The sequence below is a fragment of the Cuculus canorus genome, chromosome 4 (genome assembly GCF_017976375.1).
Source record: "Cuculus canorus isolate bCucCan1 chromosome 4, bCucCan1.pri, whole genome shotgun sequence".
Lineage (NCBI taxonomy): Eukaryota > Metazoa > Chordata > Aves > Cuculiformes > Cuculidae > Cuculus > Cuculus canorus.
In genome coordinates, this window is record NC_071404.1 from 35059177 (window position 1) to 35188332 (window position 129156).

Genomic DNA, 129156 nt, shown 5'->3' on the forward strand with positions numbered 1-129156 from the left:
TGTAGCTGAGTGACTCCGCTTCAGGCTATATGCAGGTTGTATCTTTTTTTCAATACTACATGGCAGTAAGAAGAGGTCAGACAAAAACTCTACAGAAGACATGTAACATACCGCAGGACTTTCATCTAACATGACATGTTACCTGAAAAGTAAGATCTCAGAGAGCATTTATTGGGGTCAGAGGAGACTGGTGTCCTCACAAATACTTGTTTCTACCTCTCCATTCCCCATTCAAGTCCTGCGAGGACTCTGTGCCAGAGATTTTGCTGCGTAGATGCTGTCTGATGTAGATAATATACTCCCAGTTTCTGTCTGAATGGTGCTTGGTGTAGGAAGGGGTCATCAGAGAACCAATGCGTACAAGGAGTGAAATTAGAGCTGAAAATTGTCTGCTTTCAGTTTTAAGCCATGAGAATTTGCCGGCTTCCATTGACCACAGCTGACTGGCTGCATAGCCCCCAGGAAGTTTCTTAACATATTAGAAATTCGTGCTGACACAGAATGGGTCGTGACTTCCTCTTCTCTCTTGCTGCATCACATGCGTAAGAAGATGATGATCCATTGCACCATGCAGTGGAAGCAGATGGCTTCTCAAGGCCATCTTCTTCTGGAGACCTGTCTCCAGAAGTTAGTCCCAAAGTTACTCTTGGGTTGTACCTCTGTGCTGATCAGAGCTTGCCTTGATGCAGGGCAGCATCAGTGCCTGTCCTCATGTTACTCTGAAAAAGGAGAAGCAGGAGGTGTAATGTCTGCTGCTGTGGCTTCTCCCCACAGTGTCCTCAGGGCTTTCACTGGGTTGTGCTCAGTCCCTGTAAACTGGAAGCCAGATCTGCTGCCTAAGAAGTGCATCACATTGGTATCGCCCTTGCTCACTGAAGTTTGTTGTTCGAATTCTGATAAGGAGTGGAAAGAGAATTAGTGATCTTTTTTTGTTGGATGTTTATTCTCCTCTCTGGACACACAGCAGAATGTCCAGACTGCTGCTTATAGCAGGGGAATAAATGGTGATGGCAAGTTTGTGGATTGTCTTCTTGAAGCTGGGCTGTGTAAACTGTGCTGATGCTGTGCTTGGGAAAAGAGATGGGTGTGAGTAGGGAGATTAGGATATGTGTTGAGGTTGGATGACTGGAGTTCTACTGGGAGAGCAGCAGGAAAACTACTGCCAGAAGAGAGGAAGGATACACCTTGGGGGTAAAGGACAAGGAAAAAGGAATACTTGCCATGAGAGGGATATTGGAGCCAGGGAGCCTTTGGTGTAGAAATTAAATCTGTGATCACTGATCCAGTATTGCACCTGGGAGTAAGGGAGCAAAAAACTCTCTGCTAGTGCAAAGCCTGCTTGGAAAGATGCATGTAGGCTCAGCAGCCAAGTGGTTTGTGCCTCCAGGTGCTGCGGGTCTGAAGGAAAAGCCAAACTATTTCTCTGCTGCTATTTGACCATTGGCCAGACTAGGTATTTAAAACAAATAATCATTTAGGTCAGCAACCAGGTTTTATAGACTGGATTTGTGCAAGGGTCAGGTACTGCCCCATCTCCCAAATTCCTGATTTCTGCATTGGCTGTTATTTCTCTTCCTGTTTCAGAATTATGATCAACACTTTAAGATACAGTGTCTGTGCATTTATTTTTCAGGTCTGTTCAAACTTTTCTGACCTTACTGCAGTGCATGAGTCTTCTCCTTCTTACTGAGTTCAAGCATTGAAAGCTTACTCCCTTCTTCCAGCACTCACGTAGATAGAATCATAGAATCTCGAGGCTGGAAAAGACCTTTGAGATCATCAAGTCCAACCATACCTGTCTGCTACTAAATCATATCCCTATTGTGTTGACACAATCACCTCCCTGGGCAACCTGTTCTAGTGCTTGATAACTCTTTCAGTAAAGAAATTTTTCCTGAAGTCCAATCTGAACCTCCCCTGGTGAAGCTTGAGGCCATTCCCTCTCATCCTATCACCTGTCACTTGGGAGAAAAGGCCAACACCCACCTCTCTACAACCTCCTTTCAGATAATTGTAGACAGTGATAAGGTCTCCCCTCAGCCTCCTCTTCTCAAGGCTAAACAACCCCAGTTCCCTCAGCCACTCCTCATAAGACTTGTTCTCCAGCCCCTTCACCAGCTTTGTTGCCCTTCTCTGGACATGCTCCAGGACCTCAGTGTCTTTCTTGTAGTGAGGGGCCCAAAACTGAATGCAGTATTCAAGGTGTGGCCTCACCAGTGCTGAGTACAGGAGGACAATCACTTCCCTGGTCCTGCTGGCCATGCTTTTTTTGATACAAGCCAAGATGCCGCTGACCTTCTTGGCCACCTGGGCACACTGCTGGCTTGTGTTCAGCTCACTGTCAATCAACACCCCCAGGTCCTTCTCTGCCAGGCAGCTTTCCAGCCCCTCTTCCCCAAGCCTGTAACGCTGCACAGGATTGTTGTGTCCCAAGTGCAGGACTCAGCACTTGGCCTTGTTAAACCTCAACCCGCTGGCCTCAGCCCATTGATCTGTCCTGTTCAGATCCCTTTGCAGAGCCAATAAGCTGAGTTTATCTGAGTGCCTGAAGCTTAGTTGGGGGTGTGGTCTCAGGATTGCTGTAGCACAACTTAATCCAGTCGGACCTCAGACCCCCACCTTGCACCACAAGAGCTCTCTGAAGCATAAAGAGTTCCTCCTCAAAGGCAGCTCCAGTATCAGAATGTCTTTGTACCACAGAGGACAGCTGAGGACTCCTTGTTTCTTTGACACATCCTTGAACAAACATACCAGTGCCTGTATAAACCTGAACAAACACTGTTTTTCTTGGGCTTTCACAGGGAGCACAGATGAATGTGTAGCTCAAGCCCTCACTGTATCAGACTGCTCTGGTGTGAAGTGCTTCCCAGTAGCATGGCTGTTAAGTGGCAAAGCTGTGAAACACCGCTGTAGAGAGGGATGGTGAATTCAGAACTCAGTTGCTCCATCCTTTCTGAAGAGGTGTCAGCTCTGTAAAAGAAGCCTTTCAGGGCTAAGTTCCTCTCTCCAGCCTGAGTCCCAGCCTAGGAAGGGCATAGCCTGCCTGGAAATAAATTTACCGTTAAGCACTTTACCCCTTCCCAACTTATAAATACGTAAAATTCTTGAACTGACCCCAAAGTAGATTTTGTACCCAGGAGAGAGGGCAAATTCCAACGGTTCAGTGGGCTTTTAACACTACTGTTTAATTTATATGGAAGATGGTCTGGTTTTGATGGTTGTGATTAGTAGTGCAGAAATGTGAGAGAGCTGCCTTTGGACATGGTGGGTTTAGAGTTGTGGGCTAAATTACTGATGAATTTTCTATCACCCTGTGCACCCATGATAAGTAAAAAGGAAGCAAAAGTACATAATTACCACACAGTTACAGTTAAAAATGGAAAACCAGTCATCTTTAAATCATTTTTTAAGCCTTGTAGATTCCCAGCTCCACTGTCTGTAAACGCCAGGCTTACGTGGTGTGCATGCGAGTGAGTAACTATATAAATGAAGCATTAGCAGTCCACACTGAATAAGATGATAAAGCTAATCCAGAGGAGCAGGAGCTACTTGAATACCTTCTTTCAACATATTACTGTAGCTAACATTTTGTTTGGGTAGTCATGGAGCTTTTCCTGCTAACTGGGCTAGTCAGGAGGGAAGAGACTGACCACTGTGTACTGGATTTGGATGTGCTGATTGAATGTGACCTTCCACAAACAGAGGTGAGGAACATAAGGTAGCAAAATATAAATATTCAGATGAGCAAATAGTACAGTATTTCCTGCAAAATAACACTGAGATACTTGGTCTTTCACAGATGATGTGTGCAAGCAGCATGGCATGCTTGTGCCTGTATGACGTTTCAAGAATTAAGGTGTTGTGTAAGTGAAGCTGGGTAGGGGAATAAGGAAAAGTAGCCTGTTAACTACAAAGGGTCATGTGATTACATGTGTCTTTGGAGGCCTGGGGGTGATTGAGCTGTGCTTTGGGCTCAACTCATTACACAGAAGAGAGAATTGCTGGATTGAGAAGAAAATTGCACGCTTTCTTCAGGAAATTGAGGAGCAGTTAATTGCTCTGACATACGGTATTTGGCATCTGACTGTGCCTGATAGCACTGCAATGTGTGGGCTGATGCAAAGGGTAGACGATGTTGGAAGAATCCCCCGGAGTTGGAGACACCTCTGGTTTTCCCTTCCTGCAGGAAGGTAGAGATGGTATTAACCAACTTTCCATCTTCTAACCACCACAAATGGTAATGAACAACCTTCTATGCTCGTGCAGTGGTGCTGGCTGGGAACTGAAAATAAAAGCAAGTCTTTGCTCATCGCTTATCTGCTGCTGTTTCCTTGCAGGTGATCCATGCTTAGCTTTGTGCAGCCTGCTACACGGGGTCTTGGATGTGCCGTGTTGGAGGAGAATAAAGCTGAAGCATGATTTGGAGCATGGAGACTATCTGAAATGCTGCACTGTGCCATGTTCTGCTGTGACAAAGAGATAAATGGCCACCGAAGGCTGAGCCACTCCAGCTCCTAGTGACTGCAGAGAGGGAACTGCATTCATTGTTCTTCCCAGGTCATGCTAGTTCTAGGCAATGATGATGAATAATCAGCTATTCAAAGCCATCTGGACTTGTTTGTCTATTTAAGTAGAGTGTCAACTCTGAGCTAATTTTGCTGATTATTTAATCATCTTGTGTCACTGAGAGCTCTAGCACAGAGATGTCTCTGTAGCACTTATGCATATGAGTGGTTTTTACTCAGTTGATACTTACGCGTCCTTTATTTTGCTACACCATGTAAGGATGTATGTGAGCTGCCTGCAGGGCCTGAGTGAACTGAATGGAAAAGATCTGTAAGGTTTCACTGGGTTGGGGTTTTGCATCTAAGGCGCAGGATGGAGACTTTACCATGAGAATGATGTTTTTCCCCTAACTTGTAGAAAGGTCCTTGGTTTTCTTTCCTTACAACCTTGCTTAACCCAGCAGCTGCTCATGAAAGTTTTTCATTTCTGATTTATCCCTCCTGGCTTGCAGCCACGTTCCTGAGAGTCAAATTGGAAGTGATTCCCACTCCAGATGTGATAGTAGCTCTCTAGGGGGACTCTGCTGCCCTGCTACAAGGAGAGACACAGGAGTATATGGATGGTTTTAAGTAACCCAGTGATCCTGGACTCAAAAGTCCTTGCTGGCTTGCTCTTTTTATTCAGTCTGGGATTTTGGTCACCCAGCAGTGCGTGCGTCAGCTCAACCCTGTTAATGGTTATATATCATAGTCCCCTACAGAAGCCTCAGATAAATGTTTTGAACATCGCATCTTTCAGCTTAGTCCACAATTTACGAATGTGATCTGCAGCCTGTGTAAGACTTATCATCTCTCATGCTGTAGAATAAATCTTGATGCCAAGACTGCCCTGTTGTCCTTGTGTGGGAGATGTAGAATAGCTGTGCTGGGGTAGCAGTGTAGAGGAGGAAAGGTCTCCTCCTGGAAAATGTGGTCATAGTGTGACAACAGCATGTAGACTGTCGATGCACAGACTCTAGCTGGAACAAAAAAACAAGTTAGGAAGTAATGATTAAGATATTAAAACTAATTTTCATCAATTGACTGACTATATCTTCTTCCTATCCACAATCCAAAGATGTTGACGTTGCTATTAACTTTACCTGGAAAACAATCTGGATATTATCAGGACATGTGGCCTGATGACATTGAGGATGGATATAGCACTAGATGCCTGGTGCTTTAGTTATGATGTTGCTGATAAGGTGTGTAATCACTATGTCCTGTACTTATTTGCAAGCCTGTTGAGTCAGGGTAAGATACCGAGTGCATGCTTCTCAGTTGTGCAGAGACCTTTTGATTAAACATCTCTCTCGAGTCTTTCTGAATTTAATTTGCACTATGTACTTTCAGGTGCTGTACGTATAAACAAGAATATTCACCACTTTGTTGGTCCCCTGACAAAACTGGATATTGGTTGAACATTTTTTCTTTTTCCACTCAACCCAAGTATTCTTGTCGCTTGTGAAATTTGTAGCTACTCTAATATTATTAAATATAGTTTTCTGAATAGGTCTACTTCAAATGTATGCACACAAAACATGCATGAATAAAACAAATAAAGGAAAACAAAAGTCTACAAGATAACCTCATGTTGAAAATGAATTTTTCATAACCATCCTGAAGGGTAGTGTATGAGTTCTGGACTTATTTCTAATGCTTGCATGCAGGAAAAAGAATTACTAATCATGACTGATCTACCCCAAGCAAGTGGTTTTGTATGACCTGAAGGACTGAAATAAAATCCATTTGTTTGCTTGCTTTGGAAGAAACCCAGTTTTTCTGTGTAGAAGGAAGCGAGACAGAAATGTGGCTCCTGAGGGAGAAAGGGGAATTTAACAGGGCTGCAAATCCCCCTGATTTTCCCACTGGCCGCGTGTTTTCACTCTTAGCCCTCTTTCCACCTTGCAAAAAAAAATTTGAGCTAAACAAGGGTGTCTGAGGAAGAAGAATGATCTATTTAATTTTTTTTTTATGACGGATTTAGGTATGGATTTGGAGGTGCTGATTCAAAGAGGAAACATTAGGCAAATTGGTGATGGCCTTCTCTTTACTAGACTTTACCATGTGGAAAGCCAGGGGAATCTTGTCCTGAATTTCAGTGGAAGTAGGGCTGAGAGAGTTAGACTAACCTGGGAGCCCCTCTCCAAAAGTTAACTTGTTTCTATTGAACTGGGAGTCACTTGTAAGGAATTTTGATGCACAGGAATAATTACATAAATCTTAGAATTCGGGTGTTATCAGAAATATACAATTAGCTTCCTATAAATTTGAAACAGTATTTTCAACCCTTCATTTTTAATTTGTTTCACTTTTATATTTCTTGAGAATAATTAGCCAATTACTTTTACAGTTGTGGTCTCAAATGAGTAAAAACCAAGAGCCTTCCTCAAGAAAAAATTACCTAGAGTTCTGCTTCCCCAGATTTAGGCTGCTTTTTCTCTAATCAGAGGTGCTGTACAATTGCAATTTGTTGAGGACATCCTTTCATATTTGCATGTCCTGCAGAGGAATCTCTGCTTGGCAGGAGGGTGCTGCTGCTCTGCCAACACACCACAGGCTCCAGCAGTGGAAAAGCTCAGCAACGGTTCTTTCTTGAGGAATTGCTGCAATATCATGGAGTGTTTAGATACTTGAAGTTTTTAAATTGTCAGAGACACTTTGGTCAAATCCATTTGCCTTGTGTGGGAATCCTTTATGGATGCCAAAGGGAATTTTTCACTTGCTGGAGAAGTTGTGTTCTTAAGTTATATGTGTATTTAAAATCTGATTGTACCGCGGGTAGATGCAAGTGTAGAAAACCTGTGCCATCTTACTGTAGATACAAACTCATTAAGCAGCAACAGATCTTCTAAGCAGTACACAGCACCTACTGTGAATTATTAATATCCTAATCTAGAATCTGTTGAAGCTCGGGGAAAGGAGAAGTTGAATGAGGCTCTTAGCTGGCCCCAGTGTTCCTGTGTGTTTGTAATCACACTGAAGGACTACTAAAAACTGAGTGCTGGCTTATTAGTTACTATAGTGACAAGGAGGAGACCATTACTCTATAAGGCCTGTTTGGACTGGTTGAAAAAATTGAAGAAGATCTCTGCATTGCCCCTGCCTCCTTTGTATTGCCATTCACAATTCTTACCAATTAGCTTGTCATACATGTCCTCATGGTTCACCATCCCCTACTACAGTAGGTGACGACAAAACGTTTCAGGAAACTTTTGTTGCCATGCTTCAGTTGCATTGATTTTCCTAAATTTCAGCGTGATGTAGTTTTTACTTTGTGTTCTAAATGACTGCAAGATGCTGCTGGATGCTGACACATTTTTGTGGCATTCTAGGCAAGCTCATACTGCTTTCTTATGGGAGGAAAAACTGCTTCTGCACAAGGCAAAGCCGTGCCCTCTGTTGCTTTCTTGGAAAAAAGTAAAGGTCCTTTCATTCCTGTGAAAGCAAAATCTCCAATAAGTCAGCGTGGTCTGTGACTGTGGCTGCTCCAGGGTTTATAGCCTGGGCTTTGAAAGGGTGGTTTTTTTCTGTACTTAGAGGGGTAGATAGCAGTCAAGAGGAAGTTGCATTGGACAAGCCTTTGAAGGGAACGAGAGAATATGGAGTGTACGGAAGAAAAATGATAGAACTCATGTTTTTTACAAAGCTAAAAGGTATCTTTCAGCTTCAGCAGTTACCACCAGTGGTTCAAGATAAGTCTGTGCATAGTAAGAGGCACTTGCTTTGGGATGCACCTGGTGTAATGTTGCTTTCTTTCCAAAATGGTCACAGAACATGAGGATCATGTGTGCTCACCCGCAGGGTGCCCTGCAGCCCGGGCTGAGGAGGTAACATGCCAACTGAGGGCAGAGTGGAGCTATGCCATTTACAGAGGATAAAGCAGTTGCCATGAGGGAAAAAATATTATTCCATTTTCTGGAAAGGTTACTAGCTCTTGGATTGTTTTTTCCTTTATTTTTTGCTTAACAACTAGTTTAAAATTTCTAATTTTTCTAAGTTGTTAGCAGCTAATCTCTGAAGGTTATCTAAAGGTTGCCTCTGCTTTATATTGCCTGTTAGGGTGAGCTAGTCAAAGAGAGGAGAGGGAAGTTTGCATTCACATTTTGTAATGTGAAAGAGCTTATACAATCTGCTTATTTGCAATTTTTTTAATATCAAAACCTGAAGGGAAAGTATAGGATGATGAACTTTTTACGACATTTGAGGTTTGCTAAACAATTGTGAAGTTTGTGGTTTCACTCTAAGACACTATGGGTTTTGTGAAAAGAGCAGCATCTGTATTTCACCTTGTAGGTGTTCAGTTAATAACCTAAACACAAAAATGAGTGAGCAAAAACACCCATGTCTGGGTTTATTAGGAAGTTTTCAACTTTTCATTAGCTCAGTCAAGCCAAACTGATATCTGCTGCATTCCTCAATATTTTGTGCCAAATCGTAAGTTTCAACCCTTAGTAATTTCAGGTGCAACACTATTTCAATCTTGCTTTTAAAAGGTACTCAGCCCTCCACACTAATACATCTCAGTTCTTATTCTCCATGGTCACTTCAGGCAAATAGAAGTTTAAAAAAAAACCTGCTTGAAATACATGAAGGGTTTTAGGTTCTAGCAGCAAATCCTCATATAAAGAAAACCACAAGCATAACTGCAGTGGTGCCTGCTGCCAGGTAGGTGGGATGGGAACGGGAAGGCAGTTTTCATTCCCGGACATGGATGTGCTGGGCAGCCGGGAGGCACAGACTCGCCCATGACCTTGGGGCGAGCATTGCCACCTGTTGCCCTTTTTAAACAAAAGCAGCGTGTGCCAGCCAGCAGGAGCGAGCGCTGACTGTGGAGAAGCAAATAGAGCCCAGGAGGGCATTGAAGCTGCTTGGCAGAGCAGTCTAGTATAGCGTACGCAGCGTGCTTGCAACTGGCAGAAGAACCCTGCACTTCACGCATTGTCACTGCTGCTAAGAGTCCCTGCCTGCCGGCCTTGCAAGTGTCTGCACCCAGCACTGCTGTTACCACAACCACATACTCCAGGCAGTGCTGGCTGCTATTGCAGGGAACATAGATTAAAACTGCTCTTTCAAATTGATAGGATGTATAATTTCTTTTTAAATGTCTTTGTAATATTAATTAACTTCAAAACACAAATAATGACTGAGTGATCAAATAGGAAAAGAAATTGTAAAGTATTTACGTATCTTGAGGTAAAATAATTGCTTTTAGTTTAGCTAATCTAGACTTACGTTTGGCTTAATACAAATAATTTTTATTTAACATTAACCTTTAAGTCCGAATTTAAAATTGTTGTTCTTTTCACCCATCTTATTGATCTATTGATTTTTAATAAGCTCTGTTTCTCTTTTCAGCCAAGGAGAATATATATGTGCTGCCATGCTGTCTTTGCTTGTGGGGAAAAAAAGTCATTATCTAGAGACCCAGCCAGTGGGTGTTTTGCCTACATATCAAAATTCAGAGTAGCCCTGAAGAGAAAAGATTTGGGGGTGCTGCTGGATGAGAAGCTCAACATGACCTAGCAATGTGCACTTCAGCCCAGAAAGCCAACCATATCCTGGGCTGCATTGAAAGAAGTGTGACCAGCAGGTCGAGGGAGGTGATTCTGCCTCTCTACTCTGTTCTTGAGACCTCATCTGGAGCACTGTATCCAGCTCTGCAGCTCTCAGCACAGGAAAGACATGGATCTGTTAGAGGGCCGTGAAGATGATCAGAGGGCTGGATCACCTCCCATAAAAGGACCAGCCAAGAAAGTTGGAGTTGTTTAGCCTAGAGACGAGAAGGCTCTGGGTAGACCTTATGGCAGCCTTCCAGTACTTAAACTGAGCCAAAAGATGAAGAGGGACTCTTTATCAAGGAGTGCAGTGGCAGGACGAGGGGTAATGGTTTTAAGCTGAAAGAGGGGAGTTTAGATTAGATATTAGGAAGAAATCTTTTGCTGTGAGGGTGGTAAGGCACTGGAACAGGTTCCCCAGAGAAGTTGTGGCTGCCCCATCCCTGGTGGTGTTCAAGGCCAGGTTGGATGGGGCTTTGAGCAACCTGATCTAGTGGAAGGTGTCCGTGCCCAAGGCAAGAGGGTTGTAAGTGGATAATCTTTGAGGTCCTTTCCAACCCAAACAATTCTATGATTCTGTGATTATCCTTACTGATTCTTACAACAAAAAGGCTCAGGTATCATAACACGAATGAAAAAAATAGTATGGTGAGTGCCTGGTTAGGATTTTGAAGTGCATGCATTTTAGTCCAAGCAGAAGCTGGCTGGAGTTGTTCTGCCTGGTCTGTTGGCAGACTGCATGGCACTTGCAGCCAGCAGAAAACTATCTGTGTGCTCTGTAACATGCTGTACGTGTCATTATCCTTTATTTTATGGTCTCCATGTACTTCATAGATTCCAAATTTATGGTAGTGATTAAAAGACTCAAATCTCTTAATCTGAGTGATCCCTTAATCTGGTAGTTATTAAAGCCTCAGAAATACATGAGATATAGTCATATAAAATTTGTATAATCACACAGAGGTTAAACAAGTTACAATAGGATCTGCCACTGTTTCACAGCAGAAAGCATAAGGAAGGAACTTAATGTAGTTATTTTTGAGATGGAGAAAGTTAGGGGCTTTATGTCTAGTAAAAGTTTGTTTCTTCTTGTTATTTCTAGAGAGAGATTTTGTAAAATCACTTTTCTAAAGTATTGATATGCAGGCATCCATTAATGTTACATAAAACGAACCTAAGCACTTTAACAAAAATGTTTAATATCATTAAGTGGTTTGTTGCATGAAGCAGTATTCAAATATTCCCCCAGGCCCATCTGGAGTTAAGAAATAGGAAAGTCATTACCAGGATGCATAGTAAAAGCTATCTTTCCGAAGATAAATGCCTAGCCGTCACTTTAACAAGCGTTAGATATAACTAACTCAAGGAAGTTTGTATCTTAAAATATAGGAAAGTAAAATAGAGAATAAACTTAGACCATTAAAATATCCCTATATACACTCATAAGCCCCTCTCACAAGACAAGAGATTACACATCACCTCTTCACCGAGTCACTCCTCGTTTGTGCCCACTAATGTGCACCCTCTTCTCTTGTGTAGGGCAGGAGGCTCCTGCATCCCACACCAGGGATTGCTGTGCTCCAGCTGGGCTGCAGTGCTGTGTGAGGTGATGGAGGGTGGCACTGATGGCAGTCTATGGCTGGAACCAGGGAAAATCAGGGGCGTGATAAAGTGAAGTCTCCACGGTGGGTAATTGGGGTGGTAGGTGTTGTAACCATGGCAGTGGGACTGGCTGAAGAAGAACCAGGTCAGAAGTGATGGCTTGACCATTTTGTGCTGTTCTAGAACAGGACAGGGAAACTTCATTTCCAAGAACTACTCAGCATCCTAACACTAAAGCTTGCTTGGGTCCATGCACAATAGCAGAGTGCATGCTAGCCAGTTCTCACTGGCAGAGAAACACTGGCAATGCCTTGTAGCTACTTTGTGTAGACAACTGGATGTGTGCTCAACATGTAATTTGATTAATGGTAGTTTCTGGTAACATAGACATGGACAAATAATGCTTATTTTCCACTTATTAGCACTATTTTACCAATGAAAGGCATATTTAGCCTGTCTTTCATGTCTATTTCCTATAAATGCAGGTTTGCTATTCAGAAGCCAGACCTATTTTTTTTCATGTGCAGCAACAGTTCTGTGAATCACCCAATGGCACTGCAAAGGGTGGATTTTTTTCCACTCATTTCCAGAGACAATACAGGTGATTTATGATGAAGGGCCTCAACAAGTTGTTCTTTTAATCCTTGTGTTGGCTTTTATCCCAAATGAAGATGTAGCTTGCTGACGTACCTTGTTGTGGAATATTTTAATGGGGTGTATGTTGGCCACGCTGATCTTACCCATGTCCTACCAGTCTTTCATTAAAAATATTCCCAGGGCTTGTCTTCTCCACAATGTTAACCTGTGTGTTGGCTCTAACTCTTGCCCTGTCTAAACATAGTCTTGCACCAAAGCATGAAAGAGTGTGCAGCCTCAGTTTTGTAGCCAAGAAGGAGCATTTAACTAAAGCCTGAGCTACTTTAGCCGCCAGCCTGAGCTCCCTGCACTTAGTCTCCCTTTCCCACAGCAGCAAAGCAGTGGAGCAAGGCTTGCCACATGAGGGAATCATAGTTTTTCCAGAAGCCTGTGCTTTAGCATCTTTTGGTGCTCGGTGGCTTACATGGATGGCTCCTGTGGATCCCTCTGTTGAAGCCAAAGCAGCTGATAACCTCCAAGGCCTGCTTGCCCATCATTTTGGGCTGGCATCTGCAGGCTGACCTTGTTTGGCACTTGATGGGCTTGGGCAGCTGAGATATGGAACTGTCCTTTCAAAAGCAGAGCTCTGTTTACACAAATGGTTTAAGTGTTGTGTTATATGAAAACGCAAACGACAGAATTGACGTACATGTTCCAGTGTGCAGATGTGCTTTGTAAGAAATAAGGTTCATTAAGGCTTTTTCAAATGCTAGGCACTGACTTAAAATCAGAACATCAAAATAACTGTGTACAGGCTCTTTGGTTTTTGGAAAGGACTTTGTCCTCATTAGTACTTTCTGTTTTCCCTTTCTCATCCCTGTAGCAATATTGAGTTGGATGAGCCCAAATGAATCTTTGCAGTAGTGGAGCGCACTTTACTTCTCAGGTTTGGGGAAGTAAGTACACTCAACTTGAGATATCCTTTAAAAACAGATGTTCCTTGCCATGATATCTGGCCTGCTCCCAGGGTTGAACTTGTGCTTATGCACCAATACTCATCGGAGATAGTTGGAAGGAGGTGTGGGTGTGTGAAGAATGTGAAAACATGCCATGCATTTGGAGGTCATTGCTGGAGAGGGACGTCCAATAACCTGTAGTCTGGCACTACTTGGAACTCTACTGTTCAGTTTTGTGTTCAGTGTGCTGGTGAACTGTAAGCGCTACCAAATAAACTTAGTCCTTTTGTCAGCCAGACAAGATTGTTCTTGGGATATGTTCCAGCAGAAGAGATGATATTTCACTTTTTGACACACTTTGTTTCTTAGTTGGAGTTTAAGCATGATAAATATTTAACTTCTGAGCTTCCTTGCTCTGATTATCTCTGTGTAATATTTTACTTAATATTCAGTTAAGTAGATGGAACATTATTGTTGGTTTATATATTTCTGTAATATTGCTTCACACATTACAGCTTCTGTTATCAAACAGATTTTAGCAGTAAAGGATGTAAACTGTACCTTTTTTGCGTAATTCCTTTTACCTTCCAAAAGATAGTTATACAGAGGAATGGTGACTGGGGAACTATTTTATGAGAGAAAAAGTGAACAAGTTGGCTTGCTTATATTGAGCTGGCAGAAACAACCAGCAGAACGTACTTCCTATGTTTGTGGTTTTACTTAAATAACTCTCAAATTTGAAAAGCTTTATGTTGATCGTTCGGATGAAGCAAATTGTAAACTTGCTGGTAAACTCGTGCACATGTGCAATTTGGAGACGACAGTGGGGGGAAATGAAGCCTGTGAACCAAATTTCGGAGAAACAGGGCTGGTGGCAAATGAACTGGCTTTAATACAATTTAATCTGTTGCTGGTTTATGCTGGCTTTTCCAGCCCTGTGTTGTTAACTGTGTGCCTTGTCATTTGAAGAAATAACACTTCCATTAGCTTGATATAAACAAGCTGAATCAGTTACGGCCAGGTTGTCTTCTTTTTCCTGGACAAAACACTATTTCCATAGGACTCCTCTAACTCCTCCATATCTTCTGGGGTTTAAACTGACACCCCAGTGCTGTGGGAAGGGCAGTTCCTATGTGCTCTGTGTGAACTAAATGGGGACTTTGTGATTTCATGCAGCTGCTGGTCATCAGAAGATCCCGAGCCATAAGCTACATATTTATCTTCAAAGGAGCAAGGACCAGGAGAAGGAGAAATATTTGATAAACATAGACAGTAACAGAAAGTGGAAGGAATATTAATCATAGCTGAAAAATCCTTCCTGTATTTAAAAATACTCACAAAATCCTTGAAACCCAACAAGGTTATACATGTTGAAAAACGTGATAGTTACTATTTCAATTAGCTTTCTAGTTTTGTTTCTATTTTTTTTCTCACAAATCTCTATGTATTTGTGTATGTGTGTGTATGTATACATATAATGTGTCTTTACTGGTATGCAATAGAAGTTTTACAAATGGGGGTTTATTCTGTGCTTTTATTTTCCTGGTTAGGTATCTCAGCGATCAGAAGACCTATATTTCATGCAATTCAATACATTTGTGACTTTTTGCTACTGTCTTTCTGAGTTGAAAAACTATTTAAGGTAACGTAACAAGTGTGACCGAAGCATAGTTTAGGCTGGCTCTGCACAGACATTTAGCCAGAGACCTGCCAGCACAGCTCATTCATGACGTTATTGTGTTTGAGTTTGTGGTCATTTATGTGTAAGGAAGACAGATGACTGTGCCCTTCAGGAATCACCCTGAATATATTTTTTCTTTCTGACCTAGGACAAAATTTCTTGCTTCTGGGAGGCTCTTAGCTTTGGGATATTTGCAGTTGTGCCCGATATGATATGTTGTTTCTTAGATGAAAATGCACCTGTGTAACAACATAAACCTGGAAAGAATGGTACAGAAATAATTAGATTCAGCTCTCTTCAACAAACCAATTCATCTGTTGCAAACCTATGATATCTTATTTTAATCTCTTCTTCACACCTTTTTGTCCCAGCTCTAGCTGTCATAAAACCTCAAAGAAACTTAGGTCCCCATGTCACTACTGTCTTTCACTGTGTGGTAGGAATATGTGCTCTCGCAGACAAGACGGCCAACGCTGTCTTGGGCTGCATCCAAAGAAGGGTGGACAGCAGGTCAAAGGAGGTGATTCTCCCCGTCTACTCCACTCTCATGAGACCCCTGCTTGGAGTACTGCATCCACCTCTGGAGTTCTCAGCACAGGAAAGGCAAGGACTTGTTGGAGCAGGTCCAGAGGAGGGCCACAAAAACGATCAGAGGGATGGAACACCTCTCCTATAAGGATAAGCTGAAAGAGTTGGGGTTGTTCAGCCGGGAAAGGGTTCTGGGGAGACTGTATTGCAGCCTTTTAGTATTTAAAGGAGGCTTATAAGAAAGACGGGGGCAAACTTTTTAGCAGGACCTGTTGTGATAGGACAAGAGGTAATGGTTTTAAACTAAAATAGGTAGATTCAGCTTGATATAAGGAAGAGGTTTGATATAAGGAAGAGGGATATATGAGGGTTGTGAAACAATAAAACAGGTTGCTCAGGAAGGCTGTGGATGCCCCATCCATGGAACCATTCAAGGTCAAGTTGGATAGGGCTCTGAGCAACCTGATCAAGGTGACGGTGTCCCTGCTTATTGCAGGGCGGTTGGACCACTTAACCTTTAATCAGCCCTTCCAACTCGATCTATTTTATGATTCTATGGGTACCTCAGGTGACATACAGTGAGGCACAAGCTATATGTTTCTGTGAGAGTGGGGCACACTGGTGCTACTGTCAGGACCTTGGGGATACCTGTAGACCTCGATGGCCCTCAGCAGCCTCAACTGGGACTCACACCCACACCTCTGCCCAGTGGGGGCTCCACTTAAGCTCAGATCTGGGTTTTGCCATACCCAGCCCTGTCTCATGCCCTCCCAGATTCCCGATTTATTTTTCCTGGCTGGAGCCTGGAGGTACATTTCAGTTAGCTTGTCTCCTGGATGGGACCTAGACACATGTCCCAGCCTTGTCTCTGGTCCCGGTGCTCGCTGCTGCTGTTCCCCACCGGGTCTGTGCATGATTTCCAGCCTTGACTCATCATCTCACCTTGCCCAGGCCTGTTGGCAAAACCACTTGGTGTCACCTGCCAAGGTACCCTGGCACTGCTTCTGAGGGACGGCATTGCCTCCACTGGAGTTGCCCTTGGCTCCTTGCTCACTCTCTGCTGTGGAGTGACCCCACTTCTCCTTCCTGGCCCCTGGGATTTCCTATCAGGATTTACTTCCATTCTCTTCCTAAGTGCATGAAACAGTTACAAATGCACAACAAACCTTATTCCATTTCCCACTGGCAAGAGGGTTGACAAGACATAAGTCACTATGCCTGCTCTGTGCACTCGGTAGCTCATGTTTTATAATTGCTATATATGCTAGACATTGTAAAGTGCTTATTTACATAACACTTCTTTAGGTTTCTTCTCTTGAGATTCCATGCAAGTGTTAGCAGATGCAGATACAGTGTGGTAGAAGGCGAGGCAATCTTTTCTGTAAAAATTATACCCTTGGGATGGTTCTCAGATTATATACTTAGGATAACCCAATTGAGTAGAGCAACGTGCATGCCCTGTAAATCAAAGCAAAAAGAACATAGCTGAGAGAGATTTCTTTTTCTGGCAGACGCTTATTTTGCTTTGTTGATACATATATATAGGAACAGTACTTTGATATCAACATTATTGGGAAAAGCAAATACTGGTACTGAAAATTCTCTAATACACATACATTGCTGAAATAGAAATCCTCTATTGTAGGTAATCAGTTTAAAGGATAGTTGCCCTATATGTAATGGTCCTGGAGAGAAGAGAGGTCCAAGGAAGCTGCTTGATTTTTTTAGGGTTACCTTCTCCAGGTTCAGCAGTTGTCCATCGCCATGTGAGCCGAGCAGATGATCCTTACTCTCTACTCAGCACTGGGGAGGCAATACCTGGAGAGCTGCAACCAGTCTGGGCTCCCCAGTACAAGAAAGAAATGGACAAATGGACATACTGGAGCGAGTCCAGTTAAGGACCATGAGCACGGTAAAGAGACTGGAGCTTTTGTCATGAGGTGAGGCTGAATGAGTTAGGATTATTCAGCCTCAAGAAGGGAAAGCCTGGGGGTTGGGAGGAACTTGTCGGTGTGCATAAATGCTTCTTTTGGAGGGAAAGAAGGCAAAGGAAGACTCTTCTCGATGGTGCCCAGTGGAAGGACCAGAGGCAAAGAGCACAGACTGGAATACAGGGAATTCCCTTTAAACAAGAAATCCGGAATAATTTTTTTTAATCCCTTTAATTACTTACTTGTTTATCTGATGTATTTAATGGCAGCTGATTTCTCTATATGGATTTAGAGCCTATATGCCCCATACACAGATAAAGAGTTGGTGATGTCTCAATTTAATTAAAAATGCACATGTAGTTGTTAAAGGGTCCTGATTCACAGGATCCAGTTTCCTTAGCTCCCCTGTGTATGACAGTCCAATACCATCATTGCCAATTTTGTTTATGTACAGCTCCTATTTCCCTATTTTCTACGTATACTTTTCTATGTAATGTGGTTGAAACTGGGTCCCTCTCTTTCTTGATCAGCTGGAAAAGCCAATTTCAGAGAGTAATGTAGTCCCTGTATATATGGTGTAGTGAATGTCAAGTAGGAGTAGACAGGTGATACCTATTTAAATATTGAGTAGCTGGGACTTTTTCAATGTCCTGTTGATGACACAATTCATGAAAAGATAGTTACCAGAGAGAGAGACTTTTTAGAAACCCTCTTTCTAATGAGAGATGAGAGAAAATCAGTTCACTAAGGGCTCTCCGAGAGAGGGCTAAAATATGGTTTACGGCCTTTAGAAACTCAGATGTGGAGAAAGGTGTGATAATGAAGGATTAATTAGCATAGTAGATAAAATCATAATGAGTTTTGGTGGTTAGCAGATGGAACCTAGATGCGTTTAAGACAAAACATGAAGTCACCAGTGGCTGAGATCGTATCACTTGATTCCTCCATCCAAAACCCTGGATGTAATGCAAAAATCACTTGGCAGAGTCTGGCTCCATCTACATGTGGTGCAATAGGAACAAATCAGCAGCCTTGGCAGGGCAGCTTATGTCCATACTGCCCATGCTTTCAGGCTTTATTGGGACCAGCTTTAGTGGTGCTACAGACTCCATGCCCACGAGCAGCTGCAGTCAATCAGATTCACTCCTGGATTACATGCTTCCATTTCCCTTCCTGAGAAAGGAATTTATTTTGCATTTCTGAGCCCCTGCACTGTGCGAACCCGGGTGCAGCTAAGTGGGTACTATCAGCTTCACAAGTGCACTCCTCCTTTGTGCTGAAAATTGAAGCTAGGCTCATTCCTTTGTTAAAAACTCATTTTGCAGCAAGTCCTAACAAGCAAACTTGTTAAAATCATTTTGCAGCAAGTCCTATGCCTGGTACACTCCACCGTAAACTGAAACATTGGGAAACAGTGGTTAGCTTTATGTAAAATAAAAGTACCTCCAATAATTTACAAAGTATTTTTTTATATACATATAGGAATATATATAGTCTTCAATCATGTACACACTTAACCCAGATAATACCCATGACACACAGGAAAACCATGGCAGCGCAGAGTGTGCGACACAGCGGTACTTTGAGATGTGGGCTGATGACTGACAGGTCGAAGGGACTGATGAAGACAGAGCTGAACCACAGCCAGTCCGGGTAAGCCTCGGAGGCTGCTGACACTGCCCCAGGTGCCTCTGCTTTATCGGGGCGCACCCCCCCCGCAAAAAAAATAATAATATTTAGTGGCGGTGAACAGATGACTCCACAAACTGCAACAAGGTCAGTGTCCTCTTCCAGCGCTTTCGCGCTGTAACATACGGCCTTTTAGCCTGTTTGTAGCGGATGCAGGTGTCTTGTACAAAGCCATAGGAAACCCTCCCCTGCAGGCGGTCACTGCTCCAGCGCCTGTGCTCTTCCCACGGCTCTGTGCTGCCCCTGGAACTTGGGGCAGGGGAGGAGGGATGCGGGGGCAGATGGGGAGGGATGCGGGGCAGGGGCGCAGAGATGAGGGGCGGGGGAGGAGGGGGAGGAATGCGGGGGCAGGGGATGAGGGATGCGGGGGCAAAGGGAATAGGAATGCGGGCGCAGAGGAGGAGGGATGCGGTGCAGGGGAAGAGGGGGAGGGATGCAGAGGCAAGGGAATAAGAATGCGTGGGCAGAGAGGGAGGAATGCGAGACGAGGGATGAGGGATGCGGGGAAAAGGGGGAAGAGGGGGAGAGATACGGGAGCAGGGGAACAGGGATGCAGGGGCAGAGGGGGAGGGATGAGATGCAGAGGATGAGGGATGTGGGGCAGGAGCAGGGGAGGCGGGGCAGGGGCAGAGGGGGCGGGGCAGGGGCGGGACGGGGCGGGGCAGGGCGGTGCATGCGGCGCCGCAGGGTCCTAGCGCCCGCCGGGGGTTCGGGGCGGGCTCGGGGCAGGCTCGGCGCACGCAGCCGCCGCTCCCGCCGTGCTCGGCTTAAATAGGGCGGCGCCGGGGGAGCCGCGCAGTGTCGCGTTTGCCGCCGCCGGGAGGTGAGTGGGTCTCGAGGGGGACGAGGCCGGGGCCTTCCCCCGCTGTCTGCCCCCGCTGTCTGCCCGCCGGCCTCGAGGGGGCTGCGGGGGGGTCCCTCGCACGGTGTTCCCGGGGCGGCAGCCCCAGCCGCGGGGTCGGTGCTTGGAGCTTGCCTTCTAAATAGGTCTCTCTCACGGGCACGGCTGCGGCACGCACTAGGAGCAGGTTTTATTGGTTATTTTTCCTCTTTAAGCAGTGAGAGGCGCTTGTGGGAGCGTGGCGCGAGGCCGGCGGGGCTGAGCCGGGTGCTGGCGGCTCTGCAGGCCTCCCCGCGGCTGCCGGCGCTGGGGGTTAGCCGGGTTACACCGGGCTTTTGTTCTAGGATCCGTGTGCTTCTCGTTCCTGCCGAACAGGAATTGCAACCCTCAAAGCCTCCTGGATTTCCAAAGGGCACGTCTGTGAGCTGTCTGGGGTGTTCCAGGCACCCTCTTGGACCCAGAAACCTATCTAAGCGTGTTAGATTGGTTAGGCTCGGGCATGGCTGGGCTCTGTGATAAGAGTGATGCCTAAAGAAGCTGCTGTCGAACCCCTCAGGATATCCGCACCTGGAACACGGAGGCTTCCATTCATCCACCTTGCTTTAGAAGGAACCGTGCCGGCTCCCGACCCCGCTCAGGAGCGTTTGTATTTGTTTCTCTGCTTTGGAATGTGCTCTCAAACTTGCGAGCCGAGATTGCTCAGATCAAGAGATTTGGATCAGATTTCTTGGATCAAGAAATTGAGTGTGAGGAGGCACTGAGCTTACTGAAGAATACCTTTCTCTTACTCTTGCAGCGATGGCAGTATTAGTAATTCAAAAACTGAAATACAAAGTTTCTCGTGGAACTATATTGTTACTGTCAGAGTCTGAGGATATTGACTTTGCTTGTGTTGAAATAAAGAAAAAAATGTCTGAGGATAAGTGATGGTGAAAGTCTCACACTTGTAATTATAAGTAGCTGTTGTGTAGTGTGCTTGATTCAAGGTCTTGAGCAAATGTCCTTAACCTATTCTGAGGCCTGCATGCTTCTAATAAATATAGAGGCAGCTTCTAAATTGGGTAGATACTGTTTTACCACTACAGATCAGCCAGCATGAGGTTGGAAGGAGGTCCTCAGTGCTTGAGAATCAAACTCCCCAGTAGATTTTCGCTTTATGGGCAAGTACAAGGCTGCTATCAGTGGAGAAACAAAACCAGGAATTCAAAACAGAAGGAAGACAGCTTTTAAATAGTTATCTAGCTAAGTGAAACTCCTGTTTCTTGTATGAAGTATCTAGCTGATTCTTTCTCGTTGCTCCACTAGAAATGAATACCGCTTGGGTTTTTTTGCAGGAGATAGAGGTGAGTTATTTCTTTTCTGTCCAGGATGTGTTGATTTCCAATGGGGAAGAATAAACGGATCTTTCTCTTCCTTCACCTCAAAGAAAATAACCTTTTGGCTAATGTGAGCAATAGAAGATAGTAGTAGGTTTTTATTTCGTGGTTGTTTTTTTAAAGTATTGGTAATAGAGTTGATTTGAAATGAATAGACTCTAGAAGGCTAATGCTACAAAATTTTTCAAATGTGTAGCAGAGGGAGAGTGAGGCTCTAGCCCGAGGGGATAGATTGCTTAATAAATTGGGCATCTAGTAGTCCAATGTATAGACTGCCTGCCACATCATACCTCCTTGCTGTGCTGAATTACAAGTTAAGCTATGTTAAATATTTGGCTGTGTTAAATATAACCAGTGGTAACTCCCCAGAAATGCTCACAAATGAGAGGGGGGGGACTATTTGTTCATTGGTAAATGGTTTTGTGTGGGAGTTTACAATGCCATGTGGCTCAAGGAAGCACTGCTGTACAGCATTGACCTTTGCAGGCAGTAGGCTGAACCCTGCTTGCAGATAGAGGTACTTGGATTTCTGCAGATCCTACCCAAGTCCTGAAACAAGGACACTTGGTAACACAAAGCTTCTGCTCTCTTGCTGCTTTTCATGTTGGGAGTTATTCATCTACAGGGAGTAAAATGTAGTAAAATACTCTTTTTTGGTTAGGTTATGCATCTTAGTAGTACTGGTAGCTTATCCAGAACTGACTGAAAACAGCATCCATGGCTTTATAGATATTTAAAGGAAAAATGGTGTGTGTTTTTTGTTTAGTTGGGCTGTTTAAGGCTTATAAGAAGAGTTCCTCATGTCCCATTTGCAGAAAAGTACTTTTAGCTTTCTGTATGGATTATTGTTCTTAAACACAGAACTCTTTGGTTTGGTTTGAAAGCTTGGCCTCTGCAGTAGGGCTGCATTAGTAGCCTGGTGAGTATGAATTAGTTTCCTATGAAAACCAAAAGAAAATCCTTGCTATCACTGACTCATAGGAAATACATGGATACCTTAATACCCGAGGTCAAGAGGTTGCTTGTGTTGTCATAATCTTTCTTGTGATGCTGGTGTTGGGAGGTCACTTGGTGAACCAGTTCCTTCTCCTAAGTGCATACTGGTCTATAAAGCCTTGAAGTTTTAAGGGTTGTTTTTAAAAAACATCCTTCTGTGTGCAAGCACTATCTAATGTGATGCAATGTGGCTTAGTGTACCTGACCCAGGTTACCTTCTGCTAGACTTTAGGTGACAGAGGTATGAGTAAGAAACTCATTCTTGCAGAGTCTCAGGTGAGCACTTGAAGCATGTGTTAACTTGACATTACGCACTGGGCTTTCTGAGTAGTAGACTTTTCCTGGGAGGAGTAGAATAAATAAGTTGGTATGGTCTAGTCAAACTATTAATGATAGAATAAAGCAGCTGGTTTGTAGCAGTTTGCTTCTGTAGGGTGATTTTCATCTGAACTGTACTTGGATTGGGGTTGAGTTAGGAGCAGTGCCATGATGTAATTTCAAATCAGAGTTGTGGGGATGCAGTTCTAGTGGATAGTAATTTAGGCTGCAAAATGGATACTTGTAAGCATCTTCTGTGGTTTTGAAGATGAGGAATCAGTATGACTGCTTAGTGACACAAGTGTGTGTGTGTGTGTGTGTGTATGTATATATAGGCATGGATCAAAGGAAGCTTAAATTGGTCACTGTCTCAAAGATTTTAGTAGGAAGTACTGGTTTTCTTTAATGTACAAGGTTACCAAGTGCTGCCGGAGGACTGCAGTTGCACAAAAGGCATTGAGCAGGTTCTTGTCATGTGGTTTAGCTCCTGAACTTGAATAAACTCCTGTGACCTCATTGGTGTGCACTCAGATTACTTGTTGGACACCATTAAGAGGCAAGAATCCAGGTGTTGTTCCATTTGATTGCAAGAGGATTGCAGCCAAAGGTCTGAGGACAGGGCTGTGACTTTCCTTATAGATGAGAATAGAGCCTTGACACATCAGTATCAGGTGTAGTGCTCCTTAAAGGCTGCAGCAAGAGTCTGAGTTGTAGCTTATGAAGTAAATCACCATGGCCCAACTGATGAGGGGCTAAATCCAGCTTGCAGGCTGCTTCCCTCGAGTCCTGCCTTGTCCCAAATGCAGGAAAAGAAACTGAGTCAGCAGAGGCAACCTGGACTACTGCATTACGCCCTGTGGTTGCTCAGATCCAGACTGTGAGGGCTGAAGGGAGATTGGAAGTGGGGGGTGAATATTAAGGATATGCTGGTTCCTCTCCCTGCATGGGATGAGTTCCTTCCCCTACTATTGCAGGACAGTGTTACCTGTCAGTTACTTGTTTTAAAGGAGGGTTTATATCTCTGAATCTTGACTGGGTGATCTGGGTGATTCTGGGTAAGATGAGATGGTTAGATTTTTAATTCCGGGGGGATGGGGAGAGTAGTGAAGGAGGATGACAGCAGAGTGGTGGATTAGACAGTTAAACAGTACTTGGTTTGTTTGGGCAAATCCTTTGTGGCCAAGGAGCGGCTGTCATGTCACCCATGACATGACAGGCTGCACCACAAGAGACACCTTAACTGTGAGGGTGCTGAGGCCATGGAACAGGTTGTACAGAAACGTTGTGGATGCCCTATCCCTGGAAGAGTCCAAGGCCAGGTTGGATGGGGCTTTGATCTAGTGGAAGGTGTTCTTGCTTATGGCAGGGAAGCTGGAACTGGGTGATCCTTGAGGTCCTTTCCAACCCAAAACATTTTATGATCTTGCTGTTATTCATCTTATATGAGGCTTAAACAGAGGATTCTCCTTCATAGGTAGATTTGCATTCTACCTATGTTCCTTTGCTGGCCCTGAGAGTGGCTGTGGCTTCCTTGCTGGTTAGTTTGGCTTGATTGCAGGTGGGTGGAAGACCTCAGTCAAGTTTCTGCCTTGACTGCAGGAGAAAACCCTAGGAGGACTTCTGTGCAGTGTTTGGAGTTTGTGCGTAAGGTGTACCATTATAACAGTCCATTCCTTTCTCCGCTGTGCTGTCTGCTCATCCAGGTAAGAGTTTATCTAGCTGAGAAACAACCCAGGAAAATGGTGTTTGCTGAATCGCTTCCCTAGTGTAACTGTACAACCAAATGAGTGCCTGGCCAGCACAGACGGTTATGGGAGCATGTATCTGGGACAGGTTGGACTGGCTTACGTTTAAGCTGATTGTAAATGCACTCTGAGATTAGGATTATGTATTTTATTTGGACAAAAGGATTTTTCTTGTTAATGGCCATAGCTATTTGTTGCATCCCCTTTTATACTCAAAGGAGCCAGAATGTGATGCTGCACTTGCCCTTTCATAGGGTGAATGGAGGAAGACTTGAGTAAAACAGATCTGTAGGAGCTGTGCAGCGTAACAAGTAAGAGTAAGAAAACGACACAAGTGGCTGTCAGGGTAACTCAAAAGAATATAGGTGACTGATCCCATGTTCCAGTGTATCACAGTGAAAACATCTTAAGGCCATATTGCTCGTAATAAGAGAGAGGCAACTCATCTCTACCTTCCTTGTGCCTGCTAGAGGTTGTAGAAACACAGCCACTTCTTTTACCCCACATGGTGACCTGTATTTATGTCAGGTCACTGCAGAGCAAGTGTGCTGTTCATCTAAATATTAGGATAGAGAAGAAGAGGCCATTGGTTCTTGGGCTTGTTTTCTTTGCAATACAGAAGCTGGCGGCTGCTCTCCTGTTCTCTTCCGTTGCACTCGAACGATGTCTGGCTATGGATAGACAATAGGCAGGCTGCTGCCCACTGTAAATAGCCCATTGTATGCCGAGAGTAGGAGCAGCAGAGAACGGTGGAGTCCTGCCAGCTTGGGTCGTTGCCTTGAGATACTGGCTCTGCTGTAAAGAATGAGTTTTGGGTGCTGTGGGGTGTGTGTGCGCATGTGTGTGAGCAGAGAGCTGGCTTTGTCCGAGCCCTACAGAACTCCTTAACCAAATGGATGCTATGAGTTCAGAGGGATGCTTTCATGAACTGGATTTTGGTAACTGCCGTTTTTGTGGAGGTGATCAGGACAGGTAGTTATCTCTGAAACAGTTTTGCCCTGTTGTTAAAACAAATTTCCCATATTTGTCTAAAATTACAAACAAACCAAGGTCTGCTGGCTGCATTGAAGGAGAAATGGTTTTGACCTCAAACTTTGTCCATTCTGTTCTAAGGTTTGTTTTTTTGCTACATGTAGCAACATGAGTATCACAAACTGGTACTTTTCTCCCAGATCTTCTTCCTTAGGGTCTCCAGCTGTGACTTCAAATTTGCTTTGTCCTAACTCGCACTGGAGCTGAGTTTGAGGCTGTGCCTTATTGTCTAGATCTGAATGAGAAGTAATTGCAGGACCTGAGTTTGTAAAGACAGCATGGCTTTTTCGCTTGTCTTGAGTGAGCAGATTTAGCTGTCCTTCCTTGAGGAAAAAGACTGAAGGCCACATCCTAGCTCTACTGGGAAGATCTTTATATCTCAGTCTAAAGGCTTTCCTTGGTCATGGTCAAGACCCTGGATGTCTGATGTGATTGGAGCATAAGCCAAGCAAATACTAAGGTAACCAAAGAAGGCTGGAAGGCATTGAAGCCTCCTTTCTTGATGGGGCATATTTGGATGCATATGTTAGGAGTGCAAATTCATTCTCCCTGTTTGATCTGGCTTTGTCTTAAATACATAAAACAAGAGTTGATGTGACTTAGCAGATAGTGTTAAAGCTAGGAAGCGCTTACTCTTGCAAAAAACTCTGTCCTAACCATGTTTGTGCTGATGAGGCAGGTGTAATGATGTCATACCTCAATATAAAACTGAATAGTAAACTGTATCATTACTGCTGACTTGTGGTATAACTGCTCAAGAAAGGTTTTATTTTAGTCTGTTCTACGAACAACTGGTCAAGGAAATGAATAGTGGCGTACATCTCTTCATCTAGGCTGAAATCATAGCAGCTCCTCGACTACAATGGGACTTGTGAATGAAATGATCATGTGTACTTGGTTCTTGTTAGCTGTAATGGCACCATGGCCTCTTCAAAGAGTAACTCTAATTATGTTGCATACCTAAATCATACAGTGTGTGTGCAGGACATGTGACTAATGCAGAGAGGAAAGCAAGTATCTGTTTATGTGCTTATTGTGGGGCTTGAGAAGGAAAGAGCCACGATTGCTTTTAGCCCGTACATACATTATAGCTCCCTTTTCCTAGCTTCATAACATGGTGTCTATGATTATACCCAAAATTAACATGTAAGCCAAGACTTCCTTCTTGGAATGACTTTCTATTCTTACTGTACAGCTGCATATGTTAAAATTTAAGAGGTAGTTTTCATGCCTGCAATGCTAATGAGCATGATTTGATGCATAAAAAGCAACCACAGCATGGTAATGCTAACTATTAGGTCAGTAACTGATTTTTCTTTTTTATGCCCTAGGGAGATTAGGAGAGTCCTTGTTAGTATATGCAGGTTTTTTCTACTTTCTGTTACTGGAGCCTGATGGATATGTTGTGGATTTTGAGGATAGTCTGCTCTGTATCACAGTCAAAATAACGAAAAGGTATTTCTGTAGGGTTCCTGCACTTCATATCGAGGTGATGGACTCCTCTATCAAGAGGCTATGCCGCATGAGCAAAGAAAAGGGGTGAGGACAGGTAGTGCCGGTAGGCTGGGAAGCTCTCAGTTGGTCCAGGACCCTTCCAGAGATGGAACTTGATCCCATCCTGATGCCACCTTTATCTGTGGCCTTACTTCAGCCTGTCCCTTTGCTAATGTTGTGAAACCATGGGCCCTTTGAACTATTTTTATGGCTCTTTTTGCTGTTTCTAGCAAATTCTTATCCAAATACTGGTTAGACTTTTAGTGAACTATATAACTCCTTTGTTGCCTGGTTGAATAATTGATTGTAGCTGTAAAGATTCCAAGGGCAGACTATGAACTAGAGATTTTCCTGTAGAAATACAATATCTTAGCCTGGTATGGTTGGTTTAAAAACTAATGAGCATATAATTCTGCCTGTTTGGATTTCAGCATCTCCTGTGCTGCCATCCTGCTGCGATATATTGTTGCACAGTATGTTCTAGCTATTCAAACACACATTTTGACATTCTTTAGGTCCTTTGTTTAATTTGCCCATAGGAAACGGCTGGATCTAAGTTATCTGAGTAAATACATCTCTGCTCTTGAAGCAGGCAGGAAAGCTGTGCTTCCCCCATCCTACCCTGAGAGCAGCTATTGCAGCCTGTCCCAGGGTGGCAGGAGGCCGAGCTGGTGAGCGCGGCAGGCAGCAGGGCAGGCGCCCTTCAGCGGGCGGTGGGGTGACTGGGCGCCGGTTGCCATTGGCCCTGGGCAGGCTGGCTGCCTGCTGCTTACCTCTCACCTAGTGGGCAGGAGCTGGTGGGTTTGGCATGTGACAAATGTCCCGAGAGACCTTGGCTGTAGAGGAGAGCACCAGCTGAGCTGACTGCAATCCCTCTTTTTGTTTTTCCATGGCTGGTTCTTGCTGTGGACTATACATGTCAGGGAGCAGCCCCTTTCAGCTCTTCCTTCTGCATGAACGTGACAAATCAAATGTGCTTCCTGTGCCCGATTATATTGCTGTGTGCTGCTGCCTTGGGCCTCCTTAGATGCTGCTTTAGTCTGCCTCATGACCAGAGATAAATTGCTGGCATGGGTGAGAGAAATAGGAAGCTTGCTAGTATAGAGTAGCTATGAAAGGATATCAGCTGTGAAGGCAGCTTGCTGTAGTGAGCTTTCTGTGCATGATTGAAGGGAGAGGAGAAAAGAGAGTGAGTTTATTTAATGGACTTAAGAGATGAAAAATCCTGCTCCTGTGTTGCTGCTATAGGATTAGGATGCTCTCTGTTAGGCTAATGCAGGCAAGTTAACATCTTACACCCATGCCTTCCCTCTCCATGACTTCTTTTTGACAGTTACTGTTTAAACAGTCTTGTAGTACAGCTACTTCACAAGTAAATATTGAATTTGTAAAATGCTGTCTTTTTTAAAAAAAGGCAAACTGTTAAAATGCACTAAGCTAAAAGCAATATTAAAACCTTGCAGATATTGCCTCCTGTCAGCCCTACCTGTTGTTCTAGAGTATAAACCAGTAATTGCTTGCTTACTTAATCACAGCATGAAAGTCTAATGTATTGCCAGCCTAGTGGCTGATCAAATTATTTGATAGTGGGAAGACAGTGAGGCAAAGCATACATCTCTCTCCCACAACAATGGTGAATCAAAAGGGGATTTCAAAGCTTTGTGTATAACTTTCTTTCGTATCAACAGATTCCAGTATTGGGACAACTGCACTGAACTGCCATGCAAGCACATGAGTTGTTTAGACACCTACGAATGCCAGAACTTGGGGATGTCAGACAGTATGTGCGCACCCTTCCGACAAATACACTGATGGGCTTCGGTGCTTTTGCTGCTCTCACAACCTACTGGTATGCAACAAGACCAAAAGCACTAAAACCACCATGTGATTTAGCAATGCAGTCTGTGGAAGTAGAGGTGAGTATCACTTGACCGCTGCTGTTCATAGAATTTTGAAGCCTAAGGGCAGCACCGAGAGAAACAAAACTCTCATTTACATAAGAGTGTTCCTAAACTTACAGAGGTTCAGAATACATCTCAGGGTATGCTTTTTTTCTGGAATGTGGCTTGACCTCAGTTTTTTTGCTTTCTGAATTTGGAAACTTTGGTAGTAACTAGCATGGGAGAAAAAGACTTTGTGCTGAGAACTGAGCTTCTGATCTAGCTGGTGGCAGGAAAATTCTGAATGTTACAATTGGCACACTGTAGTTTTCAATTTCTGGCCATGTGTTTAGCTCATGACCTATTAAATTAGATCTTGGGGTCAGAATATGTGTGCTCGTATAGACTGATGAGGCTCAAACTTTTTTGTTATAATATTTAGTTTATAATAGCTGACAGGTGAGACTTTATATTGGGTTACAGGTATGAAGAGGGTACTAACTGTCCTCAAGTGATCTGTGGAAAGATTAGTCCTGCCAAGAGATCCCAGCCATAGAGTAAGTTGAAATTAAAGCAACCACTTGCTAAACTCTGTATATGCTAGCTTAGCTTTTGTCTTATGCTTCTTAGAGGCAGATGGAGTTGCTGTTAGGTGGTGGTTTTTTAATAGTGAAGCCAAATATGGAAACAGCCTGACTGGGAGAAACTGTTGCTTGGAAGCAAATACAGACAACCGATTACATAGCTGGGGTTTCCTGAGCAGCAGTTGCATCAATTACCCTATTTACTATGAAGTCAAGATTTTGCCACTTAATTCTTTTGAGTGCTTCTGTGTTTCCTCAGAGTAGCCAAGGTGTTTCCTCTTTTTAAAGGAAAGAAACAGCTTTGAAAGGTGGTGATCTTCAAGGGACATACTGATAAAATGTTGGTTTGTAAGGCTGATCGTTTCTTGGATTACTCTTGATAATCAAACCACCACTATAGATTTTTCTATATAAACTTTTGCAACTGAAGTCTTCCTTCAAAACTGTTTGATTTGCATGGCAGGGTTTTGATGTGGGGGTGGGGGCTCCAGGGGCAGCTTCAGTGAGAAGCTGCTAAGGAGCTGGGGCTATCTGGCACTGAGGCAGACCTGTTGCTGGCCAAGGCCAAGCCAGTGAGACTGCTGATGCCCCAGATGTTTAAGAAGGAGGAAAGAAATGGTGCTGCTTGGGGGGGAAGAGGTAGAGAAAATCAAGAGGAAAAAGTGAAGCTCAGGAAGAAGAGAAGGGTAAGGAAAAGTTTTTTTTTTTCCTTTGGTTAGTTTAGGTTGTTTCTCAGTGTCTTGCTATAGATTGGTAATAAATGAGAATGAGTTTCCCCAAAATTGAGTCTGTTTTACCTGTGATGGGAATTGGTGAATGATTCTTTCCTGTTCTTATCTCAACCCATAGGTTTTGCCTTTGTACCCTTCTGTTCCTTCTCCCAGTGGCAGTCAGGAGGGGTAGGCATAAGTGAGTGGCTATGTGGCTCTTTTGCCCACTGAGGATACTGGCAGTATGGCTCCTTTGCCAGCTGGGGAGCTGAAAACCAGGACAACAGCACACTTTTATATGTGGATAGACTGCATCTCACTCCACTTCTCACTACGTTTTACTTATTTAATTCACTTACTCCATTCTCTTATGTCTGCTAAGATGGATTTTCACTCTCACAGAAGAAAAATATCACATGCTGCTCTCAAATTGTCTTCACATTTTTTTCTGGCTAAGCAATACAATGTTAAAAGGTCTTAGGAGTAAGCAATGTGTTCTAAAAAAAGACGCAGCAGAAGGCAGTTCCTGTTCTTTACTGTTCTAATATCTAATCTACCTGCTCATTTTTATAATAATTTATAATAATTATAATAATTTTGAACTACAAATAAGCTTATGCTCAAGTCTTACTTGTGACTTATTTCCCTGGGCCTCTGACAAAGTTAAATGAAGTCAGTGGCTGAAGTAAGGTTTCTACATTTTCTGATAATAAATCCTCAACTTCATATGGGATGGAGAAGGTCCTGTTTACTGCTGTTCCGGGTCACTTCTCATCTCTGGAAAGATTTGATTTGGTAGCCCAGCACCCAGTGACCCATTTTAACTATCACTGAGTGAGCATAAAGATTGTGTGATTGGTTGAGTATCGGCACAAATTTACTGAAAGTTATCAGCTCTTCTAGAGTAGAAGCCATAATTAAAGAGCATGATCTTTAAAGTATGCATATTATAGCTAAATTTCACAGGAAGAAATCCTTTTGTCTTCAAAGCTGCCAATCTGATTTCTTCAGGGAAACTTCTCAGAGGTATAAGTGAAAATCTTTCAGGATCCACATGAATCCCTTGTCTGTAGGAGGGAAGACAAGATTTAATGAAGGGTAACTTTAAATAAAGACTGACCTCAGCAATGCAGTTTCACACTCATGCTGTACTAAATTGTTCACTATATTGTTAAAGTGCTACAGTAATAGTAGAAACAGGGCATTAGTCCTGTGTTTTGCAAAGGTTTTGTACCCTTAGTGTCTATAGTTGTAGGCACATCTGGATCTGTCTGCTTTTAGATTGCTTTTTTCTTTGATGGCTGATAGCTGAACAGCTTCGGCTATTGATTTGAGTGCAGGTGCATGTCTGTCAAATAGATTACATCTTACTTTAAAACCCCCAATACTTCTGTTTGGCTCAAGCTCAAGACAGCACTGGAACAGGCTGCCCAGATGTTGTGGAGTCTCCTTATCTGGAGATGCTCAAAACCCACTTGGACACATTCCTGTGCAACCTGCTGTAGGTGAACCTACTTTAACAGAGAAGTTGGACTAGATCGCCAGAGGTCCTGTCCAACCCTGGGCATTCTGTGAATCTGTGTGATATAAACACTAGGATGAGTACTTTCTAGTAGGAAGAGTTTAGATTTGTGCTTCTGGCTTTTTTCCCCTTAACGTTTAAATACAGAGAGGTATTCAGTTTGTGGAAACTTTTAAACCTACTTACAATCTCCTGATAAAATAACAGAACTCTAGCTTTCCTTTCTAGTAGGGAGACGTGCTTGTCTCCCTACTAAGTGATCAGTTTTAGTTGTTTTGTGTGTACCTAGGGATTACCATGCTTAAAATCATACAGCTGGTTTGAAAACTCTAGTTTATACTTCTTGCTCTTTAGAACATGCATGTGGTGATCTAAGCACCGCTTGGTAGTGTATTTTCCCTCTCAGGAAGATGGAAATTGAGTCTCTAGCTTCTGAATCCTAAGCATCCTGTGTCAACAAGAAGCAAGACCTTGGCTTGAATAAAAGCCGTGATCTTCAGTGACCCAAATAGGCATTGATAAAGTAATATGCATCTCTGTTGTACAATAAATCTGTTTCCTTCAGCTGCGGCTATTCAGAGCCCATTAAAAGTTTTTTTTTGTGTCCAGCACTTGCTGTGTAATGGGTCAATTTCCTGCAACTCCCTGAGCTGTGGGAAGGGCTGTCTTACCCCAGTAACCAGAGGCTGTTCTTGCATTTGTAACACTTTATTGCCTGGCTTCTTAAGAGCTGTGGTAAAACTGACAACCCTTTTGAGTGCTTGCCTTTGTACTGGACAGTCTCAAATAACTTGCGTGAAATCAGCCAAACACTCCAATTCTGAGATTCAGATGTTTAGTGGTTGTAATGACCGGTGACTTTTAGAAGAGTTTGCTGAAAGCAGAACTTTCTGGTATAGCACAAATATTCTGGATAAGGACCTTTTGGACAGGCTCTTAGAACAGTAGTTCTTGCTACTCTTGAGCAAAATGTAGACCAATACCGTAATGCCTTGTGGACAAGTCCAAACTGGGAACATAATGTAAAGTTTAAATGATGTTCAGCTTATGTAAGTGTATTTCACTGCATCTCTGAAGAATAACATTAAGCTCCTGTTGGCCTTCACACCAGGAGCTGTGTTTTTCAGCAAAATTGTTAGTTTACGACTGTTCATAATTCAGTTAATTCATTCTTTTACCTAAAGTAAAGTGGAATTAAACAACCATAAGCTGATTGTTTTATTTTAATGGAAACTTGTGAGAAGTGATGGGGTCTTTTCAACAGTAGCTGTTAGTTCCAGTGTTTTTTTTCAGGACAGTGCAGTCAGTCCTGTAACTAAGCAGCATGGTTAGTGCCTCAGGCCCTACAAAAACTGTTTTGTGGTGCTGAGTAATAGGGTGTGTAAACAAAACAGTAGTAGCTCAGATGAGGACAAAAATAATTCTTGACTGTTGCCAAGTAATGGCTTAGGATATTATAATATATTTCCTCTTATACAAGAATTATAGCACATCAAATGTAGTACTGATACATTGCACTTGTTGATATTACCTGTGACTGACATCACAAACTACATTATTTGCCCTTCCTCGGGTGAGCTCAAGAGGTGGTAAAACTGGGAAAATCTAGAATCTGACCTTGGTTATCCAAGATCTGTGAAACCAGTGCAATAAGACAGATGGTCTTGCTTTTCTTTCCTGGCTGAGACGTATTTATTTTTTGTTCATTTCCTACAGAATACTTGTTGATCTGAGTGCAAGGATGCTCTTGAATTTCTAATATTATGAATTTTTAGGGATAAGCCAGTCATGAACTTGTTCTGGGTCATGTTCACAGTGTATGTTTCTACTTACTGTCCAAGAAGTGAAAAGGACTGCCTTACATGTAGTGTTTTGCTAAAGCAAGTTAGACTTGTTTTAGTGTTATTTTTTTCATTTTTTTTAGTGTTATTTTTTAAGTATGTTATTACTTAAAATAGTGAGATTTTAAGTACATCTCACTGATGTACTTTTAATATGCCAGCTCCTTTGTGGACATGGGCCATATGTCATTTTCTGCAGATAAACCTGTGTTTATCTAGCTTATACATGAACAGATGGAACATGAACTTATTGGAAAATAAGCCAATGGCCAGGAAGATACTATGATTACATATGAATGTGTTCTTGATGTTGTGGATGATGGCACAATTTGGGCACAGATTTAGTTGTATCTAGAAAGCTCCAAGGCTTAAGTTTAGAAAGCTTGATGAAATTAATGATCCTGTATACTGCAATAATAGAGTAAAACATTTTTTTAAGAAAAACACTCTCTAGTAAGGGGTGTCAGTGGGCGCTCTTATTGTTCTCATTAGTTCTGTGCTATCATAGGTAGCTGAGGAATAAGATTTTGCCTGACAGGTTTTTAGTAATGTGGGGAGCAGTCTGACTCTTTTAAAAAATGTCCTGGGAAACGTTGTGGATATCTTCTGTGGTGATGAAAAGAACTGAAGTTCTCTCAAGCAGAGTTTTCCAAGGATTATAACAAAACTTAATGGTTGAGGTGTGTTTATTCCTTCAGGAAATTCATGTTCATTTATAGTTAGTGTGTCTAACCTTTCTAATGGGTTTTCTTAGGGTGGTGAGCATGCTCGAAGGGCTTCTCTTCTTAACAGCGATGAACCCTTGATTTACTACTATGATGATGTGAGAACAGCTTATGATATCTTCCAAAGGGGTGTGCAAGTATCAAGTAAGTATAAAATTAAAGATAATGTTTTTAACACTGTTGAGAGCTAAGGGCCTGAGATCTTTTGAAATGTGGTTGGGGATATCTATCTGGCAATATGATAAATGTATTGGATGTGAGCTTTCTGGAAGGCAAATTTAACTGTGACATCTTGTGAAGCACACTTGTGTGAATAAAGTCAATGCTGTGTTCTTTAGCCTAAACCCACCTCGGTGCCTCTGTTCTGCTCCGGCTTCCCTCCCTCTCCCTTCTCTTTCTCTCCCTTCCAAAAAGTTTTTTGAAGGTATCTGCAAAGAATCTAGAGGCTTAACACCGAGAGTATAGTTGGTGTGGTGTTAGGACAGAAGAGTCGGATTAAATTTTGAGTAACTTCTGACTATCCTTCTTAGATAATGGTCCGTGTCTAGGTGTTAGAAAACCAAACCAGCCATATGAGTGGATATCCTATAAAGAGGTGAGTAGTCTCTCTAACTTAATGCTAGACCTTTTGCTTGCTGTGTCCATGGTTACAACACCTAGTAATGTGATATAACATCTTAATTATTTATAGATGTTTTAAAGCAGTAGCAGAATGTTGCAGAAAGTTTCTCATTCCTGTTAGAGTATCTTAAAGGAACAGCCTCAAATATGTGCAAGGGGGGAAGAGTATCTCCTGCACTTACTTGGTTTACTAATGGCTTTATTGCAGATTTTTTTTGGATTGTCTTGACAGCTTTTTGTCTCATTGCTGAATTGGATGCTGCCTCTGAAGTGCTGCAGCTTTGAAGTAGTGTTCAGACTCTGACTGCCACTACTTTAGGTGCTTGCTTATGAAAGGCACATTTTACACTAGGAAAAATCTTACCTACAGATGTTACTTGTGCTTATTGCGACTTATCTCCATAGTGTTCAATAATGTTTGATTAGGGTGCTAACAAATGTTTCCATGATCACTAAAAATATCTTTATGCAAATCTTTAAGTGTGTACTTTTGTCATTCCTGATTAATCACATATTGTCTTCAAATTTGTGTAAACTACCTATTGTTAAAGTCATTAAACTGTTAAGGTCATTAAACACCTTAGCAGACATCATTTTTTCCAAGGTGATTTTTCTGGATGCTTTAGGTACAACATCTATTTAATAAAGCTTTGCTGTTTAGTCATGTGACTAACATAGATTCAAGTTGTGTGCTATGTGGAAAGAATTTAGGAAATAGCCTTCTCAAGCTTCATTTGTAGAACTGGTTGGGTTTTGGCTCCTTATTCTTCCGCCTCTTGAAGGGAGAAATGCTATTGCTGCAGGTGCTGTAGGAAATGGGGGAATGGCACATGTAGTGTTTGAGCAGAAATTCAGTACTGAATAATTCCAGGATAGCTTCAGAGGCTGAATACAGATACAGTATAACAGCCTTTTCTGTGTGCAAGCTTACTATTTAAACTTTCAGGTCTGACTGGACTAAGTAGCTCTCCTGCTGAATATTGAGTGCAACTGTAGCATCTACAATCAGTGCAGTGTAATGACACTGCAGTGTTGAGGTTATCAGTCACAGAGGACATCCAAAATAGCCTAGAATACTTCTACTTCCTACCAGTTGCTGGTCTTCTTTTTGTAAGACTTAAGGTAAAATAATGTTGAGGGATGTATACTGATGATCTTGCTCTCAGCTTTGTTTTTGCCTTTTTTTCCCCCCTCCAGGCTTCAGACAGAGCTGAGTATGTGGGCTCTGCGTTACTCTACCGGGGATTCAAACCATCGCATGCTCAATATATAGGAATATTTTCACAAAACAGACCTGAGGTAATTTAATTGTTGATGTGTTTATTGGTAGTCTAGCTGTTGAAGTGGCTCACTCTTATAGCTGTTGCTTTTTGACAGTGTACAGAGCTTCCATATTAAGGATCCACTTGGTGTTGGGAAAAGGCTGAAGGCTGACATAGACCCACAAACCACAGACATGGCATCTTTAGCTAAGAACCAAACCTGGTAATTGACACAACTGTTAGTGTCTTATTGGGTTTTTTGCTTCCAGAGCTGAATGCAAAAGGCTGGAGAGTAGGAAGAAAATAATGGAATCAAGAACTTAAGTATTTTCTTCTATTTCTGGTTTATAGAGGAGGGCTGTTTAATGGGAAGCTAAGGTGGTACTTAGTGAATGTAATCACCATTTGCTTTCTCTTTAAAAGTGACATTGGAGTACAAGGTAATTGAAAGTGGTTGGAAATAACAAGGAGATGTTTAAACTATTCAAAACCCAAAGAATCACTTGGCAACTAAATATTTGGACAAATAGAAGATGGCTAAAGGTGATAGTTCTGTCTGTGGCAGAGACTGTGGGTACAAAGAATCAGAGAACTGCTTATGAGAGCAAAAGTTAAATTCTCTGCAGTTCAATAAAGGGGCAGAAAAACTAAGTAAATTATGTGGCTTTCTTTTTCTTTGTCAGGTGATCTTTTAATGTTACGAACCTGAGACAACTATCGGGATATTTAGATTGATTAGCTGTTGCCTGATTCTTTTAACTCAAAGTGGTTCTAGATTACTGTTTCTGAAGTATTATGAAATATTCAGTAAATACTTCTCTAGACTTGTTTAAATATATTTAATAGGACTGAATTTCTCTAACTTATCTTTATGTGGTTAGTAGCTTGACATCGTACTTGTTTCATTAAGCTAGTTCAATGCAAGTCTTTTCTGATTTCAGTTGTCACTGAGCCTTCCTTGCTGTTATTAAAATGAAAGCTGTGTTACAAGTGACCTTGACCCCGTTCTTCAATCCAGACTCCAAAAAATACCCCCTAACTCTAGCCTTGTACAGATGAAGAAAAATATATAAGACTTCTCCAGACTTTCAAATCTGCAGTAGTTTGTTTGGATTCTTCTGCTGAAATTCCAGTTCTAACAGCTAGTTTTATTTCTGTAATAAGAAAGGCTGGTATGTCTCTGACTAGGAAGCTGTTAAAGTGTTACACTCTTCAGTTCAGTCTTGTGTCTATACCATTGTGAACTGGAAGTGGGAAAAAAAAAAGCCAGATCTTAGCGTTGTGCCAGTTTAAACTGGTTTTCTATAGATCTTTGGGTGCAAAGGCTTTGGCTGCTGGGTCAGTGGATTTTCTGAAGGAGAGCATGGTAGTGTGGTCTGCTCCTGGATCACAGAAACAAAATAGGCATTGCTCCAGCAAGCTTTGAATTGGGTCAGGAATGAGCTGGAAAGACTTGTTTAAACTAGCAATTTTAAATCTGGGTTTTTCCCCGCTGAAAACTACTGGATGTGTGTTGTGACATCCCCAACATAATTACTAATCCAGACATGACATTATGTGAAATTTCTTTGAAAAATGATTCACATTTGTCAGTTCAGGAAACAACTGCGGGGAAAATCCCCTAATGGAGAAAATCCTGGTATATTACTTGCTTGAATGGCCACTTAAACTTGGATTTAGAAATAAACTTTTACTTTCTCTTTGAGTAACTGGAAGACAGATGATTTCTTCTGCAAGGGAGGAACTCGTGTTTTGGTTTGAGCAAACAGGACAGTGAAATAGTGTCCCTTAAGAGATCAAAGCCATGTCAGAAAACAAATTGAAACTTAGAGACTGCTGTCTATATTCAGTACTAGTTGCTTGCTTGTGCTTTGGTAGAGAACTAAAGCGTCAGGGTTTGATGTTTATATTTAAATGCTTTCAGCTTTAGAAGCCAAAATGGAATAATATATTGATAGTCCAGAAAATAAAGATGCTGGTGGCTTTAGTGATAATGATGTGCAAGAGTTGTTGGAGACACCAACGGGGAGCTTTTATAACTGTGCATCTTCTGAAGTCTGCTATAGTAGACCATCCATGCCATTAAAAATAACTAAACTTAAGGCTGATGAACAGCCATACAGCTGCCCCTTTGTTACATGTATGGGGGTGCTATCTAAGAAAGACAGACATATCCAGTGGACCCTTTCATGGCTGGTACAGGTGTGTTGGCTTAGACTTGTCTCTAATGTCTGCATGAAAGACTACTTACCTGCTAGTTGCCCTTGTACTATTTTTATAAGAACTGTTTTAGGACGAGAGTTATATGACTTACCCATTGTGTAAATCAGAGGGCTGGAGCACCTCTGCTATGAGGACAGGCTGCAAGAGTTGGGGTTGTTCAGCCTGGAAAAGAGAGGGCTCTGGGAAGACTTTATAGCAGCCTTCCAGTACTTAAAGGGGGCCTAGAGGAAAGCTAGGAGGGGCTCTGTAACAGTTTTAAGCTGAAAGAGGGGAGTTGAGATTAGATATTAGGAAGAATTTTTTTTGCTGTGAGTGGTGAGGCACTGGAGCAGGTTGCCCAGGGAAGATGCCCTATTCCTGGAGGTGTTCAAGACCAGGTTGGATGAGGCTTTGAGCAACTTGATCCAGTGGAAGGTGTCCCTGCCCATGGCAAGGGGTTGGAACTGGATAATATTTATGATCCCTTCCAATCTAAACTGTTCTATGGTTCTATGAAATGCTTTCAGAAAAATTCCCTGCTTGTAAGCATGTCTCAGTCAGTAGAGAACTTTCTTCAGGAAACTTGCCAACAATAAACAGTTCATAAAACTGAGATTTAGCAGCTTTTAACATAACCTCTGTAGTAGATATCAGCTCAATGATGTTTTAAGTTTGTCATCATAGGAGGGTGAGGTAACTGGCCAGTGTCCTGTAAAAATACTGGAAAGTGTGATGGTTTGGGGGTGGGGAAGGTAAACAAGCACCCTTGTTAATGCAGTCCTTGTTGAATTTTAAGGTCTGATAACTTTTAAAGATGCACATTGTTTGTTCCTGTAACTGGAACTGACTAAAAGTACAGTGTCTGAGAATTTTCATCGCCCCTCTTTAATGGGAAAACCTGAAATGTTCCAGTTCCACTGGCTTCTTCATGTGTCCAGAGGCTCCCATTTCAGGAGCTGTGTAGCTAGTAGTTTACAAATTATACCCAGTAGCTACTATCTGGAGAGAGAATTGCGTGACTATTCCAGCTTGGTGATACTTTGGATGAAATCGAGCTTGCTGTAAAGCATTGTCAGCTTGCATTACACACAATAAGGCTGCAATATCCATTGTTTGAGTACTGCACTTATTAGCAGTCAAGGCCTTATTGCAGTTTACAGGAATGTAATTACATTTTCTTAATAGAAGTCTTCAGATTAGATTCCTCTAAAGAAGATTGATTAGTCTTGAAATGCTGAAAAACTTTGTGAGGCTGGCTTTCCAAAGGACTTCGTTTAACTGCCTATGTTGCATCTCTAGCCATCAAATGAGGTGCAGATAAGAGGTAGGAATATTGCATATATGTAAACTTAATGTGTCATGTCATGAGGAAGTCCTTCACTTATTCATATACCACGGTAATATGGAATATTGAAAGCTTTGGCTACCTCAACCTAAAACCAGGGGAAAAGAAAAATTAACAGATAGGCTTTGAGTAAGAGTATAATAGGTAAACTAAGGAGACAGATAATGTTAACTCTTTTTCAGAAGTACTTAAAATTACTCTTGTGGGCAGAGTTGAATTTTATTTCCTTAGATTCTTTCCCATATTTCCTTATTGGTTATTTTTTCTTTATTCCTTCTACAGATAAAAATATAATATGTCCTCAAATTAGAGAAATGATACTAACAGCCACTTTTTTTTTTAGAAAGACTTGTCCAAATAAGCTCTATCCTATTAGCTACCTTCTTAGAATCTAAATACGAGTCTGTCTTGGAGCTCTGTTATCCTAAGCAAACTGACTTGTGCCTCTTCTTTTTGTGCAGTGGGTTATCATTGAACAGGGGTGCTACGCATTCTCCATGGTGGTGGTACCACTGTATGATACACTGGGAAATGAAGCAATTACGTACATTGTGAACAAAGGTAGGGTATGATAGAGCAAATTGAGGGCAGAACTGTGGCCTTCTTTAGAAGAACCTCTTATTACCCTGTTCTGAAACGTGTGAGGATGTCATATTAATGTCTTTCTCTTTCATCAGCTGACTTGTCGCTGGTTTTCTGTGACAAACCTGACAAGGCCAAACTTCTGCTAACCAGTGTGGAAAAGGGAGAAACTCCAATACTCAACACCATTGTTATCATGGAGTCTTTTGGCACAGATCTTGTGGAACGTGGCAAGAAGTGTGGGGTAGAAGTCTTCAGCATGAGAGAAATAGAGGTAAGCGCAGTTAACCTACTTTGCTGCTTTCATCCTGCTTACGTGTGGAGAAAGAAGACTGAACAGATTTTAGGACTGTGAACAAAATGTGGTAGATGATTCAAAATACTTACCTACCTCTTGTCTGAATTTTACATGGATTTTTTTTTTTAAAAAATGGAAGGAAAACAACTTACAAATAGTATTTAACAATGTTTAAAATGTGTCTGCCAAGAAGACAGAATGAAATCTTGTTAACATAGTCCAGACCGAATATCAGATCTGAATGTTAAGGCTTGCCCATGTAAAGCAGTAACGTGATGGTTATATACTATGGCTAATATTTCAGAAATACTTATTTCAAAAAGAGCCTGTGTGCACTTGTGAAAAATGCCATCTTCCTCCGTACACTGAATATACAAAATGTTTTCTTAGGGAGGAGGAGAATGACAGTAAACTCTTCCAGGGTAAGTTTTTATGGTAATGTAGGGGAAATGACACTTACAGGTTTTGGAAGTAGAAACCACTTTGCTTAGCAACCTAATGTGCAAGTCTTTTGCTTGTAGTTATTTTGTCTGTATTAGATGCCTTATGCAAGATTATTTCATAACTCATTATTTGAAGAACTCTGTCCCTGGATCAAATTGCATAAAGTACATCTTTACTGTGAGATTATGAAATTTGGTTTATCCTGATTCCAGCTGGAGTTCTGATCAAGGCTTGCCTCACTACAACCTAAGTAAAATAAGTGTGCTTGTCTTGTACGGGTATCTAACTGTTGTGACATAGTTCATTTCGCTGAACTTGTTGTCACAGCACTCTTAACTGCTATGTTAACAGGGCCACCTTCTGGTAAAGATATCAAAATGCAGCATGTCTTGTTTCTAGTCATATATAGGCATGACAGTAATAAGTCTTGATTTGAAACTTTAAAGCTCATAGATATTGAACATCAGCTTTCACATCTTTCCTTTTAATTGCTGTATCGTTGGTGATGAAAGGATCTCTTTGGTATCCATTCCCTTCTGCCTAAAAAACTGTCATCCATTAATGGTGTGATCTGAAAAATCATAAGGAGAGATAGGGAAGGAAAAGATATTCTGGAGGAGAGAATCTTGTGCTCTCTGCTCTTCAGTATAAAAGGAGTACAATTGCCCAGTGGCCCTTCTTGGGAAACTGTTCTTTTTCACAAAGCATTGTTGGTGCAAGGTGCTTACTGAGATGAATCTTGCTTCATCTATTCAAAGGTTGTCAGTGACTCGTGTCTTCTGCAGGAGGTATAGAATTGTCTGCTGTGGCTTGTCGTAACACTGCTTAAGCGGGAGCTTCCCTAGTGAGTGACTTCTGGTTTACTAGCTGGAAAAACCTCTGAGTTTTAGATTAGTTCTCTTTTGTATTTGTAGAACATGGTAGTAATTCTATATGTCTTTTAAAGCCTTTGTTTACCCTTTTGTAGGTTAAAGTGCTTTAACAGACAGTCTACATAATGGAATATTATGGTGTTTGATAATGTTTGTCTGGTAATTCAAACAGAAAAGGTTATGTGCTCATGTCTGAACTGTCTCTTCTTTCTCTCTAGGAGCTGGGAAAAGCACACAGGCAAAAACCTATGGTAAGTTTGGTATTAGTTAAAGTTACTTAATCTGAAGCTGAATAGCACTCCAGGTCAAACAAGTAAATCTTCTTATCTCCCATAGCTCAAAAGTAACACAAGTATTTCAATGTTTTGTCCAAGAAAATCTTTTTCTATGCCATCTTAACTGTACTAATATTTTCTTAACTCTCATAGCCTCCCAAGCCAGAAGATCTAGCAGTCATCTGTTTCACCAGTGGAACGACAGGTACGCTTCATTGCTTTGTTATGCAGAATTTATTATCCTGTGTATGCAAAATTAATTCAGAAGCCCTCCTACTTATTTTTTCCCAAGGCCCTTCCCTGCTGCTGCAGCTTATTGGCAAGTAGTAGCTGGGGAAGTTTTATGGCAAGGCTTCCTTTTTTCCATTGATCATTACAGTGTTGCAGTATTGAGGGGTGGAGGTGTTAAATTTTTAGGCCTGGAATTAAGTACTGAACCTGTTTCCATTATAAGGACTCTGCAACAGACTTCAGACTTTGAATTCTTCCATTTTTTTAATTGTATTAGCAAAACTTGTTCCTTATCTCTATGAAACCTTGCTGTAAGACCAAAACAGGAAAACTGCTGTCTAGATGTCACATGCTTGCCACTTGTGAGATGATATCCAACGCTGGCAGGGCACAATAGGGACGAGTGTGACAAGCTATGTTTTCAAAGCAGATGTAAAAACAGAAATTAGTCTGAGTTTGATAGCTGTATCTTTACTGAACTGTTGAATTTTGAATGAGAAATTACTTGTTACTTATCCAGTAAACATGATGATTTATTAAAGGTTTGCCCTCCTTATAAAAATTTAGGATTTCAGAGTATGCTTACTAATTACCAGCTATTCTTGAAAGTGTGTTACCAAGTTTTCTGTCCTTGATTAATTGATATACAAAGAAAGGTATTAATATCAAAGAGGGGGCTGATTGATTGAAATGCTATTAAGTTAGTTTTACCACTGCTTGTTAACTTAAAGGATCTAAAAATGTCACTGTTGCATCCTGATGTGCTTCTTCCTTAGGGAACCCCAAAGGAGCTATGATCACTCATCAAAACATAGTCAGCAACGCTTCAGCTTTTGTGAAAACTACAGAGGTAAATCACAAAGGTTAATGTTGTGGATATGCATGAAGGGAAGAATCTCGGGAGTAAAACAAACATTGAAAGCTCATTAACTTTGGCCTTTAACTTTTGGTAGGATCCAAGTGAGAATAACAGCATTGTGCCTGTGATGGATCAGAAGTCAATGTTGGTTTCTTCTGTCAGGGTCTAGAACCTGACAGATTAACAGTTTGGTCTGATAAAAAAAGTTATGAAGATTCTGATTTGACTCTACATTACGTTCTGTGATGGATTTATAGTGTTTGTCATTAGTGCTAACTCTGCATTAGAGGGTTTCTGTAGAGGCTAACTTTTTTCGCCTAAGGACAGGAGAAGCTATAATGTATTTTAAACCCCCCAAATTAATTAAAGCCCTTGCATAAAGGAGCAAGAAGCATTGTATTTTTCCTTGATACAGTGTTAAGTTCTATTTTACAGTAGACTACTAAAGTTCATCTACAGGCTAGCTAAGAAGACTATTCTAACACTTATGCATATAATTAAATAATTATGCTTATTTTACCAAGTACTCTGCATATAGAATTGTTTCAAGTTAGGCAACTAGTCTCACAACTAAATCACGTAAGGGACTTTTGGTATCAGCCTTATGGTAAATTGGTGTCAATCTTATGATAAATGGGGTAAATGAACTTTCTGATCTAAGATGAGTGTATTTTTTTAAACCCTTAAGGTGTACTACTTTAACCTTTTCTGTTCCCCCTCTCTCCCAATACATGTAATGGAGCCTTCTGTGGTTTCTCTTGGAATTTGCTTCTATTTCAAGATTATATGAATGATAAGTTGTAGTAATTTGGTCACTGTACTCAACTCCAAGATTACTGTTTCTGCAGTGTTTACTGATGCTGCAAGTCATTGCTTCCTAACGAAAGAGACAGTGCAGCTTGATGATAAAGCTGAAGTGAGAACTGTGCTCTAAAGTTTAGGTGCTAGATCTCATTGTTGTGTTTTACTTAAGCAAAACAGAGGATCAATGAGTAAAATTAAATTTAATTCTAACATTTTCAGAAAACATTTATGCCTTCCTCTGATGACGTTCTGATATCATTCCTGCCCTTGGCTCATATGTTTGAGAGAATTGTTGAGGTAAGCATCTGTTTGTTGTACTGAATTACTGAGAAACATTATTCCTTTTAGGCTCTTGCACGTGTGTATGAAAGCTTGAGGTAAGGTTCAGGAAAACAATATCCTATAAACAGTATTCAGTGAGTAGTAGACAACTGGCTTTCATGCTGAGATATAACCATTAACCTTAGAGCTAGGGCTAATAAGAAACTGATTTACAAGAACAGGAGACTATATCCTATAGCATACATGCACTGCCTAGAAATTCCTGCTGATGTAATCAGTGCACTTAAATCTGTGCCATTCTTTAGTCTGCAAACTTCAAAAAATTATTTCATGATGTGGCATCCTGCTTGTTTACACAAAACTAATTTTAAGTTGGTTTAACTTACTTTTGCTTCCAAGAAGCCTCAATAAAAAGAGAGGGCATTTTTTTTTTTAGTGGAATTCTCTTCCAGAAGATGAAAATGGCTTTTAAGGCCATTTAATGACAAACTTTGAAGTTCTCTTGGTAGCTTGTTTTACCATATAGCAAAACCTGGGGCTTCATTTTTTTTCATTAGGTTGTCCTAATACTGGCAGTCTTAAGGACCTCTGAGCTCATAGTTAGCTGGTATGCATTATTGAAAGGATGTAGCTTCCCCAAGTTTCTTACATGTAGTAGAGACACAAGTATTTAATTACCATAGTTATTGAAGTTGAGTTAACACCTCTCCCTTAAGCAAGATTGCAAATATATATATGTATGTTGAAGGTAGTCATGTCCCAATGTATGCAGGGGAATAAACAGTCTCTGTACAAGTGTGAAAAAGCACACGGGGCTAGAAACTGCCCTGTAATTTCAGTTAGGAGTGGGGAGCTTTCTACCTCAAATGTGTATATATACACATAAAAATGCATATATGCATGTGTGTGCATATATGTATGTTATGAAGACTGGGAATAGAGGTTAGCTCTGTAGCTAACAGCTGCACTCTTGATCATGCAGTAGAAACAGGATGGGAACTTACATTCTAAAGGATAAAATACGAAGAAAGTATTTGCATCTCAATATTCCTGTGCTGTTTGAGGTCTTTACAAAATCAGTGATTGCTTGTATATTTACATGAGGAGATCAAGCAAGAACGCTTTTGGCAGAAAGGAGAAGAGATTTGTTACTATCTGGGATGGGTATGAACACAAGCTTTCTCGTAAATAGTCTTCAAAGTCCTACCTCTGTTAAGTGATGCTTGCTCATTTTTTACTTCCTAAGTTAGCGATTGAATGAACTTGACAGAATAAATGTCTTACCACATAGCAAAGGCAGTTGCTGCTCAGTCCATGTGGACTGAAGCATTTGCTGCTTTTTAGCAGATGGTGGCAAAACACAGGTGAAGGAGGAGAGTGACACTTCAGCACATATCATACAGAAAAGATGAGAATGGATTGCCAGGGAATGAACTAAGAGGTATTACAGAGGAAACAGAAGGAAAAACAAGTAGGTATAGAAAAACACAAGAGTAGAGATGTTGAAAAGAATATATGAAGCCCAAACAAAATAGAAGAGGGTGTATAGGTGTTGGGGGTGGAGCTTTTAGACTCTTAGGGGACAGAACATAGCAGGATTAAGCATGTCTTCCTTGGTGTGGGTCTGAAGTGATGCAGAATTAAGCAGTGGCTCTGCTAGAATCTTGTAAAGAGTATCTTTATCACCTAACAAGAAATGTGAAGCTGGAAGGAAAATCAGAATGCAAGAGAATGGGAATCAAGGCAGAAATCCCCACTGGACCAGTAAAATAGCATATGCTGTCTTTAAATGTAGTATTCCTTAGTATATACAGGGAATAAACAAATCTAGTATTTTTAAGTAAAATTATAAAATATTTAGATTTTGCTGCCTCTGAGTCACTGGCATTGCATTATTTGGCCAACTGCCCTTTTTGGATAGAAGCTTCAGTGCTATATCTTGTTCTATCAAAGTCCTTGGCCTGTGTATGCCAGGCATGAGACTGGTCTTGCTACTTGGCTTTTCCAGTCTCATCCTATAGCCTGAGAATGCTGCAGAACTAGTCCAGAAGCTGAAAGGATTTAAGGTGGATCCCTCATAGTATGTGCTGTAGGACTGTCATACATGCACAGCTAGAACACATTATACATCCTGTGCTTGTTTTTTTCTAACAGTGTGTGGTTCTGTGCCATGGAGCTCGGATAGGATTCTTTCAAGGGGATATCAGACTGCTTATGGATGACCTAAAAACACTGCAGCCAACCGTATTTCCTGTAGTACCAAGGCTGTTGAACAGAATGTTTGACAAGGTAAGTCCACAGGCATGAGTCTAGGCTTCTGCAGGGTTTTTAGACTTGCCAGAGTCTGTGCGGACAGGCTATGAGTAACTTGTGCTGTGGGATATTAGATTGACATGCTATCAAATTGGAGTGTCTCTTCCTAAAAAAGGAACTGCAAGAGCAGGGAGTAGTACTGATTGTATTGAAACACTTTCAGGTGGTGAATACTAGTATTAAACCTTGAATAGGGCAACTTGGTTCTCTCTACCTTGATTAACGACTTACTGTTTTGCTCTCAGCAAGTTATTTAAGTTCAGGCTACAACATGAACATGAGGCATAGCATCTGCATGCCACACTTTTAGAATCTGACTCATGGAGTGGAATTTGCAAACCAAGGTCAGGTGTTTGCCTGTGTTTGCATGGACTCGTCCAAGTTTCCTATACAGAAGTCAGTGTGTTCTAGCAGGGAGAACTTGGGAGTGTGGGGCAGAGGGTGTGTCAGCAGCCTCAGTCTTTTCTGTGCTCACTGCTTGCCTGCTTAGGGTCATCGGGTGGGAATTCAGAAATAGATTCTTTCTTGCACTTCAGATCTTAAATCATCCTTTTGCATATGGCTAACTTGACTTTTCTTAGGATACAGCCAGAGGAGTTGAAGGATATAACAAGTCCTGTGACTGCTAAATGAGTGGCAAAACTGTCTATGATGTCCTAGCTAGAAGAGAGCTCTAATCATGAGACTAGAGGAACAGCAAGTAATACAAGGTTCTCTTTGGCCCTAGGAACAAATACTGCAACTCTGATCCATTTGGAGGGGAGGAAATTGTGAGACCTGCCTGTAGTGCTTAAAACAACCCCTTAGCTTATGTGTTCTGTACTAGAATTTAAGGAAGAGAGGCAAAGCTTGGTTCACTCTTGATCTTTCATGATGTCCTCTTGCTTGTTAACTCTGTCCTGAGGCTTTTCATACTTCTGTTTCAGCCTCATCCAGCCTTACAGTAACCTAGAATGTGAAGTTAACAAGTGGGAAAATGGGGTGAGGGTTATAATGCTGAAAAGCTGCTGGATCTTACTCTTTCCAAGTGAATGTACTAATTTGTGGTCTGCTGTTGAGTCTGCTCTGTGACTTCCTGAGAACAATTAGAATGAACCTTTGAGAAGTGGCTTAAAAAGCAGGTTTTTATGTGCCAGACAGATCTGTTTGGTATTTCTGAAGGGACCTGTATCTTTTAAGGAAAACGCTGTGTTACTTTACATATTACAATGGCATGCTTTTCAGAATATGATGAGGATTATACTCAATTCAAATTTTGGTCAAACTGGAACAAAAGGAAAACATCCATTTCCCGTCATTCATTTGAATGAAAAAATTATACATTGAAAAAGCATCACAGTTTGATGTGAAGCAAGAATTAAGTGCTAATTTTGGTGGATGTCTTTTGAACTGAGGTAAAGAGGCCAAAATCAAAATCCACTAGTATTTCTTGCCAGAATTGAGATGCCTACCAATAAAGATTATATAATTTTCTTGGTTTTCACTGTTAAGAGTGTGTATGCATGCTTCTGTAAGAGATCAGAATGGTAGTCTGTGAGGCTTCTAACCACAGAGCATCTTTCTTAACAGATTTTTGGACAGGCAGATACTTCATTAAAAAGGTGGCTGCTGGATTTTGCTTCCAAGAGGAAAGAAGCAGAACTCAGAAGTGGTATAGTTAGAAATAACAGTTTTTGGGATAAAGTCATCTTCCGCAAAATACAGGTATGCTTGAAAGCATCTAAGATTCTTTTTATGGTGGGTATTGGAACTTCTTTGTTTTCGCTGATCAGTATTTTGAGAACAGAGCTCCAAATGTGCTTAGTGTTACAGAACAGCTGTTTGACATGTGCTTTCAGTATTGAAAGTGTGAGGCATCACTTTATATCCTATCTACTTATCAGTTTATAGGTGTTGGTTTGCAGTTGCTTTATTTAATTTGAATGCCTATAATATGATAGCCTTGAAAGTGATGAAAGCTGTAACTGGCTAGTCGGAATGAAAAACAAAACTATCTTATTTCCAAATTCATTTTTCAATTGCCTTTGTTATAATAATAATAACAGCTAATTATATTAGGGAGGTTTCTCAAAACAGACTGGTGTTTTGCTTGCTTACCACTTTGACAGCAAACACTGTCCTTCTGAAGGAGGAATGCTAAATGTGACTCAGTGCCACCTGTAGCCCGTGCTGTCTCCTCACTAGTCACCAGTAAGTTATGCCTGCTATTATATCTGGCTCTCGTTATCGCCCTAACCTTGGCGGTACTACATGCCGCTGTGACTGCTTTTTATAGTGTTCAGGATGTATGAGAAGCTGATAGAAAGAATGCAGTTAAAAATAGTCATTGCTGTAAGGCCATAACTTAAGCTCCTGGACTTTAGACCGAGCGTACATGGCAGTTGACACTACCACATACTCTTTGTAGAGTGTTTTAGGTACTACTCCTTCTAGCCATTAATGAGATATAAAGCACTGCAAGAAGGCTTGCAAACAGGAGATGAAACTCTAATCTCTAACATTTGTGAGTGGCACTGTAGGTGAACAGTGGCCGAGGGTAGGATGGAAGACGACTCCAGAAGTTTCTCTAAAATGCTTTTGATGTCAACAGTATCTTATGTCTGTTATAGGCAAGTCTGGGAGGAAAAGTAAGGCTCATGGTCACAGGAGCAGCACCTGTATCTGCAAGTGTACTGACCTTCTTGAGAGCAGCTCTTGGCTGTCAGGTGAGTTTCCTGGCCTTAATCCTAAAACAAAGATTTTAGTACCTCACTCCAGCTTTGTTAGAGCATTTCTAGTATGTCTGATTATATGGCGAACTCTTTCTGGCATTCTTGCAAGTGCATGCTCCTTTCCAGAGTTTCTCTGTCCCCTGAGATTGCTGTATTCATCCCAAAGTCTTTATTATACCTGAAGTAACCAGCTGAACTGTCCTAAGGGAAAGATCTTTGGAGGCTACTGTAAGCAATAATTAATGTTCTTGCATTAAGTTTCTGGGACTTGGCCTTGCTTACAGAAGTATTCCTAACTACTTTAGAGAATCTAATGAACTTGACGATATTGCATTGGTCTGAGTATAAGACTGCAGAGAATCAAATTTGACACATTGTATTTATCTTCAGAATTTCTTCAAAGTATATGCTTTTTGGGGCAAAAACTGAGTAACAATGGCACAGGATGGAACAAAAGTGTTAAAGGTAAATGTCAAGGATGGAGAACATGAAAATGCACTACAGTGAGGCTTCTGTGACTTCTTGAACTTCTTCAGTAGTGTGCTGGTGTAGCAAGACCTTCTGCATGAAAAGGGAAGCCTGTCCTGTGTATAATAATCAGAGTTGTGATGGGATATAGGGATTCTGGTCCTGGCTATCTTGGACAAGCCTGCCCTTTAAGTGACGTGAATGAGGTCATTGCCAAGTGCTACTATTGGTTTCTTCCTCTTGCTCCCTCTGCTGCTTTTGGTTTTGATCTAGACAGGTGTCACACTGCATGTGAAATGGAGTGAAACTCTGAGTAAATATTGAAACTGAAGGTGGAATATTAGCACTTAAAACTGTATTCTGATAAAATGTCAATATAACAATATTCTTTTTAGAAGATGCTGGGGGTTTTGCTAAACTCACATTTAAACAGAAAAAGAAAAAAATATTGATTTCATTTTAAAAAAACTTACTTTTCAACACAGTTCCTTCATAAAATCTTTTGGTCTCATGTCCTAGTTCTATGAAGGTTATGGACAGACTGAATGCACAGCTGGATGCACATTGTCACTACCTGGTGACTGGACAGCAGGTATGGTGCTTAATGGTCTGCCTGTCAAATTTCAAGATGCTATAGAGGCCCATGATAACATTTAGTCTTCAGTATACCTGTTGCGAAGCATACTATTGGTTTTCTTCAAATGAAGTACAAAAATTTTGAAGGGATCCTTTTGAAGTTTCTACCTCTAAATAGCTAGGAATGTTCAGTAAGCCAAGCTTTAGGCTTTGTGCTTTTAAGTTGAAGTGGATTTAGGAGAAAGGGTGTCATAGTATCAACCCTTGTATTTCTTACAGAATTGGAATATGTTGTGTATAAACAGTGCTGGAAATGTAAGTGGCATTTTTTGGTGTTGGAACAGCTTGCATTTCTGTCAGCTGTTAAATCTCTAGCTCCCTAACTGAAATAAGACTGATAATTGAAACTACAATTTTTTTGCTACTTAAATATGTCCATAGAGTGAGGATACCGATAAGAAAAAGCAAACCTGAGTACACAGTTTACCTTGTAGTTTTCTAGGGATATCTGAGAATTTAATGTTTCAATCACAGCAAATTTAAGCTGTTATTGTACTCATATTGGTGTAGTGCATTACTGGAATTGAGTTTACCATATCTTTTGCTTTTGCACATAGCTTATTGTCTTAAGAACCTGACTGAAAAGCAGTGCAGGCTATTGAAGTGCTACTCTCTTTAACAGGTCATGTTGGAGCACCCATGCCATGCAGCTTCATCAAGCTTGTTGATGTACAAGAAATGAATTACTTAGCTGCCAAAGGAGAGGGTGAGGTAAGCAATTTCATAAGGTCAATATGACCCTCTTATGAAATCTTGGACAATGTTTTTTGTTCCTGAAATAGCATCTAACTGTCTAAGTTTAATAAAAGTGCTGAATGTGGCCTACCTTAAATGAAAGATGTCTGCCTTGCCTGCATGCAGTGATGATTAATCAGCTAATGATTAAGAGAAGCAAAACAGAAAATAGTGTATTGGAGAGGAGAAAAAGCAGTTTACTGTGGGGTAACAGATTACTTTGTATTTATGGTTGCATGACCAACATGCTGCCTTCCAGCTGTGGGACAGCTGCGAAGCTGGCTATCTTGTACTGCGTTTATCCTTCAGTAAAATACTGGCAGAGGGTTTCCCTGAACTCCCACTGCCAAGTGCTGGAGAACAGCTGATGCATGTAGCCTCTTAGCCAGTTTGTGATGTGCAAGATTAGGTAATTTCAAGTGGCTGAAACAGTGTTAAGAGAAATGGAGAAAAGATGCTATGATGGCTGTTAATGATTTGTGACAAATGTCAGCAAGTTCTTTTGAACTTTATTCTGCAGCACAACTCAAACATGTTTTACAAACTGCAGTTAGAGGACTTGGCTTGTATGTTGTGCTATATACTCTTTTTAATATTTTTTTCAAGCAAAATGCATACAGGTTGAACTTTTGTGTATATAATTTGAACAGATGTCTGTGTAGTAATTTACTTTCCCCAAGCCCTGAAAGCAAATTAGCTGTGGCATCTTTCATATGCTTTTGAGAGGCCTTGGGGGTAGCTGTAGGGTAAGAAATGGATAAATAAAAATTAGTTTAAGCCAGTAACTAATTTTTGACTGCAAGCAATATAATCTTTCCTTGGGTTGTAATTTGTATGAGACTAGAGACAAATCACTGGGCTTTAATTCCCAGAAATACTTAAAAGTTTAGTTGGGCTTGGTGGTGGAAAACTGTTTGCAAATAGAGAGTAATGTTAGGATTCTTTCCAGTCTTGCACGTGACCTCATGTTTACTCTTCATCAGTTTTTGCTTTATTTTAAATATGCTTTTAAAGCTGCCAGAAGAACTACGTATAAATGGTCATAATGAAAAACAGCGAAGTAGCTTTTCAACTTCTAAAAGCTTGCTTGTACTTACTCCTAATGCAGCAAGCTTTCACAGTTACTTTAGTCTCGAATATGGTAGCTCCTTAATATATCAAGTACTATCTTAATCTTTCAGTCCTGACTTCCTCAGTGTGAACTATTCTGAATTTAACAAATAAGTGCTGAAACTTATTTCATGGAACTGAAGCCCATAGCTATAGAATTGGCTCTCATCCTCTGCCTAAAATAGATCTTCCTCTTGATTGGCTGTCTGCTCTTCAGCTGGATTAAACGCTCCTAGTCTTCCTTTCTGAGAGTGAACTTTCAGTATTGTCTGTTCTGTCAGCCTTGCTTCTAACTTTTGCCAGTTATCCATGTTCAAGAACAAATTTGTCAATAGAATTATATATGCCTATATGCAGATGAAGTCTTTAGTGCCAGTTAGCAAGATACAGAAAATCATTTTATCTGTCTCTACTGGGAAAAGCTGTTGCTTGCTACTATTCTGTGATTGTAGGAGCCATGAAAAATAAAGCCTTTCATCAGTCAGCCTCTGGCTTGGAATTATAGTTCTCCTCTAATCATATCTTCCAGATGAGCAGAAATTACTTTGTTCTTGAAACATGACCTGGGTTTTCCTGTCTCTAAAAGGTCATCACAACAGTCACTAGTACTCTGATCCTGTGACTCCTGTGACAGGAGTACAGTGACTCCTGTTCACTGTATTGTAGCTCACCAGCATGCCTATATCATATGCTGAGACAAGCATAGAAAATACTTGATGAGTTCTTCAGGTCTCTGAACATCAGTAAATACATCAGTAATTTCTTCTAGTCTAAGAATTTATAATAGTGCCTGAAGATTCTTTAGCCAGTTCCTTGCCCATTTTATAATTGTACTAATCTGAGATTGATGGGCTAGTATTTTATCAGCCCTGTTAATATTTATTATCAATTTGGCCTTGACTTAAAATTGGATTTTCTATTCCATCCTTCTAGATTTGTTCTAGAATCCTGATATTATTGACCAGACCCTGCTTACTGTCTTCCTTTATCCACACGTGCCAAGCCACACTCAAGCTGGTGTGATGCTTTGAATCCTTTGTTGCTTTTGAGGACTTGTGTAGAGCTTTCCAGGCTTTTGCACTCCTGATTCCCCAACAGTTGTGTGCAGCGGGCATCAATCTTTTGCTTCAGTCTTGTTTATCCTGCCTATCTCTGTCCTCATTTCTAAGGAGGTATTTTATTGTCCTGCTGATCCATAAATCACAAGAATCCTGTCCTGTGTCCTCCCCTATGGGTGTTACATCAAGAATGAAATACTTTAATCTGGGATCATCTCTAGATACTCCAGGCTTTACTCCATGTTCTTGACATGTTGCTTTACTTCTATGTTGGTTTACTGACAGATACTCTACTAATTGTTTTAATTTAGCTTGTGAGGTCTGACCTGACTCTCCAGAAACTTCTTCACCTATACACCTTTAATCTTTTTGGTCCTTTTCTTATAACTTGTAAGCATGCTTTTTTGATCCTAATGCCTATGCATCCACTTACATTCAGAGGAGTTGTTCTTAGTTTTCTACTTGATAGGCAGATCCAGGCAACCTCCTATTTAAAGAAATAGATTTCCTTTATAAAGAAGTTTTGCGTGCCTGTAACTTTTACTACAGCAAACAAAAGCACTAAGGTATTAACTGGTTTACTTCTGGAAAACAAATGTATCATTTGCTTGACAGTTTTTTCATCAGTATTTTTAGCACAATGCTCCTGCTGCTTACCAAAGCTGAAACAAATACATTGTCAGGCTGAGGGGTAACATCTCTGGATACAGCAGAGCTTCTTCAGATGAATAAAAATAAATTTTCTCTAATAAATTCAGATTATTCAAATAGCAGGTATGAACGCTGTGTTAGACTAGAAGAGAACAGAGGTTTCCAAGTGCTTCTTATTCTACTTTATACCAATGGAAAATGTTAAGTCTCCAAAAACCACGAGTAGAAACTTCTGTCTTAATGCATAAACTCATCTTTCTAGTGGAGTTATTCAGAACCATTGGAGCAGGCTTTCATTGCAAATATGTTAACACTATGCTGCTATGAAGGGAAGCTAACAAATGGCTTTTTTCAGGTATGTGTGAAAGGGCCAAATGTATTCCGTGGCTATTTGAAAGATCCTGAAAAAACAGCAGAAGCTCTGGACAAAGATGGCTGGCTTCATACAGGAGATATTGGGAAATGGCTACCAGTAAGTTAACTTATATACCTGAAATGTACTTCTGTAGTTATTAGCAGTAATTTAACAAATAAAATAGAAAATATTTAATATTGAACACCAATTAAGTGAAAGACAATTTTAGGAGGATAGACCTAGATAGACCTGCATGTCTGGGGCTAAGAAAAGTATTAGCAATGCCAGTCCTGAGGCTTTCACTAGTTTAGGTTGGATGGATGCAGAGACTTTTTCTAACATTAGTTAGACAGGACTCTGGCTCTAGCACTATTTTTCTGTATTTGTGTGGCAAGCTTAAGCTGTGTAAATTGTTTTTTCACTTGAAGTGCCTCTGAGTGGAAGTTATTTCTGTCAACAGAACGGTACATTGAAGATCATTGACCGGAAAAAACACATATTTAAACTAGCCCAGGGAGAGTACATAGCACCAGAGAAAATAGAAAATGTGTATCTGAGATGTGAAGCACTTGCTCAGGTGTTTGTCCATGGAGAGAGCTTGCAGGTAAGCATTCTTCAGGTAATTCTAAAAAGAATCCACAAAGACTGCAGAAGAATCTTCCTTTCCTTCTTTCCCCGACTCCAAACTTTAAGACAGAAATCTTAAATCTTTCAAGATCACTATTTTGGTTCTGAATGCACTTCCAACTCCAGCAGTTACATAAGATGTTTAGATTTAGTTTCAGACCAAGTGGTGGACCTGGATTAATTTAATAAAGTATTGATGACTGCATAGAAGTTGCTAACAGTGTGCAGGGAAAATAAATAATACCCCCAAAAGATGACTAGGTTTTTGCAAGTGTAAATTAAAATATGGGTCTTGACAAGAGTAATTAAGTGCAAGCTTCTGAACTGCCCTACTGTGTTTGAACAGCAGAAGGCTGCTGACTTTACAGCAGGATCAGAAATGCTGTCTGAAACCCAACACTGACTTTTAAGAGATGTGTAGGAACTACAGAAAAAATGTTGACATTAATTTCTTTTCAGGCCTTCTTAATAGCTGTTGTGATACCTGATCCTGAGACATTGCGTGGCTGGGCCAAGAAAAAGGGATTTGAAGGCTCATATGAAGAGCTATGCAAAAACAAGGTGAGTCCTATCTAACTGAAGTGCTAGCTGTTCTGTATCAGCTTTTTCAAGCTATGCAATCTATTCCTGTATCCACAGGACCTCAAAAAACACATTCTGGAAGACATGATAAGGGTCGGGAAAGAATCTGGTTTGAAGTCATTTGAACAGGTAAGATGCTTGTAAGAACAGAACACCTAATTCTTTAAACTTCTCAACTGTAATATAATCTGACACTCCAGAACTTGCTTTTAATTTGCATCTGGAAAACTTTTGAAGTGATGGGTTTTATGGTGTCTGAGCAGTTTAATAGCCTTGTCTAATTCAAGGAATGCAGCTTGTCTAGTAACTGTTTACTTTCCAGGTCAAAGACATTTTTGTGCACACTGAAATGTTTTCTATTGAAAATGGCCTCCTGACACCAACACTGAAGGCGAAGAGACCAGAACTGCGAAAATATTTCCAGTCACAGATAGATGAACTCTATGCTAATGCCAAAATGTAACGGAGTGGAATGAGGAAAGTGGCACACGTCCGTCTGCTGTTGGCCTTCATATCTGTAATTTTACTACAGCAAACATAGGGAAGGAAACTGTGCAATCATTAACTTGTACAAAAAATGGGTACTTGCCATAGGAACACTGAAGAAATGGAACACTGCCTTACTGTCAAGTCGTGTTGCATACTGTTTTTATGGTGACCTACAATTTCCAAAAAGAGCCTTAACTATAAATGGTAACTATATGTAAGTTATTTAAGACTTCCTTGGCCAAAAACGGGACTCTCCTTCACCAAGGAGCTAAGGTTTTCTCATTGCCAGCATGTTTGCTGTCTGCAGTATATTTTGCAGTTGTCAATTCCACAAAGGATTTGGCAGATTTGAAATTGCCTCCGAGTACCTTGCACCCTCAGAAGGATCTATTAAAGAAAAACCACCACCAAAAAAATCCCACCTTACTGTTGTATAGCTAGTACCACATCTTGTATTAGTCCTAATATTAACTGGGACGAGGCATCTGAGGTTTTTTCCTCCCTTCTGTATTTGCAGCCAGTTCTGAGGTGTACTTTTGTAAGGTGGAAGTCACCAACTCCCCACAAAGGAGACTGGTGAATAAAAGTTCCTCAGTAAGTCTGCATTTGGTGGTTCTGCACTGGAAGTGTGGATGCAGTTAATTCAGCAAGTGTAGCTTTTGCTACCCTAACACCAATCCAGAGTAATGCCAGCTCTGTAAATGAACAGATCCTAACTCTGGCAAGAACACTAGACCTATAAACAAACAAAACTGTTCAGGAGGCTGGGCTATGCTAACAGTCAGGTAAACCTTGCACCTGTACTAGCCATTTGTTTCCCTGTAATGAATGTGTATTTAAAATGCATTTTTTTTAAAATGTGCCAGGTCCTCTATAAATGGAAGAGCTTCTGACATAACCTCTGTTTTCTGTGCTTTATGTATGAGCCACCGAGTATTCTTCACTGAATAGCAAAATAGGTCAGGTAGAATGTTTTTTGCCTGATGCTTTGCAGCAATTGGAAGTATTTATGTATGCCAACAAAACTGTTGGCACAGGATAGGTATTTGTTCAGGGATGAAAACGTAATTCCCAGATAAATTACAAAATAACTAGTTACCTTTTGTTTGATAAATCAGCAGAAATAAGCCTTACTACAGCATAAGTCTTTTGCTATCCTTAAGAGTTGGTTTTGCATTAGCATTCATTGCTGTTTTTTGAAAACATGGATATATGTAAAATACAAGCACAAGAAGGTTTGCACTATGATTTGTGTGTGATTGTAATGCACTACTCTGTAGCATACATGTGTGCAATTAAGGTACACAAATATAAGTCAACTGTTTAGAGCAGTAGTTTGTTACATCGGAATTCAAATGTTTGCTTAGTGTTGGCTCTTTCTATGTTTTATAAAACCAAAACAATTTTCAAAACCAATGAAGGAAACCAAAATAAATATTTCTGCATTTCAACTCAGTGAAGTGTTTGTTCATCAAGGGAAGATGCTGCTGCCTAACAAGTTAAGGTATAACTTGGTAACTCTGACAAGCTGTAGAACTCCACAGCTAAATACTAAACGGAGGATAAACACTGGTTGTTGACACTTTACTTTTGGAAGGTAACTTTCTGCTTTGGTATGATGTTTACATGCAAGTTTTTGACCAATATCTGTAAGAAAGGGATGCTGTTGTATGTAACTTGCCCCATCAGTATTATTTCTCTTTACCTTTGTCTTCAGTATGGTTTCTGATGACTAGGTAGCATTCTCATCCTAAATAACTGGGTGAAATCTGGAGCTTTCTCAAACTCTTACGCTGCTTTTGGGTAGTGATTGTCCTTCCTCTGTCACCATTCCTCCTCTTCTCCGCCTTATACCATGCACCCACCTTTTAGCAGGAGTGTGGGATGAAAGATTTCTTGGGCAGATTTATCAGACCACGGTAGATGAAGCATCACCACCCAGATAATGTTTAGTGTTTTAATGTTACTGTGAAATAAGCATGCTTCCCTTCCTAGCCATGATAGACTTGCTCCTTTTGAGGAATCTTGTATAGTTCCTTCATGCATACCTAAACTCAACTATTTGATATCACTCAATATCATATTCAAACATGTCTGGTGTTTAGAAAGACAATGACTTTCTACCACATGTCTCCTAAAAGAGATGGTTGGATACAAGATTTGTTCTTAACTTATCACTATAGAAACAAAACTGTGCAGTGTAGTGTGTTCTACTGCTTGTTACCTTTGGCTCATGGACTGCTCTGGAGGGCTGAGTGCTATAGTCAGTAAATTGTTAAGTATAAAGAGACCATTCCACCTGTTCATCCCAAAGTGATTGTTCACTGTGGCTTGGCTCATTCAGTTGGAAAAAGATGGGTGGTGGCAGCAGATCTTTGGAGTAACACCTTCACCTGTGGGTGAAGAGGTATGGCACAAGAAGAGCCCCTTCAACTAGTAAGGTGAGTTAATAACCTGACATCTAAGGTTACAGTTACAGAAATGATCATGTTTAAGAAAATGGGGGGGGGGGTGGGTCTGAGGCTTTTTTTCATATGAACTATGCTACAACAGCCACAAACAGGTCGCCCAGAGAAGTTGTGGATGCCCTTATCCATGTAAGTGTTCAAAGGACAGATTGGATGATGCTTTGAGCAACCTGATCCAGTGGGAGGTGTCCCTGACCATGTTGGGAGTTTGGGGGACTGGAACTGGATGATCTTTAAGGTCCCTTCCAACTCAAACCATTCTATGGTTCTGATTCTTCTGGAACACTGAATCCAGAGCATACCACTGATCAGCACACGATTTGAATATACTTGGATACTGGGGAAAATCCCTCTTTATATTATGTTGTATGTCAGCAATGCATGTGGTTTGAACTCTGCTTCAGGGAGCTGGATGTAGTGCTTGTGATGTAAGATTAAAAAATACAATGGGAGGGGGACCTCATTGCAGTCTACAGCTTCCTTGCTGGATGAGGAGGAGCAGGTGCTGAGCTCTCTGGTGACCTATGACAGGACCCAAAGGAATGACAGGAAGATGTGCTAGGGGAAGGGTTAGGTTGGATATGAGAAGGCTCTTCACTCGGAGGGTGGTGGAGCACTGGAGCAGGCCCCCCAGGGAAGCAGTCACAGCACTGAGCCTGGCACTATTCAAGAAGCATTTGGACAATGCCCTCAGACACGTGGTGTAAATTTTGGGGCTGTCCTATGCAGGGATAGGAGTTGGACTTGATGATCCTTGTGGGTCCCTTCCATCTCAGCACAGTCTATTATATTTAGAACGAGGAAACAAGATTTATTCCCCCCCCCATTTGTCTTTTGAAAAAGGGTAGGCATGATACCAAAAACGTTGGCAAATGCAACTGTAAGACTCATTTTGGAGTTTAAAAAAGCCAGCATCCTTTATCAGGCCTGGGCAACAGAAGGAAGCGATTGCCATCCCTTGTGTGCAATGAGACAAGAGCTGGGGACAGAATTTATTTCCCACTTAAATGCATATGGATAAATTTTCCCAGGAATCTTATGCATTCTATTACTTTCTAAGGGCTAATTTCAATGTGAGAAACACTTATTCACTGTTAAAATATTGAAATGGGCAAAGGCTTTGAGGCAAAGGCAATATTATTTTGATTTTACAATTCAGTGCTGAGTCGGATGCCCTTCTAAAGAAAATGCATCCCATCTTACAAAAGCAGCAGGGTTGTATATATACTAGTTTTAGACAAAGAGCTGTGTAAGTCCTTAAAGAATGGTTTGGGTTGGTTTCTTTTTTTTCAGGTTATCCAACTGTGTCTCAAGACTTCCTTCAGGTTCTCTGCTGACTCAAGACAACTCCACCTCACAAGTCAATTCAGCACATCACCAAATTCTCATAGCCCTAAGACAGGTTCTCTCTTCACCTACAGCTACATCTTACAAGACAATTTAGCACATCAGTAAGTTCTTGCAACTCTAAGAGTGTGTTTATTCTTTCAGGTTATTCATGTCTAGAGATCATCTGCATCTTACCTCTTGATACAAGACAGATTTATATGATAAGATAAATCCCTGGAGGCATTTATCTTGTTGAGTTGAGGTACTCAAGGACATGGTTTAGTGGACTCGATGATCTAAGAGGTCTTTTCCAATCTAGTGATTCTATGATACATGCAAAACTTATCAATTAACTCTCACATTAGTTTTATGAACCTTCACAACACTCAGCTCTCTTGCTGATTTGGAGCTGACTCCAGCTCTGCCTGACCTTGCCTTTGGGACGGAGATAGGGGACTGGACACCAGGAAGTAGTCTTTCCCAGAAAGGATCATGGGGCACTGGCAGAGGCTGCCCGGGGAGGGGGTGGAGTCACCATCCCTGCAGGCATTTAAAGACGAGTAGATGAGGTGCTCGAGGACGTGGTTTTGTGGCAGAAAGGAATGGTTGGATTCGATGCTTCAAGAAGTTTTTCCCAACCACGTGATTCTAAGACTCCAGGCGGGCGCTGGCAGCAGCAGCGCCGTCTGTTCAGCACAGACCACGCTGCGCACAAGGCGTTGTCATCCCCAAAGAAGGAAGTGTCTGGAAAACACTGAAACAAAACACGCTGTAAAGGGACACCCAGACTAACTTTCCAAGAACATGATTGCTTACACCAAACTTTCCCTCAGCTCCCGCCCCGCCCCGTCACCCGCCCCCACGTGACGCTGTGGGTGGGGCCGCCGCCATTTCCGCTACCGGTGCCGCGATTTGAAGCGCGGCGGGAAGGCGGCGGCTGCCCCGCCCCGGGCTCCCGGCGGCTCCTGGGCTGTGCGGGGCTGGTGAGGTCAGTGCCGCTGCTTTTAACGGGAGGTTAGAGTCACAGAATGGGCTGGGTTGGAAGGGACCTTAAAGATCGGCCCGTTCCAACCACCCTGCCACGGGCAGGGACATCCTACCAGACCAGGCTGCCCAAGGCCCCGTCCAACCTGGCCTTGAACACCTCCAGGGATGGGGCAGCCACAGCTTCTCTGGGCAACCAGTGCCACTGCCTCACCACTCTCACAGCAAAAAGTTTTGTCTTCATGTCTCATCTAAATCTCCTTTCATCCATTTGCCTATGCCGTGGGCAGACCAGAGCCATCCTTTTAAGCTGTCTCCACAGGGCAAGCACGCTTTGTGTCCATCTCTTACAGAATGTCATATCTCAAAGACATAATGGGTAGCTGCGACTGCAAATGTTAATAAACTGACTGTAATTTGTAGATGATATGCTAAAGCTTAGGTATACTGGGAAACAAGATCTGTTCATGATGCGTGTGTTTAATGCTGTCTGTGTGCTTCTTTGAAATACAGTTTGATTTTAGGAACAGATGCTTGCTGTGGTCACATACTAATCCTTCAAAATATGATCTCCTGTTTATCACTGGGCTTTCCTAGTTACATACATACATCAAATAATGCCACATTATACAGAATCTATGCTGCCTAACATTAGTGGCTACCTCAGAGCAAGCATCAGACAGAGCCAGTTTGCAACAAGTGATGGTATGCTTTCAATGCTTACAGAAACCGATTACAATAACTTTCTCTAGCAGTCTCTGACATCTCAGATGGCAAGTCACAAGAACTGGTTTGGCAGAAATGACTCACGTTACATTTTTCAGAAGACCAGTGAAAGATGATTGATTTGCATGCATAAATCAGATTAATTTTATGAGAATACGGTTCATTTACGCCTGATTTTGTAACTGACATGTTTAAATCATCTTATGTGAACCACTCTGTCTGCAGTCTGTGTCATGAGCAGTCATCTATTCACACTGTTAGCAAATGAGTTAAATCTTGAGTTGTACATTGAATTAACAGAGACTTCCCGTCCTCTTCCAGGTGCTGAGGCAAAGAAAGCAGGTTTGCATCCAGGAGGGTTGTTCAGTAGCTCCATCCCCAACTACATGTCCGGCAGCCTCAGTAGCTCCATCCCCCCAGCTGCACATCCAGCACCACAGAGCAACCATCCTGCAGAATGTCCTCCAAGAAGAAGAAGGTAAAGGGAAATCATTCCGGTAATGAACTGAAGGTAAGTTTTACTAGGGTTAGCAGAATTAAGCCAGCAAGCGTTCTGCTGTCTCACTGTACCCTTGTGGTACTGGTGCTGGAGGTGGGTGCACAGGCATTACTGAGGGGCTGTGCTGGGAACTGGTCTGTGCAATCTCCAGCCAGTACAAGTCTGGGGTGTGGAGGGGCTGCTCCTTCTTTTCCTTTAGGAGTACCCCATCAGGCAGAATGGGCTCTTGACTTTCAAACAGGCAAAAGTTTGAAAACACTCCCATAGAATTCAAGAAAACAGCTTAAAGAGGACATAGTTTCTGTGTCTCTGTTCAGTGCCATAGCAAAATTTGTGAAGGGCTGCCAAAGCCTAGTAAAGCTATAAGCTCAGGACATTGGTATTTTCCTCTTGCAATTCCCTTTCCATGCAAACACACAAGTGAGTGAGGAAATTTGCTCCCACATTTAGCATGCAAATGACACATTTACAAGCATTTAATAAACTAGTGCTATGCTCCCTTACCCTTCTGTTTTACAGAAGCATGTGTAATACTCGATGTATAAATTCCACCTTTTGTAAGATGTTATGCATAGCTTTTCATTTCATTAACATGAGAATCATTAAACTGGACAAGGATGGGCACTCATGTAATACAGAGATGAAAGAAGAAAGATTTTATTGCTTGAAAAGAAAAAGGCCAGAGAGCGTAGAAACCAGGTTGTCATAAGATTTCTAAGCTTGCACATTTAGTTTAATAAAATAAGACAAACCTGATGTTACAGTGTAGTATCAAATAGCAGAACATACTGGTTTTATACCATCGCAACACATGTTTCAAATACTTTATATTATAGCTCAGTAGTTGTCATTGTCTAAATTAAATGTATTTCTAGTCAAATGTTCTTGAAATCCATTGTCACATATAATCTGTTTTACACTCAAAAAGCTGGATGAACTAGCTATTAATTTTGTACCCATCCAGGAACGCAAAGCCAACTCCCATCCTCGCTGGAAATTGCTTCCAGTTGAGGAACCAGATGTCTCAAGGATATCGAAGGTTGCGGAAACAAATCAACTTGAGGAGCTTGATTCTTTTGGTTGGTATTAACTTCAATGTCATTTAGTGTATGATATTCATGAACAAATCATCTAGGCAAAATATTTCAGTGCTTACTTAGGAAAAGGTATCGTTTCTTTGCCAGAGAAAATTACGGGCAGGAGAGACAGAAGTAACAAGAATAGCATTGTAATATGTGCAAGTAAAAGTTGATAGAAAAATACTGGCTAGTTAAGTTTTATAGTCTGAATGGTAGAATTTCATGCAATGTAATTTCATGCAGTTGTGTAAGAATTTACATTTAAAAGGAAAGTTCAATATCTTAAGTGACTCATTAAATTAGAAATATTATGAAGTTAGGTTTTTTGCTGTTGTAAGAATATGCATGGCAGCAAACTTAGGCGTTCACAGAGATATTGTTCTACTTACAAAAAGTAATATCATAAAAACATACTATTTTTGGAGAAGCATTAAAATCGCTTTGATGCTCTGTATGGGACTTGTGCAATGGGTCTTCAGTGTACTGGAAGAGAATAATTTTAGATATAATAGGTGACCCCGTGTGAAGTTCTGTTATTAAATATATATATGTCAGTGTCCGTAAGAAAAAAACCTCTTTCAATCAGAAATTAAAGAGAAAATGCAAAGAGCTGTTTCTCAGCTGAAATATTTATTATTCTAAGAAAATCATGGAAATATACACATAACTACTAGAAACAGCATTGAAAGTGAGCTATAAAGAACAGTATAGCAAAAGGGTTGTCATAAGCGAAAGTCTGCAAAATTAGAAGCTCTTTTCCTCACTTCTGTGATATATGTTAAAAACTATAAAAAGGATGACCACTAACACTCATATAAGCTAACACTAAATTTTTGTGGCAAGGTGCCTGAAGAAAGAAATATACGCTATGAAAGGCAAGCTAAAACCTTAAGATTCCCAGGGCTTTAATCTATTCTGGTACCTACCTTCAGAAATTCTGTATTTATAAACTTTCTGTAGCATCCGTAACTGTCTTACAGCATCCAATAAAGCAGCCAGAAATCCATATTAAAATAAATGTAAAATTTAAAAAGTAGTTGTTTTAAGTGTATAGAAGATTGATGTGTGCTACATCAAAATGTTTTGTTTGCTGTATGGCATAGGTACACGCTGAACTTTGATGTGCCTTTGGTTTCAGGTTGTAAAGAAATAGCAGGTGGATAAGTATAGAAACTACGAAGCTTTTCGCTATATGTATTTTTCCTAATCTTCAAATAATACTTTCAATAAGACTTCCTTCATATTAGTGATCAAACCACCAAAACTCTTAACTAAATGCTGAATGGCAAGCAGGGCTAGTGTGTCCATGCTCTTTGCCTGCACAGATGGGAACAATCTTCATACAGCGTATTTTCTGTTCTTCATAGATCACCCTTTGCACAGCACTGCTGTGGATGCTTATGGAGAGGAACAGTCACAAAATGGATCACTTGGCCATGTTTCACCTCCACAAATGAAAACTACAAAAAGAAGGTCTGGTGAAAAAAATAATTGCCAGCATGTAACTTAATCTTTATATTTTTAGATTAAACAGGAAAAATGTTCTTTGTCAGGTTTCCCTAGTCGCTTATGAAACAGATGCTTTAACTTAAAATTACCCAGATGAGAAACCAAACGACTAAGAGTGGGGAACGTAGAAAAGAAATGAGAGAATAAGTTAGTGTCTGCCTTCTGTAAGCAGCACATTGAGTTAAGTATTTAAGTTTTTATTTATATTAAAAGATTTTAAGATATCTCTGCGAGTTATTAATTTAGTCCTCTAAATGCTGATTTCTTTGAAGTTAAGTAGAAAAATTGCAAATGGGCAAAAGCCAGTTAAACTGGCTTTAAAGAAAATTAATTTAAAAAAATCTTTTAATACATGTTAGTATGTTTCTCATTTGTTAAATAAAGTTTTACTTTAATCTGAAGTAGTTCTTACATGAATGAAATAGCAAGACAATAATAGTGCTTATATGAGAGTATACTTTTTTGATTTCTAACCGTGCTGCCCATCAAGAAAGCCTTCTCCATTCCTGCTAAAATATCGTCAATAATAATTTTTCTGTTTTGAAGTTTCTCCTCAAAACAGCATGGCTACCCCAGTGGTCAATTAGTAATGGATTTCTCAATTGTTGAGAGGGTGGTTGTTGAGGAATAAAGATTCTGTTCCCCTTATGTGGCATTTGCAACTTAGGTAGTTGGTTTAGGAGACACAAACTGAATGATATAGCAGTACAAAATGTTCCCCAAACCTAAGATTTCATTGTGTATATGGCTGAAGGTTATTCTTCCTCACTGTGGAGTGGGTTTACATGTGGGTATTTTTCTTTTCCTAGTGAAAAAGCACATTGCTCAAAAAGATCTGGTGGTGATGCTCAGAAATTCAGCACAGCTGGTCCTGAAGACGAGTGCCTTGAGGAGAATGTGGTACAGAAAAAGTTGTATATCAGTCAATTTAGTTTTAACTACATGCTGTGCCTGCATGAGAGAGGAGCAGAGAGCAAGACCTTTCGTGTGTTTCTTAGTACTTCCCTAGTACTTAATTGTGTCCCAAATAATTAATCCTCAAAGTGTTCCTGTGAGGTGGCCAAGTGAAATGCTTAAAGCTACAGTCATCATGTCAGTGGGGAATAGAATATCCCAGGTGTGCCTGTGTCCTGTAGCCCATTCTCTTGCTCATCTGTGAATATGTTGTTGTTCCAAATATCTTCTTCATATCAGGAATGTATGTTCTTAAAGAATGGTATACTAAGTGGAATACAGTTCATTGGTGGTTGTTCAGTATTGAAGTAAGAACATACTTATGAGGCAATTAAATTTTTCATTGATAAAATTAATTTTGAATGTATATTGGAATTGGACAAAAAATGAGTGTTTTTCCACATTTGGACCACAATTAGTGTAAAACGCTTGGCCCACTTAGCTTCCAGGTGTACAGAGGAAGAGTTAACCATCTGCAGACTTGAGAAAGTGGGCCTATGATAAAAGCAGCTATGCAGAGGTTTGCATAAAAGGGTTTTAGGTATTTAAATTTATCAGAATTGGTGAAAATTGTGCTGTAAAATTCAGTACAGAGTGCTAGTCTTTCGTCAGTAAACCACACATATGTAGCTTTGTTGTGGAATTACTGTGGGTGTCACAAAGTTTTCAAAGTAGAGAAAGAATAGGGACAAAATGTTGTTGAAAAGGAAGATCAAGGCGTGCTGCTGGTCAGAGAACCATTAATATTGAGTGATGATTATGCTGAACTGAGTTGCTGTATGCTGCTTAAGACATTCCTCCTGCTGCACAGCCAGTGGCTGACACATCAGTCTGTCAGCACAGTCAGGCACCTGCTGTCCCTCAGCAGTGTGATTGCTGTGCTGTGATTCTGGCAAAATAGACCACAGTAAATGTTACTGATGTTTCATTTGTGAAAAGATGGAACGCTTCTGTGTGTTCTGCTTAACTGTTGTTTCTCAGAAGTTTGAATAAGCAAACCTAAGGGGTTTTGAACTTAATCTCCTTTTTATATCACAGGAGGCTCTGAATACCACTCGACTCCAGGCCAAAAAGAAGAAGCGACCTTTAGAGAACACCACGTCAGATCCTTCTGGTAAAGCAGACATTTGAAAACTCCCATATAGCTTTTCCTCATTTAAGATGATTGTTTTTTTCATAACTTGGTGGTTTTCGCTTCTGGTACATAGCAACATACTACTTCTAGAAATGGGATGGTTTTGTTCACATTTTGGTCTGGATGCTCCTCAGCAATGGTTAAATTGTGGTGCTAGTGTGCCACACAGCTCTGACTTGCATGGTTTGCATGGACTTGTCTGTTATTCCCCTGAAGGAGTGAAGGATAGGTGTGCATTATCCCTAGCATGCAGCCTGATTACCCTTGGAAAAAAGCTTGGCTATGAGGCTGTGAGACACTTCAGCTCATCCCTCGGTCTGGAAGCCTGGAGCACCAGCTGTGCAGCAGAGACTTAGCAGCAAAAGCACAGCGGTTCATACAAAGACCTTTGGGACTTCGGGAGCTTCAAGACAGTGGCATTTTTCGATAAACTGTGTCTCAGGTGTCATCTTGCTTCCTTTGAATGATACCCCACTACATTCAAATACTAGATTTACACGCAGGAGTGCGAGAAGAGCTATGGTTTAACCTCTTGTGGAATTAGTTAATAATACTATTGCAAAATTTGAAGAAACATATTTGTATATAGCTTGTTTTTTTCAAAGCATATACAGTATTAACACAAAATGTATACAAATATGATATAACAACTCATGATTCTTTGAGTAATGCGGGTTGCCCAGACTCAGGCTAATAGTTTTTACAGCATGAACAGTTGTATCTGCAGTGCGCTCTATAACTCATCATTTATTGTAATAACAATTTCCTAGATTGTTTGAAATTATGAAAGAAATAGATTGTATATGATTTATCACCCAAATTCTGAAGTGTTACTGGATAAGTCTGTCGTAGTTGCTCAGCCAGATGGAATGATTGATATTTTCCTCAAGTTTCATATTAAAATAGTGATAACTTTTAGTTGGTCATTTTAATGGTGGGCACAATATCTTTGCTATTATGTTAGAACATGTACCTAAATTGTACAATGCTTATCTTTTTTCTGTTCTTTCAGTGAATAGGCTGTATTCTGTACAGCTTTGGTGTTCTGAAGAGCTGAAGAGATCTCCCAGAGATATTACAGAACTGGATGTTGTTCTGGATGAATTTGAGAAGATAGCAGCGGATTACAGGTAAATATTCTGCTTTCCTATGGCTAAATACTCAAAGTTTTAAAAATAAATTACCTGTGTGCTTGCTAATGGGTTGTCCTTTAGGGACTGCAGTATTGCACGGTTACATTATTTTAATGATTAATAGGTTTCTGTGATACAAATATCTTTGGTATGTGATCTTGAAGTGGTCTCCAGCAATCTGATATTCTTCCAAACATAAGAACAACACATCTCAGCTGATGTTTTTCAATGTGGCAATTAAACTATTACTATTACCTGAAAGATCCACAGTTGCCTGTGCTTAACATTGGGCTTTACTCATTACTCGAATGATTTTGGATTAAATTCCTTCCTTATTAAACCAAATGGGTTGTGTTTTGCCTCTCTGACTTCTGCAGACAAAGGATAGACTCAAATGTTTGCAGAAAAGCTATCGATGGCTTCTGTTCTGCTTTCAAGGACCAAATCACCACTCTTGTAAGTACACCACAAATAAAACTAATTTTGTGGTACTGATTGTAGAGCTGTATATTACATTGTAGTCAAAATGCCTGTGGTTTTATATTGCCCTTTACAGGTTTATTTTATGCTTTAAATTTTCTAACCTCTTGTCAGGATAAACAATATGAAAACAGTATGTTGTGTGCAGCCTTTGTGCTGGTTTTCATGACAATTTTCTTTAGACACAACACTGCTGTCATGCAAGTACATTGCAGAACTGACAGCTTTTTTAGAATAGGGAAACATTAATATTTGTCATATTGAAAGCATTGTGTAGTAGAGCTGGAGAACTGCATTATTTGAATGGGCAAATAATTATGTCAAATACTGTTTTAAAATCTCACAGACTTTTAAAAGGTATGATTTAATCTTTATCCTGCCTCTCAGTGACTCTGGTATAAAGGCCTAAGGCCTCTAACATAGGTCAGAGAAAATCATCCTTTTTAATTAACAGTTTGAACGTAACTGTAAAAAGCTTATTAGCTTGGAAGACTTAAGATTTCTTCTTACTAATTAGAACCGGTAAAATAAACTGAGAACTTTTTAGGATTGTGGTAAGTACAATGGATAAGTACTAGAACTATAGTTCTAAGTGATTTATTAGAATTGAGCAGATTTTTAAATGGCTAGAGTTATACATTTTTTATAAAGTTACAGAAAAATTAATCTAGGTACTATACTGATTGGTACAAGGAGTATTACTTGCACTAATGAGTGCAAGATGACTAACAGTCTTTGTCTGGCATGAGGAGAGAGGAAAGAATTGATACACAACTTGTATATATACAAGATAAACTTGTAATCTTCCTTTGAACCAGTGTTGGTTTACATATAAATAGGTTCTTATGTTATTCCAAAGCAATTCTGGCAACTGTGTTTTCAGGACAATAACGATGAAATCAAGCTCCATAGTGATTCTGTAATTCTTTTCCTCTGTAGATAGTGGAAGCCCAGGAATTAAAGAATATGAAGAAAAAAAATGCTAAGGTAAATACATATCTGAACGACGTGCTGTCACTAGACTGTACAGCAGGCAGAAGTCGGCACTGAAACTTCAAAGAGTTGCCTAAAAGAAGTAGAATAATCCCCACAAAAAGAAGTGTACTGTGCAAGTAGAGGACAGGGAACCACCAGGGGCTGAGTTTTTTTAAAAGATCAAGGAGATAGGATGGATTGCAGACTCTACACATACCCTGCTATGCTGCTGTAAACAGAAGGAACTCGTGTTACAATGTGGGGGTGTCTGTGTGCGTGAATTACTCTTTTTTTTTTTTTTTCCTTTATGAGCACTGATGGAGCCTCTACAAAGCCATTTAATCTGTAAAAAAAATAAATGAATATAAAATCTAGAAGAGAGCAGCAAAGGTAGCGACCTGTAAGGACAGAATTGCATTGTTTGGTTTAAAGGAGAGAAGTCTAAGGGAGCTGCATTCCCTAAATATATGCAAGATTTTTGTTTGGAGAAAGGTAGTTCCTCTGTTCATTCAGCAACTGAAAATGCAACAGGGGAACGTTGACAGGAAGAGGAAGCAGTGTCAGAGCAGAAAAATATTGCACTGGTTTCATCAGGAGAGAGGTGAATGCCCTGCAGTAGAGGTACTTAAGAGAGGGATAGGCACTGTCTGTCAGAGGCTTTCTGCCCAGATTAACCTCTTCTGCAAACTTTTCAATGACAAAACAGCTTTTAACAAGTCAATAGAAAGCTTATTCTCGGAGGTAGCAATTAATTTGAGGTGATACAGTAAGCTATTCTGCATGTAAAATGAAAATTTTAATACGCATCTAGTATCTACAACCAGTCAGTTATCTGTTTTGCCTCTTCAGTGTTTATTTAAAAGCAGTTTTGTGGTTGCTAAGTTTAAATTTATAATTAGTTGGGGTTTTTTTAAATTGGATATTGGATAAAACAAATCTCAATTGTGCTTAGTTTTGCCAATCGTACTGAAAGTATAGTCATATTACTCTGCATTTTTCAAACAGAAACAAGCCTGCAAGATCATGTTTGAGTTTAAAATTTCAGACTCCTTTTGTATGCTTGTAAATCCAGGGTTCCTTAAGAGAAATTTTGGATGGAGGTGAGAGTTTAAATCTTCGATATTCTTTAAAATGTCTAAAATATGAATTTCAAATACAGCGGTTTTTAAGGTCTGATATCTTGGAGTCTCACACACACAGAACCAGAAGCATAAAACCTCAAAGAAAAACAGTCAATGGCATTAACTTCATTTGCCTTTGAAGTTACAGAAAACATCTCAAAGACTTGCCTCACTATTTTTTTCAGGTAATGACAGACATCAGAAAGAAAAGGCAGCAACTGTTGCAACTCAGAGAAAAGCTAATGGGGTATGTTTTTAATGAGGCACAATAGGAGCTGAAGAACTTAAGGAGTGTAGTACTTTCTAACTATGAAGTGAGAGTAATCTTTTTTGTTCTTTCATTTTATTTTGATGGAACTCTACTTCTTTTGCTTTCTGGTTTTACAAATGCTATGGATAACCTCTCCTTTCCTTATTTCAGTTGCCTAGGTAGTCATTCTTGCAAGTTCTCTTAGCTGACCGGTAACTGGGATGGAGTTTCAGACCACGTGTTGATAAAAAAAAAACACTGTTGTTACAATTGGAATCGCAAAAGTGTTGAATCATACTTTTCCAAAGGCAATGCAGAGCATTTTTTGGTTTTGAGGCCGGAGAATGTATTTCACCTCCGCAATTTGGCAGGGATGCCTCTGGATACGTGGTTTGCTTCCATTTCATGTGGCCACACAGTTCTGCTTCTCTAACTTAGCATTAATCTTAAGTATCATTTAGATACACAGCACAGAAATTATGTTCTTTGGAAGAACCATTAGACTTCCCAAATCCAGTTGGTTACTAGTGACAAGCTTTATACTGAAGCGATGTGTACCGTTCATGCTAACTCTGTAGGGAACTATGGACTTGGAGCTACAAAGGCAGACTAAAAAGCCCCTTCTCTGCTGGCCATGACAGTCGTGTTTTCTTTGCAGTACTACAAACTTCACTCAAAGAAATCATTCAAAACATCCATTAATATGGAGTTCTTGAGTAGTGTCAGACTCAAGAAGTAAGTTGTGGAAAAGTTCGGGGTTTTTTGGGGGACGCTTAGGACCCATGCTCCTGTTTAAATAATAATGTGCTAACTGTTCTAATTAAGCAGTGTGTTATACTAACGTATGCTTTGTATTTGTCGCTGACTTTTCCCATAAGTTCTCTTCAGAGGAAATATGTTCATAGTTACTCCTGAAATAAATATTCAAATATAGTCATCAAAGCCTTTTTCAGAGCTGAACCACAACTGATAAAACTGCAAAGAGAATATGCTGAGGTACAAGAAAGGAAATCTTCCTTGAAGCAAGTGACTGAATTACTTACCAATTTAAAGGAGCTACAGCAAGACTGTTTGGATTACAAAGAAGAAAACCCAACAGAAAAAGTGGTAGTAAGTCCATATTTTGCATTTTTCTGAACTGTTCTGCATCAGCTTCCCCCCACACTCTTTTTTTCCCTGGAGGGATGGCCATTTCTGTTGATATTTAACTTACGTTAAATAGCAATATTTTGTTAACTGTCTTTATGGAATCAACTTGACAATCATTGGTGTAACTGTACTGCAGTATCTTTTTTCTTTGCCTCATGTTAGAAAATAAAGTATTTCTGTTACCTTTCTGCCTATGTCCAGGCATTCAAAGGACATCAAAACATAATGGTTGTTCTCAGGCCTAACCTTTTTGTAGAAACCGAAGAACGATTAGTAGTGTTATTATTATTGTTAAAAGTTAGGGAAGGCTCTGCTGGTACTTGACATGTCTGTTCTGTAAGGCAGTTAATGGAAAAAAAAAAAAAAGAACACCACTTGTATTTTGTGACCAGATTAATTTCTCATGTACTCTTAGAACTCCCTCCATTCTTACCACGGCTCATGACCTGGTGTCGTGTTTTATGTTGACAATGCAACGTGCCTGCCACGTGTAAGGGATCTCCTGCCATTTCAGAGGCCTCCTGAATGTTGGCTGTTCTTCACTTTCAAAAATTATGTTGCACCATTTCAGACAGAGGAAAAAAGAAATACAGATAGAAGTGATTTGTCCATCAGTTACAGATGTTGCCTTGTCCTTTTGTTTCTTTAACAACAGTACGGAGTTTCCAGCCTACCTGCTCTTCTGGTGGAGTCGCGGAGAATCCTAGGAGCAGAAAGACACTTTCAGAATATTAATAAGAAATTGGAAGCGGCTCTGGCTGTACAAAGAGGGAAGTTATCAAAGAAACATTAAGTGTTTTTTAACAGACTTTTTGACATTCGTTACAACAATTATTAGAATGGGCAGTGCTTAAAAGCTTAAGCGCTGTTTCTTTAGGTTGCTTCAGTGTTTAAGTCATTGACTTCTTTAATCAGATTGTATCTTTCTATTGTCAAAAAGTCTGTGTGAGAACTTACGCAGAATGTCAGTGAAATTCATGAAACAGCAATTCCAGTTAAAGTGGTGAGACTTTCCTGTGCTCTGTTAACAATGTTGGGCTATTAAAGTAATGTGATTTTGAAAGCATAATATACTCTTAAAAGAGGAGACCAAGGCTTTGGTTGAACTAGTCATATATAAATCTTTTTATTAAATTTGTATTTAAAATAAATAATTTCCTCCCATTTCTAGAAGTAATCTATTTTGCTTGGCTTATCAGTAAAACTTGGACACACAACTAACAAAGTAGAAACTGCGCAGCAAAAGTGCTAAACTTGGAGCAGCATCATGACAAGTTTTCAGTCCAGTACTCCTTAGCGCCCATGTAATCTTCCATCATCTCCTTGTGTTTGTTGAAGATCATCCACTTGTGAGCACCCTTGTTTCTTACTCGGCTCTTTGTCTTGCAGCTCTGGAAGAGCATTTTTTACCTACATCATGGTATCTTTCACAGAAAGCATGCGACTCACACATTGCATTAAAGCAGGTTTCATTGCTAGTGACCTGTTTGCCAGCCAAGTGTGTGGTTAGCTGCCACCTTTATTACAAGTGTCCTACTTCTTTAAAGCTTCCAAAAGAACTTCATCAGGAATTTCTTCCATGGTATGATTCAGACTGTCATTTGCCGCTTCAACTAGTTCCACATCTTCAGTAGCTTCTAGGAGAGAGGCATCATCGCTTGCATTGTCCCATTCACTGTCTGACAACAGCAAGCCTTCGGACAAGCTTTTTTCCAGAGATACTGAGCTTTTTGACAAGTCTGATACATTGGAATGTGAGTTTACTTTTTCTTCTGTGGTCCCTCTTTCATCCACTAGCGCACACTCTTCTTCCTTTTAGAAACAAGAATACTATTTATTCCTTTTTAACTTTAACTGGTCTGATCTGGAAGTCCTAAAGTCATGCTGTCACGTGACAGATGCTATAGAAAGCTGGCCAACGGGACAGGTTTTCCAGCATATTAGTTTATAGCCAAATTAACCTGTGGAAGCCTATTTTAATAAGAACAGAATTTTTCTAGCAAACTACAAGTAGTGTGTTGTATTCACCTTCTTAAAATAATAAAAGGTCAGCTATAATTTTAGTGTCTGTTTAAAGGAAGTGACAGGATCTGAAAATGCATTTAAATTACACTGTCAAATAACACTGACAGCTATTGATGATTTGCTTAAGCAGAGCTTAACGTGCCGTTCTGCGGTATGAAATTTAAAAGTGTAAAGTGTAAATTTAAAAGTTGCAAATAGGCCAACTCCTATTGCCTGCTCAGTGCAAAAACTAGTACATTCAGGGCTTAAAATCTAGGTGCAGTATCAACTCAGTTTAAATATTCTACCTGTGTGGGTAAACAGCTGCTTTAAAACACTAACATGGAGTTAAGTGAACCTCAATTTCAAGGGTCACTGACTTAAATTTGACTGACTGACTTGAGGATTCCAGCAGCACTTCTATTTTAGTCGGCCTAAGAGCAGAGCTTAACTTGGGCAGTTTTGCCATTCTGCACCTGCAGTGGTCTTGTGGTTTTATGCGTTGGGAGCTGCTCTTCAGACCAAAACAGAAGACAATCATTAGTCTCAGGTGAAGTTAGGCTATTCCAGTAACTTAGCTTTATCTGTTCTTGTGTTAGATCTGCTGCTCGAGAACTTAAAAATTAATATATGAAGCTACCATACCCCCAAAGCTGCTCTGGAGAGTTATTCCATACAAGCATAAATACTGCACAGAGCTCAACAGATCACGTTAGTGGGGATTTTCAACAACTCCCAGAGGCAGTCTTACCTACAAAAACTTTAGCTCATCGATAGGATAGAAACATACCTCTTTGAAAAGAGACGGGAGACATATCCTAGGTGGTAATGGAAAACCTAAATAAAATATCCTGCATTAATTAAAGTTAACATTCCAAGAGGTATTAAGCATAATTGCTTTGAAATCACAGAATACATACTTTGTGATTTAAAGTTTTGTGCTCTGCAGACTGGATCATGACACTTCTGATACCAGACTTCCTTCTTTAGATCTACCAGAATCCTAAGAACAAAATAGTTTTTAGCAACAGTACATAAATGAAGTAAATAAAAACACTAGGAAACTCTGACACTAAATTAATAGGTTTTGTTCATCCCCGTCTATGGATATCACTTTCATGCTCTGACATACTTGTTTTGTACAGGCTCATTTCTTCAAGCTTCTCAAGTTAAAAATATATTTAAGACTGACATTTGGAAGTGAAACATTGACTAAATCATTACATTAAGCTTGGAAGAAAAAGTCATTAAAATAAGATTAGTTTATGGGACCTAACTGTAAGGTAGGATGTTGTTGCTGCTGTTGCTCCTACAGATAATTTCATTATAAAGGCCAGATAAAATCACGATTTCCTGGGAACTGATTTGATAACCCAGCTTTTTCAGCTGTGCTTTAGGAACACCAAGTGTATCTAGCCTAATGTCTGAGGAGGCAGGCTCTACCCGTATTTCTCAAAACCACATTCCTTATCTTTCAGTTATTTTAAATGTTATGTAGAATTATTTTTAAGTGATAATATTCTTAACTAATGATACACCACAATTCTAATGTCATCTAAAAACCTGACTTTTCTACACTTATTTTGCTGAAATAATGAGAAGTTATAGTCCTTGTAGAGTCACTGGCAAAACTTCTTGATTAAAGTGGTACTGAGATTTACTTTGTTGTTTTAGTAACATAAGAAGGTAACTTAAGATGTACTATAAATTAATTTTAAAGTGGTCTGTTTTCTTTATCTTATTTCTGATTGTTCAGCTTCCTGGCTAAGCATCACCAAAGGACAGTGCCACTTAATAGGTTTCACATACTCCGATTAGTATGTTATCATCTTTAGGTACGTATTTTAAATAGCATGAAGATTATTTCATAGAAATATTAAAAATACAAGTTCTGTAATCACAAAGTTAACTATGTGGTTTTTTCACTAAAGAAAGGGTTGTATCCCCACAGACAGTAGAAATTATAGCACATGCTGATTCCATCCGTAAGAGTTTTCAGACTATTCATGGAATAAGAGTTGAGCAGGAAAATAAATAAAGCTGGTTTAAAGTGAATAGTTAAAGAACATACATTATGTTGTTACTTCTGTGAGCTCTTCCAATATTTTCACACCAACGGTAACCAGAAATATCATATACAAGTAGTTCTTCCTCAGAGAAATAATTCCATCGCCTTATCCCTGCGGGAAAAAAATAATTGTTTAAAAAGACTGCTGCAGAACACTCATTTGTAAATAGTAAAGCAATCTTTACCTCCTTGCACCCCGTCTTTATTAACCAAAGAACGAACAAAATAATCGATTTCTGGATATGGTGACTCCTGATAACCTTCCATGGAATCTGTTAAAATGAAGGCCACGTACACATACCATTACTGGTTTTGTCATGGTAATATGCAACACTGTTAAACATTATACAGACTACATGAATCACAACAGATCCTTAAATAAAACCAGGGATAAATCCACTATTAAATTTCCTGCAGATCTTTAAGCCGCTACCCACCCCCCTCAGCAAGGTACAGAGGGAACTGGGACAAAGTGTGGCAGCTCTGGGAGCGGGAGGGGAGGGCAAGTGGCATTCAAGCACTGCAGAGCATCCTTCCGTACAGCTGTACTCTGCTTCCTGCAGAAAGCAGGTAGAAGAAAAGCCCTTGTCAAGGTTAAGTCACAGTACATCTAATTTAAATAGAAAAGGCTTGGGTACCTCTGCTGCTTCTGGTAGTTTTCCTGTTTAAAAAAGCAGGCATTCTCTCCTCCTCTGAAAAGCCAGCTGACAGAACTTTTGTGTCATCCCTCATGCTGAAGTAAAGTGAGAATACAAAGGAAAATGTGATACTTGCAGCGTAACACAGTATGCTATAACATACTGTAAGCTAACATAGCATGGCAAACAGTATGGTCCTGGGCAGCGGGCTCTGGGTGGCCCTGCTAGAGCAGGGGGGCTTGGACCTCCAGCAGTCCCAGCCAACCTCAGCCATCCTGTGACTGTGTGCTCCCTTTCACTGTCCCTGTGGCATTTTTTCTTCATATTTTGATGGCTTCCTCTGACATACACCTGCAGAGGGCAGGGTTTCCTCCTCCAGAACAGCAAATTTGGTTCCTGGCAAAAATCCCAGCCATTTAAAGACTGCTGGTCCACACTCCTACAGCAATATTTGCTCTAGGTACAATATTTATGCATATATACCCTTTGAAAGGTTTCGGGGTTTTTCCCTCTCTACCATGAATGGCTTTTCCTTGCCCTACTACTAGCTGAAAGCCAGATGATCACAGAAGACTAAATTCAGAGAAGTTCTCATCCATATTTATGACAGACTCAGCTGATACCTATGATCTGAATACATGACACAATTTGTGCTACAGGGCTACTGGCGTCCACCAAGGATAATGAGCATGTCAGGATAGAAAAACTGAAGTCACAACAAATATGTGCTTTAAATAAAACTATTACAAATAATGTTGTACAGATGGCTGTACCATTTTAACCTTTCTACTGCCAGAACGATTAGGATCATCTTAAGATATAGTCGGTACAGGGCAAGATATATCAGAGGTTTAGATTAGATGCAGGAAACTTGATTATTTTATGTACCAGTATCGAGCCTAAGGACATGCCCATACCAAACCGGAAATCTGGCATGCAATACAAAAGACCTTTTTATATCTTTATCGTAATTCAGAAAATATTCAGGCTCTGTATTTAATTGACTGGAAATCTGTAATTTTTCCTTTTAGAACTATACAGAATCCAACCAAACTTTGTAATGGTTACATTTCAGCATAGAGAAATGAGGCACCACTCAGAAGCTGGACCATGTGTTCTGTCTTCTTTTAACATTTGAAGGTAGGTTAAAAAAGGGGTTCCAAGACATTTTTTCTTCAAAACCAAGAAATTCTACTGGAAACTCCTAAATTACACTGCAACAATGTTCATGGAATAACTGCCCCTTGATAGTAATTTGTAACTGCTGCAGGAGAAAAATCTCTAAAATCACTAAAACAAGTATTTAAAAATATTTTAAATTCCACTGGAATTCAACAATTACCTAATGTTGCAGATCAAAGAGGAAAGAAAATATGCTTCTTCCAATGAAACTTTCTCTTTGCAGTTAGGGACAAACTGATTATCCTCTGCTATCTTCAGAATCACATTTTTTCCCGCTTTTGATGATTTATACATCCGGAAATTTCTATTCCTTGTATAAACTCCTACAAGAAAATAAGTATTTCTTAACATAACAATGCTGGCTAGGATTTCAGATACTTAGTAATTGTAAACTGAACCATTTAACTTGGGCCCAGCTAAGTGTCTAAGGAATGGACAAAAACTCTTCCCGACTTTGGCTCACCTCCCATAGAAGAAACACAACAGAGCAAGATCATGCATATCTTTATGTTACTGAACAATTAAGACAAACACTCACACCTCAACAGAGGCATTTTAATCACTCTGGCAACACCACTGCTAAAAGTTTCCCTTCAGTGTAAGAAATCAATGCTTTCACACTTCGGGAAACACAACTAAGCATAAAAAGCTACACAATTATTTTAACCAAGAGAGACTTAATAGTCCTGAAACTCTGTTTTCTGTGGAACAGACAGAGAAGCATGTATCAGGAAAACTTAACTCCAATCTCAAAAACAAGCAACAAAAAAATAAACAGGTATCTTAAACATTCCCTAATCTGCCTGAGAACTTATTGAGGAGGTGGGTGCTTTATTTGTGGGCTGTATTTCATTTTCATGAAGGTAAAAGAACTTAAAGAACTCAAACAAGAAGAACATCACATCACTTTCTAGCACTGCAGCCTCATGATGTAATTCAGTATTCCAGCTATTTTAGTTTGATTTTAGCTTTCCAGCTTTGAGGTAATGTGTGCAACATAAATATTGAGGATTGTTAATTTCTGGGGACTAACATCAAATTCTTAAAAGTTGACACAGTAAACACTTAGTTTTTCTTTAATGTCCATTCCCAAATATGCTTGAGGGAATTTTGAACAGCAGGTATGAAGTAATCCTTCTGAATCCTTCCCTAGCCTACCATAGGGCCAGCTCTGGGATCATGTTTAAGCAAGACAGACTGAAGAGGCCAGCAACAAAAGTGATCCTGAATTCCATGAGAAGGGGTTCTTCAAAGTCTGAGAAAAAAACATGATGAATAATCCTCAAGTACACAAAACAGGGCTGTAGAGAAGCATGCTGAGCTATTCGCATTTCACCGAGACAGGGCAATAAGCAGAGTAACCAGATATGGGGATGGGAAGGGTGGCACCTTCAAACTTTTATTTGATTATGGGTGTTACAATCCTGGAGATTTTCAACATTTTAATACCATGAATAGGCTAATCACAACTGAGGCATGAAGTGCCCAACCCAAAATTTCTATTATTCTCTCATTAAAACCTAACAACTGCCTTACCAAGTGGGAAGAAAGCTCAATTCAGACATACAGAACAATAGAGAAGGCCACACCTGTAAGACTTGTTCCATAATTAAGCAACTTCTAACTGAACTGAGATGACAGAAATGCAATCTATATAAAAATAAAGGCATATACTAATAAATAAATAAATACTATCCTCTATAAATATATCTATAAATAATAAATACTATTCTCTTTTTAATCCAGATAGAAAAACTTAAGTCCTTAGGAACAAAATTAATTAGACAGCCTTTTGTGGCAACAGTTTCTTCAAAGTTTAGGACAAAATAATTAGACGTAATAATATAAGTTCCATTGACCAAGAATTTAAGGCTCCTTTAAAGTACAGCATTTATGATCACAGTTTCAGCATGTATTGTATTTGGTTTAAATTCTGACACTGTTGTTCTTATTGTCTGTAATCAAGTTAAGGAACATCTCATTTCTTAAACTCTGTTACATCACAAATCGGTTTAAATGCACTTCTTATATTTACCTAGATCCACAAAAAGTTGCTTGGCTCCTTCTTTATCCTTTACTATTAGAAAGGAAAATTCTGAATTTTCTCCCTGTTGTGTTGTTTCCACATCCTTTGTTTGGCAAGCAAAGGCTGACCAGCCTTTGGAAGCATCTTCAGTTTCTATGAGGTTTGTAAGAGAACCATCTAATCCAACTGCTTCTGCAGAACACGGGAAAACATGTCCTTCTCCTCCTTCTGAAATCACAACAGCTGCTTTACTCTCCATTAACTGCATGGCAGGCTGCAAAACAGCTCTCACAAAGTTACCTTAAAAACAAAAAAAACCCCAAAAGCAGATAATGTCATTTATGAGTCAAGAAAGAACTTAGTTGTTCCCGTGCAAACATTTTTCAAAACTTGAAATTGAAGTGGTTGGAGTCTGGGGTTTCCCCCACTCTGCATTTTTTAAATAAATCTTTTGGACTAAAAAAAAAAACATGCCTGGCAAGAATTTTTACGAAACTTATTTTTTAAAACATGAGAAAATAAACAATGGTGTATGTATTAACTGCATCATACAGCTCCGATCTTCCCCTTAGCAATTTTACTACTGAGAACAGAGAGAAGTGAGAAGTTAGTGGGCTTGGCAACCACCTCTTTAGAAATAAAGACAACATAATGAAACCAAAACTCATAGACTGCCGCTACAATTTCTCAAACTACATTCAAAGTCCTGGATAAAAGCATAAAATTGAAATAAATGTCTTCTGTATCTTTCAAAAGAAATTACTTTATGAAGTTGTCTGCATTTTTAGTTGCTTACTACAGCACAGTATTTTGGACAAAGTACAAAGTTAATATGCTTTAAGGCAGATTTGTCAAGCAGGTTACTAAAACACAATAATGAATACAGAGCGTAATGTTATTGGCAACATGCATGAATTTAACATCGACATTTACATATCTCAATTATAAAAAAATAAATTTTTACTGCAACTTCAACACCCTGTTGAAAAGACAACGACAGAACATTGGTACACAATCTGTAAATATATTTTAAGTCTGACAGCAAACATGTCAAAGTCGCAACACGGTGGAGATGCAGAATGCTGAACTAATGGACTAGAACAAACAGTTGAAGCTTCCACTGAAAGAAATGACTGATGTAATTTAGTTATCAAGATCACAGGCTAAAATTACTGTCATACCAAATAATTTGTCAACCATGCATTACATAAGAGTTTTATAATGGCAGTGGAGTTAAAGACCATACTTTTAAACTAAAATTGCAGTAATTCCACTTAACTCTTTGGGGTTTTTAGCTGTTACCACAGTGTCACATACAAAACAGCTGCTCTTTGTCATGCTTGAGGCTGGCACCCAATTTTATAAGCATTCGCTTGGGACCTTGACAATCTGCCTAGCTTGCCACGTGAGCTATTCCTCAAAAAGTTTAAGGACACAGATTCTAATACCCCTAAGAATGAGAAATACGGGGTTTCAATGTTAAAAAAACCAACTTGATTCTGAGAAATCCCGTGGCCTCTTTGTATTGTAGTAAGGATCTAAATTTTGGCCTGAGGTGATGCTCAGGCCGTGGACCACGTGCATATATTAAAAATATTTGCCAGAAAAAAGAATCCGTACATGGACACAGGCCAACAAGATCCTGCCTCTCCTTAGAGTTTGTCCTACTCCTCCAGCTGCTCGTGCTGACAAGACCTATCATAGATGATTCCTCAGAGCAATATAAAAAGTGTGTCAACCCTACACAACTTTGACCCGATATGTGTGTTCTCCCCATGAAATAACTAGAAAATTCTGAAGGAAAAAAAGATTTCCTCTAATACTGTACTGGTCTAGAAAGAAGCCCAGCACTGTGTCACTAATGACAGCATCACTGTGCTCTCCTTAAGTACTAAAAGCAAAGAGCTCATCTTCCCTGCGCTATCTGCCATCCCCTGCTAGGATATACACAGTGCACAAGAAGAAGCCACTTAAATAACACAGGTGGTATAAAAAAAGACAAAATTCAGTATAAGTGTTACTCAAGACCAGAATGAGAGATGGTACAGAGCTAGAAAAAGAGGTAAGAGTGAGAAAGGAAGATTGGACATAAAGACAGTCAGACAGACTATGACCAAGCAGACAGGAGAATACAATCGTAGAATAATTCGGGTTGGAAGTGACCTTAAAGATCAGCCAGTTCCAAACCCCTGACATGGGCAGGGACAATAAAAGTGGGAAACTCAGTGTGACCTAAATTAATAATTCTTCCTATTCTACTGCCAGTGGAAACTCCGTAACAAAGCATGTAATATCTTTCTCTCTGATACATTTAATTCTGTTGCTGTTGTCACAGTTCCTCCTGAATACAAACAGCAAAGCTAAATGTCACAAATCTAAATTTCTTCCCTTCTACTAACCCATGAGGTTATTAAAATGCTCGAACAGCATTTCTGCTTCCTCCCCCTTACCACATTTGTTCATTTGGAACAAAGGTTACAAAATCAAACACTCAAATATTAAGAAATGACAAAAACAAGGCTGCAGGTGCGATAACCCAAACTTCTGCATTTGTAGGTTGATACAAATTATAATTCCACCACTGGGCAAGCTGTTTTCCATCAGTTCCTGCTTCACCCAGACTAAATTGAGCTGACATTCTACTGCACCCTCATTGTTCAATGTATGCCTATAAACTTGCTTTATTGCACATCACAGAGAACATATCTACAAGAAGAAGAAATTTTGAATTTCCAGATTCACTTTTCTTATTGCTCACCACTGGCACCTTTAGCACTTCATAAACAGCATTTTAAAAGTACGTTCAAATGCTTCTGTGAAGTGAGGAGGTATTATACTGATTTTAAAAATGGAGTCGCTTGAATTGGCAATTCTTTGTGTTGGAGTTGCTACATCCCATGAAATTTCAACTTATATCAATAAAGAAAATTGATTTTGCCTTTCTCTTAATCATGTTTATGCACAGGTAGCTTGAAACCATCTTCATCCTGCCTTTCTGACCCTGTGCTGAGCACAAACCAACTGTATTAGAGCCAATAATCTTATCTTCAATTGTTAAGATTGACATTAACCAGAAAATTAAGGAGTCATAGTCATACTGTAAAACACTTTTCCAGCCAAAAGCATGTCTTGCCAGTAGTTTTTTTAAATGAAACATAGAAGCACAAAAAAACCCTGACATTTTTGCAAAGACAAATGCTAACTCTAGAAAAAGTAAGAGATGAGCAGAGAAATAATGAGGCTTAATGAAATAGAAACAGGTAATCATTTCTGCTGGGAATACATATTTGTTTCCACATATAATTGTATTTAAATAAATATTCAAATGTAAGATGGCACTGGAAAAAGTCAAAACTTCACTTTTATTTCTAGGTGTAAGAGGAAAAACTGCACTTACCAACATGAATATTATCCTTAAATACAGTATTTTGGGGCAGAAATATTAAGTGTCGACTAAATTTTTCATCAGTACTGGAATCTAAATTCAAGACATCTTTGGATGAACAGTTTACATCATACAGCTCTTTCAATTTTTGGCTGACAAGCTGAAATTATAAGCATCAATTAAGCTATTTTCTTTAGCATTTTTAATAGTGGTTATCTATAAAATATAACACAAATGCAGATTGTACATATTTTTTAAATTTTGTATCTCATTTTGAGCATACAAATAATTTAACTAACCCATAACATAGCAAATTTTAACCAAATTTGACATAGACAGTATTTCCTGAAATAAACAAGTCACCACATATACTAACAGCAAGATTTTCAGGTCAAAGTCTAATTGAGTGGCGCCTACAGGAAAGCTATGGAGGGGCTGTTTATCAGGGAGTGCAGTGATAGGATGAGGGGTAACAGTTTTAAGATGAAAGAGGGGAGATTTAGATTAGATATTAGGAAGAAATTTTATACTGCGAGGGTGGTGAGGCACTGGAACAAGTTGCCCAGAGAAGTCATGGATACCCCATCCCCGGAGGTGTTCAAGGCCAGGTTGGATGGGGCCTTGGGCACCCTGATCCAGTGGGAAGTGTCCCTGCCCATCACAGGGGGTTGGAACAGGATGCTCTTTAAAGTCCCTTCCAACAGAAACCATTCTATCATCTGGGTTTTTCCACCACAAAGCAGTTTACTCCCACACTAACAACACTTGTAAAGCAGGCTTACCTCCTATAGTGATAGAAAGGGTTGGTATGCTAGTTCACTGATATGATTTACCTAATTAATTGGTACAACTCAATGAACTATAAGCAGAAAACAGAAGACATCTGGTTCTAAAAATAGCTCTAACCCCCTAAAAAGCTTAAATAAGCTAAGCTTGCAATTAGTGATGTTTAGGACTAGGACTCACAACCTAAGGGTCTGGAAGCTTAGGATTTTAGCATCTCAGATTCCCCAACCAGCAAATCCAAAGTTCTCTTCTTAACCTGGGGAATCTCTAGATTTCAGAACTGATCTGTAACGAAGTAAATGCCACGGGGTTCTGTATCAATAAAGGGTTCTTCAAAAAGGAATTACCTCAATCATGTTTTTCTTTCGTTGCTTTCCTTGGTAGGGACATGGAAACATGAGAAGTCTCACAAATAAATGGTCACTCAAAAAGAGATTTTATTGCAACAGAAGATGCTCTGCTAAAACCTGCTTTATTTTTACCTCCATCATATTGAATTTGAAGTAGAGCTCATTTTCTAATCAAATTTACAGTAAAATGGAAATTCTCACTATTTAATAAAATTGATAATTAGCAAAGATACTTAAATTTAGGCACTAAATCGATAAATGCAGTCACCTGATGTCCTCTATATCATCATTTCATTCAATTATAATGAACTGCCACCTGAATACACCTAAAATCAGGAAGGATTTATCTAAGCAGAACTGAGTAACAGCTGTTTTTTAGAGTTAGTCGCCACATTCATTGATGCTGCTCTGAAAAATACCTAAACACTCCTTTAGTTTTACAGCTTTGAACTGGCAGACCACATAAAACAATCTGCAAAAGCAAACATATCACAAACAGCATTCCAACAACCACCATTCTCCATTTTCCCCTTTCATTTAAAGGCAAGAACCTTGGCTTTAATTAAAACAGTACTTTTTACTTCATTAAGTATAACCACTAGTTCTACAATTCTTTTTCATTTTACTACAGAATAATCAAGAATTAAAGCAACAACAAATCAGTATCAATGTAGAACATGACTTTGCTCCAGCTTACCTCAATTAACTTTGCAACCATACTCTTGCCATCTGCACCAGGATTTGCTGGTTTGTAGAATTCCAAATCAAAATAAAGTTTGCAAGCATCTTTTTCAGGAATTACTTCATAACAATGTGTAAGACTTGTTTTATAACTTTTGCTAAGGAAAACAAAAGCAAATCACAACCTCTCACAACAAATAGACATATCAGTTGCAAATAAGAATCCCACAAGTCCTAAATATTCTTTTATTTTTCTATCAACTATCTATCCATATTAAAAAAACAATAACAGCTCTACAAGGCTTTGAAAAATTTGTTACTAACTACATCATCAAGTATCAACAAAGATATCTATCTGCCCTAGAGTTTAAGCTTGTAAAGTATTCTCATTCCCCCAAAGTCTTACGATACATATTGCCAACTGAAATGCTGCTGAGAATTTAAGGAATGATGGAAACAAATACAAACCCACAAGTTAGTAACTGGGCATTTATATTAATGCCTGTTTAAAATGGTGTATGACTAATCATAGAAATACACTGGTGTCATGTTGGTATGATTCCTTGAGGAAAGCTGACAGCAAAAGCAAATCTCCTGCTGTAAGATTTAAGTTCAGTAGACTATGTCCTTATTTCCCAGGAAATAACGGCAGTTGTGAGGGAAAGTTGAAACCCACTATAGACTAGATTGTTTTGTCCATATGAAGATATTTCCCCATGGCCAAGATCAAATGTTGGGCCACCCACTACAGCTCTGTGGTAGCCAGAGCAGCAGACGGCTGCTGGGGAGGGCTACCCATTAAGAGTTACCAGATAAGAGTAGATTCAGCATGCTACTATCTTATAGTAATGCACAGGATACCTTTTCAAATACTCACGTGTAATAAAACCAAAGCTGTTTGTACGTTGTCACAAGGTAAAACCTCTGTCCACTTTGTGTGTTATTTTCCAAGGCAAATACATGAACATCCTTTTAAATAAAAACATTGAAGTTTGTTTTTTTATTCAAAGAACCAGTTAAAGTATTCAGAAGTTCCTATTTAACATTAATTTATTTGGTCAAAGGCTAGTAAATATTAGAAAACTACAAGTAGTAGAAAACCTATCCTTTTTCAACCCACATAGCATCTGTTAAGATGTCATTAAGAATGTCATTCTGATTTCAGTTACATGAGTGAAATTTTGAAGCTGTTCTTTGCTGTGCATTAATGTAAACTCTCTTTTTTCTGCAATGCCATCTATTTTCTGATCAGTGGCAAGTGGATCTAATGGAAGGAGGAGTAACGTCCTGAAAGGAACAGTCTTGTGGATATCATAGCAGCATATGGCTTTATAGCACATATTCTTTACACTCTACATTATTTAAATCCAAAACTGGAAATCTAAAAAGAAAACAGACCCCAAAAACCCCACTGCTAAGCCAATGAAAATGCATTTTGGAAAACAGACTGTCAAGATTACTTAAACACCTAAAACAGTGGGAAGAAACTCTGGTACTTCCTTTAAAAGCAGCAATCAATTTGAGAAGTATTAAGTGAGGAGAACTGAAAACAGAGGATACATTTTGCATAACATTTTTTTGGCTCATCACTTCTTATCATCTGAATTTGCTACTCTAATGGCATTAGAGAGTTGTATTGTTTTTATTTTGTTTCTGCCCCGTTTATCTCTTTTTCTTCCTCATTTTTTTTCCTCCTCAACTCTCACTATCTTTCCATTCTCCTGTCAACCTTGACACCTTCTTTAGCTTCAGAAGGTACATATCTATCACTACAATGTTAATAAAAATTACTTTTATTGTTAGAGTTTAACACCACATATCAATTCATATATTAGAAGTAGTACTTCTTAAAAGCTATCTCCAGTGTAGCACAAGCTTCTACAGAAAAACAAAAAAAAAAGCCTTGCTGTTTCAGGATTGGGAGAGAAAATATCTTGCAATCTGATGAAGCCTTTACAGTCAACCAAGCTTTTAACTGAAGTTCAATCTTGGAGGTACCTAAAGAGCTGTGACATTCACGTAACAAGTTATTTACCTCTTTGCAGGTTTTTACATAACTGAAAGCGTCAGCCTGACGAAAAAATATTTTCCAAACAGAGGATGGCAGAAAGGGTTCGGACAGTTTTGGTCTATAAACTGGAGGAAGAGGGTTTCTTTCATAGTAAGAAGCTAGTTCTTCCACTCTCTTCAGCCTTTCTTCCCATTGTCTCTTCATTTGTCCTAAAGCATTTACAAATAGTCAAATCAGTATCAATTTCTGTTTGTGACTCACTTTTAATATATCCTGTATCCATGGCTGCTTTTGATTCTGTTTTTTTTAATCATACCTTATGTAAAAATACTATTATTTCTGCTTTATGGTTGGAGAGACAAATGAAATAATTAATTTGTATGGGTAATACAGCACTTCAGTTGCAGAGAAAAATTAAGATTTCAGTGACTCTAGCTCTTAGCTTTGTATCTCAAAGTAAAAGAACTGAAATCCAAAACAATGGCTCCACTCTCCACTGACGACCTTTGCTATCAATCTCTAATGCATCAACTTTAAAATTTCATGTGCAAACTTACAGATAGCAATCTTATCTCTTTTCAATAAACAGCACGCCATGCAGTAAAGCTTGCTATCTTGCAACCTGCCAACATCTAGTCACATGAAGTAATTCAAATGCTACAAAGTAATCTAAAGTGTAAACACGCATTACTCTATGTGTCATTATTTGCAATTTAATTAACTTTTTTTGCTAGGAAAATTCATTGCCCCTCTGAGCGCCTGCAAATCAGTGAAGAGCACTGCTAAGAAACTGAAATAGAAGAAGAGAGGCAAGAGTTAAAAAAAAAGATTAAGGGGCATCTCTCTGTTCAGTCCCGTATAAATACTCACCAGCCCTTGGTTCTCAAAACAACCTCCCAGTTGCAATGAAACCTAAAAATGAAACTGACCATAAGCAGAAGTATTCAAACCTTTCACAGCTGGATCCACAAGAAATTAAAAAATTAAAATATTTTTGTGGATGCCAAAGACCAAATTTTAGATCCTCTGAATCCTCCTCCAAGTCTTCCACAGCAAAGGTTCCTGGACACCACATTTCTGCCTATGGTACATCTAAGCCTGCCTGTGTTTTGATAGCTTATTGCCTATGTCAAGGCTAAATTTTTGAATGTTCTTTTCTTTTACAAGGCATATTATCTTCTATAGACCTCGTCAGCCTCCTGATCTAAGAATTTCCTCTACACCATTCTTTTCCTTGCAATTAATTTCTTCTTTGGGAACAAAAAATGAAGTTACAGACAGCACCCAGTGTTTCTCAGAAGTGCCAGCAGAACCTTCAGTTTCATGTTGATGCTCTTGGCTCTATTGTATATTACTTGGGTGCAAAAGACATTCCTTACACGAGCACTTTCCCACAAGGTGCCATTTAAAAGAAGGGATGCAAAGGACAATTCTCATCATTCTCTCCTCATTTTAAACTTCCTGGTTAGATCAGGACATACTACTGCAGAAACACAGCTGGGAGGATACCTGAACCCAGAAGAAGGCTGATGACCCTTACTTTAAACTGATATCCATCACAGTTCTTGCAGTGCAAACACTCTTGGGTTCTCAGCAGCCCAGCATGCGGAGTCTTTTCAAGGTAACTTCAGTTCCTGTATCAGCTACATCTAACAAAATATATCTATTTAAGTCACAAACAATTTACACCTACAGAGTAGCCTTCTGAGTTTGCTGGAAAATTCCCACTTCTTTGTCCTCTTTGCTGTCCCACCAGAAGTAAGGGAAGAAATTGTTTTTATCTTACTTGCTCTGAAGAAATTTGTCACCAACATGTTTGGATGTCCCTAATTTTGAATCAGCAGGATGATCGCATGAAGACCTTGGGAAAAATTACTCCTGGGAGATGACTTAAAGAATGTGATATTTTATTCCCCACCTTTGATGGAAGACTATTTCTTTTTAGTGATGAGAACAACGGATATCTTCTATTTTTATACCTTAGATGGTTGGTGATTTTTTTTAAACAAATGGATTCACCATTTCCGAAATGGCTATTTTCTCCCTTGAGCCACAAAAGACAAACACAATTACATTATTTCAGCATATCTGCCCCTACTTTTTGTTTAAATAAAAAAAAAAAAAGGATACTCAAAAATCTGTAAGGCTTATGAACAAAACACACTATCCACACCTGCTGATAAAAGTAGCTTAGACATGCAAATCAACCACTGCTCAAAACAACCTGATTACATTGGTTTCCTGGCTGGTGTGTATCATGCAACATAGCTCTATAGCAGAACTCATGCTCCTCAACACCAATAAATCCATGAGATTTCCTCTCAGCTACTGATTCAGCCTTAGGAGAACTCATTAACTGACCTTCTCCCTAGTATTACCTTTTTTAACATTACCAAAAATTAGTTTAGTTACCCTTACATCAAGCTGAACTGTGTTGGAATGACAAATACCACTCATCTTTCCTCAGCAACAAGGAGCATCATATTTACACCTTGCACTCCCACCAGAAGTAGCTTCTACAATTAAGATTTGAGGAATTTTATGAAAAATGTAGGATATTATCCCTGGAGGTGTTCCAGGCCAGGTTGGATGGGGCCTTGAGCAGCCCAATCTGATGCAAGGTGTCCCTGCCCACGGCAGGGGGATTGGAACTAGGTGATCTTGCAAGTCCTTCCAACCCAAAGTATTCTATGATTCTGCAAGAATTAATTGATATGTTTTGCTGCAGCCGGTTTGTATGTTTAATTATATTGTCATATAAATCCATCCTGTATGAAGAGATAATATGCAGACAATCTCAAGACATGAATTAATAACCTGAAAGAATAAACACTCTCTTAGAGTTGCAAGAATTTATTGATATGCTTAATTGTCTTGTAATACATAGCTCATTTAGGTGAAGAGATAACCTGTCTTAGGGCTGTGAGACTTTATTGATGTGCTTAATTGACTTGCGAGATGGATTTGTCTTGGGTCAGGAGAGAACCAGGAGGGAGTCTCCAGACGTGGTTAGATAACCTAAAAAAACCCAAACATTCTTTAAGGGCTTACACGGCTCTTTGTCTAAACTAGTATACATACCCACTGCTTTTGTAAGATAGGATGCTTTGTTTAGAAGGTGTGAGAAACACTCATTTCATTGGTAAAATATTGGAAAGGACAAAGTCTTCAAAGCAAAGGCAATAATATTTTTATTTTACAAGTCAGTATTGAATCGGATGCCCTTCTAAAAAAGGCATCACATATTACAAAAGCAGTGGGTATATATACTAGCTTTAGACAAAGAACCGTATAAATCCTCAAAGAACGTTCATTCTCTTTTAGATTATCCAACCATGTCTGAAAACTCCCTTCAGGTTACCTCCTGACCTAAAACAGCTACATCTTACAAGACAACTAAGGATATTAATAAATTCTCACAGCCCTAAGACAGGTTATCCCTAAAATAGCTACGTCTTTCAAGACAAATTTATGTGATGACATAATCAAACATACAAACCAGCTGCAGCAAAACTTATCAATTAATTCTCACAAAGGGCATCCAATTCAGTGCTGAACTGCAAAATATTATCGCCTTTGCTTCTAAGACTTTGTCCTTTTTAGTATTTTATCAGTGAATAAGTGTTTCTCACAATTCTCTGATGTTAGACCTGGAGATAAGTCAGAAGGAAGGTTGGTGCCTATTGCGAGGAGTTGGAAAACTTAGTTCCTGGTGTCGAACTGACTCCAGCTGCCGAAGGTCAATGTGCAAATAAACACGAAACCGACTGACCTGGGGGGTGAGGACGCGGCTGGCGCCAGCGCTCGCTCCCGGGATGAGCATTTCTCGGTGTCCGGGGGACGAGGGGGGCGCTGGGGCTCCCGTGTGACACGCGTACGTGCGTGTGTTTGTGTCCCGGGGTCCCGGCGCGCCTCGCGCCAGGAAGTGGCGGGAGCAGAAAGCGCGCGGCGGCGCGCGCGGGAGACAGGAACGGGTCGCGCGCCTCCTCTGCCCGCGCGGGGTGTGCTGGGTTGGAGCTGGAGTACGGCTGAGCTTGTCTGAGCACTTGTGGGGGTTTTGAAAGTTACACTGAATTATGGAATCATGGAATAGTTTGAGTTGGAAGGGACCTTAAAGATCATCCCGTTCCAACCCCCCTGCCACAGCCAGGGATGCCTCCCGCTATATCAGGCTGCCCAAGGCCCCATCCAACCTGGCCTTGAACACCTCCAGGGATGGGGCAGCCACAGCCTCCCCCGGGCAACCTGTGCCAGTGCCTCACCACTGTCATCGTGAAGAGATTTTTCTGACATCTAGTCTGAATCTGCCCCTCTCCAATTTAAAGCCATTGCCCCCAGTCGTATCACTACAAGATTTGTAAACAGTCTCTCCCCAGCTTTCTTGTAGCCCCTTTCAGGTAGTGAAAGGTCACTATAAGGTCCTCAGAGCCACCTCTCTCCAGGCTGAACAGCCCCAACTCTCTCAGCCTGTCCTTGTATGGGAGGTGCTCCAGCCCTCTGATCCCCTTTGTAGGCCTCCTCTGGACCTGTTCCAACAGCTCCATGTCCTTCTTATGCTGAGGATTCCAGAACTGGACACAATACTCCAGATGAGGTCTCACAAGAGAAAAATAGGGGGGCAGAATCTCCTCCCTTACCCTGCTGACCACGCTTCTTTTGATGCAGCCCAGGATACAGTTGGCCTTCTGGGCTGTGAGTGCACATTGCTGGCTCATGTTGAGCTTCTCATCAACCATCACACCCAGGTCCTTCTCTGCAGGGGTCTATCACATCACATCACATCACATCACATCACATCACATCACATCACATCACATCACATCACTCCCCATCCTGTATTGAAATCGGGGGTTGCCCTGACCCTGGTGTAGGTCCTTTCACTTGGCCTTGTTGAACCTCATGAGGTTCACACAGGTCCACTTCTCCAGAATGTCCCTCTACAGTGTGTTTTCTTTCAGTGTTTTCCAGCCACTGTTCACTCTTTGAAGATGACAATGCCGTGTGTGTAGCATGATCTGTGCTAAACAGATGTGTCTGCTGCTGCCATCACCTCTGTTTGCAGCATATTCTATCTTGATGCCGTGAAAAGCCAGACTCAATAATTAATGCCAATTTGATTATTAAGTAAGATATTCTTCAATGTGACACCAGGCATGCAGGGGATGGCTTCACCTAATGTGTGTGCAACTTGAATACAATCCACAAAGGCTGTATACAGTCAAAGGTTACATAGTCATAGCTTTTCCTGGAACAGGTGTGTCTATTATAATCAGTTCTTGGAATTTATTTACATAAGTTTCCTCCCCTTGGTGCACATGTTCTGCCCTCTGGGCGTCTTCTTCAGGGGTCTCAGGATGAAGGCTGTAGGTGTTCCCCACAGCTGAACTTTCCAAATCTCCTTCTTGTGTGTGCTCTTAGACTCCTTGGGCACCTCTTCAAGGTTGTATCTGGTCCTAGCTGGTTCTTCTTTCTCTGATCATTGTGCTAGTCCCCATTATCTGGCTTAATTAGATACAGTCACATTCTTTTCACATTCTTTCTAACTGCAGCCTTGTTAAAATTCCTTATTTAAACATTAAGTATCCAGGCCCAGGCTTGCTAAAGGTTATTATTCAAGCTGTTCCTATATTTTAGGACTAAAATCACAAAAACTATGCATAATATTCAAATGTATAATAGGTTAGCAGCTTACGACAAATCATTTGTGGGTGCTGGCCTCTTCTCCCAAGTGACAAGTGATAGGACAAGGGGGAATGGCCTCATGCTGTGCCAGGGGAGGTTCAGACTGGATACCAGGAAAAGATTTTTCATAGAAAGGGCCACGGGGCACTGGCAGAGACGGCCCAGGAAGGCGGTAGAGTCCCCATCACTGGAGGTATTTAAAAGACGGGTACACAAGGTGTTCAGGGACATGGTTTAGTGGCAGATGGAAATGGTTGGACTCCATGATCCAAGAGGTCTTTTTCAACCTGGTGATTCTATTTCTTCCTTCAGTCTCAAAGGTCAGGCAGAGCTCAAGCCAGCTGCAAGTCAGCAAGAGCTTTGATTGTTGCAAAGTATCAAAACAACATTAAAATCAGTCCTGGGAAAGTAATAGAATGCATACGATTTCTGGGAAAGCTTATCCATATGCCCGTAAGTGGGAAACGCATCCTGTCTGGCTGCACAGGAGGGCTGGCGATGGCCCGCTCGCCTTGCCCAGCGCTGAGGGCGGATGCTGGCTCTCCAAAGGGACTCTCGGAGAGCGGACCCGTTCGGTGCCGGCCCCGCCGCGTTCCCCGCCCCGCGCGGGGCGGAGCTTGCGGGGCCGCCCGAGATCGCGCAGAGCGGAGCCGCCTCCCCGAGAGCAGCCGGACACGAGGCCGCAGGTCGGGGAGCGGGAACGGGGGGCACAGAGTGGCGGGGAGAGCCGGGGGAGCATCCCCGGGCAGGGGCACGGCAGCCGGGGCGGGCTCGGCTCATAGCGCCGCCTCCCCGGTCCTCCGGCTGCCCGCGGGGGGCGATGTTCCCTCCGGGATGGGGGTGGCCATGGCCCCTCCTGTGGGTGGCGGAGGGCAATGTGCCCTCTGGGATTGGGGAAACGAGAGGTGATGTCCCCCCGGGGATGGTGGGGGAGGAAGGGGGCGATATCCCCTCCGGGATAGAATTATGGAATCATAGAATAGTTTGGGTTCGAAGGGACCTTAACGATCATCCAGTTCCAACCCCCCTGCCATGGGCAGGGACACCTCCCACCAGACCAGGCTGCCCCATCCAACCCGCCCCAGAACACCTCCAGGGGTGGGGCAGCCACAGCTTCCCTGGGCAACCTGTGCGAGTGCTTCATAGTGAAGAAATTCTTCCTTATGTCTAGCCTAAATCTAGACATATGGATGGGGGTGGCAGGGGGCCGTATCCCCTCCGGGCTGGGGGGAGCAGGGGGCGCGGGTGTTGGGTTATCGTGGCCCCCGAAAGGGTCAAGACAGCTGACTTGAGGCTGGGGTTGTGGAGAAGCTGCCCAAACAAAAGAAAACGCAGGAAGTGCTTTAATTGGAAACTGCTTCCCGGCGTCCCTCCGTCAGACGGGTAGGAGCTGGACAAGTGGCGTTTGTCAGTCTGTTCCCCGCTAGGTTGAAGGGTGGTGCTGGTAATCGAGTCTTTTGCCCTCCAGCTGGTAGTTCTCCTCTTTAATTATCTGCTTCTCATCGTTGGTAGGTGTTAAAATAACACACCGTGGACTTATTGACCTTGCCAGGCTCCATAATGTTTGTTGCAGTGGTGATGTGGTTAATGGGTGCAGGTGAAGGGTCCCATCGGCGCTCCTTGCTGATTTTGCAGATTAATGCTAAGTAACTAAAAGTCTGTTTTGCTTTTGGAAGATCAGAGCGCTGCCCAGTGTCAGTGCTTTCCAACAACCCCATCCAGACCAGAAGTAATCTGAAGGGCTGTCATGGTATTGGCATGCTCCCATAAACCTTAGAAACATTAAGTAGGGGGATAATGAGAGAATCATAGAATAGTTTGGGTTGGAAGGGACCTTCAAGATCGTCCCATTCTAACCCCCCTGCCATGGGCAGGCACATCCCACCAGACCAGGCTGCCCAGGGCCTCATCCAACCTGGCCTTGAACACCCCCAGGGATGGGGCAGCCACAGCTTCTCTGGGCAGCCTGTGCCAGTGCCTCACCTCTCTCATCATGAAGAAATTCTTCCTTATGTCTAGTCTAAATCTGCCCCTCTCCAATTTAAAGCCATTGCCCCTCGTCCTATCACTCACTACAAGCCTGTGTAAACAGTCCCTCCCCAACTTTCCTGTAGCCCCTTCAGGTACTGGAAGGTCTCTGTAAGATCTCCTCAGAGCCTTCTCCAGGCTGAACAACCCCAACTCTCTCAGCCTGTCCTTGTATGGGAGGTGCTCCAGCCCTCTGATGGCCTTTGTAGCCCTCCTCTGGACCCATTCCAACAGCTCCATATCCTTCTTGTGTTGAAGAGTCCAGAACTGGGCACAATACTCCAGATGAGGTCTCAATAATGCCACGCAGAAAGCATGGTGGTATATTTCAAATGGTTTTATTTTTTTCATACAGTCAGCTTCTATATTTTTCTTCTGTTATTAATTAATTAGATAATTATTTGTTGTCGTTATACAATGTAGAATGGAGATTTGTTTATTTGCATGTCTGCATTAGTATTGTAGTGTGCTATGTCTATATTTTTATGTACATACAATACGTTGTTTGAATGCTTGACGTTTTGCAGTCATGTGAGGTGGAAAACTGCCCTTATCTTTTAAGGGCATGTTTTACAACACTGGTTTCTGGTTTGGATGTGTATTTTAATACTGCTATAGTCATTGCTTTGTAGCAACTGACATATACTGAACATGTGTTGTCTTGTCTCCTATGGTTTGCATATTTCAAGATACAGTTGGCAGCTAGAGGCAGTTCAGTTAGATGTTTGTTTCCTTCCCTGTCTGAGAAGCTTTGCTATTTTGTAGTCGCTATATCATTGATTTGTCTTATTAGTTTGAAATTCAAATAAATATTGCTTTAAAAATAAACCTGGTGGTTCTTATGGCTATGGGTGATAAATGATGATATGGGTTTATTTTCATTAGGTCCAGGCAAAGTAAGTAAATCCAGGCTGGAATGGAGCAAAAATGTTCTTTTGTTTTTCATTTTTCCTATGAAAAGAAAAGCATTGGAAGAACTTGTATAAGGCAAAAAATATTTTTGCTTTTATTGCTGTACAGAGGTATTTTGGTCATTTTTGTAGCTTGCTGAGCATATGTTTGGACCTATTATGAACCACTATATTTTTTACTACTTATTACTTATAAAGATCATTGTAGAATTGTCTTTATGACCTCTATCACTGTCTCACAGGGTTTTTACCCCCCTTTTTTTTTTTCCAATAAAATATTGTAAAATAAGCTTCCTAAACCTGATAGAATATATTCTGCTAGATTAGAAAAGTGCTGTGGCTCATTTCAGCTGCTTGTGTTTTTTATGTTTTCCTACAGTTGAAAGCTCTTCCTACCTAAGCTTTCTGAGGAAAAAAATATCAGGCAGCAAAATAACATTTTTTAATTGAATTCTTAATGCACTCTCCTTCCCTAAAAGTATGAGATCATCTCTACGGGGAAATGTGCTTGACAGAATATGACATCGTTGCATTACCTAAACCAAGATGAGGCAATTCTTAGTGGTCTGCTAGAATCAGCATTGTTCCCCAGAGGGCGTTGCTCTTAAATCTGACTGGTGCTTTTAGAGCAGAAAACATTGGAGCACCTAGCAACAGAGACGATATCACTTTGTGGATGTCTGTTGTTCTTTAGAGGTGACTTGGTGCGTTGAGGTGCTCGGAAATTGATGGATACTAAAGGTGAGTTGCAGATTCTACTCTGAAGATAAAGCATGCATGTTTTAAATACCTAATGTAGTATCCTTAGCTTTTCCTCACTATCTAGCTGCTGTAAAGACTGTCGGCCAAGCTCCTCTCATGATGCCATAGAATGCAGTAAGCTCTAACACTTCGTTAAACGATTGAAACTGTAGGCTGTGAGCTAGGCTTACAAAGGCTTTAGGAATAAATATTTTTATGATATGGTATTATGAAATGTGGTTTACATTTTTCAGAAACAAACTAGTCAAGTTCATTGTAATTGTAGGTTTTGCTAGCCACTTCAGATTAGTATTGGCTCATATGATCGGCAGGAGGTGACCACAGTTCATGTGAGCGCATCTGTATGAGTTTACACTAGCTGGTTCATGTACTTGCAGCACTGGTGCTGCAGATCTTCATGGTGCCAGGCAGCTGGGATGAACACCTGGGCTTTTAGCAGAAGTTGAATTCCACTCTGATGTGGCTGTGCTGCTCTCAGTACACCTGCTGGCTAATTTGGATAATAGAGCTGAATGTACTTTTCTTAGATGGTGTTCAGCACTGTTGGCAGACAAACAAGGAAATAAGTTAACCCTTTCCCCATCTCTCCTATTAACCCCAGCCACAATGAGGGGTTTGTGTCATGCTTCTGCACATACTGCTTTTCCAGAAGAAAGAATTGCATCAGAATTGTGGATCAGTCTGGTTATGTTTTCCTACAAAATAAAGTTTTGTTCAGAAGTGTCAGGCTCAGAGCTCAGGAAAGCTGGGAACCAACGCCAAGGGTGATTGTGGTAGGGACAATTTTGAAAGAGGCAAAGAAACGCTTGGAAACTGCGCTCTGCTGGAGCAGGGGAGCCTCTAGCATGCTTGTCAATGTTCTTTCAGCTTCCTAGGGATCAGAATCTCCGCTTTTCACTTACAGCTGGGTGGACACATCAGTTGTCACTCTAGGTTAGGCTTTGTTGTCAATGCTAACGCTCCCTGCCCAGTGATAAGGAATAGGGTTGGATCACTGTCCTGCCACAGATCTTAGGTACTTGAATTACCCTTTGGAAGTCCTTGTCTTTTTTCACATGAGGACCTTCTAAGGAATTGGATTTTGGAGTTAAGATGAATGAATCCAGGTCACCATGCTAGGCTGGCAAGTTCAGCATTGTAGATGTAGTTCCTGCCCTGCAATGCTGTTTTTAAATAAATTTCTAAAATATGAGGCAATAATGAATTTTAGAAATTGTATTTCTAAAATATCAAGCTTATTGGACACTTCTGTAATTTAGTTTCCAGGAAACTTCCTGTGTACTCCTAATTTACATGTTACAGTTCTGAAGTCTGGAGTAATTTTGTGAGCAAGAAGATTTCTTGATTACATCAGTTGTTCAAGATACAAAGAAATTGTATTCAGAGCAACCTTGAAGATCTTTTGAAGCAACTAAAAGGGTAAGTAAATGTCTTTTAAGAAACGAGGGAAGAAAGAGGGTTATCCATACCCAGATTAGTGCTTCTGATGCATCAGTAATTGTTGCCACAGAAAATGTATATTCATAATGTACCAGCTAGAGTATAGCTATGAAGCTGAGAGACTTTATTTGCCACTTTATATCATCATATAATTTAGTTTGCCACCAAGGAACCTAAGGCTTAAATAAGAATCTTTATCATGCCTGAGCAGCATATCTTTCTGCTTGGTCTGGTTATTTATACATCCCTGTTTACCATAAATACACCCACTAAGCAATTTTAAAATTCTTGCTTTGTAGTGCCTTGTTTGTTTCTTGGGTCTAAGCTTTTATTTCACTTCTAAGCATTTATTATTTTGTCCTATCTGGCGATTTAATTTTATAATGCTTAATCCTGTTCTGAATCCTAAGTTAAAGGTAACTTGTGGCAATGTATCCCCTGAGTATACACAGAGTAATTGGGAAGGAAATTTATTGCTTTTAAATTGGTTTCTGGCTTATCATTCATAATTTATTGTCCTGTGGTCTGAGCAAAAGTAAATAGCAGCCTACAGCACAGAGTTCACTTCATCAACTATTTAAACAACTATTTTTGTCTTCTTATGTTATCTATATTGCAATTGCCTTCTCATACACTGACCAGGATTGGATGCAGTGATGTTTCATTTGAAACGGAATGCAGACAAGTTATTTCTTTCTTGAAATACTATGACCCAAAGTCTAATCTTTTGTTAGTCTTTGCACGCATCTAGTAACTTGTGTTCCTTGATTTTCGATCTCAATTTCTGTCTTACTGAGATAGAAGGATCCATGTATGACACAATGTGTGTAATACTAATGCATGTAAGGACCTTACAGTATTTTAAAGATTGTTTTTAATTTGTTTGTCTCTTATCCTCCTTTTTGTGGGCATTTTCAATTATTTGATCAAAGGGGTCTGCAGCCTGTTTTTCCCAGAGTACACAATAGTTTAGAAAAATATTTCATGTTATTCTTCCAAATGTCAGATATGTAGAGATTACTAAGAAATGCTGGTTTTGTTTACCAATGCTAATACTCCTAGGCCAAAGTTATTCTCTGTGAATACTTTTAACATTTCTGTTTTCTCTACAATTCTAAAAGAATTGCCTTCTGATTGTGTAAGGCTTAAGGAAACCTAACAAGAATTAACCAATCTGAATTTATTATTTCATGTGAAAATTAACTGTCAACTCTTTCTATTTTCTTATGTTTTCAAGCTGATAATTGAGAGCCATAATGGCAGACAGAGGAGATGGACCGCATTTGGGGGATGATCTGACAGATGCAAAATCTGTTCCTGGTTCCAAAGGGTAAGTGAAATACTTTTGGTTTAAGACCAGAATTCAGGTCTTGAGGAATCTGGTGCTGTAACAGAAGGTGAGAACCATAGAAGAAATAATGCTAAAAGGAAAGTCATCAATTATGGTAAATTTTAATAATCATAAGCAATTACTAGAATTGTTGTACTGACTATGAAAATATAGGGTCTCTGACAAAACAAGCCATATGTATGTTCAGGGAATTAAAAAGCAATACACTTGCAGTGCAGTTGGATTTGGCTTAACAGTTTCAGCAAGTGGTCAGTTGTTCTTGAAAAGAGAGTTCTCTGGCTCACGCTAGGGCAAATGTTCACACCTTTCCTTGAACTGCTTCTAGAGCTGACCCTGTGGCAGCTAGTTTAGCTGCTTGAGCTGACCTGCTGTAAAGGTATATATGCAGAAGGACAAAACTGAGGGGAATTTACAGGTGTGGAAGAGAGGAAATGCAGGCCTGTTCTTCCTGGTGACGCCTATTTGTTATGCTGGTAGCACTGTCAGCAGAGTACACTCCCTCTGGGAAATGATTTTGGCTTTGAAGTTGTTCTTTTTTAGTATTTCAGTGAACGTTAGTTCCAAGAGCATTACAAACTTTTCATTTGGAGAAAAAGCGGACCCCAATCTTATAGCCATTTACCCATGTGCTTCAATGAGAAAATCCATACTGACTTCAGCATAGATGGACTGAGTAAAATTGACAGCAGTTTCAGAGTCATGAGTGGTGGTGTAGTTGCTGTGCGCATTAAGGCAGAAGTACAGCTACATATAGTAGCTGTACATATAGTCATTTTCTAGGTTTGAATGTTTCCTTGTGAAAGTTCAGCGTTAGTATGGCTTTTGGTTACAGTTCAGAATAGATTTGCAATCGCAGAGCTGATCTGGTCTCCATGTACACAGCTTTCAAAAGATGATAGTGTAAAAAAACCCAACTTATTTCTGGTTGATAGAATCATTGGTTTCCTGAAACTATTTTTTATATCCTCTTGTGCGGAGACATTAATATTTTAGTCACAGTTCTTCCTTCATTCTTTAAATTTTAAGCTTGTTACAAGTTGCACAGAAGATTACTACAAAAGACTCTACAGTTGTTTGTATTATTGTTTGTGTATGTGCACATTTTACCAAACATGAAAGAAAAGTTTTATTTGGGAGCGTAACTATAGAAAGCAGTTTTATTTATTTTAACCTTTGGGCAAGTACAGTCTTCACTAGCCTTAAATGAGATTAACTGATTTCAGAGACATAACTTAGAACCATAGAATGGTTTGGGTTGGAAGGGACCTCAAAGATCATCCAGTTCCAACCCCTCTGCCATGGACAGGACGCCTTCCATTAGACCGCGTTACTCAAAGTCTCATCCAGCCTGGCCTTGAACACCTCTAGGGAGGGGGCATCTACAGCTTCTCTGGGCAACCTGTTCCAGTGCCTCACCACCCTCACAGTAAAAAATTTCTTCATAATATCTCATCTAAATCTAGACTGAGATTTCAGCTTAAAACCATTCCTCCTCATTCTGTCTCTGCACTCCCTAATAAAAAGGCCCTTCCCAGCATTCCTTTAGGTCCCCTTTAAGTACTGGAAGGCTGCTATAAGGTCTACCCAGAGCCTTCTCCAGGCTGAACAATCCCAACTCTCTCAACCTGTTCTCATATGGGAGGTGGCTCAGCCCTGTGATCATCTTTGTGGCTTCCTCTGGGCCTCCTCAAGCAGGCCCATGTCTGTCCTGTGCTGGGAGCCCCAGAACTGAATGCAGTGCTCCAGATAGGGACTTGTCAGAGGGGAGCTGAGGGGCAGAGTCACCTGCCTCGACTTGCTGGTCACACTTCTTTTGATGCAGTCCAGCATAAAGTTTGCTTTCTGGACTGTGAGCGCACGTTGCCAGCTCATATTCAGTTTTATATCCACCCATAACCCCAAATCCTTCTCTGCAGGGCTGCTCTCAATCCACTTGTCGCCCATCCTGTATTTGTGCTTGAGATCGCCCTGACTCAGGTGCAGGAACTTGCACTTCGCTTTGTTGAAGTTCATGAGGTTCATACAGGCCCACCTCTCAAGCCTGTCCAGGTTCCTCTGCATGACATCCCTTCCATCCAGTGTGTCAACCGCATCACTCGGCTTGGTGTCATTGGCAAATTTGCTAAAGGAACTTCTAGGGAATAAGTAGCAAACGTTACCAGTTTCATTGGTTTTGCTAAGATAATCGTATATTATTATTATTTTGAAACTAGAGAAGAGAGATCAGAAATTAACACTTCCTTTTTCTCTGATTTCTCTACAGAAAGAACCTACCTGCTAGCAAGTCTATGGACTCTGGAATTCTGCCAGAGTACAGTTACAGAATGGATTATCCAGAGATGGGGGAATGCGTAATAATAAACAATAAGAATTTCCACAGACACACCGGTACCACTTCCAAATTTTTAAGTTTCTCCTTTAATTCAGATAAATTTGTGGCATGTATTATTCTTCAAAATTAAATACGCAGACTGATTTTGACTGCAATCAGAAATTAAGTGGTTTGAATGGGTTTGATTCATTTCAATGTGTTCTTATAAATATGCATAGAGGGAACACGTTAGGGTACAGCAGTAATTGGGAGAAAAAATTATTGGCAGTACAAGTCTGTCTTTTAGTCATGATTTCTGTTTTGTAAATTAAATCCTTTTCTGTATCTTTACAGAGATAGAAATAAAAATACGAAACAGATAGATCACAGCATGGGTACAGAGAGAGGGGCATGTTGTGTGTGTATAACAGTGCAATGCTTTTTCTGTTGGAGTGGATTTGGAATACTGGAATAATATACCAGACTTATATGGGTATAAGTAACGAAAGAGTTTGGCTCAATCAGACTATGCCATCTGTGTCATATGAAAAATAATACATTTCTCTTACATATAGGGATGTTACCCCGTTCCGGTACAGATGCAGATGCTGCAAGTGTCAGGGAAGTTTTTATGAAGTTGGGATATAAAATAAAGATCAACAATGATCTTTCATGCGCAGACATTTTTAAAGTATTGAGAAAGGGTAAGTAACATGTTCAATGTGTGTATTAAATCAACCACTGTTTCCAAATGTATCTTTAGCCCTCAGATCTCTTCTTCCATGGTTCTTTTAGATGATATTTCACACCTACCTGTGATTTATTGCTAAGGATGACATGTACATCATAGTTTCTATGTTTATTCATCTTAGCTGTCTCTCCATCTTTTGTGCCATGACCGTTGTCTCCGTGTCCTTTCTCATCTTCTAAAGAAGGCTGGAAAAAAGGCTGAAACGTAAATGCAGACTGATTTATATTCTGACCCTGGGATCACTGAAGCTCTGTGAGTTGGAAAGAAACCTACACAACTAGGTTCTGTGCTATATGATTAGTGGTGTGGCCCAAGAGGTCTTCTGATCCAGGGAGGATTCTGATTGAGGGACCAAAACTGCAAGCGTGTGGATTGAATTACTCTTCTAGAGAAAGAACTCATGTTTTGTTTGACTTGTGAAATTAAATGCCCTTTTGTCAAGTGAGAGCTTTATGCTGCTGGTTTTGTTAGTCCTGCTTTGTTTGGACTTGGCTACATCTAGGTCAGTAAATTAAATGGTGCCTAGAGGTATCTGTAGACCTGGAACACAGTCTATTCTAGTTAACTGTTAGAAAGTTTTCTGGCATGATTGTGGCCCCTGTCTATCAGCGCTCTCCCAGACTGTTCTAGATCACAGGTCAACAATAAAGTTGTTCCAGGGATTATTCCCAACATTCAGATAGCCTGCAGCAACTGCGTTTGGTTTTTTTTTCTTTCAAAAGTTAAACGTCTTCTAACGTAAATAATAGGTTCTTTAGTGCCAGTTAATGTTTATGCCAGAGAGTGCTCCCAGGCGTGTTTAATTTGTTAGTGTAATTGCAGCCCATCTGTTGACAGTAGTTGAACGTGGAAAGTCAGATTCTATGACTCAAGGCCTTTCTTTCACCTGTGATATAAGCCCTCCAAATAGACAATGTAAACTACAGGCTGCAGCCTAACTAGAGAGTCCCAAAACCCCAGCCTTTCCTGACTCTTCTAGGTATGGTGCTTGTCCGTAGATTATAGAAAAACCTGAGTGTGCGTCATTTAAGGAAAATATAAGTAGTTCAGTTTTTCCAGAATAGACATTCAGTGTTTTGGCAAGCTCTAAACAGATTTCAGCTTTTAGGACTGCTACACTTTCTATCTACAAACTCTTCTATCTTGATTTTTTTTCCACTCAGAATGCCTTTTGGATCCTTTCTTTTAAACTGTTTTTGTATCTTATCTTAAAAAGAATCATCTTGGTCCTCAAGTACAATCCCCACAATACTGGACAACAAAGGACATCAGAGAATATCTGTTCTATGCTGTTTGCATACCACAAGATGGGAAAAAAGTATAATTCTACAAACTCTTTGTATCAGACTTAACTATCTTTAAGTACAGAATTCAAAGACTTGAAGAGTCTTGCTAGACCTTGCTACAGGGCAAGAGTCAGAGAGACTCTTGCCCTGTAGACAGACAGAGGGGGGTAATACTAGTGATTAAGTTCCTGCAGCAGCAACTTTAATGCTAAATCAGTTCCCATGTAATCCAAGTAGTTGAAGTATCTCTGAAAAGAGAGGTAAGGCTTCCCTGTCCTTTCCCAAAATCAGAACTTCCTGTCAGTCTGATCCCAGATCATGAGACTGTTGACCATTACTGTGAGGCAGATATACCAGTCAGGCTTTGAGACGCTGTGGGAACAACCACTTTGTCTCCTCATGGTGTTACTGGCGTAGTTCTGTGGCCTTAGAATGGGTAAGGTTGGCCTTTAATTTGGGATTTTCTGTGTCCAGCCTTCTGAAATAAAGTAGGCTGAGTCCTTTTGTTCTGAAGTAAAAATTAGTTGGAGGTTTGTAAACACGAGTAATTTTTTTTAAAGACTTCTTTCACACAGGAAGCTTTTAGGGAATGCAAGAAGGTAAGATAATTCTCTTCTTTTTTTTCAAGTTTCTGAAGAAGATCACAGCAAGCGAAGCAGTTTTGTTTGTGTGTTACTAAGCCATGGTGATGAAGGATTCATCTATGGTACTGATGGCCCTCTTGAACTGAAAGCACTAACAAGCCTTTTCAGAGGTGACAGGTGCAGAAGTTTAGCAGGAAAACCCAAGCTCTTTTTCATTCAGGTGATGTATGGCTGAACAATGATCATTAAATCACTTGAAAACAATTCTTCCCCATTAATTATTAATGCAAAAAACTGAATTACTTCTAAAATTTATTTAGATGGAATGACTTTGAAAATAAGATTCTCTTCAGGTCTAAAAGTGGCACAGCCTCCCCTATTAGGTAGGCAATATTTGTAACAGTTGAGATTGCATTACCTTAATTCTATGGATTAAGTAAAGTCTTTCTGAACACTAGCAGATGTTCTAGTGACTTTCTGAATCCACTTTTGAGTGAATCTTTGTCTTAACCAAGCTATGTAGTTAATTTAAATAAATGCTAGTTACTTTTCTTCTGTGTCTGTCTAATGGAAATGTGACATATACATTCTTGTTATTTCTGTAGTTTTTTAATTGGGGTGGTTTTGTCTTTAAAATGGAAAAAAAAAAAAAAAGCTCAATATTCTGGTCATGATCACTGTCTTTATTTATAGTTTATTTTTTATTTTATATTCCATTCTTCTTTCAACCAAATAGGCTTGTAGAGGGACAGAATTAGATTCCGGTATTGAGGCAGACAGTGGATCAGAAGAAACAATGTGTCAAAAAATACCTGTAGAAGCAGATTTCCTGTATGCCTATTCTACAGCTCCAGGTGAGAGCCTTGCAAAGAAATTATTGGTCCTGTATTTATATGTATGTATCAGCTTCTGTTGATACCCTAAATGACAGTTCGCAGTTGGATCCAGTCAGTGGGTAACTGCTTCATTTGTTCTCTTTCATGGGAATACGAATGTCCTTCCCTCAATCTTATTTTCTCCCCTGATTTGATTTCCTTTTGAGCTAGTTGCTTCTCTCAGTTCTCACAAAATCCACCCTGAATATACATTGTTCTCACTGGCAAACCCTCAAATGTTCATCTGCTATAAATTCAGATAGTCTGAGTTGTGCAAATAATTTACAGCAGGAAATAAACGATATTAATTCTAAGAGAACAAATCAATCTGTTATCTGCAGGTGCATATACAGAAGTGGAATAAGCCCCACTGTATCTGTCAAGTCTATTTTCATTGCATCCTTAAGCAAAATGAGCAGTGGTAGAGCCCACAGTATGCCCTGTATGTTATCAGTTAGCAGAAATAGGCTCTAGTGCACGTACTTCTGAGGATAGCAACGCTGAAATCTGCTTTGCATCTTGGTTCCATCTATACTGTTACCTCTTCTTTGTCTAGGTGTACTCTACTAAGAAGTTGTAAGTGATTAATGGCTAAGAGTTTTGCAGCAGAAGATAGCTTTCCTGCCTTATAATTTTCCACTTAATTTCTAATCTAGGAAAAAATTAAGGGGATTATAAAATCTAAGCTTTGTTGGTTAGAGGTTTTATTTTAAAACACCAATTGCTATTGGAAACAATGCATTGTTCCTTTAATTGCTATCCTGTCCTGTATCAGAGACTGCTACATAATGCGACATCTCTCTTTTCCGCAGGATATTACTCCTGGAGGAATTCAGCTGAAGGCTCCTGGTTTATTCAGTCACTGTGCAAAATGCTGAAGGAGCATGCAACGAAACTTGAACTCATGCAGATTTTGACTCGTGTAAATCGCAGAGTGGCAGAGTATGAGTCCTGCTCGACTCGGCAGGATTTTAATGCAAAGAAGCAGATCCCATGCATTGTCTCTATGCTCACCAAAGAATTTTACTTCCCTTCCTAAACAAATTTCACCTTATGATTTTTCAGTTCATGTTTTATCTGTAATTTATATACAATGTTGGTATGGAATACCACTTCTAAATCTGAATTACTGTTGACTGCTGTGTGTGGCATGATGAACTGTCTCAAAATTAGGTATGTCCTTTGTTAGAAGTGAAACATAGTATGGCGATGTTAGAAATGCAAACTTGAGTAGCAGAAGCACAGGCAAATTTGAAAATAATGCTCTAAGTAGCTTGAAAAATTAGGAAGAAGAGACTGAAGAAAGGCCAAATTACTTGTTAGATCTATTTGGTGCTACATTTCACTTTGAAAGGGCAGAGAAAAGAAACAGGTCTTGTAAATAGTTTGGTTTCATATCTTTGCCAATAGGAAGGAGATTCAGAATATGTTTACTAATGATGGTAATACGATAGTAGTGTTGTCACACATTTCTTCTTAACTAGAGTTCTTGAAGTTTAGGTTATAAACAAGCCTAAACGTGTTTTATAACTTAAGACATAAACTGTGGAAAACAGCCGTTTCATTTTTTTTACATACAATTAGGAAGCATGTTTAGAATACAGTCAATTTTTTTTCTGATAATTTTATAACTTTTTTTATTATATCAGCACGGTAGCTGTTTCAAAATAAATTTTGTATTACTGACCTTGAAGCTGAGTGACCCAGAGTCCAAAATTTCTTTCTCTGCAGCTCCCTACGTGGGAGCTGTTGGGGCATGTTTGGGGCTGTAAGAATTGGTGCAAAAAGAAGTCTACATTCTGAATAGTATGCTTTCCTCTTTCTGGCCATAAATTGGAGTGAGTTTGTGTTGTGCAATGTGCATACCACATTTTGTCTGTGTGGAAACCTAGATTTATGGTACTGGAGAAATTTCACTACTTAGATCTAATATCAAGTTAATGACAAGACTTTAGCTAAAATATGTTAACATAGTAAATTTATATCACTTTGCTGAATTTTGTGGAATAGGCTTTTACCAAATTGTAAAACATTTTTGTATACCTTTCAGCTTGAGGAACTCTTTTTAAAAGATGAGAGAAAGACAGCATAGTAAAGGGCTATTATGGTGCCTGCAAAACAAGACTTAAAACTCTTTGAATTGTATAGCATAAACAGTGTTAGCCAATTGATGTTCATTTCCAGAGGCATTTGTGTTTTTTTTACCTTTAAATTAAATACTTTTACTTAAATTGTATTGTGCTTTTCTATGTGTATCATTTGTTTAGGATCTGATAGCTTTTGCAAAGTAACTTTTAAGTTCAGTTACATCCCTTTTTCTCAAAACACTACTTTCCCTTTTCTTTCCCATCTGCCTTACCACCTAAATCTGAAAAGAAGCTGCTTTAAAGCACTCTACAGCCGGGTAATAAGAGTAGCAATTGAGACATGGGAGATGCAGGTTCAAGAGTCATACTGAGGAGGGGATTTTAACCATTGCAGATGAGTTCTGTGGTGGATGCCTGCTGAGTAGGAGGAACCTTGCCTCTCTCTTGTAGAAATGTCTCGTGAGAGAGGTTTAGTCTATCTGAACTGATTGAAACTTGCGCTCCAGGCAGATTTATTAATTACCCACTCTTCTGTTGAATGACTAAGTAGGGTTCTGTTAAACATACCTAAAAGTAACATTTACAGAAACCTTTGTGTAGGCTTCCGCATGTAGCTTGTGAATTATAACAACACAGTTATATGTTGTAAGTGCGTGGTGGGACTTCTGTTAATTTACTTCAGAGTAAGCGGCAATAGGAATGTTCCTTAAATTCTTAATTATTTTGCTGTGAAAAAGTCCTGTCATGGAGTTTGCTTTTCCCTTAGATTGAATACGTCCTGGTCTTGATGCCTCTTGGTCTTTTTAAGGAAAAATGATTCTACAACTTTTCCAATAGTCACTAAAATAGAGCGAACCAAAGCTAAGCTAGAGCGAGGAACTGGTCTTCATTTAGGAAGATGCAGAGGTAGGGCTTAGGGAAAGGGGTAATACTCCTGTCAGTCTTTTCAGGACAAGAGCTGCGTTTTACTCCAAGTCAGGAAATTCCTCCACAGTGCCAGGAGGCTTCTGGTTATTTCTTGACAAGGGCTGGTGTTCCAGTCCATGGGACTTGTGGGCAGAGACACAGCCTGTTGGAGAAGGAAGAGAGGAGGAGAGAGGAAGGTCCTCGAACACGGCTCCATTTGCAAGGTCTGAATAGGACTGGATAGCCAAGTGATTCAGAAAATGTGATCTAGTCAAAAGCTTCAAACTGGGGAAGCAGGAGGAGAAGCAGTGAGATGGATGCTTGTAATAGGGGAAGTGTTTAGGACAGATGTAAAGGAAATAGGAGAAGTGAACGGTTGTCTGTAGGGTGATGCTCAGTGTGTGAGGACCACACAAAATGGAAGAAAGCTGTAGTAGAGAGGCACAATTGCCAGTTAATCAGCACTGTAAGTTTTGGTGGGATAAATCACAGAAAATTGGAAGACTGAGGTAGAGGAGTGGAAGTGAAAGGAGAGACTGCATAATGTGATGAGAAGGAGCTGCCTTACACAGTGTGAGTAAAGCTAAGGGAGAAAGGAACAAGTGATTCATGCTAAAAACTTGGTCAAAAGCACATGCTTGGCAGTCAGTATTACAACAGGCTCTTCCGATAATGGGGTGGTTAAACTGTCTTTTTATTGTTGTGCTGTGTGATCAAAGCCCTTCTGAACACAAGTAAAAGCAGCAGAGAAAGACAAGGGCAGGAGAGGAAGCCCAAATAATACTTCGCCCTTGCAGGGCTACTCCCAAGCCCATCGCAGGGGACCTATTAATAACGCATCTCCACAAGCCCAGAGGCAGAGAGAACAAAGACAGGCAGGAACCCAAATTAAGCACTTGGAGCCAGGGACACCCTGCGTAGGGCTCTTCCCAGGGCTGTCCCAGAAGAGCCCAGGATCCAGGATGGTGTGAAACCCATCAAGGTGAGTCGATGCAGGAGCACCTGCCATGTGATTGTGGGACACATCAATGGGATGCAAAGGAAAAGCATTTTGGGATTGCATGAGATTTGTTATGGGATGCTTAGGGCAGGAACCAGGCAGGGGAAGGGATGGGTTTAGGCAATTTGAGAAGGAACAGCTGTAGGGAAAATAGAGGTATAAGGGGACAAAAAGCACTGGTCACATGAGTAGTTTGTTGATCGTTACAATCATCTGGCCATGCCCTGAGCCTGACCAGCGCAGTCTGTCCTGACTTCTTACTAAATTCTGATTTAACTATTCCTGGGGGGCTCTGTTCTGCATGTGTGCGTGGAGGTCCAAGTACCACCATCTGGTATCAGGCTGCAGGTCAGAATACTCGTGTGTCTGTGGTGCAGTGACTGGAGTGACTTGACTCACATGCCAGCAATTGGGGTAGCACCTTGGGTCACAGCAGACCCCTTGCCCACAGTGCCAGGACCTGGAGTAAGTGCAGGTCTGGGTGCTACCAGCTGGTCTGGGACCATGGACTGTAGCGCCTGTGTGCTGGTGACCAGGGAGAGCCAACTGAGTGACACCAGGTCCCAGTTTCAGAGATGGAACTGGGGACCAGGGTCCTGTGTCCAGGAGCAGGTGTGGGTGTGCAAGTGAGTGTGTGAGCACCAGCAAGGACCACAGTGGGAAAGGAGCTGAAGTGATCTTGGTGTTAGCGGTGGTGCCATGTCTACATGCAAGGCTATGGGAGGAGCTGGCTGTTGAGGGGACCAGGAGAGGCATAGCCAGCTCCCTGTGTGAGTGCATCCAAATGAGTGAGAGTTTGCACCAGCAGCTGGAGTGGGGCTGTGGCCTCGAGGGCCTGTAAGTCCGGATGCCAGCAAATGAGGAGTCTGGGATCCAGATCAGCTTCAGGGAAGGCTGTCTACATTCATATATGTTCCCACCAGTGGAGCTCCAACTTGCTCAGCCAGAGAGAGGCGCAGAGTGAGGCTGTTGGTGCTGTCTGCTCATGAGAGTGCTCTTGGAGTGTCTGTATCTGGTAGCAGCACGTGTGATTGCACACACAGCCACGTGCATGTGTACGTAAGTGATATATGCATGTGGTCTCTGTGTGTGTGTGTCTACTGGGAACACGTCAGCTTCCATACAGGTTAGACCTCAGGACATGGAGATGCAGCAACCTTACCTGTCTTGGGCTGCCAGATACGGCCTAATATGTTTTTTTCCTAACATATATCTTTTGAAAAAACAATATGAGACAACATGCTGTCCAACAAACTTTGGAAATGTGAAGGAGAACTGGCTTTTTTTCCAGAAAAGGGAGGAAATAAGTATGCTAAATATGAGTACCTTCACAGAGACTAATGGTGAAAGGCTAGGTAATGAAGGAAGGAATAAATCATTGTGTTAAGGGATTGAATCAGCTTAAGCAATAATAAGAATAAGAATCAGATCTTGGCCAATTGCAGTTAGAAAGAATGTGTTTGTAACAGGAGCTTAGCTTGCTTACTAGTTGGAAGAAGGAACAAGAAAGGACAGTCCTGCAGCAGGAACGAAGGACAGACCTGAGCTCACCTAGAGGACACAATGAGGAAGGAGATAATTTAAGATAAAGACCACAAAGAAACTGTGATGTGCATACAAGAGTGAGTGATAAACTGTGATAATAAGTTTCAGGAAAGCAATGGACATGTAACATGTTTCCAGGAATCTTTATGGATATGTATGTTTAACTAGTACCTTCCGGAATCTATACGAATATGTCTGTTTAGCTGGTAAAAAAGTCCTGTAACCAGCTTCAATAATTGGACACATTAGGTGGATTGTCCCATGAGTACTCCGGCGCCATTTACTAAAGGAATGCCTGCTTAATAATTGAATTGGCATTGATTATTTTTTGGCTTTTCACGGCATCAGTAAAAATGCTTGCATGGAGGCGTTACACAGTTCTGAGCATACTGATCATCATGAGGGAGCTGGCCTTTTCTCTCAAGTGACAGGGAACAGGACAAGGGGGAATGGCCTTAAGCTCCACCAGGGGAGTGTTCGGAATGGTTGGACTCGATGACCCAGTGGGTCCCTTCCAACCTAGTGATTCTATGATTCCCTGGGGTAAGGCCTTCGCAGTTTCCAAACTGAGCTGAAAAACACGCTTGCGTTTTCACCTAAGATACATATATTTGCACAGCTAACTGGATCATTAATTAAATCATGTCCCGAAAACTCTTAAAAAGCCTGAACTTAGTCTTCTCTGTTTTAAAAAGACACCAGAACCACAAAACTTTCATAAAACAATGATAAAATTAGCAAAGGTGGCATATGATACACCTAATTATTTTTAATAATGTTTGCTTTTCTAGCAAAACCAAAAAAAATCTGTGTGTTGGGTTTTTTTTTTAAAGCATTTGATATCAAGCAATAGAAGTATGAAGAGAATAAAGACCCAGGCTGAGACTGGGGAGGGAATTAATGCTGTCTGGTTTATACCACAGTCAAGTGCTCCTTTTTGGCTATACAAATCACTTTGAATGCAGTCAGTCTGCGCTCTCCCCACAACAACCTCTGAGAGTGCAGATTTAAAATCTCCTTTTGTTAGAAGGAAAAAAGGCAAGTCAAACGCTGATGCCAGTAAGTCTTGTCCTTGAGTACAGCATCCACACTACAGTACTCTACTCATAACGTAAGAAAACCCATTCAACTTACTCAAAATTTACAGTCATTAATAAGTTACTAGGTAATTTTATATACATAATGCATTCTTCTCATAAGTCTATTTGGTTTCTCCTAAATTTTTAAACTAAATTACTATGCATGCACATGCAATTTATATTTTTAACTGTAATCTCACATTTATTTATTTTCTGCTGAGGCCCGGCAGCATGCATATGAGATCATTTTAGATATATGGATAGTAATGGCTAAATTATAACAGCAATGGGAAAACTCTTATATCCTCATATTCTATAAGGAATACTACTCATTACGAGGTAGAACTACCTTTCAGCTGCATATTTTCTCCTGCTAGTGACTGCAGGCGGCAGGACAGTCCCAACAGACCTCTGGGGTCAGAGACAAAGTACTGCATCATCACCACAGGGTGTCACTGCAGATAGGACAATAATCTCCAAATTAATTAATTAATGCGGAATTTAAAACCAAAACCAAAAGCCTTGGGAGTGAGGCAACCCTTTCACACCTCTCGGTGGTTGGTTGTTGTCTGTCAGCTCGACTGTTTATGACATCCTGGGACTGGCATCTCGAAGTACATGAGAACGTTGCATTGCCTCTCCCCCTGCCTTCCTCCTTGCTTATGCAAGTAAACCAGAATCATCTCTTTCGCAGACAAAAAGGGCTGTCTCTGCTGTCATAGACCCTTTCAACTACGGAGCATCTTCCCCTGCAGATCTCTGCCATACCAATGACATTCCTGTAATGTTTAATTAAAAAAAAACAACCAACACCCCCCTAAAAAAAACTCTTCTGGCATTCCCATGATGATGGTGTTTAAGCAGAAGGATCGTAAAATATCTTCCTTTGAGTGCATTGTGAAAAGCAGTTCCTGGAAACAGAGAGAAGAACTTGCCTTGTAAGCCCTTAAATTTTAATTTTATGTCTTCAAAAATCACATTCTGAAGTTGGGATTTGCCTGGATAATCACAAAATCACAAAATCAAGCCCTGACTTTTCCAACCAAATGCAACATAATGTTTTTTTTCTTGCTAGGGACCAAGATGTTCTGTCATGACAACAGCTGCATAATTAAAGCACCTCAAAATAAAACAAAGTACACAACAGTCTTTTTCCAAAAGTGTTTTTGTTTGGTATTTGTAGGCAAGATTCGGCACCAGATTCAGTAGCTCACCCCTGCTGCTCCAGTGTCAGAGGACCAGCAATGGAGCTCTGCCTCTGCCTGCTGCACACAGGACCTAAAAGTTTCTGCCTAGCTGAATATAGTGAGCTTCATAGGGACCTACTTAGTGAAGTTCAGTAGCATGGGGTTTGTAGAAGACCAGCCTAGATGATCCTATAAGTCCTCCTGGGTTCAAATTATATACAGAAAGGGGTGATGCAAAGCCACCTCACTACTTCTAAATTAGGAGGAACAGATAATAGGTTTTCCTGCAGATGCATAAAGCTACAGTAGTATTATCTGAGTGCTTTGAGAGTATCATCTGATGCAAAGATGTACCTATGGATGAAGAGTATTATCACAGTGCTCCACAGCCATTAAGAAAATATTAGTTCTATTTATTTATCCACAAGACCTTTAAAGAGAGCAGTGGAAAACACTAGCCCCATGGAATTTACACTCTTCTGTACAAAAACATGATTAGTACTAAACACTAACTTACAGGGGGATTTAAGTTTATAGGACCTTTCTTAACAGACACAAGCATTTCCTCTTTCTCTTCCTGTCTACTTCTGGTACTAAAACCAGAACATTTTGGGTTCCCTTTTATCCCATTCAGCTAAAATCAGCTTCCTCAAAAGCACAGCCCGCACCTCTCCTGTATGATGCAATGCAAAAAGGCTGCTTAAAGGCAGATAAAACCTTCTCTGGATAAAGCCGTTCTCCTGCAGAGCCACTTTGCTTCTTCGTCCTCGACTGGTTCCCTGTGTTCAGCTCTCCCACCTTGATTCCTCACCTGACTGGGTTCTCCTGGTCCCATCGGTCAGACTGATGATGAGACTGGTGACCCCACATGTGTGGTCCACTCCATTCAGCCTGCCTGTTGTTAATATTAAGTCCACAGGAAGGCAATAAATAACCTCAAGTGAACTGTGGTACTTCAGGCCTGACATTTAGAGCAGCATAAGGTTCACCCAAGAGTCCATAACTCTTCATTAACGTTTTCTATACAAGATTACGTGACACTGTTATGATCAAAATGTCTCCTGGGAAGTATGGAAGACGGGAGAAGCAGATTTACTGGGTCTCCAGCAGAACACTGGGAGCCAGTATCACTTCTGAAATGCTACCAAGTGAAAGCATCTAGGGGTGAAACGAAAAGCAGACTCTTTCCTCCCTTTCACTGCTTCCCATATTTTATGCCCACAACCCTCCCAGGGGCTGTATGTGATGTATAAAGCCCCCCTTGCTGTAGTGGGGCTTCCTGGTGCCGTTGTAGAGCAGCTCTAAAGGGCCAGCGCTGCACATAGCTCAGCAGACCACAAGACTCTTGGTTTCTGTAGGGTGGTGTTATCTTACTTTTGTAAGTCAGTCATGGAAAAAGAGTGGTGTATTGGGTTGTGATGACAGTGTTTAAAAAATGACACATGGCTTAGCTGCACAAAGTGAGTGCAGGCTTGACTTGTGAAGTGAATTGGTGATTTGTAAGTCGTGAGATGGAATGCCCAACAGCAATAGGTTAAAACAAGATTAACAACTATGATAACGAAAACGACCCTTACCTTCTTGTTGCCCAGAGTCGTTAAGACTAATTGCCCAGGTATGGCCAAGCTTTAACATCTCTGAATGGGATTAATTTTAGCCTCCTGGGTATGTGGTGAGGTTCCAGGAATAAGGTGTTTTTGTCATTTCATGGAAAATTATGAAAACACCTCTGTATATATAAAGTTCTCTAAAATCACTGTTGGGTAGAGATAGTCTGAGGACAAATTCCAGCGCTCCTTCAGTGCTGTATAAAAAGAATACCTACTTAACAACCACACAGGTTATTGAGTGTAAATTTCTTTGTTTCAGGGGTCATGTCAATGTAAGCACTATTTGATGAGCTTTCCCCAAAGAGACCTCTGCGGGAGGTGGCAGGGGGTGCTGGGGAAGCCAGAGGGGTATTGGTGAGGGGCGAGACTTGAGAAGCAGGTGGCATCTCTGACTACAGCAATTAAATACTGCCCAGCAGCACTGGAAACCTCTGGGAGAGGGAGGCTTTGCAGCAGAGTGTGAGCTACTTCGAGTCTTTTAAGTTGGACATTGACCTTAGGAATGTAATCAGAGCTGATTATAAATAGTTGGTGCAGTTGTTTGTGAGATTAAAATGTGCTGTGGCAGGCAATTGGAAGTGGAGGGTTACTCCAGTGTGTGCCCGAGATGTTGTACCCTGTGTCATCTACAGCTGCACAGCAAGCGAGAAAAAGAGAAGTGGCTAAAAAAAAAGCTCAGAAAATGGTCCTGGGGAGGCGGGGAGGAGGAAGCAGCCTGGCTTACAAAACTGGGGGTGAAGGACTAGAGGGAACAGGCCAGGAAACAGAGAAAAATAGGGAGGAGGAAGGACAGTTGCTGCAAGTGTTCAGGAAGGAGATCATGGTGTAGGCATGGGGTGGACTTAGCTCCAAGGTAAAACACAAAAGCGTCCTGCAAGGAAAAAGATTAAACCAGCAAAAAACTAAAACCAGGCAAATGTCCTAAGTAGCAGAAATAAAAACCTCCAGGTAAATCATCAGTGTTAATTTGCATTCAAATAGCAGCAGTGCTGGAGCCTGGGAGAAAGGGCAAAGGAGATGGGGAGGAGAAGTGCAAGAGGCGAGTGACCCAGCAGGTGGGGGGTATGTGGGATGGGCACAAAAGTGAACAGCCAACTGTATCAGCCTTGAGTTCAGGCAGGGGTTGCTACCAGACCTGTGCTGCCATGGCAAGGGGGACAAAGGTCCTGCTTCCTAGACTCCAAACTTTACAACCTCAAAGACTTCACAAATGAAGTACAGGGAAGGACTTAATAGCAGACAGGTGCAGTGGGGCAGCAAAAAGAGACGAGGAGATGGTGCTGGGCAGTGTAAAAGGCAGCAGTATCAACCTACTGTGAAGTTTTCTGCAGTTACTATGAAGAGTTTCAAGAAGAAATTGGAGACATGACAGGATCTGTGCAGGACCCTGCTCTAAAGCATTACCTAAAGGTGGTGGTAGCTGGGAAGGAAGTTGAGGAGCACTTGTTGGGTAGTGGGCATTTGATGGCCAATAGGGACAAAGAAAGGCCTTGAAAGCAAAGACAAGCAGGCTGTGTCAGAAAACTGTGTTTGGAAGAGAACAGTGAGGCAACAGAGAGATGCAAAAGGACTGAGCAATGACCAGTGGTAAGCTGGTAAAGCCACCAGTACAACCACCTCCAGGAAGCCGGCTGGGAGGAAAACCACCTGCATGAGGCCCCAGCAAAGTATTGGTGGTGGCCAAGATGTGGAGCTCTTGAGCAAGACTTGTAGCTATAGGAAAGGGAAAGTCACAGGATCCTTCCCAGGTGAGTTTGCAGGTAAGATGAGCTCTGCCTGTGTCCTTCTTGGGCTGTTCCCTTGTGTGAAGAGGTGCTGAGGTCCTTCCATGCTGGTTTCCCACCAGCTCACAGTCCAGGCACATTGACAGATATTATTCAGAACAGATGGACCTGGAAGCTTCATGTTTCTCTCCGTCCTGCCTCTGAGGACCACCTGGTTTTCAGTTTGACAGGAGAATGGTAGTGGAGCAGGGAGTGTATTCATCAGTCAGTAACACAGTGACAGAGTGAGGTTTGTGTCTGGATGACGAAATCCCTGAGGAGAGATGTGTGAGGACAAGACGAGGATATAAGTATGGAATGCCCTTCATTCACTGATGAGAGCTGAAGGATTTGAGAGAAAACCTGCTCATCTGTGTAATTCATAGGTGGGAGAATTTTGCTGAAAAAAGCAGATAAAAAAGGTATGAAGGATTAAAATGAGTGCCCTGAGAGATGCTACGCAACACTTTATTTTCTCCCCCTTACTTCCAAACAACATAGTAGTTACTAGCCTTCTCCTGGTGACTGAAACACACAGAACAACTGAAGGATATCCTATTACTGACATCTGAGAGCGTGCACAATGTGACAGCAGCAACTTTCACAGATGCCAAGCTCTATAAATCCATTTAAATCAATACAATATTCCCATTGAGCCAGTCTTCCCAGGCTCTGGCTGGAGCTGTGTCCCCATGGCTGCGCTTCAGCACTCCCTGGTGTGAATTTTTAGGGCTAGGTGTTACCAGGTTGAAACACTCTGGCACGCAGAGTGCAAAGCAATCCATAACCTAACAGGGCTGTATTTTTCCTACCCAAGGTCTGAGCAGAGTGAGAAAATTAGTGCGTTTTACTGACCTAAGACACAGCGATAGAGCTAGTAAAATTAATTCTTCTATGAACGGGGAAACTTTGGTCTTCAAATTTCCTGTGGCTTTATGCTTCCTGTTTATGTTCCTTTCATGTCACGCATATGAAGGGGGGAGCTCTCCTCAGGGCTGTCTGGGGGCTCTAAATAGTCCCGCCTGCCCTGGCTGGTGCCCATGACTGTGGCAGGGCTTGCACTGCAGCTGCCTCCCCAGCTCCCCTGCACCTCCGCCCTGCACTGCTCACATCAGGCAGTGGAAGGCGAAGACAGCGAGAAGGGGAATTGACAAAACATCACAAATGTGGGCTCTTTTCTTTACAAACCTGGCTGAGAAACAAAATAAAAGTGAAATGCAAGCTTTTATCAAAACAGGTGCACATGTTACCCCTCTGGAGAGAGGGTGACAGTGACAGCTGGTCATGGGTGATTTGTTCTTGCACCTCTTATGGTGTTCTCTGGCATCCCAGAGGCTAATGTGGTGTTGTAACATACAGCGGAGCAGAGAAAAAACATTGCAAAGAAAGCATGGCCTTCCAGGATTCATTCATTTTAATGCCAGAGATTATTTCAAAAGAAAAACAAACAAAAAGAAAACCAAACCTACACTTCATAGGACTGATAACCCCTTTAAACCAATCAGCTTTCTTTTGTTATCTAGCATTAACTTTACAAAGTACAAAACATTGGGGAGCCAGTAATTGCTTTCGATGATTGGCTTACTCTGGGTTTAAGCTGAAAGCCACATTGCTTATAATCAGACCAATCTTGGTAGTAGGAAATGAACCCAAGGCGGTATCCAGCTTAAACTGGGAAACAATTCCAGCAAGACATACATACAGATGCTGGCACTGAGTGACAAAGCATTTCTGTGCAAGGGCCCTGCAAAAGATTGAAGCAGAATTTCACAAACCTCTGGACTCAAGAGTATGAACCAAAAAAGAGTGAGAACACAGAGGCAAGGTTCCTCTCCCTCAGTCTGCTTGCTTTGACCACGTGCTGATCTCTCCGTAACTGCAAGAGATAAGGTGTCTGCAGTGAAGTTTACTATTTACCTCCTTTCTGAAAAAGAGGATTGGGTTTTTTTTCCATCTTGCAAAATGTTGTAAAACACAGTCCAAACACTTATGGCAGGCGTAATTCAACAGCATTGCAGGTGCCACCCATCTCCAGGCTGCTTTTATTCCACATCTTGGAAACATATAGGAGGGACAGTAGTGTGGCCACAGCAAAACTAATGGGACTTAACTTGCTGAGGTCCTGCTGGGTTTTGATTGGGAAATGGGTAAACAGAAACTTAGACCTAATGAGATCTAAAGTGAGATCTTGAAGGGAAATAATAAAAGTCAAGAAGAATTTGGCCCAGGATTTTCAATGTCGTTAAAGGTGCAGGCAGCCCAACCAGCCTCACCAGCACTGTACTAGGCAATGAGGAGAGATCTTACCTACAGGGTAACTGGCAGGTTTCTGTATTCCAGAGGTTTAATTTCCAGCTGGGAAGACCCATGCTGGGTCAAGTGGGCTGAGGGCTATGCCTCTCTGCCATTCTCAGTTTTCCATAAACATGGAGAAACAGAGATGATTGGCTGTGGACAGAAAGATCCCTGAGATGACGGGCACTCAGTGAGCCCTTCAAGCCTTGTGGCTGCTTTCCTTCAGGCATCTCTTTCAAGACAGCAAAAATAACCATCAGCTTTGCATGCAAACAGCAGCATCTGAGTTCTGGTGGGAAACGTGATGAGATCATGATCAAGATCTGGCAAACTTACAGCACTGAGCTTGCAGAGAGAGGTCATATCTTTCACCAAAACCACTAATAAAGTGGCAGAAAGAGGCATGTTGAGCAACCTGTCTTCTTTTCCCTCCTTGTGCCCTCAGCTCATCATGACTACCACAATCCAGAACCTATGGCTTGAGGAGAAAAAAACAATAGTGCACTTTGGTCTTTTTTGGTTGATATTACAATTTAACTGTGCTGTCAGGTAAAGGAGCAAAAGAGTGATGGTGGAGTTCAAAGCCAGGTTGGATGGGCAGCCTGATCTACTGGGAGATGTCCCTGCCCATGGCAGGGGAGTTGGAACTGGGTGATCTTTAAGGTCCCTTCCAACCCAGACTATTCTATGATTCTGTAAGTACTTGCAGATGAGCTGAAATGTTCTTCTGAAGGAACAAGATTCTGCAGGTCGGGAAGAGAGGGGAAATAATGTGATGAAAACTTTAAATGCACAGTTGGAAAAAGAGGTGAAGCCTGTACAAACACTATCAGCAGATCTGCTAACAGCTTTTGTGTAAGTGTTCTCTGCAACTATTCCACAAACTATTTACAACCGGTTTATATGCACTAACTGTTAGCTTGCCAAACATTGAAATATTACTCTTTGTTGGAAGCTGACTGGGAACCATTAACACCTGCTTATCTGGCTTTTACATATTTAGCCCAAGGTATAGTTTTATAAGGCTTTCCAACACAGAGAACTTTTGACTCTTCAGCCAGATCTACTCCACAAGGGAAATGGTGGAGCAGGAGGAAAATAAATGCAGTGAAATTACACGTAGTTGCTTTTTCTCCACCTCTATTATACAGGCAGCAGGTGAGTCAGCATTCCCAAAGAACTGCTTTACTGGGAAAGAAGGAACTTTGCCTTGGCCAGGCAGATGTCTGCCCTCACCTCTGCTTTTGATAACTGCATACTAACGCTTTCCTGCAGGGCTCATTGCTGCCTGTCAGCACCACGACTTGCATACCTGTGGAGTATTCCTTTCTTCTTTCTTTAGAAGGAGGATTTACCACCCCACATGTAATTATTTAAAGCAAGGTGCAAATATGCAAATAGTAACCACATGCATCTGACTTGTGTGTTTCAAAATAGTAATTTAATGTACTACTGCAGTCCAGTTGGGTTCGTGGGTCCAGCTGCTGTGCCATATCTTACACAGCTAAGGAAGCAAGGCTTCTCCTAGCTTTAGATCACCTAAATAGCTGCTTCTAGTTGTTGTTGTTGTTGTTTGTTTCTCTGAGATACTGAAAACACAAGTACAAATAAATGGTGTTGCTGGAGAACAACTGTACGTAGCAATATTATTTATGTAACACCATACAACATTTGAAACAGGCACTGTAAAACTGAATGAGATACTTGTTATCTCTAGGAGCTTATCATCCACACAGACATAAAAAAACAAAGTCTGAGAGAAATAAGAGTAGCAGGGAAAGGTAGGCAGGAAAGGCTGGAGAGGTAACTTGCATTTTCTGAGTCTGAGCTAGCAGTGAGTCCACTAACCTGTGTTCAGAGATTGTCTCTAATGATCAAGATTGATTGATCTCCTGGTTATTTTTCAATCTGGTCATTTTAGCTTGGCCTATTTAAAACTTCCCTGCATAGCGATGGTTTTTTATCTGTCTGCCTCTCAGTGATCTGGGCTTGGACAGTCAGCAGGTAGAAAGCGTGGAGAGCCTTGCTTCTGCATTGCATGTCACTAGTTAAAGAAACCATTCAAAATAAAGCTCCTACTCATATTCTCTATTAATAGCCAACAGCTTTCCTCCTCCCTCACCTCCCACGACCTCTTTCTTTTAAAGGGATAAAGCAACCCTGCCCAGGATTCTGAGATCTCTTGCACTCAAATACTCAGAACCTTTACAGCTGTATTCCCCAAGGTGGTTTCCTCATAAATATGCCTCATCAATGTTCCAATAGTAGAGCAAGGCCCAAGTAATGATGGCAAACTCTGGGAACAGATGACTTAAAATTGATGTTGGCTTTTACTACACCACAAGAGGTTTCTTCTTCAGTCTCTGACACTGATTATCTGCTCACCTCTGAAAGCATCTCCTCGTTTATGCAGGCTTAGCAAACCTGAGAGCAGGCAAACGGTCAGAGTGATAGAAATGACTTGTCAAAAGAGAAGTGCAGCGAGATGGGCTGCAGGAGAGATGAGTCACAGGTAAGCTGCACTCCGGAAACAGCTCAGCAGGGCCAGCTGCTGCCTTTCAGAAAATGAACTTGCTGGACTTGATGGGCTAGGATCGGAAGCGGAACAGAGGAGCTCGACTTCAGCTACTTCAGTGCATTCAGAAAACGTTGTTGCATCCGCTCTAATTTTGGAGGGACTGGCAGCCGGGTGTGCAGAGGCTAAGGAGAAGCCCTCTTTAAAGCTCTGAAGAGAGTGCTGGCTTGGAAATGAATTTGTATCTTGCAGTGACCATTTTAACTTATGGCAGGAGAGCATTAAATTACATGTTTATAATTGTCTCCTCTTTCTTTCTTAGGAGTCATGTTGGGCTGTGAACCTAGGTTGTGTTGCAGTATGAGCTGAGGAGCACACCAAAGAGGAAAGGCTCGAGTTATATTTAAGTAGCTCCCCAGACATTTAGCATCAGAGGCTGCTGCAGGGGCAGGCAGGATAGGGGGCACACAAACTGCTGCCCATTTTGCCGGCAGGAGACCCTCTGAGTAGGACCCTCCCCCTTATTGGTACCTCTCTGTCCTCACCACCCTCGAGGAAGGTGGTGAGGTGGCCATATTCCAGTACGTCCTGCCTCTTCTCCTGGTCCCTGCCACCCCCTCCCGCTGCCCAGCACAGGGGCTTGGACTGCGGAAGGCAGGGGTGGGAGGTGGGATGCTGTTTCACCCATGCACATCTGCCAGATGATGGCCAGGGCAGCTTGGTGAGGGCCCCATGCATCAGCTCCCTCTGTCCGCCAGTCCTCCAGCTCTCGAGGGGAGGAAAGCCCTGCTAGCATGGGATGGGACCTTTCTCCAGACCAAACCTATTGATGTCGGCTGGATGCCCAGAGAAGCCTCTGCCTCTGACAGTGATGGATGGGGGAATATGCCTGGTGAGCATTTCTGTGACCACTGTCCTTGGAAAGGCTTCCTTATATGTGAGAATCCACTACAAACAGAAAGTGAAAAAAAGAAAAGAGTCTCTACTCCCTCAACTAAGAGAATTGACTAGATTTTAATAATAAAGTTTTGAGTTCATAAATAAAAGACTGTGTTTACATATGATATGAAGCAAAGCTCTTAATGCCTCACTACTACCCAGAAGAAAAAGTATTTGTTGTGCTTTGTCAAGCCAATAGGCTATACACTACTTATCTTTCTATTCTACCTCAGTTTCACTGGGAAAATTGCCATAAAAGCTTCCACTTCAGCAAAATGCTCTGTGAAAGCAGGGCTAAGTAGGATCACTTTCAGGCAGGATCTGCTGGAGCTGTTTGACTCCCGTCCAGGATTTCTCTGCCAGGCTCTACTCCAGCCCTAAAATGTCAAGATTCTGTAGATGGTTTTAAAGGACTGGTTTCCTTCCTGATGTTTGCTGTGAGGGCCAGGAGCATTAGTAACTAAAACCAACTCACAATGGTGGTGTTAGGCAAATTCCTTGTTCTCTCTCTTCCCTCCTCCTAAAGAAAATGAACCGTGTAGAGCAGCTGAGCTGGCAGAGCGGTGGGGCTGAAGTACTGCAGCCAAATAAAAGTAGTGACAAGTAAAGCAAATAGATATTCTAGCCCTCAATGGTGTTTTTCTGTGTTGTATATATACAATAGCTCAGAACACAGGCTTTCCCCACTAACCTGTCCTCCTAGAGCACCTGGGTACAACCAGACCAATATGGTCAGGTAGATATAAAAATTCCTTTGTAGAAAAGATGTCAGTCGTGGGTTATTATGGCGTTTCTTTCTGACCGTATTTCCTAAGGTCTGGATAAGTGGCACCTTAATGAAGACATCTGCCTTTACTGAAAGGCTAAGAGGCTTTGACTTGTGCTGGAAAAGTTTTATTTGACAGCTAGAGAAGACACTGTTCAGAGAGCTGGTCTAAGCAAATAAATATTTCCACCCTGAAACAGTTTTCTGTTGTTGTTACTTTAATCATTACCAATAAAAAATACATGCAAAACTCCTACCATCTAAATTCTTAGCACAGCTGGAATATGAGAGCTGAGAAGTACTTGCTAATTTAGACACCCCGTTAAACTTCCCCAGGGCAGGTCTTCCTGCTGGTGTAACCCAGCTGAAGACAAATTGTCCCATGGATGGATTTGCTTTGAAATGCGTTGAGGGAATTCCCTCTTTGTGCTGTGGACAGTGTCGGGGTTGTGCTGCTGGCATATAGTATTGCTGCCGTCCATGGGTCCTTGCTGTGTCCAGCCAAGAGGCCTTCAGGCCAATGTTTGTGTCCTCTGAGATGACATGGCAAGCCCCACCAAGCCTGGAGAAGGGACCACATCGCATGAAAGCAGCCTGAGCAAGCTACAGGCCACGCTGCAACCCCTAGAGCAGGAAAGAAAAGGAGGAAAGACCACAAACAGGTTGAGTTAGGGAATCTGGGCAAAATGAAGGCAAAGGGCGAGCTGTCTCTCCTCATTCACACTCCTGCAAGTACCCATAACTTAAGGTGCATGAAGACTTTCTGAACTTGAGGGGAGTTGCTCATGTCCTTGCATTTAAAGGTATATTTGCTCAACTGGGACTGAAGAGAGTTAGTTCTCCCCACACCACTTAAATGTTGGGTAAGGTAAAGAGACACAGCCGTATCTCCAGGGCTCCACCTTTGACAGTTTGCAGATACTTCCTGATGGCCACTGCTCTGCCCATCTCCCTCCTCATGCCAAGGCTGGGTTCACAGCAGAATTATCAGAGCAGCAACAAGCTTCGCTTTCTATGAATTTTGCATGAGCATAGATACTTCTAAAACACTAGAGAAACACAAAAGATCAGGGAGTCCTTTTATTTACAACAGTATAAACACAAAGTAACTGAAACAAAAAAAAACCCCAAACCCTCCATTGAATAAAACTGATTTCAGAGGAGAAATGAATTACAAGTTGTTAAAGTGTTACCTGCCATTTTTTCCATTATACTTACGGTGACAATTTATGTTAGAGTAATATACAAGCAAACACTTTAAATTCTCAACCATAATCAGAAATCTCTTGTTTTATAAGAAAGGTGCAATTACTATGTATTTGTCTAAAAATATCAGTGCTACAGATTACAGCAGCAGCAGAATGCTTTTCACAGGACAAATTAAAATTGAAAATAAATTTCACTGTGCATCATGATTTAAAAAGGGTGTAGGCACTTGGGAAGACATGAGCAATAGTATTAAAGAAAGAATTATAGGACTATTGCACTTGATCTATTTTTCTTGATAAGCACCAGCTTGTAATGCAAATTATCAACACCCTTCTGCTGGAGAGCTTCCCTACTTTAATGTACCAGAAAAATAAATAGGTCAGCTGTGTGTTAGTACATAAGTTTGGGGCCCAAGTCCATGAGAAAATTCTACCATTCCTGTTCTACAGATAAGCAGTTGCTATGCCTGTGATAGTGGTTTTAAGAACCAAAATGATAGCATAGTCAGCTCCACTTAAAGACAGGGTGAAGCCCTACAACAAAAAGAGAAAGTTTCATAAATATTATTAAACTTCTCAAAAATATTATTAAACTTTTAAAATAATCTGGATGGCTTATTTATCTTCTGGAATTTAAGAGATTCCCAGTCTCAAGTTGTTTTGGTTTTTGGTTTTTGGTTTTTGGTTTTTTTTCACACAGACACAAAGCCCAGCACAGAATAGTAACTTTTTTTGTGAAGGAAAGGTGGGATGTTAATGGGAACAATTGATTGCAGTAGCTGGATGCCCAAAGAAGGTGATTAAAAATGTAAGTTGCAAACTTTGGTAATTCTGCAGAGAAAAAGCTGTGGCTACTTGATGCTTCTCGGTTAAGTTTTCTGATTTTAAAGCTGCTAGGACTTACTGAAACAGCAAATCCAAGAGAGGTAGAAGTCTCTTTTTGGAGGGAATGAGTCACTGCTTCAAGTTAAGTTTAGAAAACAAAAGCTGCCCATCTCCTTTGCCTTTCAACATCAACAAAAGTATTGTAACAGAATACTTAATTTCTTGTATATCCTGTGGACTTGCTGCTAGAAGAGGTGGAAATGCCTTTGTTAATACCTTGAACATGCCTCATTGAGATCCTTGAACATGCCCCATTGAGATGGGCTGAAGGCAGTGGGAAGAAATGCCAAGAGCGAGCAGCAAATTCTGCTCAGTGTTTGGCTAATGTTTCTCAAGGAAGCCAACTGTGTTTTATTTCACCAAAAGCAATTGATGTAATTCACAGCATAGCCACTTTGTGAATAAGCAGTACTCCCAGCGTGATACTAAATTCCTAATAAGATGGCAAGCAGTTTCCCCCCCTGCCCCCCCAATATCTGCTAATACATAAATGACAGCCTTTTCACAGCTGGCTCATTCTACAAACAAATTAAAAGCACATATTAGAAATGGCAACAGCTACGGAACATTGCAAACCCAGCCTGATCTGCTCTTCCCTTAGCTCAAAGGGAGAGAGCACCACTGGGCACCTACCCTGTCCTGAGCCATTTCCAGGCATTTCCATTCCCAGCCACGCCTTTTTCAAGGCTCAGGACAAGGGCATTCTCCAAACAGCTTCTGGGCCCTAGAAATTTGTGGCTTAGGGGGCTGCTTGACGCAGAGTTCATGTCTTTACATTTAAGAGCACATAGCAGGCACATAGCAGGGAGGAGGTGGTAGTGTTCTTCTGTGTATGTGTTAGGGCCCTTTTTTGGATCCCCTACGATGAAATTTTGGCACCTGGAAGCAGGGTGTCCCACTGTTTAATTATCTGCTGTGTGAAGATCCACCTCCTTCTGTTTGCTTTATATCTGCCACCTGCTAGTTTCACGCAAATCATCCATCCCTGCTTTATTTATGGCTCTGTATCCTCTCTCTCGTCCAATTGTTTTCTGTTTCTTATCACTTCTCCTTGGTAAAATCTCCTCGTCCCTGGAATCCTTGAACTATTCCACTGTCAAGGTCACTCCATATTTTTAGTTATCTTCGCTGCTCTTCTTTGGATCTTTTCCGTTTCTATTATGCATCAGCCAGAGCCACTGGAAGCAATGCAACTTTGTTGCTGGAACCCTGGGGTGGTGATATCTTATTTCTATTTTTTTTCCTCTTTTCCATTCTGTCTTTCCTCTTCTCTACCCCCTTTCCTTATTCACTGAAACAGTCAAATACATCATAGTTTTATTCCTTGCTCAATAAGGAAAAGTCGACCCCCCCTTTCCACTGTGGCTTCATGGAAATGAGTTCCTCTGGTCTTCTGTCTACTGGAAGTATTTGGCCATGTGAACCTCACCCTTCTTGCAGCTCCTTGTCAGCTGCTCTGGGGAGCTGTGTTGTTCCTCATCTGTGTGGACCATCTCTATCCTGCTGTGAGTGTTTCTGGAGAAGTTTTGGAGGAGATGATTGTTTTTACTATCTTGCCTGGCACGCTACACCTAGCTTCAAAAACCTCTCCCTTGTTCTTTCCCACTTCACTGGTGCACACACATGGACCATAGCCATCTGCTAGGCCTCAGCATTTTTCAGGAGGCGGTGGATCGCTGACATCCATGAGTATCTTTGAACCTGACTTATTCTGTCATTATGTTCTCCTCTGTACAAGAATACTTTCCAAAACAGGAGCACTTGTCACCCACAAGGGCAGACCCCCACCCTAACAGGAGCTCAGTGTGCTGTGCATAGCCTGGGGACCACCTGCCTCTCCGTTTGCCACCCCACCAGAGAGGACACCACTTCATAACTACCCCCCTGTGTACCCTCCTGCACAAACCCTCATATCCTGGCATTCCTCTCACTGCTGATGGCTGCTCACCATGTTGCTGCACATGTAGGTATCCCTCTTGCTTAACTGAATCTGTTTACATACATACACAGCATATGTAGCACATAGATATGCATGCATGCGAGAGAGAGGTGTACACCTACCTTTCCCCACAGAAGACCTTTTGTAACGAGTACCTTTCCTATCTCCCTGAGTCCCCCAGTTATTGGGGTCTTTCCTGCATCATCTTTGAGTAAGGCCAGGAATGATGCATTGCAACCTCTCCTCCGCCAATTTTATGGGCTGCAGTTTGCATTGGGATTGTCTAAATTCTGCAGAACACCCCTGGTCTCTGCATAGAATCCATGACCAACAGAAGCTTGTTAAATCTGTTGACATCTAAGAGCTCATTCTTGAAACAAAGCTGCTTTGAGACTAGCTCGGTTCAAAGGACCTATTCTGAAACTGTCCTCATGGTAAGACTATGTCGTGGTCCGTTTTTAAAGGCAATGACAGCCTCAGCACGTGTCTGTCCCGGGCCCAGACCATGACTCCCACCTCAGCAGAGGGGGAAGAGACGCAGAGAGTGATGCTTGTGGCTGCTGCAGGAGCCAAGTTGCAGGGATTCCCACAAGGTGTTGGAGAAAGCCTGTGCTGAGCCATGGCCTTGTGCATCACAGGGTGGGATTCCCTCGCAAGGCTGAGCTGTGTCATGGCTGGTAGCTCCAGATCTTGGGCCAGCCCTCCTACACACCCTTCCCCTCTTGTTTTGGACAAGGCATGGGAGTTATGTTCAGCGCAGTTCAAGCTATGAATAACATGCAAGATTTTTACAAGTGAGTCAAACATTGCTTTCAAAATATTGGCAGATGCAGTAGGAACTGATGGTGCTACCGCTGCACTCGAGAGAACCTTCAGTACCGAATCACCCACTGCAGAGCCGATCCTCAGCAGGTATGTGTACCAGACCCAGACTGTGACTCTCAGCTCGGCAGAGATGGAAGAGACACAGGGAGTGATGGAGGTGCTGAGCTGCAGGGATTCCAACTAGGTCGTGGGGAAAGCCCGAGCGTGCGTCCCAGGGTAGAGTTTCTGGGATGCATGCACAAGGCTGGGGAGTTGCGTTCATCATGATCTGAGCTATGAATAAAATGTAAGATTTCTACATGCAAGTGAGCCCTTGTCTTAAAAACACTGACAGATGCAGCAGGAGCCATCAGTGCTACTGCAGCACCTGAGAGAACCTTCAGTACAAACTCACCCACCACTGAACCGACTCCCATCACGTGTGTGTACCAGCCCCAGACCATGACTCCCAGCTCGGCAGAGTGGGAAAAGACACAGGGAGTGATGGAGGAGCTGATTCCCACAAGGTCTCGGGGAAAGCTCATGCTGAGCCATGGCCTTGGGATGCACAAGACTGGGGAATTGTGTTTATTGTGATCCGAGCTATGAATAAAAAGTAAGATTTCTACATGTGAGCGAGACCTTGCCTTAAAAACACTGACAGACATGGCAGGAGCTGCCGGTGCTTCTGCAGCGCCTAAGAGAGCATCCTAATCTCCCTCAGCATGCGTGTGTACCAGACCCAGACTGTGACTCCCAGCATGGCAGAGGGGTAAGAGACACATGGTGAGACAGAGGAGCTGATTCCCACAAGGTCTTGGGGAAGGCTTGCACTGAGCCATGGCCTTGTGCATCCCAGGGTAGAGTTCCCGGGACGCATGCACAAGGCTGGGGAGTTGCATTCATCGTGATTTGAGCTATGAGTAAAAGGTAAGACTCCTACATGCCAGCAAGACCTTATCTTAAAAATACTGACACATGTGGCAGGAGCTGCTGGTCCTACCGCAGTGCCCAAGAGAGCATCCAGTACCAAATCACTCCCCGGCACATGTGTGTACCGGCCCCAGACTACGACTCCCACTTTGGCAGAGGTGGAAGATATGCAGGGAGTGCTGGAGGAGATGATCCCACAAGGTCTTGGGGAAAGCTTGTGCTGCGCCGTGACCATGGGATGCCCAGGACTGGGGAGTTACATTCATTGCGATGCAAGCTATGAATAAAATGTAAGATTTTTACATGCGAGTGAGACCTTCCCTTAAAAGCATTGACAGACACAGCAGCAGCTGCTGGTGCTACCGCAGCACCTGAGAGAGCATCCAGTACCAAATCACCCACCACTGAACAGACCCCCAGCATGTGTGTGTACCAGACCCAGATCGTGACTCCCACCTATGCAGAGGGGGAAGAGATGCAGGGAGTGATGGAAGAGCTGATTCCCACAATGTCTTGAGGGGAGCCTGTACTGATCCATGGCCTCGTGCACCTACCTTTCCCCACAGAAGACCTTTTGTAACGAGTACCTTTCCTATGCCATAGACTTGTGCATCCCAGAGAAAGGTCCTTGCGATGCACAAGGCTGGGGAGCTGTGTTCATTGTAATCCGAGCTATGAATTAAATGTAAGATTTCAACATACAAGCGAGACATTGTCTTAAAAACATCACTGGACACGGCAGGAGCTGCTGGTGCTACCGCAGCACCTGAGAGAACCTTCGGTACCGAATCACCCCCAGTATGTGTGTGCACCAGTCCCAGACCGCGACACCCAGCTCGGCAGCAGGGAAG

General features: G+C 41.1%; 4 protein-coding genes across 13 annotated transcripts; 3 read left to right on the plus strand and 1 right to left on the minus strand.

Annotated features, from left to right (window-relative positions):
- The first annotated feature begins 19760 nt into the window (after positions 1 to 19760).
- On the plus strand, positions 19761 to 57392 carry ACSL1 (acyl-CoA synthetase long chain family member 1). 3 transcript variants are annotated; one of them, XM_054064874.1, is made up of 21 exons: positions 19761 to 19888; positions 28556 to 28783; positions 34159 to 34273; positions 34660 to 34724; positions 35948 to 36049; positions 40021 to 40120; positions 40237 to 40415; positions 41974 to 42006; positions 42184 to 42235; positions 43038 to 43111; positions 44144 to 44221; positions 46361 to 46495; positions 48089 to 48223; positions 49129 to 49224; positions 50218 to 50290; positions 50957 to 51045; positions 54244 to 54360; positions 54704 to 54847; positions 55330 to 55431; positions 55510 to 55581; positions 55775 to 57392. In XM_054064874.1, exons 2-21 carry the CDS (start codon positions 28589 to 28591, stop codon positions 55913 to 55915), a joined length of 2097 nt encoding a protein of 698 aa, XP_053920849.1. In that variant the 5' UTR covers positions 19761 to 19888; positions 28556 to 28588; the 3' UTR covers positions 55916 to 57392. The 3 variants fall into 3 exon arrangements, with proteins under 3 accessions (XP_053920849.1, XP_053920850.1, XP_053920848.1); XM_054064875.1 differs by lacking the exon at positions 19761 to 19888 and adding an exon at positions 20751 to 21249; XM_054064873.1 differs by lacking the exon at positions 19761 to 19888 and adding an exon at positions 24196 to 24299.
- A 2380-nt stretch (positions 57393 to 59772) lies between these two features.
- On the plus strand, positions 59773 to 72699 carry CENPU (centromere protein U). 2 transcript variants are annotated; one of them, XM_054065423.1, is made up of 12 exons: positions 59773 to 59860; positions 61770 to 61959; positions 62912 to 63026; positions 64394 to 64499; positions 65345 to 65435; positions 66528 to 66603; positions 67637 to 67754; positions 68135 to 68213; positions 69177 to 69224; positions 70519 to 70580; positions 71537 to 71693; positions 72388 to 72699. In XM_054065423.1, the coding sequence occupies exons 2-12, from the start codon at positions 61906 to 61908 to the stop codon at positions 72523 to 72525; spliced, it is 1044 nt and encodes a 347-aa protein (XP_053921398.1). In that variant the 5' UTR covers positions 59773 to 59860; positions 61770 to 61905; the 3' UTR covers positions 72526 to 72699. The 2 variants fall into 2 exon arrangements, with proteins under 2 accessions (XP_053921398.1, XP_053921397.1); XM_054065422.1 differs by lacking the exon at positions 59773 to 59860 and adding an exon at positions 60634 to 60726.
- A 188-nt stretch (positions 72700 to 72887) lies between these two features.
- Positions 72888 to 90831, minus strand: PRIMPOL (primase and DNA directed polymerase). Of its 4 annotated transcripts, XM_054065418.1 has the most exons (14): positions 90636 to 90831; positions 87734 to 87775; positions 86888 to 87072; positions 85730 to 85821; positions 84869 to 85010; positions 83048 to 83195; positions 79660 to 79950; positions 77785 to 77947; positions 76443 to 76537; positions 75990 to 76076; positions 75808 to 75916; positions 74657 to 74739; positions 74527 to 74573; positions 72888 to 73544 (listed from the first exon to the last, which is right to left on the minus strand). In XM_054065418.1, the coding sequence occupies exons 3-14, from the start codon at positions 87065 to 87067 to the stop codon at positions 73266 to 73268; spliced, it is 1716 nt and encodes a 571-aa protein (XP_053921393.1). In that variant the 5' UTR covers positions 87068 to 87072; positions 87734 to 87775; positions 90636 to 90831; the 3' UTR covers positions 72888 to 73265. The 4 variants fall into 4 exon arrangements, with proteins under 4 accessions (XP_053921393.1, XP_053921394.1, XP_053921392.1 ...); XM_054065419.1 differs by lacking the exons at positions 87734 to 87775; positions 90636 to 90831 and adding an exon at positions 88404 to 88907; XM_054065417.1 differs by lacking the exon at positions 87734 to 87775 and having other exon boundaries at positions 72889 to 73544; positions 90636 to 90830.
- Positions 90832 to 93133: 2302 nt separating this feature from the next.
- On the plus strand, positions 93134 to 107051 carry CASP3 (caspase 3). 4 transcript variants are annotated; one of them, XM_054065904.1, is made up of 9 exons: positions 93134 to 93231; positions 96179 to 96225; positions 97506 to 97665; positions 98924 to 99016; positions 101301 to 101425; positions 101924 to 102052; positions 104014 to 104189; positions 104706 to 104823; positions 105657 to 107051. In XM_054065904.1, the coding sequence occupies exons 4-9, from the start codon at positions 98943 to 98945 to the stop codon at positions 105881 to 105883; spliced, it is 849 nt and encodes a 282-aa protein (XP_053921879.1). In that variant the 5' UTR covers positions 93134 to 93231; positions 96179 to 96225; positions 97506 to 97665; positions 98924 to 98942; the 3' UTR covers positions 105884 to 107051. The 4 variants fall into 4 exon arrangements, with proteins under 4 accessions (XP_053921879.1, XP_053921880.1, XP_053921881.1 ...); XM_054065905.1 differs by having other exon boundaries at positions 93200 to 93231; positions 95964 to 96225; XM_054065906.1 differs by having other exon boundaries at positions 93215 to 93231; positions 96112 to 96225.
- Positions 107052 to 129156: the final 22105 nt, after the last annotated feature.

Coding starts and splice junctions, on each gene's coding strand:
- CENPU (XM_054065423.1), top strand. CDS start 61,906: ATGTCCTCCAAGAAGAAGAAGGTAAAGGGAAATCATTCCGGTAATGAA. Junction 65,436..66,527: donor AGTGCCTTGAGGAGAATGTG/GTACAGAAAAAG, acceptor TTTATATCACAG/GAGGCTCTGAATACCACTCG. Junction 67,755..68,134: donor AAGATAGCAGCGGATTACAG/GTAAATATTCTG, acceptor TGACTTCTGCAG/ACAAAGGATAGACTCAAATG.
- PRIMPOL (XM_054065418.1), bottom strand. CDS start 87,067: ATGAAGAGACAATGGGAAGAAAGGCTGAAGAGAGTGGAAGAACTAGCT. Junction 77,948..79,659: donor GCAACTTTTTGTGGATCTAG/GTAAATATAAGA, acceptor ATTTTCTTGTAG/GAGTTTATACAAGGAATAGA. Junction 76,077..76,442: donor AACTACCAGAAGCAGCAGAG/GTACCCAAGCCT, acceptor TCATTTTAACAG/ATTCCATGGAAGGTTATCAG.
- ACSL1 (XM_054064874.1), top strand. CDS start 28,589: ATGCAAGCACATGAGTTGTTTAGACACCTACGAATGCCAGAACTTGGG. Junction 43,112..44,143: donor CTTTTGTGAAAACTACAGAG/GTAAATCACAAA, acceptor TAACATTTTCAG/AAAACATTTATGCCTTCCTC. Junction 44,222..46,360: donor TGTTTGAGAGAATTGTTGAG/GTAAGCATCTGT, acceptor TTTTTCTAACAG/TGTGTGGTTCTGTGCCATGG.
- CASP3 (XM_054065904.1), top strand. CDS start 98,943: ATGGCAGACAGAGGAGATGGACCGCATTTGGGGGATGATCTGACAGAT. Junction 102,053..104,013: donor TTTTAAAGTATTGAGAAAGG/GTAAGTAACATG, acceptor TTTTTTTTCAAG/TTTCTGAAGAAGATCACAGC. Junction 104,824..105,656: donor TGCCTATTCTACAGCTCCAG/GTGAGAGCCTTG, acceptor TCTTTTCCGCAG/GATATTACTCCTGGAGGAAT.